The sequence below is a fragment of the Rhea pennata genome, chromosome 20, assembly GCF_028389875.1.
Source record: "Rhea pennata isolate bPtePen1 chromosome 20, bPtePen1.pri, whole genome shotgun sequence".
Taxonomy (NCBI): Eukaryota; Metazoa; Chordata; class Aves; order Rheiformes; family Rheidae; genus Rhea; species Rhea pennata.
The window spans coordinates 98,544-237,785 of record NC_084682.1 but is presented as its reverse complement, the minus strand read 5'-3'; the positions used below and the strand labels follow the sequence as shown (position 1 = coordinate 237,785).

The 139,242-nt window shown below is 39.9% G+C and overlaps 1 protein-coding gene across 1 annotated transcript; it reads left to right on the top strand.

Moving 5' to 3' along the window:
• Positions 1–44,889: 44,889 nt before the first annotated feature.
• PITPNM3 (PITPNM family member 3) lies at positions 44,890–137,712 on the top strand. The gene is made up of 19 exons (XM_062592423.1): positions 44,890–44,950; positions 50,685–50,792; positions 71,801–71,848; positions 86,873–86,949; positions 88,494–88,729; positions 100,049–100,238; positions 104,838–104,957; positions 109,367–109,548; positions 112,125–112,297; positions 119,554–119,724; positions 123,739–123,933; positions 124,662–124,810; positions 128,323–128,439; positions 129,533–129,649; positions 132,453–132,601; positions 134,571–134,720; positions 135,667–135,850; positions 136,274–136,402; positions 137,404–137,712. Exons 1-19 carry the CDS (start codon positions 44,890–44,892, stop codon positions 137,710–137,712), a joined length of 2,865 nt encoding a protein of 954 aa, XP_062448407.1.
• The last annotated feature ends 1,530 nt before the right edge of the window (positions 137,713–139,242 follow it).

The following is a 139,242-nucleotide window of genomic DNA, read 5'->3' as shown; positions in this document are numbered from 1 at the left end:
TTCTTCTAATCAGCTTCCAAATGTAGCATTCCTCTTGTTGGTTTCAGAATATCACTAATACATAATGCACAGCCAAATGAGACCTTTCAACGGAAGCACATGACAGAAATTTTCTCCCTCCAGCTCTTCTTTTTTTTTCCTTAAATCAGCCTAAAACTTTATTATTCTACCAGCATTTAATGATCCAACCCACATTATTTATGTGTAAAAATTCCATTGAAATCAAGAGCAACAAAATGACTGATTGGCATTTCTGCAGTATTGAATTAACTTGTTATTTTCAGATAATCAGTGTACTAGTTTTGGTTATATCTGGAGTAAGCAATGAGTAAAAAAAAAATTTGTGGTAAAACTTGTGGAAAATGTTCTCAGCCCTTGAGATAACTGACCTTCGCATTGTTTTTTAGGTTTCCTTTGACAAAGTTCTTTTCTTCAATAATATTTAACCTACTAAAGAATTGTTTCTAACTTTCTAAAAGTGTTTTTATCTTCTCTAATCTGAACATACAGTTTTAAGTAATTGAGTTTGGTTTGGTTTTGTGATGTTTGATTTGAAATGTATTGATGTAATTTTTACTACTGATGTGTGACTATGAGATTTTGTAATTTAAAACACTACCTTTTTTTTATTTCCGAGATATGTAGAGATAAATCTATTTTTAAATCCACAAATACAAAGTCAGAAAGAATGTCTGTATGTGTTTGTATGCTTGTGAAAGTCTTTTTAATAAAGAAATACTTGTTTCTTAGGACTGAGATTATTTTTGATTTAAAATACTTTGCATTTAAACCATTTAGAGTGGTCAGCACCCAACATGCAAGGAAGAACCTGTATTACAAGAGTTGGGCTACCATATGCCCCAAAGTAACGTGGTCATCTGTCAAAGTAAATGTATTTTCTCTCACTGTGCTGTTAATGCTATCCTCTGAATGATGATGCCAAAGCGAACTCTTATTCTGGGTGAGATAGTGTGGTATTTGGATGTTTTCTCTGAGCAGAAATCTGTGGAGAGGGAAGGCTTTAGATGGGATTCCTGATTTAATATTCTTCAGTCCTTCCTAAGAAATTTTAGTAGAGGATTTTGTAGTAAATTGTTTATTTGCATAGTACCAAATGCAAGGGTAGAGGCTGTAGAAAGTTTGTACCCTGAGAAAATCATAATTCATCTTAAAGTGACTCTGCATGTCAGTGGTCCTAAGGGATATATCAGCATCAAACTTATTAAACCTTATACATATGCCTAATTCTTGTCACTGTATGTTGATAGAGACTATATGTAGGGCTAAAATATGCAACCATAATACCACGTCAAGTGTTACTGTGCATATGATGAACATGTTAAATGACTATGTACTTATTTAAAGCACTGCCATGCATCTGAGTCTGTAACCTCTCTCTAAAGTTGAGTACAGGGGTAGTACTGTAAGCAGTTCCAGATTTTAGAAGAGTTTTAAGGGTGTGGAGAGTGAAGAAATAGATTTTCTTAGAGTCTGTGCTGTTTCCCATTGCCAAAAGTTTTTAGGAACTAGTTAACTATCCGAAACAAACTACTCTTGATCTTGCAAAGGATTCCCTTCCATCAAGCTGCACTAGATTTCCTCTTAAGGTCTTTGTGGGCTTCTTTCCTTGATTCATTATGCGCAAGTGTATTCAGTGTCAGAGCTGCAAGAGGCATGAGGCAAAAAAAAAGAATTCAGTGGATAAGTAGATATGTGGATAACTCCGGTTAAAAAGTAAATATTTATTGTTGCAATCATGTTTAGCTGAAGCAGAACTAAAATTTATAAAGTACTTTAGAGTAATTTTGGTGATGGATGGCAGAGGCATATCAGAGTGTTTTTTGTACAAGGGCGGTGCCAGGCCCTGAGTGCACAAAGGGGCCTTAATTGTCCTGACCAGCCTCCTTTCTGACCTCTTAGTGGCCAGGAGCCCTGCTTGCGTTCAGCCAGTCCCTGGCCCTTGCTGGAAAGGTCATAGGTACTCTGGTGTCCAGCCCTGTCCCCTGCCCATGTTAGCTCTCTAACTGGACTTTCTGGGTTGACTTTGGATCTGATATGTTACCTTGCCTGGGCTGGGACAAGGCCTGTGCTGTCACCAGGACCTGTGATGGCTGCCTCCCTGCCCTGCCCGGTGCTGTGGGATTGCGCTCTGTCAGTGTGGTCATCTTCCCACTGGTGCTGTGGGCACACTGAGTTCCTGGCTTGTCCTCCCTCCCAGGGCCACACTGCTCCCAGTCTTCTTGGCAGGTAGCTAGGTGTGTAGGAAGGAATGAAGAAAGCAGGTGACTCCAGAAACCCTCTGTGAGGACCCTGAAGACAGGACTGCTCATTTGCATTCAATGTGCAGCTCCTGCAACTCTCCTGAAAACATATGCGATCTACTCTGTAAATATTTAGCTGTAGAAATTAAATCAGCATGCTTCTGGGAGTGAAGAATTCGCTCTACCAGTGGTTTTGAGAACTAATTTTTCTAGTAATGCTGGACCTAATTCAACTTCCGTTATATCAAAGTAAGGGTATAATTGAACTTTTTTTGTTTGATTTGCTATGTCTCTGAGTTATTCTTAGAGGTTCTTTCTGCCCAGCCCACTTCTCTTTGGACTGTTTTCCCTCCATCAGGAAAAAAGGTATTTCCTTTTGAGAAGTGATTCACTAGCAACAGGAAAATGAACTCTGTTCATGATGCATTGTACATACTAGTCAGTTATCAGCCAAACAGAAGATCTGCTTCAGTGTATTTACTCAAGGCTTGTCCAAGAAGAACAGAATAGCTTTCAGAGCATGTTTTTCCTTTGAAGACTCCACATTATTTCTAGCAGCATACTTGAAGTGCTAGATTGCACTTAAGTTTCAGGATAGTAGTCTGGTCTGAGAGCATAGAAGCGGGTTCAAGGACAGTGGTCTTGACTAGTAATTTATCAGCTGTTTCTTTGTGCTTCAGCTATGTGTTTGTGTCTGCCTGTTGTCTCTTGCATAACAGAGGTTGCAAAATTTTAATAGGAGGGCTGCCTCTGTTTGCACAGCTTTTGCACAGGGAGGGAAGTGGCTGACCACTGGAACTTGGAGGCACTCTGATATTAATGTTGAACAGAGACCTGGCTGACAGAACCTGCCTTCCGAAATACCTCATCAAGAACAACTGAAATTGCAATAAATGTAAAACAGAATTTCATTTATTTAAATTGCAGATATTATCCTGCGTAGAAGGAAATGTAGCATGGCATTCAACGTTCAATGCTTACCTTCATTTATCTAGTAGAGACAATGTCTTTCTTACCTGACCTTTTTCTGTACTCTTTATCTGTAGGAAGATGGCTCTTTCCATGGAATAAACTCAAACAGTTACTGATGAGAGGTATTTTTTTTCAAGAACTGATTTTTAATATTTTATTTGTCTGGATTTTTTTTAAGTGCTTTTTCAAGCAGCCCCTGATTTATCAAGATCCTTTTGGATTTGCATAACTTAACACGGTTGCATAGGCATGAGTTTAAAAATTGCTGAATTCAGAGATAATTCACTTGGCTGATGTCTCATAAGTTACAGGAGAGTTCCTTCAGTTGAATTCCTACCATACCACATATAAGCGTGCAATCTAGCTATAGATTCTAACTTTAAGAACACATAATATGGTCCCACAGCATCAAGCCTGTAGTCAATTCTTTTCTTTTTCCCCATTTTCCCCAACTGGCCCTTTGTGTATTTCGTCTGACTGGGTCAGATGCTGCATACACACAAATGACAAGCTGGGGTACATAACTGGGGTAGATTAGGTCATGCTTGAGAGGGTGATGTTTTTATGACTAACGACTCAAGGCCCAAGATGAAGCAATCCCCTAGTGGTTAGGGAAGTGCAAGAGCCCTCAGCTCCATGGATGAGGGAAGGAGATTGGCCACAGCTGCAGTGACTCTGGTGTTACTGGTCTTACCCTGTCTGAGAAGGTAACTGGGGTAAAACTGCCTTGGTGAGTGCTGCAACTTGGGATGGTGTAAAACTATGTGCTTACCGACTATTTCTACCTGGCTCTGTGGGAGGCTTTTGCTTTTTTACCTTGTTTATTTTCTTCTGGGAGCTGGGAAACCTGCCTGACTAGGTAGAAAGAGCTTCCCTGTGAAGCAGCATGTGAGCCAGCTGGAGCAGCGACACCAGCCCTGTGCTGAGCTTGGGACTGTGAAGAAGGCCAGCTCTCTGGAGGCTACTGGTCTCCTACAGGGAATAAATGGTGCACCAGAAAAGTATGTTAGTAGTGTGAAAACTGTGGGAGGAAGGGACAAGAATAAAGAGAAAGCATGAATTATGTCTGAGTAGCTCCCAGTTATGTGCAGTTCACAGAATAGCTTTTTTTAGCTATTTTAACTGCAGTTATCTGTTTAGTATAGGGAGGAATGTTTTCTCAGAGCTTATATAATACAGATTTGGTTTTATTGATGACTCTATATAACACTGAGAGTTATGACTCTTCCTCATGCATTAAGTACTTCTCCCTCACCCCATTTTGTACCTGTAAGCTCTCTGGAGCCAGGAACTGGCTGCACCGTGCTGTCTTTAAAAGTTGCTTGCTAGTTCTTTGAACTCCCACTGAAATCAGAAGGAACTGACTATCTGACTCTCACCGTTAACTCTTAGTGTGTCAGCCTAGGTCCCTTAGGGATCTGCCTCAGTGTTATTTTTATAAAGGTGTGACCTAATCCTGACGTTGATCCAGCCTAGGCGGTTGAAGTGGATGTAGCCCTGATTTGAATAGGCTGGAGCACTACAGAGCAGCCTGAAGCATGGGAATGAACCTGCATCAGTGGGCAGGAGCTGAGTGGTCAGGGATGGACTAGCCAGCCCAGCCCTTTGGTCTGTCTCTGCCCGGTCACTGTACAATGTAAATTAAGCTTATTACTTGTGGAAGATTTAGACAGGAACTGGGAGAGGGATGAAGGGTGGGTGTTTTGTAAAGAAGAAAAAGCTTTTCTGTAGAAAGATTTATTTTGGTCTCTGCTAACCAACTAGAATTTCTTTGTTATTGTCTCTTTAAAAGGATTTTGGTAGTTGTCTCATTGAAGAGTAGGAAGATGTATAAGTTCTTTCTGTTTGCCCCTTTGTCAGAGGTTAGGAAGTGATAAGATTTAATAGGCTTGGAGACAAGAAAAGAGTGTAACTTAGATCATTTTATGAGAGAAGTGAGCCTAACTGTCAGTGGATTCCCACTCCACAAGATGGTAGGTCTTTATTATTCCTGTAGCCTTAAGAGGTTTCAGGAGGTAGGCTGTGTGAGATTAGTAACTATATGGAGTCTCTCTGTCCATGGGCAATGTTTGAGCTGAAAATCAAATGGCAGTGAAAGTGCACTGCTATTTTCTGGAGGGTGTTTTGAGGCTTAACAACCAGGAGGCAAATCATCTCTTCCTTCTCTGTGCTGCTGTGAGTGGCAGCACTGGGCTTAGCAAGTTGGTGAGGTAAGGTAACAAAAGGCTGTCCTTCTGCCCCAGTTGAAGACTGCTATGAACCCAGCAACAGCTTGGCACCAGTCTGACATCAGCAACCCTTTGTCCAGTGAACTCTGTAGAGGTACCTGAAATGAAGTAGAGTCTTGTGTACTGCTCTGCTCACTCTGAAGGCACATGTTGTCTTAGCTGTTAATACTGATGTAACAGTAGTGCTTCTTCATGAGTAGGCAGATTATTTTAAAAATAGATAAACAAAGTGCAAGGAAGAAGGAAGCGGGTTGGAAATTCCAGTGAGCCTGACGAGGGAAAAAAGAAAAATTCCTTATTAATCTGTCCTGCATGCTGATTGCTGAAAGAAAAACTAGTAGTCTCTGGCAGCATGTCCTAAGTCTGTTAGACTGCCTTCTTCTTCATATTGTTCTTCATTACATCTTAATTTATATTGACAGAAAAGATTTATCTCAATAGCTATTCAAGGTGCTTTTGAAGTTCTTTCTGTCATTGAAATGAAAGCTGTGCTGGTTGGTTATCACTTAGTTACAGCAGTCTAAATGCTTCTTCTGTGATGCACTTGTCTCTGAGCATGTGGTAGTCAGTGAAGTGTAGTCAGCCAAATGCTGCGTCAGAGAGCAAGAGAACAATCAGTCTTGATGCAATCATGGGCAGAAAGGCTGATCTGTTAAAAAAACACACAAAAAACAACAAAAAAAAACATTTCTTTTTCTGATACTACATCCTTTGTCTTCAAGGAAGCTTCTCAGCCTTTCAGCGGGCAAAACAAAAGTGTGAGGATGCATCTGGCTGCTAGAAAGTAATCTCAAACTTCTGCAGGGTTTAACCTCTCTTAGAAATCTGAGTCTCACTTATTCATTGCACTGATTTAATTTTGTGTGATCATCTATTCTTATCTTTCTTCTGTGAGTCAAGCAAGAGAAGAGCGCTATTATTAAAGTCTCCCTCACCCCATTTTGTACCTGTAAGCTCTCTGGAGCTGTGTTCGTGTCTGTTGGGCTGGGCTTTAATTGTTTCAGTATGTTCTTGGTAAGGCCATGCTCCTGCATTTTCAGTAGGAGTTAAGTGCTCAGCAATTGTCAGGATTTGGCTTTCGGTTTCTGGCAATCTTTGAAGAACCCAGGCTTACCCAGGCTGTAAAGCATGAGGGCTATGCCATTATAGGCAGCTGGACCAAAACTAGTTCACGGTCAAAGCATTTTTAATGGAACTTTCTTTCCTCTCTTAGTTTTTTAAATGTTGTTGAAATCCAAGTGAGAGGTTATGCTTTCTAAAATTGCTTGTCGTCATTCAATTGGGAAAATAAACTTGTTCTGAATATGAAACTAAGTGGGGTCAATTAAACTATCAGAAAGGCTGCAACTGCTGTCCCCTTTCTCCCCCCAAGTCCTGCTTCACTTTCCTGCTTTTGAAGCCAGGCTGAATACGCAGGCTGAGGTAAAAATAGGTAAACAGAACTGGGCTAGCAGGTGGGAGACAGAGAACAGGTAATCTTCTTCAAAAGATAATTTTTTCTTGCCTGTGTCAAGACTTCTAGCCTGCACTTCTGACCATCTCAGGAGCACATGGTTAACACTGATTATATCAGCAGGAGGTGGCACCATCAATGTTGATTATTAATAAACCTCTTAAAATCTACATGCTGACTCTTTTTTTTTTTTTTTTTTTTTTTAACTCAGTGCAGCAATTTCTGTCCCTTTCTGAGCTGGGAGAGAACAAGAAGTCCACAGTGTTAATGAAGTATAAATAGCATTGTTCAAATGGACTCAAGCCGAGATGCTCAAGGGAGATCAAGCTGCGCTATTCCTTATAGAGAACTCCTTAAGCTGGTTCTTGCAGTGTCCTGAAATCTGTCCAAAGCCAGAATCAGACGTACAAAATGAAGGCTGCCCAGACAATAATACAAACCTTCAAAGAAATGTCAGCAACTAGCACATTCATTTCATCTCTGATACATTACCCCTTGCTTCTCCAACAGCCCTTATTAGCATTGTTTGTTCTGTGCTAGCTCCTGACCCTCAAGAGCCTTGCTTTTCTGCTTTGTAACAAAGCTGTCCATGGCATATTTTGTCTCTGTATCTAAACCCCAAAGAGCTGTCTTCTAATCCAGATTTCAATCCATTAGAAATACCTGAAGAATAGCCCAGGGATATTTTGCAGGCTTGGATCTCATCTGCAGGCACAGCTACAGTTCACTGGGCTAGGAAGAAAGATGGTGATATATTGTACCTTGTGAGAGGTATATACTCTCTCCCCCCATGAGAACAGGGGAATGTGAGAGGAAGGGGAGGATGTTGCTCAACCTTAAAGTATGAGGCAGACAGGAGGCCTTTAATGGATTCTGAAAATTCAGTCTCTAAGGTCAGGACAGAAGATCCTGTATTATAAGGAACCAGGTGCGTGTGTGTGTGTGTGTGTGTAAATTAGACCAACCTTAGCCAGAGTTCTGCAGCTAGAGTGTGAACTTCCTCCAAAATCCCCCAGTCTGTGACATCCCTGCTGACACCCAGGGAAGTTTCTAATTAATATTGAATTTTTTTCATCTCCTTTTCCCATTTTCAGTGACTTTTCCCACAGTTACAACCAAAAATTTTTTTCTCCTATTATACGAGATGGACAAAATGGGTGCTGAAATAATCAATGCCTTGTATGTACCTCCTGACAACATGAAGGGAGCCTGTGTATAAGATGGGAATTGCACCTGCCTGATAAAAACATGTTGTGATCTCACTCTGCGTACACCAGCAGGACAATGATAAATGCCTATTGGTGGGAAACCATGACTACCTTTGGAGGCCATTTCCTCAAAACTTACAGTGAAGATCAGATACCTCTTAAAGAAGGAAGAAACAAATAGTTTGGGGTTTGTAGCAGGTGAGCCTTGCTTACTTCAAGAGAAAATATTAACAGACATTATTAATACATTTAGAATCCTCTTGCAGGAGAGGAAATGCATCACTTGGCTCTCTTTACAGACTGGAAAGGACAGGAGGAGATGGGACTCTGGGAACTGATCTGCATGGAGTCACCCAGCAGATTAGCAGCAGCCCCTTGACTCCTGGTCTGGGGCTCTGCGGAGTGGTGGATAGGAAATAGGGGGCTTCTCCCCACACACATGTAACTTTTCCCAAGTTATTCTCTGAACTTGTTAGCATGGAGAAGAAACTAGCAGAGTGAACTGTGGGTATTTGTATCTTCTGAACAGGCAGCAAACCCAGAGTCTGCACATCTTCTCCCAGCCAATGTTTTTGCAAGCTGGTTGTGAACACCTCATGTGCTAACAGAAACCAAGGTGCATGTCCTGGGGGAAAACGCCTCTCTATGGGGTTAACTGTGCACTTCCAGTTTGTCTATGTGAGATTTTCCAAACTGTTGACTCTGTGAAGAGGATATAAAAAATGTGTATGCTGTTGTCATGCTCTGATGGCTGTTCATAGCTAACAGCCTTACTTGGTTATTGATTGCAGTGTAGCTATAGTTGCAGAGAACTCAGCAGGGGCTAACAACCAAGTAACTCCCTGGCCTTCTGCAGGTGCTTTGCACCTTCAGATGAACTGTTTGATCCCACAGCTATATGCCTATTAGTGCCTGACAGCACAAGTTTAACATTTGCCTTGCTGTGCCCCTCTGAGTTTCTTCACTGTTACAGCCGCATAAGCATTGAGGGCTGGTCTAACCTCACTTGAAGGCAGGTGGGTAGCACTGCAGAAAGGAGCTTTTCACACCGTCCTGCCTGTGGTTTACAGGGGGAAGATAGCTACAGCTTCAGCTCCCTTTGCTCCTGATTGCTTAGATTCCTGTGCCTCTCACTAACAGTGTGAATAGCGTGTGAGCATGGTTCAAATAAGTGCATCAGGGCTAGCTATCTACAAGCCTGGCTGAGTCCCACAAACTGAGGACCTGTGGCAGAATTGGGCAACTTTGTAGCACTGCTCCCAGAAGCAGGGTGGGCAGTTTGCCCTAGCTGAGACCAGTATGTGTCTGAGCAAGGCAGTGGAAACTGAGGTTGGATATGTCCGTGTGGCTGCTGCACAGCAGAGCAGGAATGCTCCACAGGTGCTTTTAAAAATCCTGATACCACTGTCTCTCACTCTCCCCTCACCATTTCACTTAAAAAACAGAGATGACTAAAAATAGCCTACTGTCTAAAGAGCCAAAAGAGCTGAGCTCTTTGTCTCTCGAGTTACTCCTTTAGCATTTTATTCGTGCTCTCCTTAATGCATTCAGGCTTCTTTCAAATAACCAGTCCCTCATTTAGAAAAGATGATAGATTTAGGATTGAGCTCATTCTGATCTTAGGCAATGAATGTTCTTGCATTTATCACGGTCCTTCCCTCTGCTGATCTTTCCTAACATTCTGCTTTGCTGTGGGCCAGCAACCAGGCTCTGGGAAGGAGGCTTCCTAGCAACACAGTAAGTCACTACAACAATGTTTTGGAAAAAATCAGGCTGCCTTCATGAAAAATAGCATTGGAAAACTGACAGAGTTTTTCAGGTGGAAGGAACAGATGCCCTGCACTTACCCACTGAAACTGAGGGACCCTGAAATTTTATCATCTTCCTCTTTTTAATGGAAAAATCTAAAAGGACTTAGCAAAGCAAAATAAATGCCAGCAATATGGGAGACTGTAGAGTCTGGGTTATTTTTTATCATCAGGCTGAGGAGGCAAGAGAGGGCAAAACCTGAGTTACTGCGTAACAATGAGACGTCTAACCCTCAGGTTATGGCAAGAGTGAGCCAATCCATAGGGTGACGAGTTTCAGCTCTTGTTTTGGTAGTTGCTGATTAACTTTGTCTTTTTCTGCGTGTCTGAAACAGTTTATATTGGGGGCAGGCTGTTTGGTTTTTCTTTAATCTGCTCTGTAGATTGTATATTGATTCTTGGACAATTTAGTGCATATTTTAACATTTCCTTCAGGACCTATTTTTTTTCCTATTCTGTGTCAAATTTTATCTTAAGGTCTGCTTACTTCTTTCTTCCCTCCCTCTCAATGTGTTTTACTTTTTATTTTTTTGTCACCATCTTGATTTTTGAGAACAATAAGCTTGGAATATGTGACCTGTAGTCTAACATCGCAAAAACTAAAGCATGTCCCCTTTCTGGCTTCCTCCCCTCCCCATGTCAAAATTAGACGAAAAAGCTCCCAAAATTTCTCTCTCTAAGGTACCAGCATAAAGATCCAGAGCTGCTAAAACCTCATGTTCTTCCTTCAGGTTTTGATTCATGGATTTCTGAACACTTGTCCTTTTTAATCTGTGAAACTGGTCTTCTGAAAATTGCTGACTATTAGAGCTGTCCTCGATGTGCTGCTTGTAGTGGACAAGGAGAGTCGCTTCTGCTAAAGAGCTCTTTCTGCAGCACTAGCATGTACAAAAGCTCCCGACTATATGGCTGCATTTGGCTGTGGCACCTCTCCTGTAAGGTTTGGAGCACATCTTTCACGTCATCCTGTTTTCACCTGAGGAGTCTTCCTGAGCTGTATTTCTCTCTCCCATTTGGAACTGGAAGCTGTTTGCCTTATGCTAAGCAAACCACTCTCTTTTATTAATAACTTTTAAATGGTGCAGAGAAAACCCACAATCCTAACTAAAGTAGTGATTCTGCAGCATGACAACAAAGAAATACTAGATTATTGACTTATGATGCCATTCTTAAATCCTGCGATTTTAATTCTTACCAACTTTCTTTCCATCTCTTTTTAAACCTTCTGCCTTCCTCTTCATGTAGCTACCAACATTGGAGGGCTCTGGAGCTAAAGACACAAGTACCATTTTTCCTTGCCCACGGCGTCTTCTTTAAGAAGCCCCCAATCCTGATACTATTGATCAGTGCTAGCCTGTTCCTGCTCTGATAGACCTTGAATTGGGCTAGGGCTGTTGAGAAGACTTGAGGCCGGAGAAAACAGCACTTCAGAGCCAAGGGAGAGGTTACAGGCAGGGTGATGATTTACTCGGCGTGGAGCCTCCCTCAGCTCTCGCTCCTGCAACTATCAGCAGCTGGCTTGGCCATTGGCTAGAGACCCTACTTCTCTGCAGAGCTGCAGCTGGGATACTGTTAGGCCAATTTTCATGGCCAGGCTGAGGCATTTGTCTGGCTGCCCTGTGCCTGATGTAGACCTTTCACAGCCATCTATCCAGCTCCAGCTGCAAGGCTCAGTAATCTCAGTGTCAGTCAACACAATCTTATTACTAAGAACTGTATGAGGCATTTTTGGCAGCTGGGATTAACTAGAGCTAGCAGCAACCCGTCAATGTCCCCATCTCCTCACTGAGCCATGATCTCCTGGCTAGAGAATATCATAAAGTCTTTGATCTTTCTTAGGGCCTGTCACATATCCATTGCTGTCTTCTGTTATGTCTCTGTGGGTTACGATTTTATTGTTTTTCTTTTTTCTGGCAGAATACTGCTCTTCACTAGGGTGCTGAGCTCTGCCATATCCTGTCTCTTTTATATTGATAGCGGGTGACATATAAACACTGCAGAGAAGCCTCTCCATTGATCTAATATTATGTTGCCAAGAGTTGCCATCTCAAGGCTTGCTCTTGGATCCTGGAGAGCTTCTTTGACTGTTAAACTGGCATAAGGAACATAAAGCAGGTGGATTTGGATGCCAGAGAATTTCTCGGTCCTCTCAAGTGAAACAGCACAGTGCAATCCATTTTAGTGGGTGGCTGACGTGCAATACTTGGCTGTGAGCTGCATTACTGCCAGCTGTCTTATCTGATTCAATGTGGTGTCTGCTTCCTAGGGTTGCCTCTCAGATACTGCGATGACATCAGAAAGGATGTAAGAACTGAGATGAAATGGTTCTACTGACCTTCGTTGCATCCTCCTCACCGGCTGCTTTCCGTGAGTCTGCACTGCTCCATCTCTGAAGCTCCATGTCTGCTGCAGAACTGTGCTCAGCCTCACCACTACTTGAAACAAGCAAAGATTATCTTCTGGCTTTAGCAGACAACATGGACTCTGGAGAACTGATCTCCTACTTCCCTTATTTCCTCAGCAGACTCCTGATTTGGCTACAAAGGCTGTTTAATCTAGATTGAACCTGGTTCAAGGAGCAAGGCTTGAATTCAGTCCTGGATATCTTGACCAACCAACCTCCAACTTTGCCTAGGACCTTAAGTGTATAGATTCGTTTTCCTTGCCTGATCTGAGCAAGTTTGGTGCATAATGTGGGCAGGTGTTTTCAGGGAGCAGCAGTGGTGTCAATAGAGAGCATTCTTTCCTGAATTTCCGCCCTCATGTGATTCTACATTGCCTGTGATACATGGCACTGCCTACTGGGCTGATTTTTTTTCTGCCACAACTTGGTAAACCATGTTTTATACAAAATTTAATTTCTATACTTAGATGTCTTACAACACTAGACAACCTAATGGTGACAGAGAACATCCTTTGAGAGAGACTTGTCTTGAGAAGACTTTCTCTGCTAAATTGCGAGGAAAAGAACTTGGGTCACCAGTAGAGGAGAATGTAAGTGCTTGGATGTAGAAATATCTTCAAAGACATTCCAGTTTAGGCCGTGATGTTGACTGGCTTATATTTTTTTACATTATTGTTTGGCTATGACCCTTCTATATGGTTCTGCAGCCCCTCTGCTAATGGAAAAAGCTGTGTGCCTTTATGTCCATTGCAATCTCTGACACTTTTGCAGGCCTTCAGCAAAAACAAAAAAAAACTTTCTGGAGGTTTATGTTGTCAAGGGTTGGCAACTGTCTGCTTTCAGTATTCAGTGCAATGCAAATTAATCTTTTCCCCTTGAAGGAGGCATTATGATTCTTATATGTCCACAAAAACTGCAGATAATGTGCCTGCTCAGGCAGTTGTGCCAATGGAAAGCCTTCTCTTTTTTCTGTTAGTGTCTAGCACAATTCAAAATTAATAAAAGCTGTTAAACATGAGTATGCCTTAGAAGAAATGTGGTACTCTCTGTGAGCAACAACAAAGTCTTTGCTTTCTCATACCCAGAGCTTTTTGTGTGAAGGTGTAATTTCTTTCTACCTCCCTGGGGAAGGATGCAACTGGGGGCAGGACATTTGCAATGACTGATTCCAAACTGACAGGCTCTTGGCCAGGGAAAATTAAAAAGCAGCTCTGTAAAACATTCTTTCAGTACAGTGAGCTGGTAAGATTTCCATTAAAAAAGTTGTCAACAAGCTGGTCAAGGTGATGTCAGGTTCAGGTCCAATTACAAACCAATCTAAATCCGTTTGAAAGGGCAGCAAATTCTAATTCAATCTTCTTTCAATAGTTTGGTGAGAAACTGATTTTAAAGCATGTTTTCAAAGTGGTACTAATGTATAGGGTATGGAGCACAAAATATGGAGGCTTTTGAAAATGGTAGGCAGAGCTTGAATCTCATATTGATGTTAATACCTAAATAGTTGCAGCTCTCCTGTCTTCTGCTTAAGATGAGACTGAGTCAACTTAATTCAGTATTTGTACTTACCCAAAGGGTAATGTTATGCAGAAATCTTCTCGATAAAATAATTTTTAGACACATCGTAGAGACACTTGATGTAAATGGCTGCACTATTCTGTGCCTGTACATGAACTGCTTCACATCTCTCAATAAAAGAGCTATTCTGGCAAGTTCTCTCTTATTCTTTTCCAATGAAGATTTGGAGAGTGAGAAAAAGAGAAATCACCTGCATTTTAATATTAGTCTGATTATTAAACTGAGAGCAGTCAATGGAGGAGAGGTATGAAGTGAGGTAAATGTCTCATGGGAATCTCCCTGTTTGTTTCCTACCTAAGTTCTTTCAAGCCCTATCAAAACTTCCCTTCTCATGGAAAGTTCTGTTCAGATGACTGTAAGACCCTGTTTATGTAGAGCTTCTGCAGTGTATCTGACAGCGTGGAGCGTGTTAGCCTGACATATCCAGAAAGTTAGGGCGGTTCACTTCAGAGCCCTTCATGAAACTTGAGTATTAGCAGTTAGGATTGGGTGAATTCAGCAGAGAAACAGCTCCTTGCTCATGTTTTTGTATACCCATGTCCAGAGAGAATGGAAACATGGAAAAGGTGAAGATTTGTCAAAAGGCAGCAGAGCTAGTTTATCAGAATCAGGTCTGGAATAAGTATTTCCCTGGACACTCATCACTGATGGAGTCTTGCTAGCACGTGCCGCCAGCACAGACGGGTTTCTTAAAAGCCCTTGAAACAACGCTCAAGTGAGGCCTAAGTCTTATGCTGGCCTTTAGCACAGATGACAGCATCAGCTTTGGAAGCAGGGGATGAGATTGTGCCCTTGCATATGCCTACTCTGCTGATTTTAGAGAGGTTGTACAGGTGTAACAAAAAGCAAAGCTTAGTGCAGGTTGCCCTTATTGAACAGCAGGAAGAAGATACGTGCTATTTGTCCATCGCTTTGTTGCGTGCTATTGTCATGATGGACTTTATGATAAACTGCAAACAGATTTGTCATGCATGATTATCCACACCTATTAAATATGTTCTCAGCCACTTGTTAAAATCCGGCTACAGTCCTTTCTGTCTTTTGTTATGTTTCCCACTCCAACTGGTGTTAACATTCAGTTAAAAGAGGCAGTTTTAGCCTATTGGTTACCGACCTGCTCCTTCCCAGAGGCGAGAGTGAGAGGTCACTTCCGTACAAGGCAGAAGCTGTTTGGAAAGTACTGCAACTTTCAAAGTAGGAAGCAGCAGACTAGGGAACTCACTACTTTGTTGAGACATTGTCTAGCCTTTCAGTCTTCTGAGCCACTGTTGGCACCAGACCCATGAACATATTCAGAGTCTTTTCTCTGTAACTGCTTAATTTGGTAGTTTAGTGACACTACAGTACCTTTGGGGAAGCACTTAGGTGGTCAAATCTTTTACGTAGGGCTTCAAGTGAAACAGTGGAGGCAATGTAGCTCTAGGCCAGTCTTTCCAGCACAGGGCACTGCACCCATAGATGGGCGAAGGGGAACTATAGTTAGCTTGCTTGCAGCTGGCTCTGGGGTCAGAATTGCTGGGAGTGTGGCTATTCCATCAGTGCATACTGACCTCAGACAAAGCCACTTAACCCTCTCTGGAGTTTTAAACATGGTTCTTAGTGGTACTGGCTGTGCTGGTTGAATGAACTGTTTAGCAATGTCCAGAGCAAATTGCACATTTATTTTTATACCAAGTCAGTATTGGCACAGAGCCTGTAAGTTACTTTACGGCTCGGTTGCATTGCGTTTGCTTGGCTCTCTAGTTGCCTGCTTCCTTGGGCAAAACTTCTGCTGACCACACTTTACTTGGTGGTGTTCTTCTGACATGCTGTAAATAAAATACAATCCCTCCTAGGCTCTCTGCCTGCCTCTACCCACTGCTCCCACAAGATGGGCAGACACTTCAGACACTTCTTAAGGAGAGTTTCTCCCAAATCTTGGCAGGCCAGGAGGAGCTCACTACTCTCCATTTTCTCCTTGATGGTGCTCGAGAAATGCCTCTGGCAAGGTTCTTGAAGAGGGAGGAAACAAGTCTTCCCCTGAAAGCTCCCTGTTCTACTTCTCTTAGTAGAGCGTGACCTGCTTGCCTACTGCTGAGTTTGCAGTGCCGTGCTTCACAGCAGCATGACCACTGCATTGACACAGGGCTTGGTAATAGCTGAAGCATTTTTGCAGTTAAAATCCAGAACAGCCTCCTGCAGAAGCCATTCGCGTGGGCTGCAGCAGCTGTCACCCCCCATGCCCTCTGGCACCCCGAAGAGCCCTGCACCGGCGAGGTGAGGAGGCCCCATCCCTGGAGCCCTGCGGCGTTGGGGCCAGGAGGCCCCTCACCTCGAGGAGGCCCCGTGTCCGGAGCCCAGAGGGGCTGCAGGAGAGGGGAGGGCAGTGGGGGGGCGGCCGGCGGGCTGGGGGAGGGGGCGCGGGGGGCGCAGGTGCGGGCGGCCCTGCGGGCGGGCCCGGGGGACCCCGCGCCGCGGCCGGGCGCGCGGACCCTGCAGGGGGCGGGGCGCGCCTGGTGCCTCAGGCGCGTCGCGAGCAGCTGCCCGCGGCGCCTTTAACGGCGGCGGCTGCGCGGGGCGGCGCGGAGTCGTCGGGGGTTGCTGCCGCCGCGAGCAGATGGGGTGGCGAGTGGCGCGGGGCCGGCGCGGCGGGAGCGCTCCGTGGGCCGGCGGCTGACGGGGCCGGGGACGGCGCGGCCGGCAGTGGGCGGCCCCGCGATGGCGGAAGCCCTGCGCCCAGGTGAGCCCGCCGAGGGCGGGGGCCGGGGCGGGGGGCGCCCCGGGGCGGGGGGGGGGGCGCCGCGCGGGGGAGGGGAGCCGCACGGGGGGGGGCGCCCCGGGGCGGAGGTGCCGCGCGGGCGGGTGGGGGCCCGGGGCGCCCTGGAGGGGGCCCACGCCGCGCCCGGTGCGGTCGCGGTGCCGAGCGCCGCGGCGGCGGCAGGTGGCCGCAAACCGAGCTGCGGGCGCAGAGCTGCGCTGCTCCGCGGGCTCGGCGGAGCGGCTGCCCGGAGGGTCGAGGGGCGGCGGCGGGCTCCTCGGGAAGAGCTGCTCGGGGCCGAGCGGGCGCCGCCCCGCCTGTCTCTGCCGCCTCTACGGCTGAGCGAGGGCTTCGGAAGCCCCCGGCCGGGCCGCTGCGCGGGGAGGTGCCGGTGCCCCGCGGCCGGGGCAGCACCGCATCGGGCGGCGCATGCCCTGTGTGCCGGCCAGCAGGACGGGTCGGAAACCTGCTGCTGCGGGAGGGGTGGTTGCCCCGGGTTACACCTTCAGGAGGTGAAGGCCTGGCGTTGCTCCGGTTGAACGCCTGCTGCTCCATGTTCGAAGTCTGCCTGGGGCTTGGTGCCAGTTCTCTCTGTCTGTTGGTGCAGATTTAGGGAGGCATGGGTGTGTTACAGCTGAAGCCAAACTTCTTACTCAGCAAGATTTATTATTATTATTCCCGTAAGGTAGGTGTGGATTGGTGGCAGCCCTGAGAAATAGCACTCTAGAACGTGAGAGCATCAGTCACTTCAGAACATGCAAATATAATATTGAAATAAATGATTTTTTTTTCAGTCTTTGAAAAAAAATGAAGAGACAATAAAATAAGGGGAGAGAATTCTGCTGTTTTCCAGGGGCATGGATTTGCAATCCTTTCTACTTCGATATAAAAATAAGGAAGTGTTCTTTTCACTTCCAGTGTTATTTGGGCAATGCACTCTGCAGAGATTGTGTGCTTGTTCAAACACAACTTTGTTTGCACAGGAATTTTAAAGAGCAGTGCTTCTCTTGGATGTGAATCTACTCACTCTTCTAGACAAAATGTGACTTTTGATGCCAGCTCTGTGATACTGCCACTGCTTCCTATATTAAAAGCAAGAATGGTTACCATTCACAAAGGAGCTCTGCCAGCAAATACCTGGGTTAGGAGCAATGGAAATATGCGGATTTTATGAATTCAGTCCACGGAGTTTATCCATGTGAGTTGGGATGTGCAGATACAAAAATATAGTGGTCTTGCTTGTATGTTCACTGCTTTGCTACCACTTCCAGTTCTTTGGACTGTCAAAAATGCAAAGGAAGGTTATTATTGCAGCAGCTATGACACCTGCTGCTTGATCACTGTTGAATGATGTGCTTATAGAGGTGGTCAGCTTGACCTGTAGGAATAGCCAGAGCTGACCAGCTGGACTCTTCAGATCTTAAGCACTTGGATGAAGTCTCAGTGCAGGAAAAACTCTGACATTTGCAAGACTGAAGGCTGCAGACCACATAGCAGCAATTGCAGATCACTACCTGGCATATTCCCGTGGGTGATGTGGTATCTGTTCTTCATCTCCTACTTCATTTTGCAACAGGCAGCAATGACTCAAAAAAATGCCAGATCTTTTCCAGAAGGCCAAAATCTCTGCACTGTGAAAGTTGGGCACTTCAGACGTGATGCAGGCAGTCCACCTACAGTCATTGCAGGAAAAGGTTAGAGAATATTCTTATCTTCTCTGGTTTTGGGGAGAGAGTTTGGAGGAGGTGGTGATGCTGAGGGAGGATGAAATTAATTTCTGCTGTGGGGGAGTTGGCATCTGAAGCACTAAGAAACAACTCTAGGAGATGCACTGCTTTTATGGGAAAACGTTGTCTGGGTTTTGGAGCCTGGATAGCCATGTTACACCTCCCGTCTCTCTTCCTCCAACTTAACAGTGATCCCATAAGACACAAAGCTAGAAGTGTCAATGGTACCTTAAAATAGAGGCTCAAAGGCCTGCGTGGCTGAGTTTTTTTGCTTTGTTTATGTATGCCTGCCACACGAGCAAATGAATGCCTGTCCATACCATCTGCTGCAGAACTGTCAGCTGAAGGAGGCACAAAGTAGGTAACCAAGGAGCTGTCACCATTGAAATGCTTTTGGAGGGAAGATGCAGAGTGAGCAGTGGAACAGGAGCTGGATATACTGGGTACTTCTGCCCATAGTGGTGTCTGGATTGTCCCTCCAGTTAGTTCTTACACTTCTTTACAAGGGCACCTGCATTTTGCATGGACTTCTCCTTTGGCCTTTTATTATGTCTTTGACTTGGTCAACAGTGCACTCTTCACTGCCGTTTTCTTCAGGGTCTGATGCAGCTGCAATGTGAATGGCAGGAGCTCCAGACCCTTTGCCTGCGCTAGCCTTTACTGACATCTGCTCCAAATTGCTACCTCTCTTCACGATGCTTCTCCTCTCCATTTTCCCTCCTAAGGAGCTCACTTTTCAAAATCATTCTCTTTATTCTTCACTTAATGCTTTGCTTCCCTCCTCAATTCTTATCCCTTTCTGTCTTTGAGACTTTTTCCTACCTCTTTAGAAACCCTGTCTGGTATTCCACTTCTGTCCAGCCAGGACTGCTTCTGGCAGCATTACGGTAACATTCTTTCTCCAGCCAGTTCAATGAACCTATTATCCTTTTGCCTTCGGTTTTCTTCCCTAGAGCTTTTCAATCCCAGCATCATGCCTTTCACATTCAGCTCCCTGCTTGCTTTATTCCCCTTTCAGGATTGCCTTCCTGCTCCTTTTCTTCCACTTGCATGTTCCATACTTACAGCTTCTACTGCTGTACTCTTTTTAATTCTTCCTATTTAAGCCCTTTCTGTCCTCTCTCTGAAGTGCTGGCATTAGTTCCAAGTCTGCAGTTCACAAGATTGTAAGCACACACAGACTTCAACAGGGCAAGATTCAGCCTGTTCATGGAGTACTGTAGGTTCGTGAACACAAGGTGTGCTTTGATGATCCTGGTGGCTTGCTGCCAACAAGAGGGGAAATCTTGTGTATTTCCACCTCTTTCCCATGCAAGCTCCCAAGCTTCCTCAGCTTTTAAGCAACCCAGTTCTGGGAAATAAACTGGTAGGAAACTTAGTTTATTTTTTAGAGAATTTTTCTACTCTCTTCACTCCCTAAACAAGCTCAACTGCAGGGTCAGGTGAGTGCTAACCTCACTGAGAGTGAGGAAGGGGGAGGAAGGGAACAGGATTGCATCCTTTCATCGGCAGCCACCTGTTAGACTGTTTGAGCTGTGGGGTTAGAGGCATCTTTGTGCTTGCTAGTAGAGAGCTCTGGGGATGCTTTGGCTGACTTCTGGTATGGACCAATATTCCTGTCTCAGTTACAGGAACCAAGTCCATGACTAGATTCTCTGGCGCTTCTGAGCGATAATTCATCCTCTGCTCCTTCTGGAGAAACAATTGTCTGCAGATCTCTGTGTGTATTCACAGGGACGTGCAATTTTGCTCATGTACAACAAAAGCAAAGCCATGTAGTCCTGGAAGTGTAGAAGGTTGTTTGCTGCCATTATGTTGCAAAATACAGATGGGAGATAACATGCAACTGGAAATTGGTAGAAATGGAGAGCCTGTATGTGACTGTCCCTACGTTAAGTGATGGTAGTAGGCAGGATCCAGTAATTCTGAGGTAATCTAGCACTAGGATAAACACTCCTATAGTGGTACATTGACCCAAAGGAGCTGGTAATTACTACTGTTAGCTAATGGAGTTGTATCCCTTCAGCTGAACTGATGAGTAGGATACCTGGCCTTGGAGTTCAGTGTGCCCTGTGCTGTACAAACCAAGGACAAAACGCTGCTTCCTGCCCCTAAGAGCTTGCAGTGGAATTACAAAACTGGGGAGAGAAGACAGAGGAAGAAGATGGAATAATGAAATAGTAGTGGTCAACAGACCTATTGGTGACGTTATTTCTCGCAGGTATTAGGATAGAAGAAAGTTTTCAGGAGGAATGTAAAGGGGAGCAGTGAGCATCTTCCAAAAGATGAGCTGGGCAGCATGGGAGAAAATACAGGAGTGCCTCTACTGAGAGGCAAGGTCACCATCTCAATGCAGTGAAAGACAACAGGGGTGCCAGGGCGCAGATTTTGAAGGGCCAGGGCAACAAAGGGAAGTAACTTCCATTTGTTGCAATGGAAGGGAGGAACTGCAAAGCTGACTGTGACACCTTCCAAGGAGTGAGCACAGGAAGGATCTGTGGTCACAGTCCAGCTGGATGTCCTTGTGGTATGAAGGCTTTCATCAGGCCCAGAGGGAGAGGTGGTTGTCATGCCTGAGGTTGGAATGGTTAGAGTTTAGATAGGACTGTATCTGTTCTCATCCAAATGTGCAGCTAGAGATTTCAAAGGTCCTGGCTTAAACTACACTGTAGTGTAGATAAGACAACCCCCATTAGAAGAGAACAACAGCTGTGGCAAGCAGGATGTCTCTGTGATAGAATGGAGAAGAGAATTCATTTGGTTTGTGCCCCTAAAATTCCTAGGTGCAATCAATGAAGGGCTGATGCCTGGCTAATGAAGGTAGACTGTGCTTACTCTTTTTTGGTGTGTATAAGCCATCCATCTGCTAATGATTGAACCTAGGTGTCAGAGGTATGCATCATCCTATTTTTTCCCCCGCTTCCTTGATGGTGAATAAAACCATTTCTCAGTGTAGTTCTTAACTATATGGGTCATAACTAGTTCTGCTGTGTTCTTCAAAGCCTGGTAGATCTTGTATTAGTTAAAAGATGAAGCTGCCATAAAATATTAGTAAAGATACTGAAGTGTCTCTGCCACAGAGTATGTTTAACCATGGAAGCAAGCTGCAGGTGATGGATTAAAGTGCATGAGAAGTATGTAGGCCGCCTTTGTTGTCATGTGTTGAATTCTTAAAGGAGACACTTTTCCTGCATGAGGTATCTGTGGGATCAGCTTCAAGTGTTACATGTGACTGAGGCAGAGAGGATTTAATTTCGGTTCCAGTAGCTGCTACAAATTCATTGTGTGACTTTGGTTGTGCCAGAAGTCCCAGACTTTCTGTGTGCTACAAGTTGGTGAGTTCTGTGTGGCCCTGTGAAGTTAGCAGGATGTATGGCCCTTTCTTTCTCATGATCTATGGACAGCAAACAGCTTTGAGTGTGCTTCAGTCTTCACTCTGGGAACAATGGGAGGGGAGTATCAGCATCTCCCTCTGTCTTGCCTGCGCTCTTGAATCTGGGGAGTACCTCTAGTTGTTGAGTTGGCATCCTTAAAAGTATGTCTTCAGTTTTACATTTGCCAAAGAGTAAATAAATCATAACTAGAAAATAACTGCATGATTTTGGCCTTCAGTAAGACTTAACAGTATACTTGCTAGATAGCACTGTGCAGGAAGCTCAGCTAAATAACTGAATGGGTAGGCAGGGAGCATTTGAAACTAACAGAACGGAAGTATTATTATGCAGCAGCACTCAATGGCAACAGCAGAGGCCATTCCTTCTACCCAGCATTTCTTTCTAAATGGAAAAATGACTTGTGCTTTTAAATTTTAATAGTGAAACCCTTCCTGAATTCAAAATGATCACAGTTCTGAAACAAGTTATGACAAGTGGAAAGACTTTAAGCCATGCAACAGAGTCTATTTCCAATTAATTTCTATTGAGATTAATTCAGTTTTCAATAATTTACTATGAAAAAGACTGAGTTTTTTAATAGCTATGAGAACACTTTGTGCTGTTTTATGTAGGTTGATGTGGTAGTAGTATTCAGGAGTTTGTTACCAAAATATTCACACTGATCATGCTGCTGACGTTCTGTTTTAATAAACAATGAAGATGTGAGCTGGAATCAGTGTTCATGAAAGCAAATTCAAGCTGAGAAGACAGAGCCAGCGAAAAAAAGGTAACATGACTGTGGTTTCATGTCAGGCATGGGCTGACTTACTTTTCAGTGCATATGTGAAATTAATTTTCAACCCAGTTGATTTAATGGCAGAGTCCTATATCCTGGTCAAGTGTGCTATCCAGTAGAGGACATCATTTGACCAGGCAAATATTATTCCCATTTTGTAAGAAGTTTTTACTGTGCTGTGTACACACAAACTTAATTTCACCTCCAGATGTAGTCTACTGTGTACATTATTGGTTTATTCCAGTTCAGAGATAAAGCTGTTACTGGAAGGGAACAAATAAACATTTTTTTTTTTGATTTGATCTTTTTTGTTTGTTTTTGTATTTTTTTACACGACAAGTAATGTTGAAATGGCATTGCTGGCACCAACAGCTGAACAGGTGAAACTCTTGAATGAAAATGGTGGGCTGTTTTGCCATAGGATGCCTGGGAGTCTTATGGGATGAGTGAGGCTTGGACAGCAGACTTCTCTAAATGATGTAGAAAACTGATTAGAATTCAGGACTAGCTACTCGATTTTTCAGAGAAAAATCTTTCTTAGGGCTTTTCATAGCTTCCTCTTAGGCCTTACTTGCACAGTTCTGTACTTCTGTTTTCTTAGTTCTGAGCATGCTGGATATAGACCAGTAATGTTGCTTTAATTTTTTTCATTCTTTTATTTTTTTCATCTCTTTTAGAAACATACTCAGCTCATGTGAGATGAAGTACACTCATGCACTGCTCAATTATCACATCACTGTCTGTTAAATACCAGTTTGCCGAATTTCTTTCAAAGAATGACAACAACAAACGCCTTTGAAAAGAATTTGAGTTGGTGGGTCTTATAGCTCTCATTCCAGCTTTCTAAACCACCTTGAAGTCTGACCAGGCGAAACTAAACCTGATTCTGATTTCTTATACAATTTTCAATTACTGTTGATTTCAGCAGGGTAGATTTGCTTGTGCGACAATGAGGAAAATGAGCTCTAGAATGACAGATTGTGAGTGAAAAAGGAAGTGGTCTTTCCTGAGGCTGTTCTGCTTCTTAGGCCTATTTGTGGAATGTATCAGAAAAAAAATTATGGTAATTTTTTTCTCCTTCTTTGAGTGGATAGCACTAGAGGCTGCCGGTATGAGAGTGCTAACTGTTTCTTCTGCAGTTTGCTGAGAACTATGTATTGTCATTGAGGACAAGGGATGAAACTTGTCTTTCATTGAAATTTGGGTGATGTAAACAGAGGTCCAGTCTGCCTTGCCCTCAGACAGGAACACAAGCATCACAAAATAGGATGTGGAACTATTTCTCTAATAATTCTTTCAGTCAAGCGAGGTCCTGGATGCTCTTGGACAGGAGCATTTTTGTAAATGGGTTCAGACCTGTTGAGCATTCTTAAGGGCTGAATTTGAATGCTCATGTGAGTGTGACAAACCATTTCACTACCTATCACAAGAGAATGCAACTGATTGTGTATTTGCTGCTCTCCCTTATGTGGTAAAGCTACTGCTGTACAGGATTTAGATTTCAGCTGTGATCCTTATTCGTATCTGTTAATCTTAAGGAAATTAATGTTTAATGCAGGTAAATTAGCTAATAAACTTACAAACCTAAAAACTTACTTTAATTGTTTCTTTCTCAACAGTATTCAGAATTTTCCTTTTAATCAACAATTGATACCATGAGAGCAACTAGTTAGGAGAAAAATAATGTGATGAATGAATACTTTATAATATAATTGTCCCAGCCTTTCTTTGTGCGGGGTTACTTGTATTACAGGGACATGGAGAATAACTCTTTCATTGCAAAAGAAGTTGGGAGCATATGTATTGCAGCAAGTTATTCTTTATGATATATCATGATATATACAGTCCCAAAGACTGTGGCAAGCTGGGAATTGAACCATGGTCACTCACTATCAAATTTTGGTGACCAGACACACACACACACACACACACACACACACACACACACTCTGTCTCTCTCTCTCTGTCTCTCTCTCTCTGTCTCTCTCTCTCTGTCTCTCTCTCTCTGTCTCTCTCTCTCTGTCTCTCTCTCTCTCAAGAGACTGTAAATAGTGAAATATTTTGTGGGGGGAAAAAAATTGCCTAGGGTTGGTTTCTCTAGTTAAGTAGTTTTAGTTATCTGTGTGAAAAAGATAATATTAACAAGCTGATTTTTGAGTTGAGCATTGCTACTTGCAAGAGAACAGAGTTCTGTAACTGAAAGCTATAGCTGAAGTTTGCTGGGTGAGCTAAATGGCAGCATTTAAATGTGTAATTTCTGGAAATTTCTAGAAAACTGTATTTTTACCTGGCTGTGTCTTTCTGTCTGTCTTTTTCTTTTTTCCTTTCAAATCCAGTAGAGCTTGGTTCATTCTTTCTATATTCCAGGGGTAATGACTTCTTTTCTATGAATCAGAACTAACCTGTAAGAATGGTAAATTGGAAACCCAGATCTAGTATATCCACATCATGGGAATTTTTTCCATGAGTCCTGCAAAAGTTGTTTTCATGCAGATATGACAGTGGTAGCAGAGGAAAATTAAAATATGAAATGATTTATTGCGAAGAAAATCAAGAGTTAATCTGAAAGTTTTTACCCATGCATCACCTCACCTCTCCAGATCACAGATGCAGTAAAATATGAGTGGAACTCCAGCCCACTCTGCCTTGTTGAGCAAGGCTTGTTTAGAGAAGAAAATCACTGACTGTAATCTTTGTTACAAATGGCATAGAGAAAAGGAGACTTGTTAGCACCCATCTCACTCAATGAATGTGTGGCGGGATAGCAAGAACTTGACCTTGGTATTGTTTAAACAAAATGCAACAGTTTTAAAAAAAAAATCCTATTGCAAATATCCATTGCTTTTTAGACAAGGATGTGGTTAACAGTTTATTCAAGTCTGATTGTGCGGATGTCTTCACAAGCAGCACACTGTATAAACTGACTCCCAATGGAATGCAATCTCCGAATTGTCATCACAATAGAAAATCTGTATTTAAAACTTATTTCCTTCATAGAACTTGACCTATTTGTAGATCACACTCAGATATCCATTCTTGTCAGACTGAGAAGTGTAAGCTTAATGTGTTTGAGGAAGGATCTATCTGATGGAAGGCAAATAAGGTGATATAGGCAGGTCATAAATGGATATGCCTTGTCATGTTTGTGCTGTGCTGAGCAGTGCTCCTAACAGAGTATTACTTGTCTGATACTCTGACACTAAAATGTCAAAGTGCTGCAAAAAATGTCAGTCATTAAAAGGTAATGTATATATCCCCATCACTCTACACACAAAAGTAGACTTTACTGTAGATTAGGAGACCTATTTAGGAGAATATGTCAACAAAATTGTACAGATATACCATAGAAATGTTGAACTCTGCAGACGAGTAATACTGTTCCAGTAAATGTTCATGCTGGTTCTAGTAATGAATTGATGTCAGAGTTGCAAGGAAGCACTGAACTAGGTACTCATGCAATTTCTGTGAGGTACTACTTTGCACCAATTCCATGAGAATAAAACAGTGTGGTGAATCCTCATTTCATTTTGGATTGTTCAGGGATTTCCTATGACACTGCTTAGAAATTCACTTTGGTTAGTGAGTTCCTAATCCAGTTAAGGGTTATGATGGTGCAGGAGAGAAGTTTGGGGGATTGAGCAGGGGAGTATGTGGAATATTGTTACGTATTTAATCATTTCACCATTTGTGAGTAAGAAGTAATCAAAGAAAAGATGTGAAGAAGCCTGGGGTTTTTTTTTTGTTTTTTCCTTTCACTATTTTGAATGGGGTGTTAGATCTGTGGGATTTTTTTTTTAATTCTTTACAAATTTGAACAGATGTTATAGTTGATTTTTAGAGAGTTCCGATCAATATAAAACTTTTTTTTTCCTTCTCCCTTAAAAGGAAATGTTTCAATGTGAAGAGAAAAATGAGGGAGACATTTTATAGTCTGGGAATGAAAATATTTTCCAAAATGCCAGAATTTTCTGCAGAATGAGGACTGCACATTTTGGTTACATCCTTCTGGATGTCTGAGTAGATGCAATCATAGAACCCTAATTCTGGGAGTGTGCTTGCCTAGCTTTACATGAATGGTCTTGCTGACTGCAGTGGCACTAAACATGTACCTAAAATTAAGTCTACAGACCAGACCTGGCAGGATTAGAGCATTAGCACAATCCATATAACCAGTCTAGGGTTAGAAGTCTGCTAAAACTAATTTAACCATAAAATTTTATAATGAGGTGGTCATAGCTGTCAGTGTAGCTGGAAGAGGAAAGAAGCTTTCTATTTGTGCAGCAGCTGGCTCAGTCAAGCGTTTGGTTTCTCTTGCTGTTGCTGGATAGTTCAGGTGGATGTGTGCTCACTGGTTTAGAGGAATATTTCTTCCTCTGTTTTATAATTCCTTTTTTTCCCTTCAGCATTTCTTTTTTTTTCCCCATTGCCCTCCACATCTCTACTGCCATTCTGCTGCTTTTTTTCTGCTCATGTTTCTGTTTGTTGTACCTCCTCCCATCTATCTAAATCCAGTCTGTAAATGCAGTAAAGTTCAGGTCAAGCATAAAAATGGAGCATTAGTGTGCTGTTAGTGTATTTTCCTTTTTATAGTCTTACAGTTGTCCTGGTCTAGGACAGGAAAAAAGTGAAAAGTAGATTCTCTTTCCACTGAGTTAAAACCATACAGGAGTGTAGCTAGAGATTCCAGCTTTTGCATGTGGTGCTGTCAGATGGCTCTGCTTTTCATCTACTCCCCTGCTGTTATCATCATGGCTGTGCACTCAAGGCAAGGCTGATAGTCATCTCCCTCCCTATGGGTGGGTATAGCAAGCTGCAGTTATTATGCAAAAGAAAACAGTTTAGATAGGAAACTTGGCTTCTGCTTTTTGGGATTGTTCACCTTGTGTCCTGCTATTGGTCTGTCATGCTACATCAACAGCCTATGGAAACCAGAGCGTGCACTTCTCATTTAACTGTTCTGAGCGACTTACAAGTTAGTGATGTAGTGAGGCTTCACACTTCCAGCTAGTTCTCCCTTCCATTCTCAAAAACTGATACTGCACAAAAAGAAATGAAATGATAGTTGCTGCCCTGCTTGCCAAAATTGTTCAAATCTGGCTGTTAAGAAACAATCAACAAATCTCATAATTTAAGAGAAAGTTCATTAATTTAGAAGAAGCATCAAATGTGGTTGCCAAGAAGCTTATCTGCATTTTCAGTAAGACTGGTCTTTTGTTCTCTGAAACAAAACAAAAAACAAAATATGAACTGGTGGGCACTGTAAATCAAATCAGTGAGTCCAGGCAATGCCAGTGTCCAATACAATCAGGGAATGCTAATAGACTCTTATTAGGGTGGCTAATCTGTTGACACAGAGTGAAGCAAACTCAATAAGACTAATGCGCTAGAGCGATGCTGTGCAGTCTAGCCAGCAAATAAATGTGGATGTTATGAGTGGCTGCATCTAGTTTACACAGACTTGTGCTCTTCACTGTGGCTATGCTTAAACAGCTGCTAAATCCAGAAGCATTCTTAGCAGAATATAATAAAACTGATGCTCCCAAGGACTTCTGTCGCCATCAGAATTTCTGCTTGGGGGTTGATGATACTTTTTCCTGCCCTCCCTTCATGTTCTGTCTTAGAACTCTAAGGTTGCTGGAAGCTTTCTCTTTGGCACCAGCACGTTTGCTCATTTTCAGTCAGTTTAGTGGCAGTTCTTTTGCAGGGAGCTGCTGTTTTCTTTTGAGTACTGGTGAGGTTTTTAACACTTTTATTTATATATCCTTCTCCCTTCTTTCCAAGCAAATTTTAGTGGCTGAAGTTGAAAGCCTTTTATTTTGGCAACAAAGCAGCCTTGCTGTAAGGCCCTTTGACCAGAAGTCCCTTCAACTTTACATGATTCATCAGGAGATATTTAGCGCAAATTAAGTAACACTGGAATGCTGCTGTTAGGGAGATATTTAAATTCAAAAGTCCATTTATAAGTTGCAAGTATATCAGTGCAATCCCTTGCATGCTTTCCTGTGATGTGGGGTATGTTTGTACTTGTGTATTTGTTTCCATCTTCTGTGGGCATCATGCTGAGGTGAACTGAGGTGTTCTGAGGTGAAGGTGTGCCAGTATTAAGTCTGTGGCTAAGGGAAGTGGCAACTTCCGGTTGTGGACAGGGCCTTGCTGCTTTGTATGCAATGTTCCTGGAAGCCACTGCATCCAATATTAGGAAAGTACAGACCTGGAGAATGAACAGCTTTCCTTGTTCTTTCAGTACTGCTTGTACATGGTTAATATTTAAAAGTGATTAGGTCTGAAGGGAAGCTTTGAATAGCAGAATACCCCAGAAATGTAAATGGTTAAAGATAGCAAATGACCTGCAACACCTTAGAGCTGTTGTTTCTGTGAGTCATGTGTTGCACAGTGCTGTAGTGCTGGCACTAAAATTCAGTAATGCTACATCTGTGCCTTTTCCTATGTTTTAGTGCTTTTTCACTCCTAAAATGTAAACAAAAAACCGCTCTGTCCTGTGTATATTTTTATGTATGCCTTTGTAGGCAAGTGTTAAGCTTTTGTCAAGACTTCCATGCTTTTGCTGTGCAGGTAGTACAATTCCCTGAAGGTTAGGGAGGTTGATAGTGTGTGACAATAGGATGTGTATTAGCAGTGTGTATCTCTTGCATCTTTAATAACATCTTGTGCAAAGTGTTGCTGTGCTCTTCCCAAAGGAGAACTCTTTGCCATTCTCATTTTCCTAAAGCGTCTCCAGCCTCTTGCCTTGAGCTGCAGATGCTGATCTTCTGCATGTGGTGTGGCAGCAGGTGCAGTCAGACACCTCACGTGGTTGATGCCTCTGACAGGAATTGTCTTCTAGCAGTCCCTCGAGTTAGTTCTTCTCATAACATTTTGGACTTCTTTCCGAGTGAATAATGATTTTTCTTCTTAGGATTTTTCCACAGAATTTCACAACAGCTTCTTCCCTATTTTCCTAGCTTCTACATTAGAGGTTAGGAGTTGTGACAGCAGCAGCTTCTGTGTTTTCAGCTGTGCTCATTCCTCATTTCTAACATGGTAGTTGACTGTTCCCTGATAGCTGCTCATCTACAAGGAAGCATAAAAGGATGCCAAAAAGGATTGTAGAGAGAATAGGAGGAGTCATCCGTTGTAAAAAAAATTGGGAAGAGCTGGGCTTTCTTTGCCCAGCAAATTCAAATCTGGTTTCAGTGCTGTAGATTAGGATGGTGAGTGGTAGAGGCATGAAAGAAAAAGTATTGAAACTGATGTTGACTCTAAACTATGTGGATGTGGGTACAGAGCAGCCATGAATACATCAAGGCAGAAAATAAGGGAGAAAGTTACAGAGTACCAGCATGCTGTAAGTAACTTCCAGTTGAAGTAATGAAGGCTGTCCCTTCTATGTTTTTTAAGAGGAGCTTATGAAGGTAATGAAACAAATTTTGTTACTGTGATACCATGGCAGAAGCAGACCGGACAAAAAGTACACTTCAGCCTGATGTTCATAGGGCTGTATTTTGTTCAAACTACCTTGTCTGATGGTGGAACTGCTCATTGCTAGCACCACGGGCAGGGAAATGACATGCTTTTTTTTCTCTCGATCAGTAAGCCAAACCTGGAAAATGTCCCAGCTGGTAGCTGAGCAAAGTCTGCCTTTTTGTTTCATGCAGGCATAAGAATGGAGAGAATAGTCTGCCTAGCACATTGTATTTTGGTAACACTTTCCAAATTTGCACCAATTTTGTAGATAAAGCATAATATTACTGTCTGCTGTAGTGCCTAAAGGGGAGATTCTGAAACTCTTTGGTTTTTGCTCTGCAGTCTTAATGCTTAAGCTATTCAGCCACAAAATCCATAACATAGTGGTATAAATTTTAGCATGACTGCACTCTATTGAAAACCAACAAAATGTTACATAAGCTTCTGTTGCTCCCCACTGCAAGTACCTGCTTCTGGTGCCTGGCTCCTTGACGTATATAACTCAGCCCTCGCTGCATCCACTTTCAATGGTGTAGATAATGAATGACTTTTTTCCTCCTCTGTGCAGCTGCATCTTTCTACTTAATATTTGTATTCTGGTAGCAGATTTTTTTTAAAAAAGGTTTGGAGACTTTTGTTTCAAAAGGCTGCTTTTTAACTCCCTGACTTTCTTTTTCAGAAAACCTTTGTGGATTGAGGGCTCAGGCTAACATCTGGAAAATAGCACCACAAAGAGTATTAGCCTATTGGATGCAACATAGGTCTCCAGTGTGAGCTGCTTTGCTGAGGTGCTTTGCAGGCTTGACTAGGTCACGTTCCATTTCTGTTTCTCCAGGCTAGTTGTGCACAGTTAGTTGGAGGGGTGATTGGTGAAGCTATGACACAGACAGTGAGGTGGATTAAAAACTGGCTGAATGGCAGAGCTTAAAAGGGTTGTGATCAGTGGTGGTAAGCCTAGTTGAAGTTCAATAAAGGGAAAATGCAAAGTCTTGCACCTAGGGAGAAATAGCCCCCTGCATTGTTACAGGCTGGGGTCAACTAACTGGAAAGCACCTCTGCGGAAAAGGTCCTGGGGGTCTGGTGAACAACAAATTGACTGTGAGCCAGTGATGTGCCCTTGTGGCAAAGAAGGCCAACAGAATCCTCGGCTGCGTTAGGGGGAGCATTGCCAGCAGGTTGAAAGAGGTGATTCTTCCCCTCTACTCCACACTGTAAAGCAACATTTGGACTGGTATGTCCAGTTCTGGGCTCTGAGGTATTGGAGAGATCTGCACATACTGGAGCAAGTCAAAGAGCTACTTAAATGATAAGGGACTGGAGCATCTGTCTTATGAGGGAAGGCTGAGAGGGCTGGAATGGTTTAGCCTAGTGAAGAGAAGGCTTAGGGGGTTAGTATCAATATTTATAAATATCTGAAGGGAGGGTGTAACTAAGACAGAGCCAGACACTGGGTGCCTAGTGTGGTAGAAGGGTGGTTTTGTTTATTTACTTATTTTTTTAACTGTGAAGGTGACAGAGCCCAGGAATAGGTTGCCCAGAGAGGTTGTGGAGTCTCCTTCCTTGGAGATGCTCTAAAGCCATCCAAACTTGGTCCTGGGAAACCTGTTCTAGGTGACCCTGACTGAGCAGAGGGCTTGGACTTGGATCATCTCCGAAGGTCCCTTCCGACTTTAACCATTCTGTGATTCCATAATACTTGCATTTTTACCATTTATTTGAAACTGAGAGTTCTAATTAAACTCATTCAGAGTACTGAGATGCTAGGGAATTGTAGCCTAGTTGATTTCTCTAGTTTGTGATTAATATTAAAAGAGATTTCTTTTAGAGTAGTTACTACTATCATTGAGTAGAAAGCTCTGTAGAGAGTAGCTTCTGCCTCTGAACTTTGCATAGCTCAGGCATCCTCTGCATCTCATCAAGTTGCTACCGATGACAAATGTGCATTGGCTGAGCTGCCTAAAGGAGCGTGACTCTCATGGTGAATGCAGTAAGTGACTTCCCTTAGCATTTAAGCACCCTTAAATACTTAGGCATCTTCTTAATAACTTTAATTAGGGACTGAGGCACAGGTTTTGACTTGAGAGACTGAGTTCCATGGCAATGAACAGCCTATGAGGGACACTGTGTCTCTGAGGATATTAAAAAAGCAGCTTTGTTATCTCCAGATCAAATGCATAATCTTGATGCCAAGTGAGATCAGCAGAGCCACACATCCCTCTGGACTTGGTGAGTTTTCTGAGGCGAGCCAGAAATGGGAATCCAGTAGCGCTGTGGGTATTGGTCTTCTGCACAAAGCAAGGTAGCTCCCTCACCCAGCATTGACAGGTTCCAGCCAACCTTTGGGGCTACTGGACTCAGCACTGTAGAAACCGTTCAGTCAGAACCTAAAATGGATGAGACAGGTAAAGGACGGGGGAAAGAGAAAACGTGTCCAGCATCACGCAGTAAATCACTGGCAAGTTTGCGACTGGAGCAAAGCCAATCCATTAGCCAAGAAGTGTTCTTTAGTGAACATTTTAACTATTTAACCCTCTAGGTGTCTTTTAAGCAGGGCTGATAATCTTTGCACATTGCCCTTAAGAAGGGGTCTTGTGAAATGTGGATTCCATGCAGACTGATAGCCTGGTTATTTCAGAATAGGGCAATGAACTTCAAACAGTTCAAGGCAGTAAATGCTGGAAACTGAATCTTAACATATGCAGAACTGGGGAAAAAAATGTGAGCATGTTACTACTTCTCTTAATAGAAATGCAATATTAGATTTATTTTTCTCATTTAAAAATAATGTCAGTACATGTTAATTCTGTCTCCTCAAAAATAATCAAAGACTTTGGTAGTAAATTGCAGTACATTGCTTCTCTATCATAAAGCTGCTATTAGTGTATTCTCACTGACCACAGATGTTGCAAATGAGATTGGAATCCAATTCTGCTGGGTCCAGGCATGCGCGGGAAAGTGTTGGGCTCTTCAGGGACAGAGGCCAGCCTAACTAGATGAGAGAGTGGGGTTGGGATCAAATCTTCTCCTTGACTCGCTGCTGAGGACTTCAGAGAAAGACTACCAATTTTCAGAAGTGCTGCTTGCTGTCCACAGCCATTAATTCTGAATTTGTGTGGTATTGCCTGCTATATAATGTTTGTTTGGATCAGGTATACAGTCACACTTCCATCAAACTAGTTAGAGCGCAAAACACAGAATTTATGCCAGGTTATGGTTCTGTTCAGACTGCAGGCAGAGAGTACCTGATTGTCACGAAGCTGTTTGGTACAAGGTTAGCTATGCTGAATATTTTTAACAGAGGAGATTGTATTATGAGGTTGTACTAGACTGGAGTTTCGTGGCTGTAGCATCATTAGTTTGAGGAACCCTGAAACTGTAATCGCAGACTTGAGCCATGGTCTGACCATTTTATCAGCTGTAGATTACTGCTAGCTGCTGTTGAAGAAATCCTGCTGCAATTGATTTGTCCAGCTGAGTTTATAGCAAAGCCCAAGACCAAACATGAGCTTTTTTTTGTCTCCTTCATCTGTGTCTGAACTATACATAGACTGTCCTTTCTCTCCTGCATTTATTTAAGTTGCTGACTCTGTGCTGAGTTCTGCCAGTGGTTTTTTTGTGTGTGTAACAGGGTCATTTAAATACCCTGTGCACCCATTTCTTTCTCCTTGTGCTCCATCTCCCTACTTGCCAGAGGTGTTGTGGCCTGCCTGAGGGAAGGAGACATTTTGGTTCCAGCCTGGGCTGTAAGAAAAACAGATAAGCAGCTCCACAGAAGGGCTGGTGGGACTTTCTTGGCTTTGCACCCACAGATGCAATGAACGTCATCTGTGACTGTCAATGGGAGCCGCTTGGCAGATTTCCCATGTGGTGGGCAGAATGCATGACCCTCAGTTGTTCTCTGCTGTATTTAAGCATTTAGTATGGCATTTGGGGATGCAGTGTGCCTCTTTGTGCCTGTAACTTTTCCAGATAATACAGCTGGCTGTGCAATTAACAGGTTTTATAGGACTGACTGCTTTCCTCTGTGCTCTTCCATATAGTATGTGCTGGATTTGCTATGACATCTGGGCAAGTTGTGTGTCTTAGCAGACCTGTTTTTCAGCTATCTGAAACCCAGCAGAAGCTATCAGGAAATGGAGAAGGTCCTGCTGTATTATTTTTGGTAACGTATTTGAAAGAGGAAGTAAAAGTGAAAAATGGAAATACATATAGTGAAACAATAATGATTCAGTTAGGCAGCTTCAGCTTTGAGCTGCTATCTTTTTTTCAGTTTTTTTCAGGCCATTGGTTTTGAAATGGCTTTGCTCCTGTATGGATCCTTGTACAATCTACCTTAATTTTCCCTATCCCATTTCAGGAAGGGTGTCTGTCTGCTTTTCTTCCTAGCTGCTCTCTTTTCGCCCACCACCAACCTACAAAGGTCTGGGGTCATATGTGAGACCACTTTATATGTGAATGCAAATTTTTACTGTAGATCATTACTCTCTTCAAGTTAATCTTTTTGGTGGACAGTGTGCTCTTTTGGACAGAAGTTCCAATGATCCCTTTGACATCTATGCTCCCTGAAATCTATAAATGGGTTATGGATGTTTAAAGCTTCTCCCTTGAAAAAAGTGATGCTTTTACCTTGTTTTTTGCTCTGGTTGCTCTGTACACAGCTGACTTCAGCCTCTGGTGACCTTTTTCTAAAGTGCCTGCATCTGTCCCTTTCTGAAGTGAAGCTCTGTGTTACAGAACTGTCCATAAATGAGGTATTGATGATGATCAGAAACTTGGCCCACTCAAATGCGGTCTGCTCAGTTGCATCAGTAGGAGCTTATTGGTATTCTCTTTGATGTGTTCCCTCTGATCAGAATGCACTATGTATAACCCAAGGGAGTATTTTTATCTTTCGAGTTTGAATGTCTTTACCATGATTTCATTTATACACATGTATATATGCTTATGCCTACCCGTCCAAGTTTTTTGGTATCAGCCTGGTTTAAGATATATTTACTCTAGAGGCAAAACCAGAATAATAGGATACTGCTATCCTATTATCTTGGTCTTGATGCCAAGTGAAAGGCAGGGGGAAAGACAGGTAATTTATTTTAGCTGGCCCCTTTATATGAGCTAAATTGTAAAAACTAGTTGAATTTTGGTATTTTTGAGAGATTTCCATCTGTGAACTAATCCCATAAATTCTAAAAGCACTGGATTTAAGTACAACTGACTGTTGCTTGAGTATAACTGACCTAGCGTGGTCTGTCAGTTAGAAGTGAACTCGAGATCTTGAGTGTTCACTGTGTGAGCTAAAGCAGTGCAGTCCTAGCTGAAAGTGCAGTAGAAAGTGCAGTGGCAGTAGTATAGTACCCCTTTTGAGGAGGTTCCAGAGAACCTCCTTTTAAACTCCACTATGAAAGATTTTAAAACAAATGATGAACCTGTCTTCTCATCTCTGCATGGCTCTGAAAGTCCCTTTGTCTCCTAAGGGTCTCAGTACAGTGAAGGTGAAGCACTTTCAATGTGATTAAACACAAAGCAGATGAACCTTTAATCTTCGGTGGAAATACAGAAATGAAAACCTGGCTTAGAGTTTGATTATAACATCTCTAATGCTTAGAAACCATTTACTCTCCATTGTCTTTAGAAAGGAGGGAAGAAAAAGTTAATGTTTTCAAAGAATATGGTATTAGTTGGCTTTTTAAATGGATTATGAAGTTAAAATGTAATACCAGTATGACAATTGCATTTTTTCACTGTGCTTCTAATGAATAGATACTAATAATGAATAATATAATAATGAATAGATATTAATACTTCTTCCAGAAATATTAGCACTTTTTCTGCATAAGATGAAAAAGCAGTCTGGAGTATGGTGAGAAGGAAATCCAGCTTTTCTGTTTTCCAGAATGATGCCTGATCATTTTCAGAGTGAATCGTATGTTCAAAATAGACAACAGATTGTTAAACAGATCAGATATTTTCTTAAGAATGGGCCTGAACCAAAGCAGCAGATCTTCCATACTCAATTCTGAATGCTGCAGAAATTTCTTTCTCTTGCAATGTAAGTGTTTAAATGGGCTTCTGCAGGGTTACAGGCTGTCTGCTGCTCTGTTTTTGCAGTACCCTAACAACAGGATTCTGATCTTGGCTGACTGCTGTGAACTTACTGCAGTAATAGAGCTAAACTTTGGCTGGCCTAACCTCTTGTTTTCTGTCAGAAGTAGCTTCTCTTCTTTTGCTTACTAGCCTGCCTGCTTCTAAGTTCACTGCGTAATCTTGAGATATATGTATCTTGCCTAGAAGGATTGTTGGTTGCCTTACCATACAAGTGGTTTAGCTGATGCTGACTTCTCTTGCTGCTTTCCATTTACTCTTCAAACAGAAACATGTCCTGCCAGCATTCTTTGAATGACTTGTGGTCTCTGCTTTTCCACAAGTGTTTGCGTTCCTTCCTGTTGCCCTAGCAGATCACATTCCCTTTTTCCCCCCTTTTCTTTCTAACTTAGGATCCTAGGACTGTTCAGATTGAAAGGGACTCAGAAGGTTTCTAGTGCAACCTCATAGAGCAGCTATATGGGAAAAGTTCAGTGACAAAGGTGAGACTTGAATTCATAACTCCTATTAACTGATAAGATTATATTAGATTAGAATCTTAGATAGGAAAGTTTGTGGGCACAGACTATTTTTGTATCTGAATAGGCCCTGCCTTTTGCTGATGTGATGGTATTGGCAGTAAGGATGGGTGAATACAAAGAAGAGATAGAGAGAGTGTGAAGCACTTAGGTAGCTAAAACCTCAACTAAACACAAAAAAGGTGTTGCACAAAGCTCAAACTTCTGTAAAATGCAGAGGAATTTTGAGCTTTTTGCAACACCTTTTCTTGAATGAAATGAATAGATTAACCTAGATGTGTTGAGTTTTTGGGGTTGTCAGCAGGTCAGCTAAAGATCTAAGGTAGTGGGCACCATGGTGATGAGGAAAGATTTGTTAAGGTCTTACTGCAGGGTGTTTGAGAAGCACCATCTCCCTGCTTGGATGAAGTCCTGCAAACAGTGATTCTCCTACACAGTTCTGTCCTTGCCCTCGCTTTCCTCCCTGTGTTGTCTAGTAACTCTCACCACTCTCACCACCATCTCTTCCCTGACTTGTGCTTCCCCCATCATCATTGTCATTATGGGGTTTGCAGGTTGCTCTTATTTCCATTAAAGTTCCCTGACCTTTTGTGCCATATACACAATTAAAAGGTATAATTCTGAGGAGCACAGATGACAACTGTCTCTCTGGGGCGTTGTCTTCATGTCACAGTTCCTCATCTACATGCTTGCACAGACCTGTATGTGGATATTTGTATACCCTGGCTTTATTGTTCCCTGTTTTAGACTGGAAATAGCTCAAGATGGAAATCTTCCGCTCTTTTGCTCTTTCTTAATTTTTAATGAGTCTTTACATTTATATACATGTTTTCTAGGGAAATGGAGGTTTAGTGAAAATACTGGCTGCTAGGAAGTTTTCAAACACCTCTATCTCTACTGTATTGATGAATCATAGCAAATGAATGATAATCATAATGAAGAATGAGTCCTCAATGAATCATACTTACTGTTTCAAGTGAATGCATAATTGGGGAGTTCTTCAGGTGGCTACTTGGCAGAATAATGCAGAACCAAGTGGAATCTTAGCACCTGATGGAGTATTGTAGGGGTTTGGTTTTGTGTGTTGTTCCCTTTAAACCTAACCAGTCGGCATGGTTTTAAACATACTTTTAGAAGCCTTTTTTTCTTTCTTTCTTTCTTCTTTTTTTTTTTTAATCTGGTCTGTGAGATTTAAGTTCCTAGGTTTGCTTTAGTATTCAGGAACTTCAGTCCCAGATTGAGATCATATTATGTGAGGAGGTGGGAAATGCAGAGTACATAACACCTTACCTCTCTTTGGAAGCAGCAATTGTTTATGTGCTGTGTTTTGCTTTGCATGCTGTAAGAAATCTTGATTGCTCTTCTACTTATTATTATAATGATCATACTCTGTCAATGCAATCTTGTTATGGATATTTGCAACCTAATTTACGAGGCTAGATGTCAAGAGAGGCAGTTTTCTGAAGTAGGATAATTCTCCCTTGTGAGGGTTCTCTGCTGTCTCTGGGAGCACTGGCAGCCTGGCTTGTGTGCCTCAGCTACATGCCTAAAGCTGAGAGAGAAGAATGTGAGACTGTCTTTTGACTTTATCAATGGGACAATTCCTTATAATTACAATGGGTAAGGTATATTCAAGTGAATCTGACTTAGTGTCCTTGTGTAGATAGTTAATGGTTATGTACCTTTCAGCAGAAATCCATCTTCTGTGAATGAATTTGATACCATTGCAAAAGAATGGTTTACTAGTTATTTTTTTAAATAGACAATTTAAATGAGTGTGTTACCAAGTTATGTAAAGGGTTGCAATAACTTCTGTAGCTGTGTCATGAGTTTAAAAAAACTTCAGCTTTAAAAACGTTTTAGACTGTTACAGAGATTTTTCTAAAATGGAAGTAATGGAAGAAAAGAGTTGATGGAAATGTGAAATGGACACTTAAGTGCCACTGCTTCAATTGAAAGAAACATACTTTTTAGACTTTTGTTAGTGTTGTCTCTTTAATGAGACTGTTAAACATGACTTCATTAGCAAATGGCACAGACCTTGTATCCTCTCTATTCTGTGAGAATTTAAGTGCAGTTGTATATAATATGTAATTACCATTAGAGGGCTGGCCTTTTGAAGTTACGCATCATTTGAGGAGGAAGAATGTTCTCGGCTTTGCTAGATCAAGTACAATGTGTAACAGCTAGCAGATGTAATGATAGGTATCAGCCATGTGGGTCCTTACTTGGTGTTAGTCTGTGACTGTTGGAAATGCACTGCTGTCTAGCGTTTGGGGCTGGGAAGATGGTCTTGAAAATGGAGAGAGGTAAGGTGAACAGTGGTATTCAATGTTTCTTCCAGATTTGCTTTACTATTTGAGGGATTTGGTTAATGGTCTTGTATTGCTGTTACCAGCTAAACCTGCTCTTGTTTTGTTTTTTACCTCCTCTTGCTGTAAAGCAGTCCTGTGGTTCTCAACACTGTTTAAACATCTTGATTTCAACAGAAGTGTCTGAGAGATTTTGTTCTTAGGAAGCCTGTGTTTTGCTTTTGTATCCTCATGTTATCAACCTAGGAGAGTGTTTGGACTCTGAAAACTGAAGTTAAATGTGAGTTCAAGATCAGGTCCTCTCGTAGGAGTTTGTGTGCTTAAAAATCGGTACCCCAATGAAATAATGCCAGGGAGCCTGTGGGGATCCTGAGGTCTTTTCTGCATGAGAGGCTGTACTAATTTAACTGTTTTAGTTGAAGGAATGCATCTTTTTTCTGCACCCAATGCAGAAATGATAGTAATTACTACTTGACAGGAAAGCTGTAATGGGAAGTCCGTTTGTGCTTGTGAGATGTTTAGAAGTTATGCCATTAGAGGCTATTCAAGTAACAAACGTGTTTTCTGATATAGTTTATTCCTTATATTTCCTTTACTAGTAAAAATTGATTAAAAACAATAATTGCAAATGGATTTTTTTAAACCTTATGGAACCCAGGTGCAGATGCCAAAAATCTTGGACTCTTCCATTGTCCACTGTTGTAAGAATTTGTATTCTGTGTTCCACAGATGTATTTCCAGGAGATTGTTAGTAAAAATGTGCAATATCTCAGAGATAGAAAATGATCTTTACCAAGGTGAACTGAAAGTAAAATTTGTGAATAACATCTGTTGCAAAACATCTTAATCAAAACTGATTTTGTTTTTCCTCCCTAGAAAATTGCTACCTCAACATGCAAATTATTTCTTGAAATTTTGTTGGAACTGTCATAATCTGCAAACTTTAAATTACTGTGTTGTGACTTTAGGAGCCATAGAAGAGCATTGAAGAGCCATAGAAGCAACACAGAAGAGCCTAAAAGAGGCAGGCCTAGCTTGAAAAGAGATACTATGGTTGCTAATTATATGTAACATATACTTGAGGGGGGTTTAAATGTTGAAACCACTAAGATGGCTGTCATTTCTGATATAATGGAAAATAAATGTTTATGACAATATCCTGAAAGTGAAGTCCATAGTAAATGCATTAAAGACTTGCTAATGCTTAATAACAATTGAGAAATTTAGTGCTTTAGAGGATGATTAAAAATTATTATGCATGTGAGAATGCGTGCTGCCACGCTGTAACTCAGCAGATCGAATCAGCACTCTGTGAAGCTGGGCATAGCCCTCCTGTTGTTATGTGGAGACAGGGTCCTATTAAACTGAGGATAATTAATTTTGTAAAGGACCGAGTTTTACCTTCTGGGATTTTTTTGATGGAATTTTTCCAAATTAATGGAAGACAGCCACTTTTGTAACATCAGATAAGAAGGTAATGATTATATTGGATCAGACCAGAGATCTGCCTTTCCTCATGTATAAATCTCCCTGCAAGTCTGTGGTTCAGGAGCTCTCTGAGCCAGAAGTCGTAGACACCACCACCAGTAAATCTGTCCTGATGTGACAGCAGGGGGCTCTGCGGAGTTACTAGTGGGAATTGCTGGCTGCAGTAACCTGCATCTCTAAAGTATGTTATGAAAATGCTCTTCCCACCTGTGCACCTCTAAGAAGGCCCGTTGTAGGTAACAGACAACTAGATGGCTCTCCAGATCATAAATCATAAAGTGCGTTACTGGAGAACACTGCTGATTTTACACTGCAAAATGGCTTCCTCTGGGACACATTTAGCCTCAGGTCAGTTCAAAATGAATCTGGCTTACATCCTCCTCCTAGAGTTAGCAGATGCTATATCAGTTTGGGTTTGTTTATGAACTTCCATGTGTGCAAAGGTCAGCCCTAAGATGGTTTGATGCTGCTGCTGTTTTTGGATATTGCTGTATTTGCCAAGTATCTTCCTCATGCTGCCTTTATAAAGCTCCGTATGTTTTGCACCTGGTTAAATTATTGTAGCTAACATTGACAATAGGGGTGTGTGTGTGTGTGATGCTAAACAGTAATGTTCATCTAAACAGCAGAGAGATCAGAATTACTGCTGTTTCTACTGTTGGGGGCTGGATTGAGCAAGTAGAATTCCTTCTCAATTTGCAAATCTCTGCTATCACCTTCCACATCATAATCTGGAGGACTGCATGTATGGTATAACAGCAGTGTTTTGGATATATAAACTGTGTGCTCATTTCACAGGAACTATCCTGAATTGTTAGTGTGATACATGCTGACGTGATAGGAATTTTGTAAAAACCCTGATGTTGAGGAGCCCATCAGAGCACCCTCTATACTAAAGTAAGAGTTGGAATATAATCTAGTGCTTATTGGGGGGTTTTTGGAGTGCTGTGAATTGACTGTGGTTTTGGGGACAAAGATATATCCAAAAGAGAATTCTTATTGTCAGTAGAACATAGTCTACTAAACTACTGTAGATACTGTGCTGTTTTTTTATTAAAAAAAGAAAAATCATCTTTTGGTATAAAATGTGCTGAAGCTTTCTAGCAAGGTTATTGGTGCCCATCTGATGTAGGGCAGAAGGACAAGCTCATGTCAGATAGTATTGAAGATTCCTTTTACAGGGAGAAAGAAACCAATAATATGTTAATAAAACATAACTGCAGTGTCTGTGACATTACTTGCAGTATATTCCTATAAAACTTTCAGGAAAACATTCATCAGGCCATTCAGTCAGGATCGAGCTGTCAGGCCGTATCTGGTCTTGTAGAGAATCAAGGTGAGAAAAATCCCCCCAAATTTTGGATGAGAAAATTTGTTTTTGTTTTGTTTTTGAGCCTGCTAGTTTTCTAGTAAAACTTCACAATATCTGGTACATGCAGATGGATTTCTCTTAGTTGCTGTATCCTTGGCAATGCCTTTTGATGACTATTTTTGGTTGTATATCTAAGGTAGATATCATTCAGGCAAAATCATTATTCTGCTTTCTTTGGCATAAGTTGGCTATGATGCCCTACTGTTTTCTGTGGCAGCTTGCAGTGCTGAAGGCACTTTATCAAATAGCATAAAGCCAAAAGTTTGAATTCTAAATAATAGATTTTGCCAAAGTTTGGAGAGACGATTCTGGAGGCGGGAGGGGGGAGGAAGGAGGAAGGAAATAGATTTCTTCTCTCTTAACTTCATATGCAGGTGGTTTTCCTTGTTTTTAATTTTTTCATGTGAGGACAAAAAGATGTTGCTTTTAGTGCTCAAAAGTGTGGGGAATAATTTATTATTTCACTCTCCAGATAACACAGATGGCAAGAGCAAATGAAAATACACAGCCTTGAATGCACTATTACTACATCACAGACAATCTGCCCCACACAGAAGGCTGGCTCGAGGCTGTGCTTTGCCTGGATACAGTTGCAGTGAGGCAGGACTTGCCGCTAGCTGCCTGCATGGCAAGGAATTTTGCTTGCAGTGGCAATGTACACTCTGTGGCATCTCTAAGAACAGCCTGGTGAAATGCCTGTGACAGCAGAGGAATCTTCTCATTTTCTTTCAAGATGTGTAAACTCCCTTTGGCCTGACACTAAATTGGGCATCAGTTCTCATTGCAAGCTCTGTGGAGTAATATCATCCTCCTTTCTTAATTGTGAACTATCTTGGGTGAATCACAGTACTAAATTCCTCAGTTTGATGGTATTTGGAGTAATGACTAGGGAAATGAAGGTGAGCTGGTAATCCAGGAGAACTAAGAAACATGATTTAATTGTTTTGCAAATCACAGTTAAGTTAGTACAGAGATTAGAAAGAGAGAATGATGTGGCAGGTTAAGAGGGATGAATAAGTGTGTTGTCCTCATCTCTCCATCCCTGCAGGCATTTTTTTTTGTTCGTAATGTCAGGAAGCAGAGGGCTCTGAAAAATTCAAAGAGCAAGCATGATTTTGTATTAATTATGCAGAAGTGCCTTGTTTTCTTTCCTTTCTTCAAGAAAAGGAAGTAGGAAGAGTGTGTTGAAGTCTAGGAAGAGTTTTGTTGCTTTTGGTTGTTCTGGAGACTGTTGGAATTATCGCTAGCTTTAAGTCATTAAAAAATGAATTCATCCATATTGAAATTTAACCACTGAAGGAAGAGGGCCAGTGCAGATGTATAGCTAATGGGGTTTGTCTGCAGAACCCCTTGAACCTCACATTCTGTTGATCTGGAGAAGGCTAGGAGTGCCAGAGAGAGAGAAAAAGACATAAACTGCAGTGGGGAATGACATTAACAGAAATTGTATATTGACTTGATTATGTTGGCATTTTGCATTGTGCACTTTGCCTAACTATGCAGAAGACTTTAACAGGAAGAAGAGTTGCTTGTCTCTGTTTTTAGTTCTGTCATTTCCCTGCCTGCTTTCTCAGCTGTATAGAAACTTTGCATCAACTGGTTTACAAGTTTCTGTTAAAATGAGAAACATCATAGTCCAGTTTTTAGAGGAAATGAAGCTTCTGCAGATGTGATATGTTTGTTGCTCTTGTTGGCCACTTTTGTTCAAAGGGGTAGTAGTTTCATAAATCAGGTTTTCCTAAATTTCATGAGAAGTCATTCAATTGTGAAAAGATCATCATATATTGAATAAACAGATGCAGATGAATTGCCTCCTTCCAGTCCAGTCGTCTTTTTAAGTGAACTGAACTGTTTTGATATGTGGTAGATTCAGTATTCTGAATTCAGGTATACATGAACACTAAGAGCTTTATGGAATTTGAATCTCAAGACTCTGAGCCAAAGATAACTTTTAAAGTTATCTTTTTACAGATCAGACCAAGTCCTTTGCTCCAAACAGCTTGTAATCTGGGAATGTTAACCAGTTTGATCCTTTCTTTTCCTCCATAGGCTGATGTTTAGGTCCACTAGTGTGATTTTTGTCTTTGTCAGCTTTGAATACAGGTCGATTGCAGACTGAGCAGTTAGTGGAAGAAGGAGCTATATGATAATAGTCTTCAGCTGAATCTTCAGCCAATTCTGTGTCACTGATGAGGGTTCTGCTTTAATGAGCAAGTTGAACAGTTGCTTTACTGCACCAGCCATTAGTTATATCTCTACTTTCTTCTCTAGTCTTTCTCCTATTGTTTTGTCCTCTCATTTATAGCAGGAGGAAAAGGGTTATTGCTAAATACTGTTCACATTGATGAGCCAAATAGGTGACTCTTGCAACAGTTAGCAGTTCTACAATTCTGAATTGCAGAAAAGCACAGACACTGAAAGGGAGGAAGAATGTCTCTGTGCTTTTTTCCTTTCTGTATAGTGGCAGACAATATATTATGGTGCTTGCTGGCTTGTGTCCATATGAGTGAAAAGGTGCTCTACTGTATAATTCTGCAAAGACTGTAATCCTGAAGGATAAAGAAATAGATTGTTTTGATTTATGATCCCAGAATATCAGCTACATGCTAGGTAAACGTTTCGGTTCTAAAGCTTGGGCAATATAGGTATATTTTTTTTTTTCCTTAGTATACAAGTAAACAAATGTTTTCTACTGTGCTAGCTGGTGGCTTATATCCTGTTTGGTTCATTTTGCCTTTTAAGTCCCTACAATGTTGTTTAAAGCCAAGAAGGTGTCCTCTCTCCTTTGGAGTTTTGTGCCTTTTAACATGAGTGAGAATTTGGGCAAAAGTCATGTTCAGAGTGAAGAACAGGCTTTAGGAGCCTAATGAGCAGCAGCATTAGTGTCTGTCTGTTAGCACAGACACTGTTAGCAAGTTAAAGCACATGCGTTGACCAAAATGACTCACTCAAGCTATCTGTGTGCATTTTCTTATTAATGTAATTTTTTTTTCTCCTTTAAGCCTAGAGCAGATGTGAGCATTCCAATGGGTTAATGTAAGTCTGTGTATATTTTCAGCTGGTCTGCACAGATTCAGTGGTACTCAGTGGCGCATGCAGAACATCCTCAATGACTCAGTGGAGAGCTCCGATGATGAATTCTTTGACGCACGAGGTCAGTTTAAGTTTTTTGTCCTCCTGTACCGATTCTTCCCCCAGTTTTGCAGCAAGCAACTAAGCTGCTTTGGGAATAGACTGACAATGTTGTCCTCATCAGGCTGAGATGCGGGGAAAAAGAAAATAAGATATTCTGTCAAGGATTTCTGAGTGGGTGTAAATTTACTGGATATGGGAGAGCGGGGGGTACTGAGGAGGAAGAGTAAGGTGCACATGAGCTGGATCTGGCACCAGAAGCAGCGTGGCTACAGCAGCACAGAGCTTTGTGGCAACTCTTGGGTTCCGCTTGCTTACAGCTGACATAGTATATGATATTTACTATCAGAAATGCTTTTGTTTACAGTTCCCAATGAAGGCCATGAGTACTTGTGTAACTGATGGCCAGCTTTGAAAATTCAGGCCACAGAATTTCCCCTCTGGCAAAACTTCCACTGAGGTAACTGGGAGCTTTGCTTCTTCAGAAAGAAGCAAAATCTGAATGCCTGAGGTCAGCAGGTGAATCCAAAATGTGATGCTACTCATAACATCTGTAACTCTGAACAGACTCCAAATCTGGGCAACCTCTTTAACATGATAGATTTTGTTTTGAAGTGGAGCTAAAGTTTGTGGGTTCTGTGAATGCACAAGGGTGGAGAGTCTGTTTTTGGTTTTATATGAAGGAGCAAAACCTCATGCTTTTTATGAACTAATTCGTTTGCTTATCTAGAGAGAATAACCAATAAGGGAGGATTAATTTTGCTACTGCTGTGAAATCCAGCTGTAGGATCTTTCATAGTATGAGCTACTGAGATCAAATGGAGCTGTTTTTATGTCCTCATGTTACCTAGAGTTCAGTAGTGAAGAATGATGGAATAAACTTGCTGAATGTACTTTGGCTTTTGTAACAACCTGGGATTATGAATTACAGAGAAATCTCTGTGATCAAAAGGGGAGGGATCTTTTCCACACCTTAATATGAAATACTTGCTTGGATTTGGATGTATTCTTTAGTTCAGTCACTTTGGGTAACAGCACACTCAGCACGCTCTGACTTCCAAGTGCAAAAACATTTGATGCTTCACAAAGGAAATAGGTATATTACTTCAAACAGCTAAGATTGTCATCAAATTTCTCCATCTGGTTATACTGACAGTAGAGAGAAAATCACCTCCCTTCCTAACACTCCTGTTCTTCTTGAACAAGGCCTACTTCTGAACAAATTAATTTTGTTTTATGTAATTGACTTCAGTCTCACTGTCATGTGCTGTTTGGATATCTGGAGATTCGTGGGTATGTTGTAAAAGGCAGTTGGTGCTTTCAGAGCTGTATTTGGGATTATATGTCTACTGTCTTGCAGTGAACTCTTCCGTATTTCAAAACAATTTAATTTCCTATGTTGGGATTGTTGCAGGATTAGTCAGTGTTCATTAGAGTACCAACTCTTGGGTTTTTATAATGGCATATACTTGGGTTGAAAGTCAACCTGAAGCGGAAGGTATCCTCTGGGAGCTAGGAGTGCTGAAAGGAAGTGCGATATGGTAGTTGGGTTAGCAAACTGAGGGGAAAAGAGTAGTTTTCTGTTCTGAATGGTTGTGAGGATAGTTTTGAAGGAGGTACGAGTTGCTGCATTATAGTGATCTCACTCCATTGGGGGAAAATCTCAAGTATCTGAACCAACCTCACTGATAAATCACTAATTTATTTCTGTGAGCCTGAGATTGCACTATTTTATTTTCCTACACAAGCTGTTTCTGCAGAGGCATAATTAATATTAATCAAATTGTTACTATGTATTAACTAATAAGTACAAGTTTTGTATCCAGGATGCTTAGATTTCAGTTTCTCTGCCCATGGCTCTGACAATGTTGGTGACTATATGACGGTAAACCGTGTACTTTCTTTGAATTGTCTACTGTAGCTGTAAAATATTTGACAAATTGAAACTTGAAAGACAAGCTGCTTGCTTGTGAGTTGAATTTTTCAGTTTTAGTAGTCAAAAACCATAAACAAGGACAGAAGAGTATTCAAAATAAAACTGAGTTTAAAAGCTTGGCTTAACTTTCTGTCCTTGCCTAGAACACTTTAGCCATCACTTGAAATCAGGCAGTTCTTAATTGAGATGGGTATTTGAATAATAATTTCCTGAAAGTCACCTATCTTGTGTTCAACTGATTGGGTCTAGTAAAGTGATATTGTTTGGCTTGGTTTATTAAGGAGGCCCCCTCTGTCTTCAGAATCAGTGAAATTGGCTCTGGGCTTCATGTTGTTTCAGAAGATGCAGAAACATATTTGCATTCTTTTGCTTTACCACAGCTAGAAATGAGTCCCTGGATGTACAAGCATGCTATAGAAAAGGGGCTATACAGAAAAAGGACTGCATATATTTTCTGATTTCATTTGAAGGGAGTTGCTGTGTCTGTCTCTCTACCTGTATTGCTGAAGTGGGTATTCTGCTCAAAGGCTTTCCCAAGTCTGTAACACATGCATCGTATTTCAAGTTTCTTTTCTTTTCCTGAACAATTAGGCTTGCAATAATAACTACTGGCTGTGGTAAAGGCTTATCTATCTGTGAATCAAGAAGCAATTCACAAAGAATTAAAGAACTAAGTGATTTAGAAAGGTAAATAAATATGAAGGATTTTTTAGATGTACAGGTAGACTGAGGCACAAATCCTGGTTGTACCTTGTCTGCTCTCACAGTTGCAAGCTCCTGCCCTGGCTGCAGTCACCTCAGTTTCCCACACTTTTGAGCTGGGCTTAAGCAAAGTATCAAAGAACGATGTGAGAGCTCTGAGTGGAAGAGGGTGTGTGTGTTAAAATACACTGCAAAACAGCAATTATTTTCTTATTCTGTAGCAAAACAGTCTGAAAGACTTCTAACACGTAGGGATGTTCTAGCTCTCTATGCAGAGAGATGAAAGAATTCAGACATTATAAGCTGATTTGTCTCATGCTGTCTGTTATTTTTAATGTCAATAGGTAGGCCTAAAGACACTACAGTCAATACTTGGATGATCCTTGCTCTTAGGGTGGCTGTTGTTGTTGTTGTGTGTTTTTTTTTTTTTCTTTTCTTTTTTTTTCAGATGGAGGATTCATTTATTATGGGAATCTACGGTCATGTTATCAGTGTTGTAAATTGTCATAGTTACAATGCTGTTATGGATGTGTAACTAAAATTTGGGGGGAGAGAGTATATGTGGTGCATGTGTGTTGATATATATTTTATTATGTTTTTCTAACCTTAGGAATGGCAGTTAGGTGTTTTGATTTTGTATCCAGAAAACCAAGATATTTGTCTTATGTCTCCTTAAAATCTCCATGCCATTAAAATCCCCTAAGTCTATGGAAGGCCCCTTGCCATAGGAGCACTAATAAGCAATACATTAATTTAGCAGTACAGAAAAGCTTTTTACATTCCTGGTGATCCAGGTTGATTTGCTTGTCAGGAGGAAATCTATTCTATTGGGAAGCAGCTTTAGCTACAGCAGAATTGCCTGATTCAATATATTAAGTACCTGTGGTGTAATGTGGTAGTGACGCTTTGTGACAACAGGAAAATCAGTGCTAAGATACTGCTTTGCACAGCAGATACTTGAAGTTAAAAGTGTTTTACACTAGTGATGGCTATCACTGTATGTAGAAAACACAATTTTAAATCAAGTAAGATAATGATTACTGTGCTTAAGTTTGACTTACTGCATCTCTCCTGATGCTCAGTCCACAGGACTGACTGTGGCAGTTGGCACTGAATGTTGTCACTTCAAAGCCTAGGGCTGAATATGCAAGTTTTGGAATGCATAGGTACTCCAAGCCTCATTTAAAGAGTTTCTTTTGCTAGTCGTAAGTGATAAGTGTATAGCAATTTTAAGCTTTGTAAATGGTATATTCTCACCTGTGAAACCTTTGTCTTCCGTTAACTTGGCCCAACTGTGGGCTGGCTAATAGAGCCCTTCTGAGAAGTGTGGTTGAATACTTGACTCTTCAAGCATGATAGATGGCAGTGCTGATTAAGAAAGGAAAACTGTTGAACACACTAGTTTCCCAACCTTGGAGAAAAGCATTTAACTTTTTCTGAGCAATAAGGAGAAAAGGATCCTAACTACAGTCATACTGAAACTAGACTGTACTTATAACAGTAGTGTGAGGTTCCCTGCAAAAAAATGTGCCCTGAGATCCTCAGACTGACAGCTGGATTATAGCATGATTATGAAGTGGTGCTGCAGGCTATGTAGGTGTGTGGCTTATGAAATGCTGTTTTTCTAGACTGGATCTGAAAGGAAGTAATTTCTAATACAAACCTCCAAATCCTATTCCATAAGAAAACTGGAGAAATTGAAATGCATTACTTGAGATCAGTATTTGAGATGCACTTTCTCATTTCTCAAATTCACAAAGAAAATCTTTTGCAACAAAGAAGTTGTCAGAAGAGGTACAGGCAGAGTCCACAGAGCTCTCCTAACCTATAGCAGCTGTGGAAATGAGTGGATATGCACCCATTAAGGCAGCTGCTTAATACCTTCAGAAGGAAGAGAAAAACCTGACCAAAACTAATCTCATGCTCAGTTGTCAGGGAGGCTTCTCTCCCTGCTCTCCCCCTTACACTTCTTGCTGACAGAAGTTGAGAGGAACAGAAAGAAACAAATTAGTCCAATTAAGAGAAAACTCTGACCATGTATTTGTTTAAAATAAGTAACATACAGTATGCTATATTTGCCCAGAACCATTTAAAGGAGCGTATCTTCTCTCCTTGTATTTCAGTCCCTTGGGACATAGCTCATTATTTTTAATATCTTCATGTGGTCTTGGGGGTGTGATGGTAACTAATAGAAGGTTCTTTGCTGGAAGAAAAGAATGTTTATGCACTTAGCAGTGGGTTTTTACAGCTGAGACTGAGTTTTGAGACTTTTCTGGCATCATAGATATGTAATCTATCACCTTATATTAAACTCCCCTTAACTGAAGGAAGAGTGAGAAGTGAATAGATAGTGGAAGAGTGAGTAGCTAGAAGTGCTAATCTACTTGGAGGGTTGAAGTTATGAATAGTGATATAAACTGGAAAAGCAATATCACTGCTAGAAGTAAGTCTCTCCACTGAATATACTTGTATTTAAAAGTTTGATTCTGGGGTTTTATATATATATATATATATATATATATATATATATATATATATGTTTCTTAAGCTGTGACATGCAAGAATAAATGTGCATGCAGAAGACAAGGGACTATATTTTTAGGTTTTAGAAACTGAAGAATGAGAACTGTGGGTTGGGCAAAACTGGTAGGTTGCGTGAAATTTTTGTCAGTCGCTAGAAGAAACAAAGCTGTCCATTATTATTTCAAGTTTTCTTTTAATTTTGATTCTGCAGTGTTTATTTAAAATATCTTCTCTGAAACTACACTTGCAGGAAGAAGTAGAATTTCTGACTAATTTTGCTTCTTGATATTAAACATTCAGTAGAGTGATTTAAATTTGTTTTTAAGTCATGTTTTCAAGGTAAGAGCAAAAATTTGTGCAGTCCTTTCTTTCCGTTGGTTTTCCTACACAAAATGCACACAGCATGCGCATACACTGCAGGGTGAACTGTTAAGCAGAAAGATATCCTAGAGAGTCCTGAGTATAATAACCTGTTTTATATTCACATTAAGGATCATAATGACCTGCTTATTTTTCTGATAATTACTAGCACTAGTCCTCTTTGTTCTCTTATTTGTCACTGCAATTTATTCCATTTTCCTCTTTCCTGCTATAGAAGAGATGGTGGAAGGAAAAAGTGCCATTCTCATAGGCATGAACCAGTGGAACTCAAATGACCTTGTTGAGCAGATAGAAACAATCGGGAAGCTGGAAGAAAATCAAGGTAATATTTAGCTTGCCTTATGTATTAATTTAAAGTTAACAAGAAAATCTGACAACTAAATCTGGTCATCTGGTTTTAGTAAAATACTAAATAGAAATACCATTTACATTGTCCCCTAGTTAAAAGATATGCAGTGATAATTTAATACTGAAAAATGAATTACAATAATCTAGTTTCTATTCTAGGAAAAATCATCTTCTCTGGCAGACGAAGTAATATCATAGATTAATTGACTTCAGTGGGACTGTACCAGGCTTGGAGCTCAACAGCCATGAGACAGATCACAGGACCAGTGCTAATGTTCCAAATGTTTCCTGTAGTTAACATATACAAGAAGCTTTTTGGTCATAGTCACCAAGTTGCTTTGTTACTCAGAGTCAGTCTCTGGTACTTCTATGTTGTAAAGCTTCCTTTAAAGTCAGCAAATCTCTATCTGGAATTTTTAGAAGGACCCATACTTTCTGGAGTATTTTGGGGCAGCATTAAGTAATCATTTGCCACGGAAATGAGTAGGCAATGGGCACTGGTATGCCAGTAATGTAGGACCTACACCAAGAGCCTAAGCAGTCTGCCTTTAATTGTCCCTTTGGTTCCTGAATTACATAATCATGTGAAAATGAAAATTACTTCATTGACATTTGGGAGAGGGAGGGACCTAACTTCCTTGTTCGCCTGTGGTATGGGGGCCATCTATAATTGTACTTGCTAATGAATCTATCTTTTTTTAATAATGCAATGTATTTGCCCATACTAAGAGTCCTGCTAGAATGCTTTTCTTTGCGATTTTGCTCCATCCTTTGCTAATCCTGCAGGTAAGTGTAAACTGGACTATTTTAGAATATATGTACAGAAGTAATATTGAAATCACTACCCTTAAATACTAGCAAAATAAAAAATTATAAGTGACAAGATGACACCAATCCAGTCAGTGTATTTACAATTGTTAAAGAGCAATTAGAGAAGGAAGAATTCTATTTTACATCTGCTCTTAATGGTGATATTGAGTTCTTCCCTTATGTTGCTTGGTAACTTAATTTGAAGTCAGAGATTCAATGGGGTTTCATAAGAGGAGAGAGATATGTTGTAAATATATGCCTTTTTCTCTGTCACAAAGTAGCAAGAAAAGTTAATCTAGTATTCCATCAGGTGTGAATTAATTTTCTGAATGACTTAGCAAGAGCAGGTTATCCTGGATTCTTGCAGATATTTCTGTATTTCTTCCAATTCTGGCAAAGTTTGTTTGTTTGTTTAGGGCTCATTATATGAGAATGAGTGTGTTGAGGTTTTTTTTTTGGTAGGGCCCCTTGTGTTGGACACTAAAGGAAAAGTTACAAGAGACTAATTGTAAAGGGTTTCTGCTACTAAGGAAGAAGGAGTAGCTGAAGCAAAAAGAATGTGAGATCTGGCTTGCGTGGAAGAGCTGTACAGAACTAAATGGGAAAAAAAGGACCCCTGAATTTTCTTCACGCAGAGGTTTTTTATTTTAGAATTCTTATCTCTTCACTTCCTTTCCTTTGTTTTTATTCACATGAGACTGCGGGAAGAGGCTGTAGAGCCTATATACTCATCTGAAAAGCATTTGCTGAATTGGCCCATGTGTAAGACACATCTACATTCTGATACTGCTTCAGACTGTGGCTACAAGTTCTTAGGCTTGTGTTCATTGTGCTGGAATATCTGATTCCTGCCCTTTCTTGGGCAGAGATGTGAAGCAAAGACTTAGTTCAGTAAGAACTGGACTAGCATGTGCCTGAGCCAGTATAATGTGTGCAATGGCCGCTTATGTCGGAGCGTGATTTCACTATTTCAACAATGCAAAAGAAAATAATACTGTTGGCTGTAGTGCACACTGCCATTTAGGAATTTTCCCTGATTGACCCCTTCCTAAATCTACCAGGTCTCTAAATAGGCCAGGTATTTACCTGGCATTTCCTTCTTTTCTTTCCCACTTTATACTCACAGAATCAGTCCTTTTGATTAGCTATGTATTGAGTTTTTTTTTTTTTTTTTTTTTTTTTCCCTCTACGTGTGCCCATCTCAGTCTCTCTTCATGGAAGCATCTTCCAAGTGCTGATAGATCACAGTGTTTTCATGCGGCTAGTTATAGAGTACTTTTGTTGGAGCCTAACAAGACTGAATCGAGTTACTGATTAAGTGATTTTTATAAAGCACTATGATTAGCAACCATCAGATACAAAATGATGAAGGCAACGTGTAATGGAGAAGGGTGTTTGAAGACTCTATTGTCTTCTATCATTCACCATCGTAGAAAGGTATTTCAGGCTTTGTCTAAGGGTTTATAGTCAGATACAAACAATTCAAGTAAAACTGAATTCTCTTTAAAAACATGATGTAGAAAAGAGAGAGATGGTCCTTAGATGTATTCCCTCTCAGGTAACTTCACTCTCTCAGGGGAAAGATACAGGGATTAAGCCCTGCTGATCCAGGGAAAGAGCACTTTGTTTCTTTGCCAGAATTGGCTTTCAGAGAATGATGAGTTCATTAGTGCTTGCTGCAGATATAATTGCTTTGTTGCAAGTAAACCAGTCTCCAAGGCCAATGGCTTTGCCAGGTTCCTTTGTAGAGAACAGAGCAGTGATTCTTTTTAATAGATTGTTTAATAAAGCACACTATTATGGGCTCTTGCAACAAATATATAAGATTAACAGAAAGATGCAGTATGTGCTGGACAGAGCTGAAGACCCACTGAACACTACTTCCTTAAGTATTGCTAGAGTTCCAGAAGAGACGGACAAGGTCGTCAGCAACTTTATAAATGGCAAGTATATAATTTAATCAATTATTGATTCTCAGCCAGTATGACAGAGAACACCTGACCAACAAGTGTTTCTCATTAGTGATAGAAATGCTTCTTTGGGGGGAAAACTGGGAACAGCATTTAAGTTTATTAAGTTGTCATTACAAAAAAACAACATAAACAGCAATCAAGTTGAATTAAAAACTTGTACAGCTGCAAAAACTGTCTTGATAGAGATGCTTTCTGTGTAATAGAAGGAAAATGTTTTCATAAATTATAACCAGGTGGTTAAATTCACACATAGTGTGAACTAGCCATCCATTACATTAAGGAATATTGTGTGCAGTGAGACTAAATACTGAGGAATAAATAGAGCCTGTTGGGTTTCAGTGCCTTGCATTTCCTCCAACTATCTTGGATCCATAGTCTTACTTTAAGCATACATTGTTAATATTTGAAAGGTTGAAGTTTTTGTTACTTTATTTTCATAATCTTGTTAGGATATAATATTAGAAAATAAAATGTGTTCCACTGATGAAGGTGTAGTAAAGAATATACTGAATTTGAACCATAAAATATATACTTCATAATTCCTTACTTGTGCAGTATCCTCACTTCTGGCTATAAAGAATCACATTTTAGCTGGCCAACCAGGCAAATTCTTTTTTTCCCTCTAAATATGCCATTTAATCCAAGTTAATTTATATAAAGTTAAACATGTGACAGCATGGAGTAGACATTACCCATGAGGTCAAAGTGTGCATGTTTGAGAGCAAACCTGCATATGACTTGAAAGTCACGCAAGTAATAGGGTTGCCCTCTCTCCTTCTGTTGCCCATCCCTTGTTCTGTTTGGTCCTTTTAGATTGTGAACTCTTTCTAGGAAGATAAATGTGTGTGTTTGTGGCGTGCTTTACGCAGTGGGATTCTGCCTTTAGTTTACCAACAGGCACTTGTAAGTAATTTTTTGCTCTTAGATCAAACTTCAAAGACTTTTTACTACTTCCTTGGTTACTTTTCTTCCTCCTCTTTTTTAATGAAATTAGGACATTTCTTAAATTAGATCAGTAATCATCAAACTTCTAAGAGATGAAACCGTCTTCCGTGTAAGCAGCTAACCTTTTTCCTGGCTTTTTATTTAAATATCTCTCCATGAAAAGTCCATATTAGATATATTTAGCATGTACATGACTGTCAGGATGCCATAGCTGTGTAGGAAGAGATGGCAACTCTAGAACTTTTGAAGTTGCTTCTGGTTTCTGAATTTCAAATGTACATAATTCCTTGTTGTGCCTATTTTACTGGGCTACTCTACTGCAGTAGAGTTAAAATAGTAAGGAGTAAGCAGTGACTTAAGTCATTGCTTACCCCTTTGCTCACATATGTATACATAACGTGTAAGTGTATTAGTAGGCTGAGATACGAGCATCAACTATTACATCATTCTTTTAGGACATAGGCATAGCTTTGTGCCAACAGAAGAGGAAGTGGGGAAAGGAAACCCACAACTGTAGATCTGTGACATTAGTATTGAGCTACAGTGTTGTGTTGTGCCAAGCAGTGGCTGCAATTGTGCTCAGCAGGGTGCTTTAGAGCACTACGTGCCTGGAAGTTAGAAAACAGTATAGCCATTCTGCCTGACTTCATGATCTGTTTGGGGTCCAACAAAACAGCAGTAAATGTTTGTCTCCTGGAGCTAGCATGGAGTTTCAGAGCATAAGATTCCTCTGTTGTGCTGCCCGGGTAGGCATTATTTACAGGTCAGCCTGGCACTGGGCTTCCTGGTGAGCACGTATCTTATTTTCTAATGCTGTGGATGAGAACCAGTTACTTAGGCTACATCAGTGCTTCATTTGTTGGATTTGAAGTGATTAGTGATATCTTTAGAAGTATAAGCACATGTTGTATATACAAAGATTCATACTGAGGAGGAGAAAATTCAGAATAGAGGAGTTATTTGTGACCTGAACTTCATTTCTGGCTAAGAGTTGAAACACAAAATTTAGTTTAGGTAGTTTCTGCCTGTTTTGGAAGATTTCATGCCTTTCTAGAATATTGGAGGCCATAGTCTTGAGCCTTCTTTCTTTTTCTTCTTTTTTTTCTTTTTTTTTTTTGTTTTTGCTTGCTCTATAAATCTGAAAGCAAAAGCTGGACTTTGTCTCAAATAGCTCATACGGAAGATCTTTATTCCAGTTTTCCAGAAGCTTGACTGAATCTCTCAAATTAAGGTTCACTGCGTTCCTTTATTGTACCTTAAAAGATAAATAGCTTCAAGTTTTTTCTTTCTTTTTTTTTTATGTCAAAAATAATATCTTAGGCACTAGGTCCTGTTGCTAATATAGACTTCAGTCTTCTAGTTGGAATAGTGTGGAGGGGAACAGATTTCAGTGTGAGAAAGTCCAGATAAACTCCATTTTAAAACTATTTGGATTGGGTAAAGATTACATAGTATCGTTTTTCAGAGAGCTGGGAGTTTTCTCGAGGTCCTGTGTTCCTAGATGGGAAAAATGAACTTAACTTTCCTTTTTCCCTGATTCTGCTGCCATTGAGGAAAATGACTGAACTCCTGTTACCTTTGAGAGCAGTATTATTGTTAAATTGTGATAAGCTGTCCCATAACATTTTCAGACTACGGAGATTCTGCTTTTTAAGAAACAAAAACAGATCTGGGAATGCTGTTGCCACAATTAATTGCGTTATCATTAATTGGTTTATCTTAGCTGAAGATGTTGCCCAAATATATTGAGCATTTTGAGCAACTTTGCCTCTAGAAGCTCTCCCAAAGAATAAGTGTATTTAAATAAGGTAGTCACCAGAGAATAATTCTAAATTGAATGTGTACTTGAGAACTGGAAAGTGTTAAAGAGTATAACATGGCATTTATTTTTGTCCGTTCTCTCACACACAAAGTAACAGGGAACACGGAAACATCTGGAGCAAATAAAGAAGCACAGAGCTCCATAGAGAGATAATAAGTGCTTGCCATTGCAGTTGGAGATTAGCAGTCCTGCTGTGATGCAGACTCCCTATGCAGACAGCAGGGTATACTGCTCTTTGCTCTTTATTTTGATATATTTTTTTTCCCTCATGTTCCAATTTATTCTCTAAAGAGGGGATGAAATGTGGAGTGGTCAAGGAATAGATAATGCAGTTCAATGGCAGCATATCTGAGCTTTGTCAGCTGACTAGCATCACACATCCATGAACATAAACCATTTTCATGCATATCAAACTGCAGTGAGGAAAAGGTGATGTTGTTCTGCAGCTTTAGTAGATCAGATGGCCCTTCCTGAGCTGGTAACTTCTATCCTGGGAAATGTTTTTTCACCTTTGCCTTCCTACCTGATGAGCAGAAGCAGGGAGCATTGTCTAGACTCTGGACTGCAGACAGAGCTGCTGTGGGTAAACTTGTGCAAGCTATACTGTGGCTTCTCAGGCATCTGTTTCAGCGTTGGATCAAATAAAGCATTCTAGTTTTATGTTTTTGTGTTGAGTTTCTGCTTTATTTATGCTGTCTGTTTTTTCTGCCTGTTCCTAGTGAGTCAGTAACCAGAACTGGACAACTCTGGTTCCTGACCTTTCTAACCAGAAAGGCTGTGTGTAGGGGGGGGGGGGGGAAGGGCAAGAATTGCTAGGATGCTTTACTTTTGCCGTACTGCCTCCTTTCCCTGAAAGATGATGCAGCTGGTGTCTGGGAAGGAGAAGGGTCTTGTCTACTCCACTTGTTCCAAAAAGGTAGCACAGCAAGAAGAATTAATTTCATCTGCTGTTGCCCTTGATATTACTGGGGAGAAGTAGTAAATGATTAAGGTGCTGATATAATGATCACTTAGGCAATCAAGCTGATCAGCAGAGGTGTGCATGCTTTCAGTGGCCACAGTAATGATCCTTTGCTGCAGTCTTGATGCTAGTTCTTGATATAGCACAATACTTCAGTGAGGATTGACTGACCATGGCAGAATGGGGAAGGCAGCTGTGTTAGAATAGAGCAGCTTGTTAGCATTTCCTATTTATTGTTTATTTTCTCCAAATGCTTGGAGAAAAGCAAGCCTCCGAGTGGCTTGTGAACATTCAGGTACTGCTCTCTCAGTGCAGTCATTATATGCTGCAGTTAATTGGTAGAGATTTTCTATTTGTTGAACTCTCTTCTACCCTCTACCTGCTGATAATGTCTCTTCTGCAGATAGGCAAGAATAGTGTATATATATTAAATAAAAAAATTTGCTTTGCAGAGGAAGAAAAAAAAAACCTGCCGACTTTGAAGGTATCCAAACCCCGAGCTCATTAAGGACTGTGCTGTCTTATTACCTTCTACCATCTATTCCTTTCCATTATTTCTCCAGGCTGTTTGTTCTGACAGTTAGTTGTTCTTTTTCAGCACAGCTGGTTTCTTTTTGAACAAAAGGAGCCTTGCTTGCCCTTTTGAGGGATTCTGGGCTTTTTTTTTTTTTTTTTTTCCCTTGTTCAGAAGCTTAAATTTTAGTTGCCCCATTGTTTAGCTTTGCGCTTTTCATAAAGTGAAAGCAACCTGAGAAACCTAAGAACACATGAATTTCCAAGCTATTTTGTAGCTCTTATGTAAGTGATTCTTAGGACATTTTCGTCCTTTGGCTGCTGTAGCAGTACAGATGTGAAAACTGCACATTTATCCAGTTGGCTGGCTAACATAACATTTGCATTGTCATATTGTTTTTAATTACTCAATCCATAATGTGCTAGGAATGCACTGTTTGTAATAGATTTACATGCCAACATTGACATGGGTTGAAAGACAGCTGTTGGCTTTAGTGATGGGTGGGAGATTTCCTGTAGCTCATCTGGGAAGGCAAGGAAAGTGCTTGTGCTTCTTCATGAACTATGAATGGCTTTATCCCGTGAAAGCTGTGCTTAGAAGTTTAAGAAGATGTGAAGATGATCTTGAGAAAGATAGATGTGTGTATGGGTAGGAAGATTGAAATGATGTGATTTTACTACATAATCTAAAATAAAATAGGAGAAGATTTGCAGAAACTTGAATTTGTGGTGTAGTTGTGAGATAATAGGTAACTGGTATGTTCTTTGGTCATTATTTCTTATGAGAAAAACGTGTATCTTTTTAAGACATGCCATTAGATGGCATCTGAAAATGGCTATATGTGGTTTCTGCTTGTTTCGACTGCCTTTTCTTGCATTTCTTGTGCTTCTCAGGAACACACAATTTCTGGCTTTCACCAGAAGATGGGTCTAATTTCTGAAGGCAAATATACTTTGGGATACAGTTTTTATACTTATTAAAATGGCAACATGTGACTTTTGTTCTGAACCTTTTCAAAGTTGTATTGCAAGAAAGCTATGAAATTACTCAAGACAAATAATGAAACCTTGACTTCAGTGTGAAAAGGAAAAATAAAGTTGTCTGGTTTTGTCTCTGAAAGGACTGTGTTGTGTGACAGAAGGTATGCTGACTTCAGTGTTTTAAGTAAGAGATGATGATTATCATCTCTTTGGAATCACATTTGGAAAGTAATCAAGTTTTATCGCTGTTCTGGTTCATAAAGAATTTATTGGAGATGTGTGGAAGTTTCTGCTCACTTACGTGTATTTGCCCCAAGCTCTGATGAAAATGACTTTAATGTTTCCTTGCAGAGTTTAGCCAGGTCTGGGACCTGGCCAAGTGGTTCAGAGAACTGAGCATCTAGAATGTCATATAAAATTTTGGCTGCATGAGTGCCAACAGTTACAACCATTTGAGGTAATTTTGTCACATCGTAGAAACAAGTGGAGAAGTGGTCTGTTGCCAGGTCTTTCTCCCTACCCCGAACAATTCATCCTCTTTGGCACTGACTAGCTGCTAGCTGGATGTTCCAGTGAGGAGCTGAATAACTCCATAGACTGTAGAGTTCAAACTTGTGTCTTGGTTATGGAAGTAAATCTGTTTTGGTGGATATGGCTATTGATCAAGGAATAGGAAAGGATGCTTACATTGTGTGTGGGAGCAGGTGTATTTATAACAGTATTGTTCTGCAGATTTCTGTTTCGAAGACAATCCCTAGTGACTCTGTTGCAGTAGCCAAGCACAGAATTTGGCTCTTTATAGAGTCACAGCAAAGTGACTGCAGGGTATGTTATTGCACCTATTGGATCATGACCAAATAGGGATTACTTTATTAATAATTGGAATTTTCATTTAAATCCTACATCTTCTGTGATCAGTATAGGCTTTATAATAGGCTAGCTTCTCATTGAAGATGCCATTCCCCATACTGGACTTTTCCTCTCTTTCTAGTTTTATTTCTCTGGTATACCTTGTCCTTAGATAGTTTTGCCAACATTATGCATTGCCCATAAATGAAGGTTTGTCTGAGGAATGCAACTGTAATAAATGGTTACTTAAAGAACGTTTCTAAATGCAATTGTGTTTGGATTTTATTACCAGAGCTGCAGAGGTTCATCAGTGACTGGCCTGGGTTTTGTCTAGACATGCATCGCATTTGGGTGGGTTTCTGTCATGTTGGGTTAGGATGCTGCAATTCAGTTTATCTGTCAGTCTCATTTTCTCAGTGTGATGTTTTCTATCCATCTCCTTCTGCTCATAAAAATCAAACTGAAGTACTTTATAATAGCAAGCCTGTGCTTCATGCATTTAATTTAATTAGTTAACAGTATTTTTTTTGTTTAACCTCTTAATACTGTGGTTAACTTCTTTGTTTCAAATGTAGTACATTTTAGCTATTTAACCAAGAAAGGTCTTTTAAATGTTAGATTTTTAAAGCATTCAGGGGCAATAGGAAATCGGTAGTCTCCTAAACTGATAGTGAAGTCTTGATTCTAGAGGTGTGTATTTTGCCATTTAGTGTCAGATATAATGTTGTATTTTGAATACAGATTTTCCTGCTCAGGTAGTACTGTCAGAGTGTTCAGTAGTACTTCTAAGTGTTCAGTATAATGCCTGTGACTGTAGGTAGCAACTGATGCAGGCTGCATTTGAACTAGTGTGTTCTATCTACAGTTTCAGTCCTATAGTCTGTCTGCTGATTCCAGAGGAGCTTTCAACTTGCTGCGGGGACTGACTAGAGACTTGCTATTTTTGACCAAAATTATATATATTTTTTAATACTCTGCAGTATGATGAAAACTAGAACGGACTGTGTTAATATTTCCTGAAAGACATAATTATACCTAGGCTGGAATAGCCAGTAATAGTTTATTACTTGAACCCCTGTTTTACAGAGAAGTTTATTTGTAATTCCAACTCAGGGTAGGGGCGAGATTTGAACTCAGGCTTCTTAAATAAGAAGGGCTTCATAAACACTTACCTGTTTACTATTTTTCAGTGAATTTGTCTCTTGAAGTCTTGGGGGAGGGGGAGAAAGCCATATTTCTGTGGATAGTTTTGAGTTTTATTCATTTCCATTTTCCAAAATGGAAATATTTTATTAAAAGAACAGGCAACACCCAGTAATCCTTGACTTTTCCTGTGCTGTGCAACTGGCCTGAGGCAGTCATCTTTGGTTCCCCAATCATAGCATCCTTATATTTGTAGGCCTGGGATTTTCAATATGCTTCCTATGCCAGAAGCGAAGTCGTTCATAAACCTGCTGCAATGTTACTTCTGCAATATGAAGCTCTCTTAAAAGCAGCATAAGTAGTATTTTTGAAGCATATAAAATAAAGAAGCAAGCAAATGGCAATTTCATTTTTGTAATACAGCTTGACACAAAGGATAACTATTGATTTAAATACAACCTCATTATACTTTAAGAACCATTAGTCAATTTTGTCAGCAATACATTACTATTTCACTCTGCAAATCCAGCTAATTCAATTAAAATGCTGCAGATGATGATGAATCCTCAGGTGGGCAATTGACAAAATGCAGTTATTAGTCATTTAAAACATAACTGACTGAAATGCCTATGAAATTCACTTTTCCTGTGCTTCATATACCACGCATACAGACTGATGGATTGCTTTACTGGTAACCAGCAAAATAGATGGACATGATCAGCTGTCGCAACTGGGAGTTTTCATTACTAGGTAAGTAGAAGGCCTTTCCTGGTCTCATTGCACGAGCTGATTTATTCTGGGTCAGATTATTTTAAATTATAACCCAGTTATTGTGAATGGCTCTAGCAAAGCTTCAGCAAGAGGATTTTGTGTGGCTCTAGGATTAAAAATAAAGACTCAGTAATTACAGCTGAGTGAGACTGAATAACTATGGCTTTGGTAACTTGTTTATATTTGACAGCCTGTCTCTGGGAACTTCACACTGTCTCTAGCATTTCTCAAATGCTTTTCTGGCTTGGGCACCTAGAAGGCCTTTTTCCTCACTGATCTTGCCACATCTTTACTAGATCTCAAGATCCTATTCTTCATATGCTTGAGGTTCCACTTTCAGTTAAATTCTCAAAAGATGCAGTTCTTGTGTAAGGTCCTTTTCAGAAACGGCGTTTGAACTTGGCCAAAAGGCAGAACTTTCATTTGTCTTAAATTTCAGCAGTTTAATTGGAGATATTAAAATGGTTTCTACTTAGAAAGGGGGAGAGCTTTCAGAGATTCAGGCCACTCTGAAGTCATTAACATTGAGAATATCAATTGAGTTGTATTGAATTGCGTGGGTATTATGGAAGCTGGAGGCCTGGAGTCTCCAGCTTTTGAGAGCTCTGTAGTAGACTGCCCGTTGTCCAGCCGGAAGCTTGTTGAATGTGTGTAATCCATGGTGAATTTTTGCTCAAGACAAATCTGACTGTTCAAGAAAAAACCTAAAACAGAAGAGGGGAGCGGGGAACCAGAAAATTCCTAGGTGTATATGTTGAACTGCCTTGGAAGTGGGGTTCTGATTTTGGATCCTTTTCTCACTCGAGAAAAACTTGGAGCCTTCTGGGAAAAGCTTTGACATTTTTGTATAAGCATTGACCCTGGGATCGGTATGTCTGCAGACTTTCTGGTAGGCTCCATTTATAATTGTGGCACAGGAGATGGGGATGGTGTATACAGGATATACAAAGTTTATTACAGTTACGAAGCTACAAGCACAACCATTTAAAAGTGTTTATGGAGGTGGAGATGATCTGTCTTACGATGATGGCTAATTATATTCTAGACACTTAATGCAAAAACAGGTTGCCAAATCATTCTTAGCTGCATTAAGCATCTGCATAAACTGGTAACACCATGTACCTTCAGCTGAGTCTGTCTGCTTCTTTTTTTTTCATCTTGAGAGAGTGGTTTCAGGCAGTTTGGTGTCTCTAATGTGAGCATCAATAGAGTATGTTACATGAAGGACAGAACTGCAGATTCTAGTAGTGTGATTGGGGTTTTTTTGTCCTTTTTTTCATAGTCTTCCCAGGCTGATAAAGCAGCTGTCCCTTACGTGTCTTTTGTATGGGGTGTTTATGGCGATGCATACACTATGAGATGGTGCAGCCTCTGGAGTGTCCAGTGGTGGTTATCTGAGAGGTGGAGTGCCATATTAGATACTCCATGGGTGATGTGATGATGATATTCATATTGGAACATGAACAGAGATGCAGTTAGTTATTGAACAATTGTCCCTTTTGAAATGATGCCAAATTTAATGCAAAGGTGATGCTGGTTCTGTGGATCTTTGATCCCATTCTGCAATGACCTGTTCTCATGTTCTTTTGCAACTGCAGTTTGTTGGCCAAGGAGATTGCTCATCATTATCTTTCTGATCCTCTCACCTGCCTTCTGAGCTGTTTGTACAGTCACTCTCTAATCCTTAATTTCAGTCAAAATAAGCTGTTTTAGCAAATAGCTGCTATTAAACTGTGGTGAGGGACAGACTAGAACAGCGTAACCATTATTACCAGCATTGCTGCAGTTGGAAGGACGTGCATACACTTGATCGTCTTTGCAACGCTGTCATACTGTGCTCTCTTTTGCTTTCTTCTTTTTCTTCCAAGAACAACAACAACAAAAAAAAATGCAGATCTGGAGTGTTTATCTGCCCAGAATTCTTTCACTGGAACATGAAAGAATGTTTTGCTCAGACTTTATATTCATTGCTAAATGAAGGACTTCAACTGAAAAAGGTGCTTTGTGTATTGGCTTTCAGAGGTTTTTAAGTAGTGTATTTCTGAATAGTTGCATTATACTGGAATGGCACCTGAACATGATGCATGCTGATGATTTTCCCCATCTCTTGAACTCTAGTGTGAGACTGCCAAAGCTAACATCTATGCTATTTTTCATAAAAACACGCATTAATTCTCTAGTTGGGTTTAATGACAGCCTGTGTATTACTTGTGTGGGTTGGATTGTTTTTTTTCTCTCCTCAGAGGTGGCAGAGCAACAACTCGAGATGATTGAGAAAACACTGTCATCCTAAATCCTTGTTTTTTAGCTGCACTCTGTATTGTTGGCAAATCAGTGAAAATCAGTGGAACTCATTTATATTTTTAGTTGGAAGATCTTATTTAAGAAATGTTTCTCTGTGTCTGTCTGTATGCAAACTTGACTACCCTATTGCACTTCAAGGTGCCTGTTAATTGAGATATCTATCATTCTATCAGGTTTACATCAAGGCTCCTTAAACACTATCTGCCTATCACCCTAAAGGCTTTTGTCCCTGCTCCCTCCCTTACTTGAAGACAGAAATATACAACTTATTATTCTATGTGCTCAGTGTATTTCAATGTAATAAGAAGAAAACACTACATTTAGGGAAAACTAGACAGAGAAATGTCTCCTTAATGTGAGAGAGAGCTAAAGGGGAAGGCAAGGGGGAAGGGGGCAAAGACGCACTGCATTTACCTCCAGAATTGTTGAGAAGATAACAAGTTTTGACAGAAGAGAGCATTAGGAAACAGATACTGGGAAACAGATTACACGCAAGTTTAACAAACTAATGTATGCCTATTGTAGTGGAATTGGAGATATTCTTTGTAACTCACCTTAAAAAAAAAAAACTTTCTGAATTCTTATGTACAGTACATAAATTACTGAGTGATGATTTCTTGCCCTCCAGTGTCATATCTTCTGGATTTCATCTTTTCTATCTAGCATAAGAAAAAGCCTATTTTGTGTGTGAACCAGTGCAGTTCTCTAAGTGATGACAGAGTAATTTTGGGTTGATTCCCGGAACTGCTACCTCTATCATCCTGTTATAATATCCACGAAGAAATGAATAGCGTCAGAAGACTGAAGTAGTGGTTTTGGTTAAGACTAGGTTTGATTTACATCTGTGGAGTAAGCTAACTAGACTATTGTATTTCCCTACAATTAGAAACAATCTCTATCCTAACAATGTTTCTTTATATACTCCGGAAAATGCGCAGTAGTCTTCTCTCAATTATTCTCTTCCTTTTTTGCATGAATGGATTAGACTTTTTGTGAAGATGCTTGTTAACTGTGATATGAATACTAGACCTACAATAATTAAACTTAGGAGCTATGTTGATTTGGAGCCCAAGTTCCTAGAGCAAACCAGTGTTCCCTTGCAAGATGGATGCACAATGAGATTTTTTTTTTTTTTGGAACTCTTCTTCATCTAGTCTCATTTTTCATGGCTCCAGTGGTATCTCCTTTGCTGCGTCTGCCATGCATCTCAGAGGTTTTCCAACATTTATACAAGGATCAAAATGCTTAATATAACAGAAAAAAAATCTCTGAAACTTCATGCCTCTATGATTTTGATACAATGAATTTAAACCTTGTACTGGTGTTTCTCTCCCTCCTTCTGCCCTGAAAGCAGCCTTGTCTGGTTTCTTCCGCAGAGAATGCTTCATGTACAAAAACGGTTTTCCTTCTCCCTAGGAGTATATGATTTCTTCCTCCTTGTACTGTCTCCTAGAGTCATATAACTAATTAAAGGGTGTTTATATGTCGCTGACTGCAGAGTTTGTGCTGCTACTAATTTCATTCCAATAGCATCTGCCACTGCCTAATAATGTGAAGAACAGAAAATGGGAAATTTGGCTTAATGCAGTGATCAGTGAAAGGGAAAGACAGAGCCTTGAATAGTCGACAGCATTCCAAAACACATCAGATAGCTCATATAAACAACAGATTTACTTTTAGCAGCAGGTTTAAGAGATAAACAATGAATCATATTTCTGCTGTCCTTGACGTGCAAATCATCCGTGGTAGCAGCTTATAACAGTGCAGGTTATCCCCTGTTCTCCAACTGCAGTCATTTAGAACACACAGTATCACAAAAACAAAAATGCTTTAACTAGCCTCTAAGGTATTTTTAGCATTTTATTTTGAGAGCTGAGCTGTGCTGCAGTGAATCTCACCTTTCTTACAGTCCATTGGTGAATTCTGTTTTCCTTATTGGGTCCCTGTTAAGATCTAGCCTGTTACATGCTGAAATCAGCAGACATTATTGCATTGGTTTCACTGGACCTGGAGAACTGTATTTCATCTGAGCTCCTTGGCTGCCAGCTCTATCCAAAGGATTGTACCATCTACAGGTATATTACCTCCTTACCTAATCTCTCCCCTGTCTTCCCCAGTTTGATATAATTGTGTTCCTAGCAGTCTTATATTTACAATGGCATAAAAGAAAGCAGCATCAGATTTTTCTGTTTAAAGGTCAATTTCACAGTATTTTTACTGAGGAAAAGCTGAATTCTGAAACAATGGAAATGAAGCATTGTTTGCTTTAGTGGCATCTGATTAAGTTGTTAAATTAATTCACATCACTAGAACAGGGAAAATCATGCATACCAGGAAGCCTGATGACACTCAAGAACCTAAAGTAGCAAGGCTAGAGAGGGCTGGGGGGGAATGCAAGGGATGATTCCCCCTGATATCTTACAGATGCTGAGGCCCACAGCTCTCTTCTGCTGCGCTATTCTCTTGGTGAGCGCAATAGCAATGTAATCCCAGGGGACAGCAAAATGAGAGATGAGACAAGTTGTACTAAAAACCATCTTATTATCAGGAGCACAGTTCTGCAAAGACTGATATATGTGTAATAACTTCGTGTCACAGCATAATGTGCTCTGAAGGTGACTTTGAAAAACTTGTGCTTACCTTCAGGTATTTCCTCTGGTTGATAGGTATGCTTATTTCTACTGGTGTTATCAGCCCTTTGTTGGAGGGGGAAAGTAAGGTGGACTGTATTCTGGTTTGAATGCTGCCCTCAAAATTGCTAAATTTTTGTAGCATTGAAATAGTTGTGTGACTGTAGGAACAGCAGATCATTTCTAAATTCCAGGCCAGGGAAGTGGCAATTGCAGTTTTTTTGTGAAAATTGCTGTGTGGTGAATATTCCTGGAATTCTATGACATCCCTAGTGATTTTCCTTAGGGCAGAGAGTTTCTGCTGCCTTAATTCTGGAATGAATTCCATGAACTTACTTTCTTTTTACCAACTAAATTGTTTGGCTTTGGTGAGACTTGTCATAAATGAATGGTCTTCCTGAGTTTAAATATAGAAATAATTTTAGAGCACGTGACCATGCTTAGATGAAATAGAATGCCCTCAAGTGGCTAATCAAGCATGGCATGGCAAGTTTTTTTTTTTTTCATATTAGAAAAAATGTCTTCAGATGGGTAATTTAAATGCCAGACTTTGTTAGGGCATTTGTGCATTTCAGTCTAGGTTCATATTCCTTGAATGTCTTATGGGATGACTATGTGAGGGAAAAGGTAGTGCAGTTTAGGGGACCTTTAAACTTTGAGATTTGCACTGTAGTGCATTTCCCGAAGCTGGAGAACATACCATTTCTGATGATATATATGAGGAGCAGAAAATGAGCACAGAACATAAGCTTGGAAACTTGTGGCTGAAAGGCCTTGATGAACCTACATCTTTGGATTTGTCTTCTTATGAAACTCCTTTTGTGAAGGTTTGTAAAAGAGGATGATATCAGATTTTAGTTCTGTACTTGAAAAACAGACTGACCTAGATTTCTTTCTGCGGCCAGACTTTACAAGTTCTCCGACTATGCTGTCTGAAAGTTTGAAGCTATGTAAACTCATAGTCCAAGTGCAGTTTTAAATGTTTTTGAGATCTGTGAATATCTGTGGAATATGTAGAACTTCACACCTGCCTTTGTTTACTTTATTGTATAGATAATGTGGAAAAATTGGTTGTAGCTTGTACCTAATAGTTTCAAGTGCTTTTGAGTCTTAAGCAAGTATATATCCTGTTTCAAAGTCAAGAGTCATATTTAGTATAGCAGTTTTCTGCACTGGACCCTAAAAGCTTAGTGTCTAAAACTGGAAGGCAAATTTTCAGAATAGCTGGTGCTTAACAGGAAGTTGCTGAGTAGAGTGTGTACTGTGCTTTGTAAGATGTATGCCCATTGCTGAGATGTACTGGAAGAACAACTCTGCAGCCTCTTTGAGTATTGGGATAACCTGGAAATGCTGACTTAGGTCAATTTAATGTCATAAATTCCAACTTCTGTACTTATTTCCCTCCAAACACAGACTTAAATTCCCTTGAATAAAGATGATGTCACTTCTGACCACTTCTCCTCTCTGAATTCTCCAGAAGTGTGCTACTTTGTGCATAGACAGTTCTGTGTTTTTGCTGGAGGATTGTGAGAGTTGAGGGAGGTGAACAAGAATTTTAGGAGCAAGGTGAGCTATTAGAATTTTTAAACCAACCCAGTCAGCACAAATTCAGTTCTTCCAACTTTTTCTGTTAACAACCATGGTGGCAAGCCTGTTTTCCTGATTATTTTTGTGTGAAGGTAATTATTTTTAAACTAGATTCATAAAGTAGGTAGATCCTCACTGTTAAGAGGCTGAAATGAAAGGAATATGCAGTTAAATGTGGGATTTGCTCAGCAAGTAACAGAATTCTCTCAGTTAAAAGGGCCATTTTCTTGCATGCCCTTGCCTGCACACATAATACTGCAGCACCATAGATGCTCTAGAGCCTCAGGAGGACTGATAGGGCAGAGGGCTAATGCTGCACAGGAGGACATGGGAAGGACTCTGTATGGACTCAGAAACGTAAGCCTGGAAGGAGGCTCAGAAGACCTTTCATTCTACTCCTCTTCACTGAGGTGAGATCAGGAATATCCTGCCAGTTCCAGTATCTGCTGGCAACAACTTACACTGATAGGATCTTCTTAGCTTTGAATGCATGCAGAAGTGTTCCACTTTGATACTGGCTTCTAGCTGGCTAACAGTTGTGCATCATCTTTGTTTTATCAGTTATTTTTCACCCCTTGCACTCCACCCTGCTTGTTGTTTTCTCTTGGCTTTTGAAGTCTTGTCTTTAGGCCGGAAAGAAACTTGTAGCCAGTACTGTTTACCATATTTAAGCAGTTCGTGTTAAGTAGAACCTGACTAGACCATTCGCTGTTTGCTGAAGTTTATGAAGCAATGGAACCATATTCTTACATCTTCATGGAGACTCTCTAAAAGTTTAGTGCAAGATCAAGGGATATTTAATAGGATAAAGAAAAAGAATTAACTAAGAAAGCACATACATGAAAAATACCATCAAAATATTGCATCAGTGTTGTCTGAATATTAATATTAATTTACCCTTGATCCTACTTTTCAGGACAGGATCTGTGCTTGAATAGTACATAATACTTTTTGGGGGTGAGGATGGGAGGCAAGGAGATGGAAAAGGAGAAGGGAGATACATTCTTATTATTTGAATTATTAATCTATGGTTAGAGCTGTACTGTAGGTTTAAAGATCAGTGATGTAAATATGTTCCCTGATTCCTTGGGAGCTATGAAAATGGCACCATAATAAATGTCCTGTGCCAAGACAGGTAAGTAACTGTAAACTACAAACTGGCACAGTGCTCTGTTCTTGCTGTTTCCAAATGTTTACTATTTTTTCTAGAAAATAAGTATCAGTTTCTAGGAAAGAAAGAAAAACTACCTATGAGTATCTTTATATATGTTTTTTGTAGGCTATTTCAGTGGTAATGTGGGATACCATGAATGTTTTGGTACTCTGTGGAGCAGCTTGCAAGAAAATGACACTCTTAAAAATGTTCAGTCTGGGTCAAAGTTTGAAAGACTTGTGATAAATAACTATTCTTACCCCTGCTCTACCATCATGAAAGCATTAAATGGGAAAGATGTGTTTTTGGAGACTGCACTAACCTTGGTCATTTTTAGTTTTGTGGGGTGCAGAGGGGCATCACAGTCTTGACTGTTTTGTAGATGATGCAAGAGCTTGAGGCAAGGTTACTGGTTCTGAAGAAAAGCTGAAGAGCTTTTGTGGAGATAAAAGTCTAATGCTAGATCTAAAAAAACTAGATGAACCACCTGTGTCTTCCCTCTGACATTTCCTTACTGCACATGCTCTATAATAATCCATGCTAGTCTGCAGAGCTATTTCCATTCACCATATCCTGCACAAGGCAGTGATACAAATGCAATGAGAACTCTTTACTGAGAAAGAACTAGATTGCATGGGCTGCCTCTAGAATTTATTCACTTTTATATTCTGTTTAGCTTCAGAGAACAAGTGCTTTCTTTCTGGTATTTTTGTTTTGCATGCAGATTTTTGCTTAATTTCCCCACTTATATATATATATATATATAAAAAAAAAATCTAAATGTAAATGTTAAAACATGTATTGAAAGTTGATGTTTGTCAGTAAAATTGGTTTTGAAGTCTGCTTTTGAAACCTGCTAAATAAAAATGAATTTGATTTTCTGTTGTTGACAGTGGCTTTTTGCTTTCCATAAAGAGCTGTTCTCCTGAGATAGAGAATTTTTATTTCCACAACCATTTAAAGCTATTGCAGAAAGGAATTTTCTTCCTGAATCAGTCATCTTGTAATTTCCTAGAATTGTGTATGCAAGCACTTTAGAAAGCTGGTCTGTGCTCTTGATATGGAGGCCTAATTCTTGCTTTTAAGCTGTCATGTTCCTGAGGACTTTACAAGTTCTTCCCACGGCAATGACTGATGGCTGCTTTGCCTCAACAACGACTCTTCGGATGAGCTCCTGCAGATAACACTTCTTCCTCAGTAAGCTGGAAGTAGATAACAGTTGTGAGCCAAGCTCTTTGGCAGAACAACAGTCCATGAATGCCCTGTTGAGGAACTGATCCGTTAAAAAGATTGAGGATTTTAAAGGAGTTAATTCAAACAATTTTCTTTTCTCCAAAATCAGGTATCAAGAGAGTCTCTTTGGTTGCACTTTCAGCATGGAGAACAGAGAACAGCAGACATTATGCTATAGACTTGAAGGGCCTGTCACTTTGCTCCCTTTTAAAAGTCAGGTTGCCAACTGTGATAACTTATTTTCTGAAGAAAATAGAGCTGTGGCAGAGTTCTTATTGCCTGCTGATGCATCCATTAGTAGAGGAAAGAATTGATTTTTGTTCATTATATATAAACCATGATTGGGTTTGTGTAACGGCATTTTTGAGTCCACCAAATGAAGAACAGTTTCTCTATGTTTTATAGTCTTAAGGCTTTGGGCAGAAACTTTAACTGAACAGAAGAAAATTAGTAGGCAGGTGATTAAAACATGCTCAGTTTTATTCATGTGTCCTGGGATGCCATCAGCTTTCTTGGTTCTTGGCCCATCTGTTTAAGATGAGCCCCCATGGGTCACTTGATGCATTGTTTTTGTTTCCATATATATGGAAAATAATTAAACATTGCTTGTGTTGTTTATTTAGACTCTCAGCAGAAGGGTACTGTCTCTTTCTGTCTGTCTTACTTGGGTCTGCTCAGACAGTAGGTAGGCGCCATGATTTGATGGCAGAGATACTTACCGTCATCGGTAGAAATGCCCTGAGTGCTGTAGGAGGCCTTTATCTGTATGCACAAACTAAATAAAAGGTCTCTCTGTTCTTCTATCTGTATATTTGTGTGTTTAGGGCTCTTATTTTTTTTTTTTTTGTTTTCTAATTCACTCTGAGAAAATCACTTTGTACAACTTCCCTTGGACAGTTGGAGTGTGGGAGGGAATGAGAGGAAGGAGATATTCTTAACAACACTGCTAATTCAATATTTAGAATATGAATCTGTGTTACTAGATAAGTTATGCTGCTACTTGGTTGTTTAGAGATTCAGTGGATAATGTGACAGAGAAATAATTTTCTAGATAGAGCTTCATTGCTCTATCTTGAGACTGAAAGGAAAATCTAGCATCTGAAATAACCTGTTTGAATAGATTTGAGCAGTTTTTCCAATGTCTCTGCTGCATGCTGAGCTATTCCCTCTGAAGCCAAAGGGAATTTTAGAAACCAGCATAGTAGTGACCCGTTGCAAAATACCTATTGCTGTATGTTAGAAAAATAGAGAGCTTAATGTTCGTGGAAAGAATGCCTTGTTTCACATTGTATGTTTTTGCTTGTCAGGTGAGGAGTCTGCATTTTGCTCATCTGACTTTCTACAGGAAAAACAACGTGAGTCAAGGTTCTTTCCATTTTTCTTTGTACCCTGTGCTGTTCAACATAACAGAAGAGAAATGTTAACCACACAAGTCTGTTATTTATGCTTTGTTGAAATGTTATTTTGAGAAGATGGGGTGGGTGGAAGAAAACCAGAATTCTTTTGCTTAACCTTGATGAGGGTTGTGAAAATTAATGCATTAAAACAGTACAGGTTCCTGCTCGGTTAATGTCTTCTAGCATTGGCTAGAGTGGCAGGGATGGGGTGTTAAAGGTGAAATTGCGAGTGTACATGATGTCCGATGCAGGACAGGAGAACGTGGCTTGATTTGGAGTAGAAGCCTTCAGTGCTTTGTGCTGTGTACTCTCCTGTGGCATCTTGGCTTGGAGAGGTGCAAGATATGTCACTATTAAGGTTTTGGAGTGTTGTTGGAACACAGAGCAGTGCCACACTTGATGTTTCAAGGATTCCTTTGCTGCTGGTGTACCCCTTAGGTGTGTCACTGTGCTGTTGATTTTTCTATGCTTTTGCGCTGCTTGTTAAAGAGAGCAAATTGGCTCATAGAAATAAGTAGTATCAATGATAGTCTTTGTGTCATCAGTTTTCCCAAGAGCAATTGTCAGTTGCCCTCATTGAGTTCACAGTGAAATGTCTGTTTGCCACTCCTGTAACTGTATTCATAAGCACATACTGTCACTCTGGCTGTGCCTACCCTTCCACTTTGGGAATTGTGCTTTGCCGAGCTCACCTGGCCTGATACGAGAGCTGGAGCTGTGGAGCAGCAAGAGTCAAGAATTCTGGTCTAGATCCTGTGCCTCATTGCATCTCCAGTGCTCCACACTAGTCATGTACAAGATTTGCAGTCTGTCTGGGGAACTCTTCTAACGAAGAAATAGTATGGAGTTGACACAGGCAATGTCTCCTGTTGTGACTCCCAGAACAGGATTGGGCTCAGTGATGCATGTTATTTTCTTCTAAACAGTGCAGCTTGCAAGAAACTGGATCTTCAGTATACTAAAATATTCTTTGTCATTGGTTAATAGAAAGCATATGTTACAACCTTCATGCGAACATATTTCTCATGACAGATTTGTTATTATAAACAGCTAGTAATAGCACAGCAGATGGTGAGGAACTGCATGATTTCTTATGGGAGTGTGATAATGGAAATAACAGTTTTCTTTGGGGAGTATGACGCTTTTATGTTTTTCATTTAGGGAGAATTCTGTTGTTTCTGCTCCAGAGTCCTTTCCAATTAATGTGGCAAAATATTAAGGGTGCTTAGTACAGATTTAAACTGTACCTCATATTCTCAAAAGTTAGAGTTCTCATAACTACTATCTTTGCCCAGATTTAGGGGGACTGGTTTCCTTCTTCTATTGCCAGGGATTGCACTGATGCCTTTCCTGGCTGATTTGGTGTGTGGAATCACTTCTTGAACTCCTCCTTTCACCTGGCTCTCCTTTCCTGCTGTTCTCTGATCTTCAGATCATCTCTATCTGTACTCTATCTACAGAGACTGTCTGGCAATGAGTTACTTCAGACAAGGATGTAGATGCACAGCTTGGATATCTTGTGAGCTGATGGTGAACATGTGCAACGTATTCTATATATGTATCCAGTGGGAATTTGAATGCCAGAGATGCTGGCTCATTAGTGTCCGCTGTAGCAGCTTGTACTTCTGTCTCAGAAATAACCTGGAAAATCTTTTCCGTAGTGATTAAATGAGTTCACCGAGTTGGTAGCTGCTGTTTTTGTTTTTTGGCTGTTAGACTGAAAAGTAGTGTAATTTCTGTAACATGGTTGCGTAGAGTTTAGGACCATGACCTCTTCCTTAAAAGCGATCATCTGATCAGCAACAGATATGTGTAAGCTTCCTCCCTGCCCTCTTCTTCTAAATACAGCTTTCTGCACTTTAATTTGTTTTCGGACCATGTACTGCTAAGAGCCAGTGAACTACGTGGGAGAGTTCTCAATGAGCTTGGTCTGTGGTAGGCTATGCAGTCCAGTAGTTGTACTGCCAAAAGATGCTTAAAATTTCCTGATGATTTTTATAATGAGACCTAATGTTTTAAATGGAATTAATTGATGATCTCCCCAAAGATGGAACTCAAAAATTTCATACTGTTAAGACAACTGTTTAAAACTAATGAGGATGCTGTTTCAATGTGATATTTAAGGGTCTACTTTAAATTTGGCTAAGTAAAGCTATTCACAGTGTTTAAATTTAGTCATCCATTTTAATTAAGGTTGCCAGGTATTCCAGGTTGGCCAGGTCATTTTCAGAATGAGATGTGTTTTAGCATTTCACTGAAATGCTTCAGGATGCAGTCTTGTCTCAGATTTTCATCCAGACATGGGATTTTCTCTGCTTCCAGCTTTCAGACTGTGACGTAGGGAGCTTACTCTTTTTCCAAGACTTCAGTCTCTCTCTTGGGAAAGAGAATGAGACAGGTATAGCCTTTTTGCTTGTTGCGGTAGGAATATTTTTTTTCTTAAAAAAAACCAAAAAACACACACACACGCACACACACCAAATTTGTTCATCCGTGATTTTTTTTCTGAATTTGATACTTAGTCAACAATGATGTAATTTCAGCTGCTGTAAAGTCAGGGTAAGTAAGAGGAAGAAGCTCCCCTAAAGCTTGTGGTATGCTGGGAATGAGATGCTAGTGCTTGTAAATACTTGGGCCAGATGCCATTAAATCTGAATCCTACAATAAGTACAGGATTGCTAGCTGTAAAATAGCCTTTCCCTCACACTTCCAACATCAGATCTACAGCAATGTGTGGCATACTTCATTTAGTTAAAGTTGAAATGAAATGATAGCTGTTTCAACGTGGAACATGCACCACTTAATTAGGAAAATGTTTAACAGGGACATCTCACAGGGAGCTGATTTCAGGCCAGTAGCAGTTAGTAGCAATTTCTAGTGTTTAAGCAGATGGTGATTCCACCTAACCAAGCTGCCTTTTGGTGATTCAGTGCTTAGATCTTTTGTGTATCCCAGGCTCATGCTGATTCTGCCTGATTGCTCATCTGACTGTGGCATGAGAAGCAGGGAGAGTGTGTTGCTGTTGCTGGTATTGGAAGGTAAGCATGTAGAAAGTTGCAAAATGAACTTCTCGGAATCAGGATTAGAAATCCTGAGCAGAGCTTGTTTTAAAAATGTCAAGAAATTTTCCTGGGGAGGAAAGAGAAAATTTAACTTTTTTTTATTTTCATGAAGATACCTGCTCCCCTCACCATTTTTCAGCTACTGCTGTTCTGGAGTGCTTAATTATCCAGCCTTGTGCTCGTACTGTTCAGCTAAGCTGGGAGGGCAGGAGTGCACAGTGGCAGTGCTACTTCCCTGTAATCACTTCAGTTGATGCAATTACATGAATGTGTAAGCCAGGGAGAAAGCAGAATTACTCCCCCCTGGATTGAGTGTGATTTTGAAAACTTTTGTTATTGAAGAAGCAACAAAAATTTGAGAGCTGAATATATGTGTATTTATGAATGGAAAATAGGCCAGGTTGTGTTTCTAACAAGTATTTTTTTGGCTGCACATTTGTTAATCATGTACATCACTGAGGTTTTTTGAGCAGCTAGACAGTATCTTAGGGTTTGTCTGCAGTGTTGCACTAGTCTAGGAGAATTACTAGGTGCTATGCTTAGCTTCTACAATGTGCACTGACTTCTGAGAAAAATGTCTGTGGCTCCTCTAGATTAGCTTTTATATTAGAGTAGCTGTTCACACTGGCTTTATTAGGCTTGTATAATGTGTTATAAAAATGCACCTTTTAAATTTTCTTAGATGTACCCTGAAAAGTGTTGTGAAAATCTTATCAGGCTGGGAAAATAGACATTGCAGCATTCTGATGATACGCAAAACTGTACTGCGTTTCTATTTCTTGTTGTTTTTATTCCATTTTTGTTGGTTTTGTCTATTGATTCTCTGCATTAGTTTAAGCTTCCCATCCATAATCAAGAAAGGGACAGCTGTGGCTTGAAGCAAGCAAATCCCAACTAATGCCATCTTCTCCCTTTAAGATCCCTGATTCTACCTGAGAAAAATTTTCCAGCAGCCAAACAGATCTGCATGCATTTCCTGCTTTTCTTTTCTCAGGCAAATCAAATCAGAGAACATGTGGCTCTACATGGACTGCTGGTATCTCATTTTCTGATTCCTGTGGCTAGCAATAGGGGACAATGGAAAGAGGGAGGCATCCTGACTCTTGATTGCAGTGAGGGCTGGGGCTCCTGCTATGGGCCATGCTGATCAGACAGAAAGTAGGCACTGTGACCTCTTATATGTCCTATGATCCATCCAGACTGCAAGTGAAGTGTGAGAGAACGTTTACATCCAAGTGAGGTACAAAACCTGTACAGGCCTCTTGTGGCATATATATATGATGTGTTTTGACACTGAGCGGTGAACTATTAGCAATAATTTGGGAACTTAAGTGTAATTTCTACTATGTACGTTCAGTGATGTCACTAAAAGCAGGCAAAAACCATGAGAGCTCACCATTTTTAGTCAGTAGTGATGAAGACATCCCTAATCTGATTGATTTTATGTAAGAGGCAATAGTCTGCTACTGCTCTGGACAATAGGATATTAGTCTGCAGAGTTCGTTTTTCTCAATAGGGTAAAGTCTCCTGGTAGAATACAAAAAGTGTCTGCGACTTAAGGAAATGAAGAAACAGTGAGAATTTTACCTTATTTATACCTAAATGGCATCAAAGAGGAAGTAAAAGAACTTACTCTATTTTAATTTTATTTCTTTCTGCTTTTATTTGTAGGTTCAAATAATGTTTACAGAACAAGATCATTTACAAAAAAGGCCTAAAAAACTAGGAAATTGCATTTTGAAAAAGAGGCTTTGAGAGGCTCTGTTTCTCAGGAATCCTCTACTTGGACACAGGTCATTTTGACAGTGTTCCTTACTGATGGAGAAATGTCAAAATGCTACTTAAAACTTCCTGTGTGAAAGAGATTTGTTAGCAACCCCTAAAATAGCAGAGATTCCATATCTCCAGGTCAGTGGAAAATCCTAGTGCTTCGCTCTTATACTGTGATACATAATGAGTATTGCTTGATTTTTCTCCTTTCCTCCCCTTCTTCCTTCTCTCCCCATTCACCACCACCAAAAATGATTTCCTGAACCACTAAAAAATTTGCAGGTGGAAGTTCTAGTTTTCTGTCAACATACAGACTTTGTATTGACTTTTTTCCTTTTTTCAGTGATGATAGGGTTTCATGGTTTTGAAAAGAAACTTTCAGTTGCTGAAAAATGTTTCTCAAGTCTTGTAAAAACACAGTAATAACTTTTTCACTTCTATATTTCATCTATGATTTAACTGAAACATTCATATTATGAAAATACTTTGCAGAAGAAAGATATTTCTGACTGTTATGACAGTAATAATTTTAGCAGGTTTACAAGGTTCAGTTGGAGGGTGACTTCTTTCAGGTAATCTTGTGGTTCAGTCATCACAAGTGCTTTCTGCCTTACATGAGATGCAGAACTGCTAATGTTCCTCTACAGCCATCTGCTAAGTGTCCCCAATTGACAAAAAGCAATTGTTTGCCAGCTTTTGAAGTAAAATAATGCCAACTTCTTCCTTTGGCATGAGCTTAGAAGACAGAAAAAGCCCAAACAAACTCAACTTCATGTCTGATCCATCTGATGGAGTAGTCTACAGTAAGTAAGAGAAATATAAAGCATCATAGCTCAGAGCTAATTGGAGGAATTCAGTTCTGCACAAACTTTTCAAGTGATCCAGCCTCTAACTGGAATACGTTCTCTTCACATAGGAAGAGTTGGCTTAAAATTTGTATCTCCGTTGGCTAACGGAGCAACCTGATCCCCCTTGGCAAAACCTACTTAGAAAATGTGTGACAGTTAACTACTTAAAGGCAGAATTGCTTAGTGGTTAAGGAATATCCTGAAACTGAACTGTAGAACCTTAGAGGCAAACTTCCTATATGACTTAGGGCAAATTAGGTCAGTGCTTCCCCAAATGAGATAGAAAAGGATGTTTTCAATCCAAAGTATCTATTTAGGAGAGGAGCTTGTATTTTTCCTGACCTGGTAACTCAAACTGCAACTTACCTTATCTTCACTACACTTTTGTCTCATGTTGATTATTGCCTGTTAGTGAAGTGCATTTACATTTTCCATAGTAAAAACAAGAAGTGAATTTCTTTCGCTCCTAGTCCTTCACTATTAAATGCTGCTTAGGTGTGTTGAGGAAAGGCAGTGGGATTGGAAACTAGATAAACTTTTAAAATGGGTAAAAGAGGAATGATGGGTTTGGAGGAATAAACACTTAGCTTCTGCTCAGCAGCCCAAAGAGTCAAGCTATTGTTTGTGTTAATCAATATGAAAAATAACACTGCTGTAGCCTTGCAAGTACTGATACTTCATGCCCTCATAAAGGTTTTTATCATCACTGTTGAGGTGTAGATAACATCTCGAGCAAACTTCCTGCAGAGTTCTATCAAATACAATAGCATATTCACTGTCTAGCTTCCTGCACTGTACAGCACCTGTTTATGTTTAGGTGAGCCTTGAATAGAGCTGGTGGGAGAGTAAATACAAATTCGGGTTAGCTGTTATTGAAAGATTTTCCTTGATTTTGCCCAGTTTGACTGTCTTTCCTGTTGAAAGGCTTGGTATTTTCAGATGTGTAAAATCTTTTCCTTTTATTGTTTCTTAGTAATGCTTTTTTAATCCCTTTGTTTAATTTTCAGCTAACGTGATTCTCTGAAAATCGAACAAAATTACCATACTGATTACTCAAAAGAGTTTTCTTCACTTATCCTTCTCTTTATAGACTTCTGAAGAATAGGACAATCTTTTCTACACTGAGGATGTATTTTTGCATAGTAATCAAGAACTAAAATGCATCTAGTAGCTTGGCTTGTTAGATGCCAAAGAGAAGTTACAGGAAAAGTGTTTAACAGTGGTTGTGGCTTTGATGGATGTGTTTAATTGCACTTATTTTTCAGGCCTTCTTATGGATGTGCTATTCCTTCATGTGCACATTTACAATCAGTACAACAAATTATCTCCACGGGGTCATTTGCAAAATTTAAATAAATGAAGTGAGGAGAGACTGTGCTTGTATGATAAAGGAGTGCGATGTAAGACATCCTAAGGGGCTTGTGTGTGGTTTACTTAAAAGAGTGAAATGAATTGATTGATAGATTTGATATTCACTAGTGCTGATATAAATTAGAAGAAATCTAATTGAAGTAAGTAGAGCTTTCTTCAGGTCAAAACTATTGTGGAATTAGAATGGGTATTAATGAAAGAGATTAGAACAATCATACACAAAGGCTATAAAATCACTGTTTTAGGAAAGCCATTTAGTTTTGTAGAACTCTATTTCTACAACTTCTCTTCTATATTCATTACTTCCATGATGTGACTAAGAGCTAAATGAATAAATAGTAAGGGGGGGTGGGAACCTACTACATTACTGCGTAACATTAAATGCCTTAGGATCTATCCCACTAAGGAAGAGGCAGTATGCTTTTCTGACTATTACTAGTGATTCATGTTGTGTACTGTTATGCATGTGTTTAAATTCCTCTTCTCTGGACCATTTAAAATTTCCACTGCAGTGAGAAGTTCTATTGCATCTTACCTGGGTGTTAAGAAAGAGCGTTTTTGCTGCTAGTGCTGGCAGAAAAGAAATTGCTGACAATCTGATACCCTTAGAAGGAAGAGTTCCCATTTAGAAAGGCAGATTAAAAGAAAATACAACCCATTCTTCTCATTCAGTCGTTCTTAAATGATGCTTGGAAACGTTTGCTTGATAAGTTTGTTTGCTGTTATTTTAAATCTTTTTTTCTGGAGCCCATACAGAATTTTTTTCTTCTTTTTGGTTGAAACTTACGGAACAAACATGTTTCTGGAAAAGTATCCACTTCAATGTATTTCTCAAATTGAAAAATATTTGGAAAATATTGTTCTGCTATTTGTTATGATTTTCAATTATAAAAAAAAATTGCTCACAGTGACTTTCATTTAAAAAAAAGGCAGTGGTTTATATTGATTTATTTTGGTCTATTTTGGTGTGAATCACAAGAATTTTTAATTTTTGGCTTAAAAATCACCACTTATATTTTAAGTTTCATCTAGAAAATATGAAGAATATTCTGTAGCCTTGAAAATTTTGATGCAATTGGAAAGTTGTTCAACCCAGCATTCAACATTTTAATTGATCTATTTCTTACTAAGACTTTAAAAGAAGACGACATCCAAAATTCCACTTGGTGCTTTTAATTACTAAAGCTGGTGCAACTTGATCAGTACACACTGTGTGGTTTTGAGATAGTTATTCTTGGTAAACTGGCTTTATCTGATGTCTGTTAGCCTCAGGTATTAAAACCTTCATATCAGTGGGATACTCGTATGAAGTCCAAGTCTCAGAATATTCTGGATGTTGTTGGATTATTGCTACTGAACGGTTTTCTGTATCATTTGTTACAAATATTTCAGTTGGAACAACCTTATAATATCTGCAAATCCTCTTTTCAGCTACTAGATTTTTACCTTTAAATGTAAATAGCTTGCTAAACAAATGGAGGTTGTTTTAAAATAAGCTCATTACAGTCCCTCCCCTAGTCTTTTTATTCGTCTTTGTGCATAATTGCATTAATTTCTTCCTGGCATATGACAGGAAAAACTTTTTATCACAGAAATTCTTGTGTGTATGTTTTTGAAAAGCAGCTTTGTGGGGCTTAACTCAGCCCCACATTTTTAGTGATGAGAGGTTAAAAGGAAAAGCTACTATCTTTGCAATAAACGTTATTTAGTGTGATGCGGCACTGTGTGTCACTTCTGATAAAATAAAGCTGTGACACCACTTTTATCTATTGGTGTATGTTAGAATCCCTATAATGTTTCCATAGGCTGATTTGTGCATCATAGTTCCAGTAATCCCTAATACTGCCAATTGATGTCGCGCATTGCTTTCTCTGTTAAAGTGTGAGAGCATCTTCGAAAGAAACCTAATCTCCTGACAGAGAGCTATATTAAGAAGGGAATAAAAATTGCACTTAAAACAGTGCCTACAATCCTAGTGTATTCTTAATTATCCATGACATTTTTGAGAGTGTGTACTGGAGAACCATCCTACAAGCTGGCACTTGATAGTGTTCAAAAAAAAAAAAAAACCCTACACACTCTATGCTTTCTAAAAACATATTTTTAGATGAAGATTTTCAAAAGAGCGGACCAAAAGGAATCCCAAGAGGTCATCTTCATCTTGTCTAGTGAGTTGTGCTATGAAATTAGCAGATGAACATGTGGTGAGTCCTACTTCCATTTTTCATTTTTTTTTTCTTGAAGATTGGTATTATCATCCACTTTAGATATTCCTCATGACTCTGGATAATTCTTTCAATGACCCAAAACTTTTATGTTATGCTTTATTGGTTCTGCTGCAAGCTTAGGTGATAGAAAACTGAGACTTTTGTCTTGTGATAAGCTTCAGAAAAAAGGTGATACTTCCATAGAGGCTTTTGGAAACAACACTTCTAATAAGAGAAAAACTTGGGTGGCAGAGACTTCCAAAAAGCAATTATGTTTGGTGGAAACTCAGAGTTTTGGTCCACGTGTTTGTTGTTGCAGTTTTCTCTTTAATACGAATATTAAATGACTAACCTTTAGAAGTCTTACCTACCAAGACCAGAATAATTACCTTGCTTCGAAATATGAAGGAACTCAGCCACAGGGAATAAATGACTTTCTAGTAGCTGCAAAGCATGATAGTGGTAGAATCTGGAATACAATTAGCTCTCAATTCTAATTTGACAGAGTGGAGAGTTTTTCAGTGTGTATGAAGTGTATTTTGAACTAAAACCAACATTCTGCCTTTCTAGGGCTTGCCAGAATGCAACTACTATATCACTCTTGTCAAAATCAGTAGAAACTGTTGAGATAGCTGTTATTTATTATTTAGTATAATCGTCTCCCTATTAACTCCTTAAAACTTTTATCTGTCATGGAGGGAGGAAAACCACACAGTTTTTCTGAAAAAGCTAATCTTTGTTGGATGAAGACCTTTAAGGTTGCAGCACTACTTGTTGGCTGAAGTTTTAGATTGAGTGTTTTCTAGTGTTTATGTTCAGAAGAGTTTCATTGCTCTCTTTTCTCATGAGAGAAAGGAGAAAGCATTCCAGGGATAGAAGGCTTTGCATCTTCTCTGGAATTTCACCACTGTCTGTAGAAGGGGAAAAGCACAGTTGTGATTCCGTTACTCACTTCCCTCCAAAGACCTGACCCTCCTGACTCAAACTCAAGTAATTCTCCTTCAGTGCAATGTTGCAATATTTATTTAGTCTGTAAAGTCTGCTGAGTTACAGGAATGAAAGGTGTTAAAGACAGCTTGGCACTTCTGTTTGTAATTGTTTTCTTAGGCATGTTTTCTTTTTCATGTTATTTTAAACATGAGCCTGCCGTAATTTGCCACACCACAGTTCTTAAAGAACTGATGCCTGTCACTGTTTGCTTCTTGCCACATGAGAGAGGTTATATTTAGGTAGAGGTTGAGATGCTGGGACTCAGCAGTGAAATCATTGCAACTTTGTCATCTTGGCACGTTTTAATGAATGGCAACTAATTTGTATCTTTTAATATTCTTACATTAAAAAAGAATTGAGAAGAAAAAGCTGTCTTAGCATGCAGGAAGCCCAAGCAGTTAATGATAGTTAAGTGTGTTGAGTGTTCCTGGAGGAAAATGATCTGTAAGATAAGGTATCATGAAGTGAGCAGAAGAACTCATCAGTAAGAGCAGGTTAACAGATGAAGCAGAAAGCTTCTCTACTGCGTTGTAAATCACTGGAGTTTGTATTCAAGTATCTGTCAAAGGAAACTGATTTGCAGTTCTTAGTTCAGTATTGATTGGTTCATAGATTACTAGCACTCTAGACAAATCAACTCAACTTTCTAACAGTTTAGATGTTAAAGGCTGCCTCTCAGGTTTCTTTCTATAGGTTATCTGTCTCTTGACTTGAATAAAAAAGTATTATGAGGAAACTGTGAGATGGCAGCAGAAGGAACCATTTATAAATGTTTTGAATTCTAAATGGAAAAACATTAGTTCTTGGTGTTGTCACCCTCTCCTTTTAATGTCTTTTAACAAATGCCAGCTGAGTACTGTAAAAATGGAGTTTTTCATAGTATTGCTAGCAAGTGAAAGAGCATTCTATCAATTATCTGCCTAAGATGGGCTTGTGGATTATAGTGAATATCAGGTAATAGCTTTTAAAGAATTTCTGTGTTTTGACAGCCAAGAGAAGTGTAAATATTGTGGTCCAGTCTTCTAATTCACAGATCATAAAATAACTGAGGTTGGAACAAACAGCTGGAGATTGCCTAGCTCAACTCCTTCCCCCTGCTCTCCTCCCAGCCCCCCAAAAGGGGGTTTACCTAGAGTGGGTTGCTTAGAGCCACATCCAGTCAGGTTTTGAGCATCTCAAAGGATGGAGATACCACAACCTCTCTTGGCAACCCATTCCAGTCTTTGACCACCCTCACAATAATAACATTCTTCAGTATTTAAATTGAATTTTATGTATTTTAATTGGTGCCCATTGCCTCTCACCCTTTCTTTGGTAATCAGTGAGCAGAATCTGGCTCTGTTGTCTTTAGTCCCTCACATTGATTATTTATATACATTAATAAGATCTACCCTACACCATCTCTTCTCTGGCTAAACAATCCCAGCTCCATCAGCTAATCCTCACGTGAGGTGCTCCAGTCCCTTAATCTTCTTTATGCCTTTTGCTGGATTTACTCCAGTATGCCCATGTCTTCCATATTCTAGACAGCCCGGAACTGAACACAGCACTCCCGATGTGGCCTCACCAGTGCAGAATAGACTGGAGGAATCATAGAATCACAGAATCAGTAAGGTTGGAAGGGACCTCTGGAGATCATCTAGTCCAACCTCCCTGCTCAAGCAGGGTCACCTAGAGCACGTAAGACAGGGTTGCATCCAGGCGGGCCTTAAATATCTCCAGAGAAGGAGACTCCACAACCTCTCTGGGCAACCTGTTCCCAGTGCTCCCTCACTCTCACAGGGAAGAAATTCCCCATCACATTCAGGCGGAACTTCCTGTGGTTCAGTTTCTGCCCATTGCCTCTTGTCCTGTCACATGGGACAACTGAAAAGAGTTTGTCCCCATCCCCTTGACACCCTCCCCTCAGGTACTTACACACATTGATAAGATCCCCCTCAGTCTTCTCTTCCCCAGGCTGAAGAGGCCCAGCTCTCGCAGCCGTTCCTCACAGGGCAGGTGCCCCAGCCCTCTGATCATCCTCGTAGCCCTATGCTGGACTCTCTCCAGTAGCTCCATGTCTCCCTTGTAGTGGGGAGCCCGGAACTGGACACAGTACTCGAGATGAGGCCTCCTCAGGGCTGAGTAGAGGGGCAGAATCACCTCCCTCGACCTGCTGGCAACACTCTTCCTAATGCACCCAAGGATACCATTGGCCTTCTTGGCCACAAGGGCACATTGCTGGCTCGTGGTCAACTTGTCATCCACCAGCACTCCCAGGTCCTTCTCTGCAGAGCTGCTCTCCAGCAGGTCAGCCCCCAGCTTGTACTGGTGCCTAGGGTTATTCCTCCCTAGGTGTAGGGCTCTGCACTTGCCCTTGTTGAACCTCATGAGGTTCCTCTCTGCCCAGCTCTCCAGCCTGTCCAGGTCCCTCTGAAAGGCAGCACAGCCCTCAGGTTTGTCAGCTACTCCTCCCAGCTTGGTATCACCTCACCTGGCCTCCTGGCAATGCTTTTTCTAATGCAGCCCAGGATTCTGTTTAGCTGCAAGAGGGTGCTTTGTTGGCTGTATTCAATTTGTTGTCCACCAGGCCCCCAGGTTCTTCTCTTCAGAGCTGCACTCTGGTTGGATGTTCCCTAGCCTATATTGATGCAGAGGATTATTCCTTCCCAGATGCAGGACTTTGCATTTCCTTTTGTTCAACTTCATGACATTTCTGTTGGTCCATTTCTCCATCCCATCAAGGTCCATTCATCCAGGTCACTGATGAGGATGTTAAACAATACTGGACCCACGATCAGCCTCTCGGGGGCCACTACTAGTGACTAGCCCTCTAGCTGGAAGTTGTGGTACTGATCAGAACCCTTTGAGTCTGGTAGTTCAGCCAGTTCTCAATTCACCTCGCTGTCCACTTACCCAGCCTGTACTTTTGCAGTTTGTCTATGAGGATATTATGAAAGAAAGTGTCAAAAGCCTTGTTAAAGTTGAGATACCTGACATCCAGTACTCTCCTCTCATCCACCAAACCAGCCATCTCATCATAGAAAATCCATGCTGACTTCCCAGTCACCTTCTTGCCCTTATGTTTGGAAATGGGACACAATGACCAATAAACACCTGTTAGAGAAAGCAGCAAATCAGAAGTTTGATGTTTTCTTCTTTTTTACTCTTTCTGCCTGAGAAATCAGTATTTTAAGGTCTGGTTGCAGAATCCCATAGGATAAAGTGTGAATAAGTGGGCTTCACAGGGGTATGATTTTTACAGTTTCACTCAACTCTTCTGACCAGATGTCTCAAAGTGTTGGAAGAGACAGGAGGGTGTAGTGCTCTTTGATTCCTTAACAAGAGATTGGCCCCATGTATGTGTGATGTTCAAACTGACAGCAGTACTAATCAGACTTCATCCTACAGCTGTTTCCTAGGTAACCATGGAGCTGTAGAAAAAGGACTGAAGGCAGTGTGAAGAGACTAGATACATCATGCAGCAGGTCTTTCAAATGGCTATAGAAATGCTGTACCCTAGCAAGCATCTTCCTTTTTCTGAAGGGCAGGGAAGGTCTACTCTGAAGGCAAGCCTTTTTCATAATCACTTGCAGCAGTTCTGCTTCCAAAGTCCAGGCAGTGGACACTATCTTGGTTTAAAAGCTGATGTCCTAACCATCTCGTTGCTTACAGCAGGTTGCTGTTGAGCTTGTCTGTTTAAGTAGTAGTTGCAAATGGATCTTTAGGATTCTTGGCTGAAAGTGTTTAGTTATCTAATCTCTATTTTTTGTCTGAATATTCTGGTTTGTTTGTTAACAAAGTTGAACGAACAGGTATTGCAGATTTACTGTGTGATGGCCAAGAGAGTGCAGCTAACTCTTCCTATGAGGCATTTTAAAAGAAGTAGTCAGTCAAAGCACTGGAGACAAACACTGTGTAATTGGCTGTGGCTGTCATCAGTAATTAAGTGACTGAATCTGTTCTTACTGAAGCCAAAAGCATTCTAAGTCCTGTTCCGACACCAGTGCAGCGGCATTCGTTTGTTATTACGTGGGATGATGTAATAACAAATTACAGGATTACAAGATCCTATCCTATCCAAGCAAAACACTATGTTTCTCTACAGTTGTCTCTTCCTGGCTGTCAAATGGCAAAGCTTTTGGAGGAGGAACTGTCTTTTGTTCTATGTTTCTGTAACTCCTAATGTGCATCCTGGTAATAGAGCACTGCAGCTGCTTCTGGGAGTTGCCCTGGTAGGTTATAGAGGTTTATGACAGAGTTGGGTGCTGAAGGTCTTTGGAGTTGTGTCTTAACCTCATTCTCTTGCTTTTTATGATAATAGCTCGTGCCATAATGAGAAGTTAAAGGCTCAGTTCTCTTGCCTACATACAGGCATTTAGTACAATTTCATAGAATTTGAGACACTCCAGAGCATCTTTAAGATATCTACATGGGACTGGCAGAGATCTTGCAGGACTTAGGGGGACCTCTTCTACTGCTTTTCCAGAAAGGCACAGGTGACAAACAGCGGCTCTACTGATACTACATACCCCTACATAAATACCTCCTGTTCTAAGTGTTACTGTAAGAATAGAAGGTCCTTCAGGATGTAGGATTTCAAGAAGCTTGGTCTAATGTTCTGTGTGTTCAAAGGACTTCCTGTGAGCAGACTTTTCTGTATTGAAACTATAAATGTGTCCAACTTCCACAGATGTCTGTAGAAGATGAGATAGCCAAGTATTTATACAATAAATTGTATCTTTTCCCTTTCAGGTGAATTATATAGAGCTTCTTTAAGAAAGCAAAGATTCCCTGCACAAGGCAGTATTGAAATGCACGAGGACAATGAGGTGAGATTGTTTCCTAAAACAAGCTCCTCTAATTTCCAAGGAACAAACATATGGAAATACATGTTGATGACAAAAGTCAAGCTAATGCAATTACACAGCAGTCTGCGTAGCTACATAGCTACATGTTGAGACATATTAAATGTTTTAATTGACTATTTATTTCATCTTCTGTTCAGTAAAAGCTTTCATTTGCATCTTTTCTAGATGCTTTTAGCATAAGCATAAACAATATCAGTAGACATCTCCAGTATACCTAGCCCCACAGCTATGTTTTACTGAGTAAAAATTGGTACTTCTAACAAAGATTAACTGTTAAAGTTGACTGTTAAACTGTTAAAGAGAGGAGGCAACATACAGATACAGCAAAGCAGCAAAGGTGCAAACCTAACCATTAGATCTTGATCAGTTTGTGAGACTGGGGTAATAGTAAAATGTAAAATCATTAAACTTGATGAAGAGGCCTTTCTTAAAATAAATGGAGGCTATTTCACCATGTTACGTCCTTAATGGATTTTATTTAAACTACTTTCCTTTTCAATACATCTCCCAATCTAGCAATCCACATTCCTCAGAGAGGGCAAATAGAATAAATATTACTGTTATTTTTATCCTGTGTTCATATTGTGTTGGGAACTAGAAGGTGCTAGGAGTCATATTGTCTAAAGCAAAGAAGAAAACGATGGAAAAAATCAATTGTTCAGTGCACTTTCTTTTGAGGGTATATGACTCTCGGTTTTTTTTTTAAGTGAGGAGTCTATGACTCTCAGCTGCTTTAAAAAAAAAAAAAATAATAAGAGAGAGAGAGTTGTGAGACATTCAAAACTTTCCATTCTCAAGTAGGTAACTTCTTTTCCTTTCTTCCTGAGTACATCACCTCTCCTTCCAAAGTTGATGTTTGTCTGTCTGTGCATATACTTACACACTCAAATGTGTTTCTGAAGTTTGTGATCAGCAGCTGCAATTTATTACTCTTTCAGTAAGTGTTTTGGTAAATTAGCCCCTTTTTTAATTTAATAAGAAGTTGCCAGTCTCAAAAAGCTGAGAGAACTGCATCAGCTGCTTTTGATACATGTTTTCATTAGCAGAGAAATTTATTTTCTTTTTAGAATTTGTGATAATTTGAATTCAACTTTTCCAATACATGTCCAAACTTTTTCAATAAATAAATAAAGATTAGCCTAGTTCATGATAACCCATCTTTGGATACTGGACATCTCCTGTCTGGATATATTTCCAGTAGCTTTTGATGTGCATGAAGTCATTTATAATCTTTGTTCATCTGAAACCTACATCTGAGCTGCAAGGGTTTTCTGGCAGAACACAGCATGCTCTACCTGGTTTAGACATACTTGGATGAAACTGACTTTTTTTTTCCTTTCTTCCCACAAGTCAAGTATCACAAGATGATCATAGCGGAAGCAGGGAAAAAAGAACAGTATTGGTAATGGTTTGTGGATGCTGATGTTAAGTACTGTTCATGTAAAGGTTGTTCTAAAAGTCTTTTTAGATGACTCTTCCCTTCTTATTTCCTGTCCTCCTTCCAGGAGGGAGCTCAACACCAGAACTGCAAAACTCATGTGCTGATTTTGATCCTGCATGGGGGGAACATCTTAGACACTGGAGGAGGAGACCAGAATAGCAAGCTGGCAGACATCACCACCTTCAGTTCTGTGTTTGAGAAGGTGACTCAAGCCCATTTCCCTGCTGCTTTGGGCCATATCTTGATCAGGCTCGTTCCCTGTCCAGCGATCTGTTCCACGGCCTTCTCTCTTGTTTCCAAGTAAGTTAATTTGCATTTTTTCATGACTAGCTTTGCAGTGTGGTTTTGAATGACTTTCTATCATCCATCTTTTTCATAGTGAAATGTTGTGAGTCCATCTTAACCTTTTGCTTACTGAATGAGTTGGAACAAGCTTTTATCTATTTTTAAGTGAATGTATTAGTACAAAACATCTGATTGGGACTACAGCCTGTTGTCTGCTTATATCCCTCCTCCCTCCAAAAATCCAGAACACTAGGGGAGGTGAAGAAAACTGAGATAATTGTAAGCTTTTCTTTTGTCTCCTTTAAAAATACATATATATATATATATATATATATAAAAAAACCCCAAAAGTCAACACTAGTCATATTTTAAAACTGAAACATAATCAGATTTGCATGCCCATATGTCAGCTGATATTTGCATATCTTATTTATGTGTTCCTTATTTGGCTAATATAGGAGTAACATGCTATGGAAAACCCTGTTGATAATTTTAATATTTTTTCTAGAAACAAAAATGGCATATTGCTAACATTGGCTTAGGGGTGTAATAGAATGGAGCTTTTGGAGCATTGCTGAGAAAGTGGGACTAATTAGGTAAATTTTACTTTGCACTGGAAATTGAGGACAGAAAGAACTGTCTAAAATGTTAGTGATTTAACACCTGTTGTCGTGGTGAGGGAGAATTTACTTGTGAACATGACTTTTCAACAGGACTAAAAATTCTACTGTCTCTTTACTCCTAATAGCAGCTACTGCACTTTGAAGTTTTGTAGCACAGCATACATGTAAAGAATGTACCATATGCCGTTCATACAATATAATTGGTGTAACAATAGCACTATAAATGCTATAAATAAGCAAAAGAACTAAGTTTCTTTTTATAGATGACTTGCATTAAACATAGAAAAAAAATCCTTCCAAAACTGTTCATTATTTAATTCAACTGCTAGCAAATTGGAAACTATTCATGAAATAGAAATTTATTTTTAGTAAATTTTGAGTGATTGTCTTGATAATGTTCAATTCTTTAATTTTTTTTTCCCTTATACATTATTAGGGAGAAACATTTTTTTAAGAAATATTTAGTACATGGTGTTTGAAAATGGTAACAGTAGAATTAAGAATTTAGAGGCTGGATAAATATTAAACTCAATACACCTGATCATCATCAGAAAAAGGAGAGACCAAAAGGATTTATAAGTCAGTGCCTTTTGCTTTTGCATATCTACTCCTATTAGTGTATTCCTATTACTCCTATTAGTCTTGTCCACATGGTGCTAATATTCAATGTGTTAAGCTGCATACAAATAAACTGTATTTACAGTGTGACTCTTACCCTTCACATTACATGTGGACTAGAATAGTCTATACCTGAAAACACTGTCAATGGCCTCAAAATATGATTTGAACATTTACTGTTTACTATCCAGAGATCTGATTTGGAATGCCTCCTAGCTTTTAAAGTCTCGTGAATTCCACTTTTTTTGCAAAAAAACAGCAGCACCTGAACACAAACATACACATGAGCTGGTTATAGAAAACAGCATTTTCCTTCCCATGTATTCCTTTCATTTCAAGTGAGGAAAAAATAGTCTGGTAGATTAACATTTCCTGTGGACTTGACATTCTGCTCTCCTGATTTTCCTCCTCCTCATGAAGTTTTATGGAGAAAGACAAAAGATTGTGTTCTGATTTTGCTGAAACTTAACAATATATGATGTTTGTATAAAAGCTGAATAGATACTCAAACTGAAACATTTTGACTTTCTTAAAAAAAAAGTTTCAATTAGACATTTTTCCAGTGAGAGTTTCACTTGAGAAGAGAAATTCCTTGAAAATGTTTCTGTTTTGATAAAACTGTGTTTTCCAATGGGAAGTCCTTCTGTTAAGGAAAAGAACAGCATGCTCCAAGTTGACAAAATGTTGGTTGTGGTTGGTTAAATTTAACCATATTACTTTGATCTTGCATTTTATTCTATCTTTACAAACATAAAACTTTCCCCTTTTAGAAAACAGGTTTCTATTGGGGAGTTATTGTAAAGTAGACATTTTCTCCACTGAAAGTGAGTTTCAGGTATATTTAGTGAAGCTGCTTTCAGTTTAAAAAAAAAAAAAGAAAGAAAAAGGGGGGAAAAAAAAAAGATTTGTCCTCCCATTTCTGACAAAGTCCTCCACTTCTGTGAATCAGATCTTAAATCAAATCTTAAGTGAATCAAATTGTTACCAATTTTCTGTTTAAGAGTATGAGTAGTTTGAAAGGCTATGCGAATTTTTTATGCTTATTTTTATTGAACATCTGAACATGAATTCTGATGTGAGTTTGATATCTTTTGTTCTTTGTTCAATGAGAATGTGGGAACAACTTGAGAGGGAACCAATGTACTCTATCCTGGCAGTGCATAGGATGACCTGGCTGTGCATGCTTAATGGACTTCAAGGGCAGAACTGAATATCTATTAGAACTCGGTGAAACATGTTTTAATATATGACCATTCCAAAGGGATGAGCTGAAATGCCAAAAATTGTTTAGTGAAAAAATGATTGATTTTTCCCTTCCCCCTCCCCCTTTTTGGAAAACGTATGAGCCCTTTTAAAACAGGAGGTTCCAGTGTGGGTCATTTCTTTTAATGGGCTTTAATATAATGGCTCTTTTAGACTACTGGGGTGAGTTATGCAATCTCAGATGGGAGACTTTTAAGCTGAAACCTTATAGAACACTTTTAAAATCTGATCCAAACAAGGATGTTTAGATGTGACCCATGTCCCTTGCTATATCATTTTTCAATGGCATGGTCACTGTGGTTAAAAGCAATGAATAGATTTTATTCTAAACAATTATGTAACTTTGCAGCTGAATCCAAAGAATCTTAATCTGCTTAGTAAACATTAATGCAATTGACAGTAGCTTTATCTGTCCTTTATATCTGAAACAACTGAAGCACAAAAAGGCGATATTAAATTCACTGATGCTTTTACTGAATGATAAAGTAGTCTCTTGAGCAAGCATAGATACAGTTTGTACATGCACAATTTGCACAGCTCCTGAAGATGCCTTTCATTAGATTTTCTACCTTCCACACTCCCTTTACTATGTGCGTGTAACTTACAGTATTATTGCAGTGTTCAGAAGTCCTGGTCCTGCACTAATAAATCATTAAATTCTGCACAGTGCAAAAAGAGAACGAAAAGGTGTCTTTTATCTAGAAAAGCTCACATTAGACAAGAAATATCTGCAGTTGCCAATAATCTTGATTTAATAAAGTCTGTGAGTGTGGTTGAAAGAAAATAGGTCTCAAGGATGCTAAATTGTGATGAAAAGCTTTGAGTGAACAGAAGTGAAGAGAGAATGGTAGTGATGTTGTGCTGCGATCTTGCAATACCTTCCTTGGATAGGAAGGTAGTCCTGAAGGCTATCTTAGTCCACAGTCTTCCTTTTAGTGGAGACTTCCCAAAAGGGCAATACATTTGCGGGATTAGGCATGTATCTGTGACTTCCTTGCTGGAGTACACCAGTGTGAGTAAGGGCTCTTCTTGCTCTTACTATGGTGGCCCAAATTGAACACTCTGCCATGTCTCTACTTGTTTGTTTCTCATTCTTCCTTTCCCTTGATTGTCGCTCCAATGTGTTATACAGAAAAAGTGTTAGAGTTTGGCTTTGCCTGTCTCTGCTGAGAAAGGAATGAGGATTCTTATTGCCTTTATTCTTGCCAGTTGGATTTATAGTGAAGTGGCTCCTCTTTATGTAGTCTTTGGCTGCATCTACTGCTAGTAAAGGAAATTCCTGCAACTGCTCTCTGACACTGAGGCAGCTAGTGGAGAATAGCCTGTGTCTGTATTGTTAAGTCCAGTTATCCCGTAACATCCTGTGGTAATAGATAGAGTAAGTCCAGTTATCCCGTAACATCCTGTGGTAATAGATAGAGTAGGTATCAGGAGTACTCCCCAGCCTAGGCTAGTTCCTGAGTCATATCCAGGCTTCAGCAGGGGGAGCATGAGGATAGACTGTGTAAGGGCTCTTCCAACAGTGTACCAACCTCAATGTTTGGGTTCTCATGCCTGGGGACTTCCTCCCTATTTAGTTTTCCAAATATAACTTCTGTGAATAAACCACAGATAAGGAAGAAGGAAGCAAATGGGGCAAGCCTCCTGCTAAGATACAGGCAGAACTATGAATTGGAGTTTCCTCCCTAAGCTGCTCCAGTGAAACATTTTATTTTGTCACCTGCCCAGGGATATATTTTAAGTGATATTCCTGCACTAGGAATGTAGATACTGTATATCTGATTATTCATTGCTCTGTATTTTGAATGTGTGCTTTTCACAGGTGCAAAGGGGTGTGAAATGCTTCTAACATTATATGCATTCTATTTCGTATGTGTTTCAGTGCCTGGAAAGTGTCAGCCTGTGGTTTGTAGGGATGCTATGCTGTATCTAGGTAGTAAGGAAAAGTTCACTGTGTGCTATTCTGCAGTCTACATGTGAAATTTCTAGAAATAAATAAGTCTCCAGTAGAAATTTTCTAGAGAATTCCCAACTAAAACCAAATACAGCCTACTGGAGTGGAGTGAACAGGTTGCTACAGACATACTTTCCTTAGCAAGAACCTAAGAAATTGCATCCAATTTGTTGGTAAAGCCGGGGGGAGATGTTTTTGTTTCTTCCTCTAGGGATTATTGCAGTTGCACATAGTATGAGCATCTCTTCTGTGGTCAGTTCTTAACTTCAGAGTCCTTCACTCTTTCTTCCTGTGATGCCTCTTCTGAAGGAGGTTGCTTATTTTACAGAATGGTAACAGTCAGTTACTTAGTAATTGCTGTTTCATTACAATGTGCATTGGTGCTGGCTGAAGACAGTTGCTTGTTTCCTGCTCCATTATCTCCCGAGTCTAGTCGGACCAATGTGTTGCATCTCTGCTAATATACGACTAATATGTATTTATCTTCAGCCTAACTGTATACCTAAGAACTGAATGTCAAATGGGTGTTCTGTTTTTGTGCTGGTCTCCTAAATCACTTGATTCTTAGTGAATGCATCTGTGTTTAAGCAGAGGTTTAGATGGATTATGGGTTATGGTACAATAACCAAACTGCAGGATTATACTTCTAAAACTCATTAAAGATTGGCCAGCCAAGGAAAATCTGTATCAGCTTCTGTGTCCCTGTACAGAATATTGGCAGTACCAATGCTGAGAGATTAATCTATTTCAGCTTAGTGCTTCTTGCTCTACTAGCATTCAGAATTGGTTGTATTTCTTTCCTACATAACTTTTCCATATGTGGTCTCCCTGCTCAATGGTCTGTTTCATATCTGCTTATGAAGTCCTGTTTATGGGAACTGCAGATCAAAGTGTGTTTAATACTGAACATTGTTTTTTCAGCTGTGGACATCCATTCTGTTGCAAAAGACACTCTGTTTCCAAATTTCCACTGTGCCAAATTTCAAGGGATGTCACTGCTTTGAATATGTTTGAAACAGCATTAGTTTTGGAAATTGAAAGTTCTGCAGGATTCTTGCCATGATTGATCTCAAGCAGAGTCTGGGTACTCTCTGAATCTATTACGACTTCAGTATGGAAAGATGATTTACTGTGCATCATTTGCAGAAAACCAAGGATGTGTTATTTAAAAAGGAAGATGGGACAACAGCAGAAAACAAAAAATGCACTACTACCAAACTTAAAGTAGTCTGCTTTTCAAAGCACTTTGAAATGAATGCTCTGAGCTGAAGCATTTGACTGTTTTTAGTGTAAATGCTGTATAATTTGGAGCACAGAGTTATGCTCTGCATCATATCTGAGCTAGCTTCAGTATGAGATACTAATTAAAGGAGTATATTAAACATAACCCCTAATCCATTGATGTTTTCTGTATATTTAGCTATATTCAAGTATATAATCAGTAAGTGCAGTATGTGACTCGATTTAAGAATGTATCAGAAGTTCTTTAAGCTTCTTTCTCACCAGTTGAAAAGGTCTTTGTATTTTTTCCATTTTTCTCTTACTTGCTGAATGCTAGAGCTATCTTGCTTTTGTTTTTCCTTGCTTTCATAATTTATTTCCTTCCATAAGAGATAGAGACTTTATTGTAGATTGCCAATGAGTTTGGATATACCTTTTCTGATGCCTGAAATTTTAATACGAGAGGTTTAATACAAGAATAAAATGGTAATGCTTTTTAATGTGCACTATATTGAAAAGTATCTTGTGTTAGCTCAGCAGCCAGTAATGTAATAGAGATAAAACATTGCAAGCCTTTAACAGTAGCAGTGGAGGAGTGTGTGTGTGTATGTGTGTATATATATATATATATATTCTGCACAAATGCAGGATATTTTTATGAATGATTGCAGGTCTAAAGTTCTCAGTAAGACTGCAGTCTGTTTCTTGAAGTTTTCTAACATCCCCAGAACTCAGGTACTTGTGGATATTACGGTGAAGAGCTTTGTCAAATGGTCAACCTGTTAGAGAGCCATTGAAACAGAATGCAAAACAGTCATTTTTTTGAAATAAAAAACTGTCTTGTCATCAAAATAGCAAGCATCCAAAACAATAGCACATTTAAATCTCTGTGCAGAGTGAGTTCTGTGTAAATATCACATGAGGCTGGCATCAGAGAAATAGATGGCTGATAACTACTCAGCCATGTGATTTGACTTGATTTCAGAAATTCCCTGTCTCCAATGGAAGTGACTGAGGAGGTGCATAAAATAGGTGACAGATACCACATTTTTTGTAGTATTTAAGATGTGACTTTTTCTGTGGTACTGTCAAGACTTGTTTCGGAGACCTGAGTGGTGTCCAGTCAGGAGTCCAGTATAATCCTGTGTATTCACGTGATACTTTATAGCCAGTTAAACAATGCATCAGTTTAAGCCCTTTCAAACAGAATCTTGTTTTTTCTCTGTGTTTATAGCACTTGGTGTGATACTGCTTTCATCTATGACAGAGGTCCCTAAGCACTACCTGAAGAGTACTACTCTACAGAAATAAATAAAAGTGGTCAGAGCACATGTAAATGTATGTCACTGTTAAAATTATTGTATCCTTTGAGAATTCAGTCCAATTTGTATTAGCAAGTCCTGCACCAACATTTTTGTACTCCGTCATGTTTGATAAATCTTGGGTGATGAGGTGTGAAAATTTTTGACCAAGTCAGTGGTCAGGGTAAGGTCTGAGATTTCCAAGAAATCTGAGAAACAGCACCCAACTGCAGGATGGACTTGTTTTCCACTGTTCAGTGTTTACACAGTTGAAGATATATAGCTCCTCTTTCAACTGAGAGGAGCTAACTCATTAACTTGAGTATGCTTATTCTTCCTTGTCAATCAATACTCCTTTGCCCTTTGAATTCAACATATTATGAAATGCATTTATTCCCACAGAGCTTCTATCCAGATGAGAATGGATCTCCTGAATGCTTTCGACCTGATAATGTGAACCAAAAATCTAGATTGCTTGAGACCACCAACAGCTCTTAGGTCTTCTCTAAATATCAAACAATGTATAGTTCCCACTTCTTGTCATTAACCTATTGTTCCAACCTCAACTGTGTGCACCACAATATTGGAATATTGCTGGCATTATTGAGAAATCAGCAAAATATTGGAAAGAGTGCTGGGCTCCAGCACAGCTGTTCCTTCAGCCTTACTCCTTGCCTGTTTTGGGAGTGGCTCTGGTTAATGAAACCATCCTCTCTCACTGGGTGAACTTTATATGCCTTTTCCTACTCTGGAACTCAGTCACAGGCTATCTCTGTACAGAGGGAGCAGTAACCACTATAGTCTCTCTTAGCAGCAAACGTTTCTTTCCTTACTGATACTTTCCTTGCCATTAATATCTTAAACAAAAGTACACTAACACATTCAGGATAGTAGAGAAAGAAAGGAACACACACTCTGGGCCTGATTCAACTCTTCTGCAAATGTAAATGAGGAGTAAATACTGAATTCTAACAGTGGGGAGAAGAGAAGGAGACCTACTTGATTCTTTGAAGCACAGAGAAGTTTTTGTTGGTTTTGTTTGGGGCTTTGCCTAGGTGATGGTTGCTTTTATAGTCTTGTTGTTGCAGTAAAGCTTAGTGCCCCAGGTTATGCTTGGACTTCTTGGTAGAGCAGAAAACCTATGGGAGAGGAGATGAGGAGGTTTATCTCACTGTGTTTTGTACTGTAAGATGGTTGGCCCTGGTCAGTGGAGAGGGTGATGCCTGCTGTCCAGGAGACAGGATTAGAGAGGCAGGACTGAGGTTATGCCAGTTTATAGGCATAACCTTATACTGGCTTACAGGAAAAAGAGGTGGCTGGTTCAGACCAGGCTGGTGACTGTTCATGTCAAAGGGAAAATACACCATAGAAACTGGTAAAGGAGAAGTTTTTGTGTCCAAGTTGGTGCTGTGAAAAGAAAGAGAACTGATAGCAGAAGAGGAGATGAGGCATCAAAGGGTGTTTGAAGGCTCATCCTTGCCCATTTGGGCCATCGAGTAACACAAGGCTCAGTAGTGTGTTTTGGGTGTCCCATAATGCAGTGCCTGGAAGACTTCTCTATTTGGAAGAGGAGCACTGGAGTGGGAGAGTGGATGCTGGCAGCCCAAGCAAACAGAGTTCCCACTACTCCTTTCTTTCTGTTTGTTTTTGATTATCTTTTCTTGCAGCACAGAGTATTCAGCCAGACTGAAGAGAGCCAAGCTGGATGTTTAAATGACCATTGGGATCATTCTCAGCACTAAAATAAGACTGGCATTGCCTCGGTATGTTCTTGCTTGAAGCTGCTTGCAGTGCACCCCTTTCGATTTGACAAAAGGAGAGAGAGTTCCTTGCTCTCACATTTCTTCAGTTTCTCGCCTGCAGCTTTCACAGCCAGAACTCCAGGATGCAGTTGTGGAACAAACTTCTGGTAAACATTCTATTTAGCAAATTGTGGGAGAAGAAATGTGTTTGCAATTACTGTGATGTTTCATCTAGGGTAAGCCAGATGACTCATCAAACAGTAAACGATTTGGTTTGAGCATATCCTCCATTTTCTGAATGTGCAGGCATAGTGTGTGCCTATGTAGGGCAATCCTCAGTATACCTTGGCGCAGGTTTTGAATTAAGGCTGTGTCTGTGTGCCGAGTATCTGAATCTAGAGGGATTCCACTGAGACTCTTCATCTGAACACATACAGGCAGTTTTTTGTCCTTTCTTGCAAATAATGGCTTAAAGGAATGGGATTCCTCCTTCCCCTGAGCCCACAGCCTGGATTGAATATCCCTTATCTCCCATCTCCGTGATGCATTCTCAGTTACCACTGCCAGCAGGTGCCAGTGTCCCATTGATCACTTGTGTTCTGGGAGCCAATGGTACTTTCACCCACCCTGGAAGACTAGATACCTCTTACAGCCTTTTCATTTACTGCCTATTATTAGGGAGCTGTTTAGGTTCTAGCACTGGTGAAGAGCAGGAGGCTTTACCTGTCAGACTTTTACACTTAACGGTTTCGCCTGTTTCCTTGTTATTTCCATCTTTGTGCAAATATGATGTTTCCAAACTGGTGCTTAGAAGGCCCTCCTGTAGTGTCCTGCAGTGCACCAAAATAAGAAGGCTTTGGGCTCCTCTGAGTTTCAACACTGATATTTTACTGGTTTGTGTCAGCTCCAGCACTAATACGTAGTCTCTCTCCTGTGATAAAGAGCCTCCTCTCTTCCTTTGTGTTGTGTTTATGATAACAATAGATATGCCTCTGGCCACAGCCTTTACAATAAAATAATTTTTCAAAAATTAAACTAGTGTTTCTAAGCCAGGTTACTGTTTCTGATTAATGGGCCAGGTAACAATTGCTTCAATTCAGTGTGATCCATAAAAATAATATTTTCAGCTACTCATTTTTCCATTCAGTGTGCCTCATACAGTTCCTCGTACAGTTCTCTTGTGAATATCATTTGCATTTTATTTTTATTATATAAACCATTGAATATATTTTTTTTCCATTTCAACCATTCACTTTATAATTTTTTTTTTCTTCCTGTGTTTCTCCCCTTGTTAGGTTTTATTTGCTAATTTTTTGGCAAATGAAGTCCTTTTATGCGGAGTTATGAAGTTTGGTTTTAGTTTTTTGAGAATTGGTATTCACAACTATTTGTGCTGTGCATCTGCATGACCTAATCAGTTGGCAGACTGAAGCTGTATTAACTTGTAAATTGATGTGGCTTGGCAGACCAGCTGAGCTTCAGGACATGGAAGCTGTTGTATGTCTTTGGATGAGAAATACAAAATCATTTGAGAGCTGTGGCAATAGTCAAATATGAAAATGTCCTGTGAAGCTCAGGACATGAGTGCAGACTGGCTTCCACTTGAGCTTTGCAGGTCCTCTCTTTTATTAGCCTGGTGATAGTCTCAAAGATGCAGGTTTTAGCAGAGACATAGACTTCAATACCGTTTCAAGCAGCTCACTTTTTAATATTGTGCAGCCATAAAGATGCTAAAGAAAGAGAATGCAAAATACTGTTGAAATATATTGAAGTTGCTAGTTTGCAGCTTTGGATGAACTTGTCCGAAATACTATGACCTTCCTTTAGTTTCTACAGGAAGGTCAGCTTGCTTTAAGAGAAACTGACACACAGTAATGTGACACGTACCTTTTCCTCTCTGTGAATCATTTTTCCCGTTCATCTGTAAAAATCAACCAAGGCATGATTGATACATTTACTGAGAAACTGCAATGCAGAGTGCACATCTTAGGTGAAATAAAATTAGTGTCCTGACAAATATAAGCTTACATTTTTAGTCCACCTCCTTTTTCCAAAAAGTTAGCATGCAAAATTTGCATGTGATTTCAGAACACGTATGGTTTTATACAAACGTTTTGAAAGCATAATTATTGGTCTAAATCTTATCTCATGAGGAAGCCTCTACAGAAACATTGGGAAAAATGTTTTTTACGTGTTTTTGAATAATTCCTCTGTTAACTGCTTGCATTTTAGGAAACAACATTCCACTGTGATGGTTGGATCCTATTCCTTCTGTTTTAAGTTGATTATATGATAAAGAAAAGCTGAAAGGGAATAATGTATTTGCTAGTTAAAGTGATACCCGTTTGTGTGTGTAAAGAAAATAAGGTGAGCAAATTGCAACAAGTATGTTGAATTGCAGAAATGCTTTCCAGCATGGTCTCAGTCACACAAAGCAGAAAATGCTTCATTTTAAGCAGTTGGCTTTCTTCTGTGAGAAAGTGATCCTTACTGTACTCTCTCATTATAAGCTGCCATAGCCCAAGCCATTTCTGTTAATAAGTAATTGTTCATTCTCTAATGCTGTGTGCTGTCTTTTGCATTTTTCCTGACAACAGCATGTTCTTCTTTAGCCTAAATCCCTACAGTTATGATGAGAGCTGTCTCAGCAGTAGTGAAGACCACATCCCACTAGCTGCCTTGCCCTTGCTGGCCATTTCGTCCCCTCAGTACCAAGATGCAGTTGCCATGGTGATTAGCAGAGCCAACCAAGTTTATAATGAATTTCTCAAATCTGCAGATGGGGCTGGTTTTAATGGACAGGTAAGATTATTTTCTCGCACATTGAAGTATAATTCCTTGGGGGCAAAGCTGTTTTTTGTTGGGCCATTTCTGATTTTTATGGAAAGGTTTTCAGTTATGGATATAGGAGCAATGCTGCAAATATGATGAAGGAATATTAGCATGGGATTACCTATATAAAACGCCTTCTTAGTGCCCAGCATGAACAAGATGCTTCTGGAATCCTGTCGGTTATCTAACCTAGGTTTACTCAGTTTGTAGAAAGTGCTGTTCCTTCTCTTACAAACAGTTTTATTCCTAGGCTCTTGCTAATTAGTGCTATGATTTCTGATAATGCATAGGAGCCTTAGTTGTGTGATAGGAGTGTGTTGTGTTAAGCAATGAACAAGCCAGCCAGGCTGAAATAACTGAAAATCTGTGTTACTGATTTCCTCACAGACCAACTATAGCTGATGGAGTAGGGTGGGACATCAGCATATCTCTGGCTAAAAGCACAAGGAATCCAGTATTTAAGTATTGCTTTTTCTTTTCTGCTTCCATGGCACTAGTAATAAAACAATCAGGAGCACTGAGTCTCAGAAGACAAATATTCAGTTTCCAGCTGCATTGCAGATGTTTTGTGTGACTTTGGGAAAGTCATTTAATTTTTCCGGTCTGATCCATTCCACAGTGAAGTCACCTACGGACTTTTGGCTGACGTAGGGTCACAGTTATTACTCCTGCTTCTCCATCGCTAGACTAGAAATCATAGAATCAGTAAGGTTGGAAGGGACCTCTGGAGATCATCTAGTCCAACCTCCCTGCTCAAGCAGGGTCACCTAGAGCACGTAAGACAGGGTTGCATCCAGGCGGGCCTTAAATATCTCCAGAGAAGGAGACTCCACAACCTCTCTGGGCAACCTGTTCCCAGTGCTCCCTCACTCTCACAGGGAAGAAATTCCCCATCACATTCAGGCGGAACTTCCTGTGGTTCAGTTTCTGCCCATTGCCTCTTGTCCTGTCACATGGGACAACTGAAAAGAGTTTGTCCCCATCCCCTTGACACCCTCCCCTCAGGTACTTACACACATTGATAAGATCCCCCTCAGTCTTCTCTTCCCCAGGCTGAAGAGGCCCAGCTCTCGCAGCCGTTCCTCACAGGGCAGGTGCCCCAGCCCTCTGATCATCCTCGTAGCCCTATGCTGGACTCTCTCCAGTAGCTCCATGTCTCCCTTGTAGTGGGGAGCCCGGAACTGGACACAGTACTCGAGATGAGGCCTCCTCAGGGCTGAGTAGAGGGGCAGAATCACCTCCCTCGACCTGCTGGCAACACTCTTCCTAATGCACCCAAGGATACCATTGGCCTTCTTGGCCACAAGGGCACATTGCTGGCTCGTGGTCAACCTGTCATCCACCAGCACTCCCAGGTCCTTCTCTGCAGAGCTGCTCTCCAGCAGGTCAGCCCCCAGCTTGTACTGGTGCCTAGGGTTATTCCTCCCTAGGTGTAGGGCTCTGCACTTGCCCTTGTTGAACCTCATGAGGTTCCTCTCTGCCCAGCTCTCCAGCCTGTCCAGGTCCCTCTGAAAGGCAGCACAGCCCTCAGGTTTGTCAGCTACTCCTCCCAGCTTGGTATCACCTCACCTGGCCTCCTGGCAATGCTTTTTCTAATGCAGCCCAGGATTCTGTTTAGCTGCAAGAGGGTGCTTTGTTGGCTGTATTCAATTTGTTGTCCACCAGGCCCCCAGGTTCTTCTCTTCAGAGCTGCACTCTGGTTGGATGTTCCCTAGCCTATATTGATGCAGAGGATTATTCCTTCCCAGATGCAGGACTTTGCATTTCCTTTTGTTCAACTTCATGACATTTCTGTTGGTCCATTTCTCCATCCCCAGCACTCCCAGGTCCTTCTCTGCAGAGCTGCCCTGCTTCACATAGAGTAAATGCCATACTGCTGCCCAGTGTGAGTTACTGAAATTATTTTGTGATGGGGCCCTCTGCGTAGCTAGAAAATTGCAGTTCCTTAAAGTACAATGACTCCCAGACTGCGGGGGGGGGGGGGTGACACATATGAGAGTACAGTGTAATCTTTGAACGAAAACATAAATCATATTACACAAATCATCTTTTTCGTAGCAATGATAAGATTACAGTGTGGTATATCAGCAGTTTTTGGACTGAAATTTTGTTTTGAAGCTAATTTTAATATCCGCAATAAACTGTTCTTACTTGGAGCATAAAAACAACACACCTGCAGTGACAGAACATTATGAAAGGTGAGATATGCAAAGAAAAATTATACCAATGACAGCAATAATTATAAAAACAGATCTCTCAGTAAAAAGAAATCACGTTACAGGATTTTTTTTCTTTCAAAAAGTTACAAAGAAATCTCCTTGGTGGTTTGCACTGGGGGGAGTTGTTTCCCCCCCCCCCCCAAAAAATCTGTATTAATACTTCATATAGAAGAGCCTGTGCCCTCTCTACGCTCCACAGTGTTCTTATCATCAAGTACCAGCATTCTGTCCATTTATATTGCAAGTTCATCAAAGCAGAGTTGGCCTTTTGGGCCTTATGTGGCATCTGGAACAAATTAACCCCATTACCTTCATGCCAATAATAATGAGGATTAGAAATGGAATAGTAAGTTCAAGAAGATTCCATTAAAAGAAGATTGGTGGTTTGGACTGGGGGGAGTTGTTTTTTCCCCCAAAAAAATCTGTATTAATACTTCATATAGAAGAGCCTATGCCCTCTCTACGCTCCACAGTGTTCTTATCATCAAGTACAAGCATTGTTAGAAGTTGGAAAAGTGACTTTTCTGCACTGTCTGCAGTACTTTGCTTTGGTCGTAGAATCATAGAATTGGAAAGGTTGGAAGGGACTTCTGGAGATCATCTAGTCCAAACCCCCTACTCAGGCAAAGTCACCTAGAGCATGTTAGACAGGGTTGCGTTCAGGCAGACTTTGAATATCTCCAGAGAAGGAGACTCCACAACCTCTCTGGGCAACTTGTTCCAGTGCTCTGTCACTCTCACAGTGAAGAAATTCCTCCTCATATTCAGGTGGAACATCCTGTGGTTCTGTTGTTGCCTGTTTCCTCTTGTCCTGTCGTTACATCTTAGATCAGCTGATCAAAGATCAATCTGAATAGTCCTGTACTTCTAGATTACATGCCATATAACCTGACCCCCACTCTGCAAGTCTCTTTCCTCTCTGGTATTTTTGTCTATTCTGTCCATTTATATTGCAAGTTCATCAAAGCAGAGCTGGCCTTTTGGGCTTTATGTGGCATCTGGAACAAATTAACCCCATTACCTTCATGCCAATAATAATGAGGATTAGAAATGAAATGGTAAGTTCAAGAAGATTACATTAAAAGAAGATTCCATTAATCCACACAAAAGTTGCTGATAATTTTGTTAAGGTTACTGGTATCCATATGATTTTCAGGTCTTTGACTTTATTGCATGGTGTAGGAATTTGAAGATCAAAAGGGTAAATCAGCAATTGTGTATGACTCTGGAATCAGAGTTGTCTTAGGGTGGGTGTTACCTTCATTTTTTTTGTTTGTTTTTTGTTTTTTTTTCATCCTGAGAAAATTTACTTTTAACAGCTGTTAACTCTTATTTGAGAATTTGGTGTGGGGGGGTCGACTGAGAGGTTTGTTTTTTTTCCTGTCAACATTACTAAGTGGTCACTTTTCCTACACTGCTCACTTTGAGGACATCATGCACAACATCCTGTTAACCAGAACATGTAGTTTTGTTGTAGTCAAGCAGAATTAAGGCTAGAAGCAAGGTAAGGCTTGTAGGGAGAGATATGTCACCAGTTAAACTAATTGAGGCCTTGGGAAGAACTGACTAGACATTTACTTTGAGAGTAGGTGGGAAAGGGGTTGCTAGAACCTGTGGAACAGAGGAGAGAGATAACAGCAATTATTCCTCTTGGGACAGGGGACTGGGATGGGATGAATATTCTGTGGGAGGGGGAAATGTTCAGTGTAATTGGCTTGTGAGGCAGATTTCAGTGAGGCATTAAAATTACTTCCTCTGATGAATTCCCGATTTTAGTACTCTGTAGACTTACATATTTTAATTTCCAGGCCTATATTTTGAAGGTAGCTGTTATATTTACATTAGGTGTGAGTGAATCTGTCTACTTAATACCTCATGTAAAAGTTCTACTCCCTTGTCTTGACCAGTGAATAACAACCTGTTCTTAATTTGTTGAGTTCCTCTTCCTTATGTGACTCTGAAGGAAACGTTAAGTAGTTTGAAATCTTGCTGAGACAGGTTCTTCAGTGATGAGGATTTTTTAAGCTGGAATCTGACTGCAGGTAGCTAGCAACAGTTCTGACTGGTTCAGAGAAACACTCAGCTAGTCAAAACGGTCCGTTGGGCAGATATACTAAAGTGTATGTCTGGGGGTAAGAGGAAATGGGAGAAAATGCGAACACATCTTTTCAGCTGCAGTAGGATCCAGCAGAGATGTTATGCCAAGGGTGTAAATTAAGATGTCTTTCAGCTCTCCTAACTCCTCTATAAGGCTATGATGTTTTTTGTTTTTTGTTTTTTGTTTTTTTTTAAAGCAATTGCTGTGTCTCACCTCCCCTCCCCCCCAAAAAAAAATCTCTTATTTCATCAGGTGTGTCTCATTGGTGACTGCATAGGAGGAATTTTGGGGTTTGATGCCATCTGCTATAATGCTAATACGGCTGATGAGAGTCAGAACAGCAGCAGGAGAGGAAGCATCAGCAGCATCCAGGTAAAGAGAAAGAAAGCATGCAGCTGAGATTAATTCCCTGAAGGAAGTCAGGTCCGTATAAGCCAGAGATATTTAGGGATTTGGTAAATAGCAATGATAGCACAGGAATTTGCTCATATGTCAAAAAAATGCCATCGGAAAATGAAGTCTGCAGCTTCAGTTTACAGCAATCACTGGTTAAGGCTTTACTGGTAAATCCTTAAAGCAGGGCCACAGAGTGCCTTTTACTGTATCCCTAATGGTGGATGTAAAGATACCCTCTCTCAGTAGTCTGACTGCTGTTTTTTTGCTAAAAACTTCTTTTAGCAAGCAAAACTTTTTTTTGGTCTCCATTTTGTCTGGAATTTCTTACGCACCTTCCTACCAATAATCTAGAATTAGGATGTACTCATGAGTAAATTTTAGTGGCAGGTGGAAGGATGCCTCATTTGTGATGAGGCATACCGGTCACCTGAAGATGTGTGAATAAACCACTGAGCATAACTCAGTCTCTACATGAATTCTACATTTGGAAAGAAGGGAGGATTAATTCTAACTGAGATTCAGGAAAGGATTTATGATAGTGAAAGCATATTTTTTAAAAAAAGTAATGCTAGCATTTAAGCTTCATTATTGTATGCACCATTTATGAAAAAAATGGAGTTCAACTAACCTGATGTAGTTCAGACTCAAGTAGGGGTTGAGAGGTGGTTTGGTGTATTTGAGTGGGCATTGGATGAGGCACCCAGGCTCCATTCTTTGATGGTTTTGTGACCTTGGCTAAATTGTTTCATCTTTTGACCCTCTCTCCTCAAAAATGGGCTCAATGATACTAACTTATTTAGTTCATTTTGAGAACTATGTGTGAAAGGACAGCATGTGAACATGGTAGTACTCTCAAGCAAAGAGGCATCCTCTTAATGTTTTTAGGAGGAGAATTATCCTCCATTAATAACATAGCTCTAAGTTCTCAGCATCACCTTTTAACAGTACCAGTACTGAGGACAGCACATTGCATTCTTTGAACAGTTCATAGCTAGAGCTTTCTAAAGTACTAGAAACATGTTTTTTGGCAATAGCGAGTCTATGTTAATTTGTCAAGACAATGTAAATAATGAATTAGAATGGTACATTCTACTGCTACCACGAGTGAATGAATATATGTTGGTTTGTGTGATGCAGTCCATTCTGCCTTCTAGCTTCCATTATTCACTGAATAATCAAATGAGAATTATCTATAACGGGTAGAGAATTCTGTGGTATATGTAGAAATATGCATGATTATTGTGGTTATGTTGATTTATTGTATATACATACCTATATAATACTTGAGAATTTGTCTGTATGTCCAGTAAAAGAATCTGCAGTAGAGCAAATCTCACTCTGCTCAAACCAGACTAGTAACTTTTATCCTTTAAAAACCAGTGACATTTGTAATTATTGAAATGCTTAACAAAGATGATGTCATCACATCTTGGGTAAGAGAGCTGAGGATTTGCTTCACATGGATGAAGGATATCTAAAGCATATCAGTGGGTGGCTGCTTCAGATCCTGATATTTGTACCATTTTACTGCAGATGAAATGTTAACTGTGCCATTTGTGGGATCTGGGAGAACTGCATCTGATGCAGTTTTTGCAGTTCAGATGCAGAGAAGACCCAGCTGGCTTAGAGAGGTTTATTTTCTCAGTAAGAGCTCCTTTCACCCAGTTACCTTCTGTCTCTGTGACACAAATGATTGTCAGACTTTTGCCATTTAATGCTGTTCAGTAATGTGTGTGAAGAGAATTTTGTTCCAGTTCAATCCCCAAGGGGCAGATGATTCATATGACAGAAGCCAGCTCCAGAGATGGCACTAACAAGCTCCGTGGTTCCCCTTTCTCAGCAGCAGGACTAATTATTCACCTTGCATGGAAGCCAGGTGGTCCTCTTGGCTGCTGAGGCCTGCAAGCAGGGCACTATGGAAAGACTCGTACTACTGCTCATGTCTGTCATTTCATTCTCCAGCTACTCCTTTGCATAAATCTGGAGAACAAATTTGGCTCTTTTGCACTCTTGAAATTAAATCTCACCCCAAGTGCACAGGACTACTAACATGCTCCAGTGCTGAGAGAGGTTATGAGGAATGCCTGGCCTGCAAACTTGCTCTCTCCCTGGCTCCATAGAAGTAGATTCAATCGCTAATTTTCCGTAGTCTTTCTGCATTACCTTGCCCAGTTATCATGTGCAACAGAGAAAAAGAAAAATTAGGGATCTTGCTCTCTGGTAAAATGACTAGCCAGTTTCCCAGTGACCTTCCCTGGAGCAGTCCCACAGAGCTTTTAGTCCCTTTTCGTTTTAAGATTGCTGATTTCTTACCTTGTGGTGGTATCTGTGATATGTATGTTTTTTAAGACCTGTTTTACCTATAGAAAATCAAGTTTAAAATGAGTTGAAGCTTACTGAAGGAAATGAAGGCCCCCCTCTACAGAGCAAATAATAGCATGACATATATCCTATTAGCTGGTTTTAGCTGAATGTTTTTCTTCCAGATTAAAAAAAAAAAAAAAAACATGCCATGTCTCTGACAAACGTCATGGCCGGTAAATAAATATGTGCAATTGAAATGCTAGGTTAACCTTAATAGTAGCACTGAGGAAGAAGGAACTTAATGTTTTTCCCATGTGATGTTAATCTGAGACTATCAAACCCATGCAAAATGTGACCTGTCTGAGATTGTCTTGTGACATAAGAGAAGGACAAGCCCTCAGCAAGGTGCTCTTTTTAGTGAGGCTTAGTGGACAAAGGTGAATTGCTGCCAGCTTTCAGTGATGAATGAAGGTAATGATTTTTATTACTAAGCAGTCCTACTACTTAATTATTGGTTACACAAATTAGTTTTTAAATACTGTGGAGAAATCTGTATGTGATTACAAGAAATGCCTGTGGTGTTACGTTACTGCCAGCTCCATGACATTCAAACAGACAGCCCTCTTCCCTAGACTATTGGGAAAATAGAAGGCCAAAAAAACAAAATCACATTGAGTTCTTTGCATCAGCTTTCTTGCTGTGGCATCTTCAAGGGTTCCCATTTTTCCTACTGCATTGACATAACTTTCTTATTCAAAAGTAGCAGATATATCTACATCTCAGCTCCTGTTATGTCATTTGCACAAAGATCACTAGGGTTTTGAAGAAGTTCCAAGACTGGACAAGACTGATACGGTTTTTAGAAATCCTTGATGGTATGGTGTTTGAGTGTTTTACCTGCAGCCTATTTAAATCAATTGATTTATCAATGGGTTTCATGGGCTCTGAATCAGTCTCTGAAAGTTCACTTTCAGCTATGTGGGTGTGGGTGTCCTCGCCTCCTACCTCCATTTTCTTTGCTACTCTGAATATTCTTATGTACGTTAATAAATGTATTTGTAGAAAGAACAATTGGCAAGCTGGAATTTTAGGCAAAGATTGCAGAATATTTGTAGCATGCAAGTTTCAATTTAAAATCAGAAATATATTGTATTTCTGTATTTGTATTTAATGGCACTGTTGTTTGGGAACAAGCTAGAGAACAGAACTCTTCACTGAATCTATGGGGTAGATATCTTTGCCTATTGAATCAGTGTGAAGTAATTATGAAACATGAATAAATTAAGAAAAGGTATTCACTTACCTTGCTGATAATGTATCTGTACAAAGTCCCTATGTAAGTAACTCTGCCAGGAACAGTTTGGTGATAGAATTTTGTCTTTGAAGGTCTCTGGTGTTCTGGAGGATAGACGCTGTTTTTAAAACAATAAATAGCTGTTATAACAGCAAAGAGTTTCATTGAAGATTGTAGGCTGCAGGGCAAATCAAGACGTACAGAGGCAATGTCAGACTTAAGCATTACTGGTCGCATTAAAAAGTACAAGTAGAACCTGTAGTCGTTTCTGGCTTGAACTCAAGGGAAGCACATATTTAATAAAACAACTCTTTTTTGGTTATAAATGAGTTTATCACACAAAGCAGCAGGCAGACAGTTTCCTGTTCCCAACACACTGCAAGAGCCCTCACCTCCTGCCTGACCCTGTAAAATTTGTAGTGGTCCACAGCAGTAATTACAAGACCATACTGTAACTGGCATTTTGTGCATTCAGTTAAGAGCCCTCTGATTATCTTAGGATCTCTGCAGTTCTCTAAGAATGATGAAGTCAAGAGGGATGAGGCCTTTGTATTCTTCCTTCTCAAAAATTCCTGGTCCTCCTCCCAGCAGTTAGGCTGTACGTCTGAGAGGGAAAGTGAGTCTTTGTCTCTTTCTGCATGTGCTTCTGCATAGAGGAAGTCTAAGCCCTTCCACTCTTTTCTGGATTAAGTAAGGTCAAATGTGTAAATACAGCTGTTTCATGATAAGCTTTGTTGTGTTTTGATCCCCTTTTAAACCTTCATTTTGCTCTATTCATTTTCTGAAGGATAATCCCCTCTTAGCAGAGGACTCAAGCCTGGGTGGCAGCAAACACCTCAGCAAAAGCAATATTGACATCTCGGGAATCATGGAGGATGAGGAGCCAAGGCAGCTGATACCACGGAAACAAAGTGACTCACCCACCTATGGCTGTGATACTATAACCCAACATCATGCTTTCCTTTCTAGGTAACTAGTGTTTGATGCCTGAGTAAAAGAAATGGGCTTGACACTGAATGCAGCCTGGCAGTGCCAGAGTAATGGAATTGTTTGTATTCTTTGTGGAGTGTTTCTGGAAGTTTGCTTGAGATCCCTGCATATTCCTGAGAGAAAAGCATAGATATAGATCCACAGATTGTGGGTCTAGTTTAAACCCACTCATCTGTGGTGAATTTTTTATTCTTTTTGTTCAGCTGTGAGAGTTCTGAATGTGCAAAACAGTAATGCAGGTAGTTCCATGTCTTCAGTGCAGCCCACACAAATAAGATGGATGAATGCTTTATAATTTATGATTTTCTTTTGACTTTTTTTTTTCTTTCTAAAGACCCCTCTGACTTCACTCACAGGATTTCTGTTACTCTTCAAAGAATGAGACAATTGCTTTTATGTGCTCTCATTGGTCTAAAAACTCTTCAGGCTGGTATTAAAATAAAACAGAAAGCTATATAAACATTCAGCTAAACAGCAAGATGGATGAAGGGGAAGAGATTTAACCTAATTTGCTTTCCTAAATCCTAGGAATCCTTTTAAACAGAGATATGATGTGAATATCACCATTCCATTTGTTTTATTGTTTCTGCAACTTCTTAGCTATTTGACTGCTTTTCACTTATCTGAATTCTTTGTGCTTTATCTTTTCTTTCTATCTTCTCATTTCTTTATTTTGTTGGGAGTGATGCAGAGGGAGAAAAGTTTTATTGGGTTCCAACTATCAGTTCTGCAACAGCTCGAGTGTAGTGTAGACTTTACCACTGTGTTATAATTCACGCTATCTGTTCTGTTAGTGGCAGTTTAAAGTAATTTTATATTCTTGCTTTGGCTGCAGTCAGTATGTGCTGTGCTTTGCTTTTGTTGGTTATTCTGCTTTTATTTCCATACCATGATTTTTTTTTTCTGGCTATCAGTGTATGCTAAAGTGTGAAGATTTTTTTTTTTTTTTTTTTGGTCTATCACTTCTAACTCTCTCTATAGGAGTAGAACTATGTACTGTTTTAAAGCATAGAAAGCATGGTGTTAGCTTGTGTAAAGCACTTCATGCTTGAGGTGTAATAGAATAATTAATAGATGAAACAATTTTCTAGTTATTATGTTTTCATTTTCTAGGTATCTGATTTTAAACTGAAAGCTTTGCACACGGTTTTGCTTAAGCAAGCAGATGGAAAAAATTACGTTCCCTTCACATTTCTAACTCATGAAAATTTTGGCTTTTACTAAGTTATTGAGGAATAACTGGAAATACATAAGCTAAAGAAGGCAGAAAAATTCCTTGGTAAATCAAACAGGGAAAAAAATCAAACCAAACCAAGTCATTCCCTGCTCTGCACAGTAAATACAGAGATGTTCAAAGCCTTCTGTTTTCTGCATGAGAAATTGATGTGAGATCATTAGATATCTTTTCCTGTGAGCTTATTTAGTGTAATTTAGAGGTGATGCCTCAGTTTGAGTAATGAGGTGACAGAGATCCCTCTTTCACACAAACATCCCAGTCCAGCATACTGTTGTTGCATTTCATTTCATTAACTTACACTTTTTTGGTGAGTGTTTTTGGCACAGAGAGCTAACTTTACTGCCAAACAGATGATGGATTTAATTCCCACGTCTCTTCATTCCTGCCCTGAAGGAGCCCTAATTTTGGTCCCTGGAAGTTTAGTTAAAAGCATCAGGTTATAAATTGTGATAAATTAGGACACTAGTGGGCTCAAAAGATTGAAAGAGAGATGTGGTCTTTTGGCTGACTGAGGATCAGTCTGCAGGATTTCTGGCCATTGATGCAAGATATCACATGTGGATAATTCATGAGGGCTTCAGTTACCGTTCTTTCTAAAGTCACTATGATAAGCAGCTCCTGCATACTCTGAAAATGTGTTCTCCTCTGTCTCATGACTGAACAAGATGTGTGTATGCTAATATACTGAATTTTAATGTAATTTCATCTTTAACAGGACTAAGGGGCAAGTCTTTTCTGTCAATCAGGGATAAGTGATCTGTGTTTACCTCTGTGTATATAGCATAAAAAATAAATGAAAGTTTTTAAATCACTTAAAAGATTAAAAGCTATCCATATACATTGGTTATTTTTGCCTGTAATATGTAGCTGAGAAGTAGTCACCTTTTAGTTCATAGCCTAAGGAACACATCAGAAGGAGCCTTTTTATGAATCTGTATAACCATACTTTGACTGTGACTTTTAATGTCATTGTCCCTAAACAAGTTGAATAGGTTAGAATTTGTAGCAAAAGTTTCAGAATATGCCTACATGTGTCTGTACAACTGAAGGGGAGGGGAGGTAAACCTCAATCTTCACCATCCTTGCTTAACTTTCTTATGAGTATTTTAACTGTTGATGGTAGTAAATTTACTGAACAGCCATATGATAGAAAACATGATAAACAGCTGCTACGCTGTGTTTCTGCCTACAATTTAATGCATACTGCTTGGATCTAGATGCAGATGCTAGAGCTATCTAAGCAGCCTGTTTTTGGAATGGATTTTTTCTCTGCATGCTCTCTTCGTTAATGTTGAAGCAGTGCATTTTCTTTGCTCAGCATCCACTCAAGTGTGTTGAAAGATGATGCAGACTTTCCTCCTGTGAATAGCTCCAGTCTCTCAGAAGTAAACCTCGGCCGATTTGAATTTGAAGTATCTGATTTCTTCCTTTTTGGATCGCCGCTTGGTTTGGTGCTTGCAATGAGGAGTACTGTTCTGCCTGGCCTGGATGGTAAGCTTTTTATGGGTTTAGAATACAGGCTGTTTAATGACATTTGGAAACTGAGAGCTTCATTTAAAAGAAGGTAAATAGCAGCGCCTAATTAAAAATGGGAAATGGGGCTAGTTCCTTTTTCTAAGACAGGAATGTTAGTGCAGGTCTGTCCTGAGGTGTGTGGTGATGAGCATTATTTATTTTTATATTTACAATAGGTGTATCTTGTGCCCTACTGTTAGTCGTACATTCCATGTCATTCAACATGAAGGCTATACTACACCAATGAACAGTCCTTGAAAAAGGTACTAAAAATCACTAAAATTAAAAAGCAGATCTTTAGGAGCCTTTAGAAATCTGGTAGCATTTTTAGTAACTTCCAGGGACTTAATAGGGGAAAATAGTTAAACTCCCACTTTAAATTTCATTCCTCATATATGCAGTATTCAATTCTGATCAAATAAAAGCAAAACTCAGCTAATTGAAAATGAGAATTTCAGAAAAATTAAGAACAATTAAGGGTGGTGGCTGACTATGCAAACTGCACTGCAATTTGTATTTCTGTCCTAGGGATTTCTTTACCAGATTAGCAATTCTCCCCTTAGGATGATGGGGGTTTCTGTTGGTCTTTTGGGGGAGGGAGAGGGGTATTGAGGTTATTTTGGTAGGACTTTCTTTGGAAAAATCTATGAATATCTATTAATGTATACACATGAATCCATCCTTTGAGCAAGATGGAGTTGTTTCCATTTAATGAATCGGAAAGTACACATCTGCTCTGGAATCGCACATGAGACAGAGCTGCTTCATCAGGTATCTTTTTAGACTGTTCGAAGAGCAAGTGCTAAGTAGCCGGTGCCAGTTGCTGAATAGCAAGCAGAAAACAACAGCAGTGTTTTGTAGGAGAGTACATCAATGGCAAACATCAGCACAAACATCAGCACATCTTTACATACAGCCTGTGACAGCTGTCAGCAGTGACTGTGTGGTAAGCCCTCCCATCAGTCAGTCCTGATCAGTGCAATTGAAGTTCATGTTTCACCTCAAGACTGTAGACTTGTATTGGAAATTCATGCAAATTTAATGGACTTAAATGGCTTTTTGCAAGAGGAATTGCTTTAAAGTGGTACAATTCTGAAGTGTGCTCTCTGCACCAGTCTGAAAGTCTTCCCTTGAATACTCTGCAGCATATGAGAGCATTTCTGTGCTCAGAAATGCCACAATTACATTAAAAGTCAGTTTTGGCTGTATGAAGACCTTAATGCTCTTTAGAAGTAATTTTGGATTCACAGAGGTAAGAGCTGCCTTCCTGAACTTTATAGTGTGAAGTAGGACCACTAGGAGAGTGGGAACTCTGCAACTTGATCGTAGTATTCTGCTATCTGATATCCAAGCAAAGCATGAACTAAGTGAGGTGAATGTGATTTGTCTAAAGCAGTAATTTTTAAAAGAAAGCGACTTACTGGAGCCTTGGGTATGTTTTATATGAGACCATAATGTTGCTTTGAACTTGAAACTCATTTATTTTACTGGGGAAGGTTGCAAGGCAAGAGAAAGAAAGACAGCTTTGCACTGACTGGTAAGAAGAAAATCTCTGCAGGTTAACAGGACTCTTATTGCTCTATGTATTTGCTGTTTGTTTATGAGTGTATTTGTAAAGAAGGAAGATAATATCTTTAAGTTCTGATATCATCTTTTAGCAAGATGTCGGAGACATGGCTTATGAAGCTGGTAAGATTGGGGCAAGATACTATTTCTTTGTTCTATGGTCTTCCATTTACCAGTGCAATTTAAAGTCACTCTTCTGCACAGTAAATGTTCTCCTTATGGCAGTTAGGAAGGAAGGAGTTAATATCCCACACAGTTACATTTTTACTTTTGGATACTGAAAAGCAAAGAACAAACACAACCTCTGAGGAGTTCTGTAATATTTTGGTGGCAGCCCTATGCACAGATCCTAGTCTCATTCCTGTTTAAATTTGTAGTGGATTAATGTGGTAACTATGAAGAATTGTGATTAGCTAGAGCTAGATGGCAAATTTCAGTGCAACCTTAAATATTTCATTGGACTGGCACTGTACGTTTCTAAACACTCTAGTCAGGAGTCTTGCTTTCTTCAATCTCAGTTCTAGTATCCCTCTACACATTTTGACAGGGAAAACTTGTATTAATTACTAGTATTTTAAACTATTGTAAATACTTTCTTCAAATTAGCTCTCACTTTTGTACTCAATCTAGTATCCTAGAGAGCACATTTTGAGAGCAGCTCAACTGACCAGCATTTCAAACAGGTTTCCAAGATGAGCAGAGTCTCTTTGATGCATAATCAGTTCTTAGAGCTGTACTTGATAAGAGAATCCCAATTTTAAATGATAATTACAGCACAGTTGAGAGGAAAACAGATAAAGAGAAACCTCCTGTTTCAGCTGCAGTTCCAACAGCAGACAGTTCGAAGTTACATGAGAGGAGTCAGGTGCCCTTTTTATTGAAATGATAGGTACAGAGCTAACTGGAAATATGGGAAATTACAGCCCAGGATGTTGCTGCTACTTTGATTTGTCAGTGACTTCTTTTAATTTTTTTTTTTTTTTGGGGGGGGGGGGTGAACACTTGTAAGAAAATTATATCCAAACGTATGTCTGCTCCATGTGCAGAACAGGCATCTTCTCTCATGTTTTACCTTCAGTGTTTCAGATACTCGTTTATCTTTACATTAAAAGGAAACTGACTAAGACCAAACCTTCATTCTACTTTTTTATCTTCTTGCCAATTGTATTTTATTTCTCTTCTAACATTTTATTGCCCCCAAGTGCATCCTTGACATTTTTGGGTGCCCTCCACCAAACTCTTCTGTGGCCCTCATGCTGTCTAATATCAGTCATTATTTTCTGAATCACTGATCATTTGTATGTCTTAGCAGAATTCTTCCAGTCTGTGTGCTGCTTATCTTCATAGGAGCCTTGCCAGCCCATAAACACTTCCTCAGTGTTTTTCAGAAGTCTGAATATATCATGAGTGTCTAGTTACATCTGCAAAATGGCAGCAGCCTGCCTTGGTATAGTTGTGATGGGAGAGTGTTTGACGCTTTCTTTCAATGATCAGGATGCTGACTAGTTTGCTAAATGTCAATAGTCGGAAGTAATCTCCTTAGGCAAGTGATATCCAATATTCCTTTGCCAAGTCACAAGAGCAGAGCAACAGCTAACGCAGAGGATATACCTTCTCATTGCCACCAAAGATCATATTTTTCCTGATGCTAACAACTTGAAAGTGAACTCATAACCCTGCTGATTGCATTCTTGGCTTTCTTTGGCCACCTACTGTGCCCATACACAGGAAGAATTCCTGTCATCGTTGAGGTAGAGAAGCCACAATGAAGCGTTTTCTCTCTTTTCTCTTCTCTTCTTCCCCTCTCCCTCCTCTGTTGTTTTCTTGAGCATTAGACAAACAGGAAGTTAGCCAAAATTACCCATACAAGCTCTCTGATGGAAAGAAGTGTCAACTTGCCCTATATTGTCTATTTCTTAGTAAAATAGTGTCTTTCAGTAGCTAACGATGTTAACAAAGACTTCTGTGGAGGTTTGCCATTGTTACTTACCTTGTGAAAAACACTCGTTATACGTTTTGTAGGTGAGGTTTTTCATTGCTTGAACAAGAAGGAATCATATCTCTTTAGTGGGTAAAAAGACATTTTCTAGGATAATAATTTACTCTTCAAGTCTGCACCCTCTTGCTTCTGTAAGCAACACAAACTCACTCATGCAAATATACACGAAGGTGCCATTATACAGCTAATTTAATTACATTAAGCTGTTCATTTATTTTTGACTGAGTTAATTTTCAACATGGTGAGAAGAAAGAATAAATATATTACCCATTAGGGAAGGAAGCTGAGCTTGGTAGAATAATATCCAATTACCACTCTATTTTGTAATCACTAAATCTGTAAATATGTACATCAAAGTTCTAGACTAGCCAAAGCACGGTTTTAATTATAGTGCAGTGCAATGCTTCACCTCATAGAATTTATTTCACACCACTTGGGCTCTGCAAGAAAATTGTACTTTCTTTGCCTTGAATTCATTTCTGCTGTGTTTAAATACTGTCAGACTGGTGACTTCTTTCCACTTTTTCTGGCAGCTGCTAGGAACAAAATTCAGCTCTAGGAAAGTCATCAAAAGTAGTCTTGGAACTTTGTCCTCATGCTGGTATTTCACTTCCACTTCTCCCTTGTGATACAATTATCTGGAATACATGGGAGGATTTATTCAGATTTCATGGAACAATAAACCCCACTGGGAGCAATTTGTATCCTGACACTCGCAAAACAATTGTATGGTGTCCTCAACAAAGTCTGATTACCTCCCACTTCTTTTTCCTTTGTAACCAGGTGTGCTAACTGTTCGGTGCACAAAGCCATCCTTACTGGAAAAATCAACATCCAGCAGACGATACAGCAGATTCTGGTTATCCTGCATCAGGGAAGCATAGTAATTGCAGCCAATCACAATCTAAGATGTTTTGCAAAGCGAGCTTGGGAAGGAACCAAAACTTGACTGAATGTTCCCAAAGGCACCCACATTGTTTGCTTTATGTGACAAAAATCCTCCAGAATCAAACAGATGTTGCATCATTCTCAGAGTGAGTCACTGAATGCAGAATGCAACATCCACTGCACACCTGAAGATCATCAAAGTTCATGGCTTGACTGAACTGGATCATATACCAGTGTCTTATTGAAGGAAGGTTGGTCCCAGAGCATTTCTAAAGATGCTGTGTTGACATCTTAATGACGTGAAGATAAATCTCTCTAGGCAATATGGCACATAGGACACACAATAGAATGGTGCCCATGGGCCTGATTCATTACATCTATCTTAGACATTGAACTACATTACTTATGTGAGGAGGGCTTTAGTCTTCATATGTGGCCGGTGGACTGAGTGTGGTGTCCCTCCATGCTCCCTTTGTTATAGGTTTAGCCATAGTTAGCAAGGTGGTTGACTTAAGTGCTGTGGTTAAGTGCTTTAACTTATGTGAGTTTTACACAGAATCTTAGGAGAAGGAACAACAGAAAGTGCTGTTGCTTTCCTTCATGGTGTAATTTTTTCAGTAGTGGCTGCTGTTACCACCAGTTGGTTTCTGCAGGAAGATGAGCTTGTAACAGTAAGATCTTACGTGTTTTCTGCCCACAAAGGGATGTTTCCAAAGCTTAGAGGTAGCTGTGGGTGATGCCAGCTTACATGATTTGCTGTACGAATGTGGTACACATTTGGTTGGTGGGTTTTTATGGATTGCGAATATCTGACAGTACCATATTTCAGTGGTTTATGTGGGCTGAGTGTGATTTGCCTGACAACAGGACAAATTGGAGGAAAGGGTAAAATTTCTCCTTAAATATTAAATTAGAGGAGCTTTTTCCTTTCTTTCTTCTTCACATCACAAATTACTCAAGATATTGCATTCTTTCCTCAGTTATTCATAAGCTACTCTACTCTATTCTAATGATCCTCTAAGTAATTGAAATTTTCTTCCTTTTCAGACAATCTTGCTTTTGTGCCAATTCAAAGAGATAGACAAACACGTGCTTGATCTTTAGAATTAATGTTTTCTGGAACTTGGGCCTTGACATTGCAGTAGCTTGAAGTCTCTTACTAAGATTAATAGAATGTTAATTACTCATTGAGACAAAGTATGCTGCCCCTCTGCTCTAGCCTTCATAGAGCAGACTTTGCTGCAAAGTATTGTTCTGATCTGCCTGTGGCAAAGCTAATATTACAATTCAGAGGTGTTCTTTTAGGCTTGGAGTTTGGTTGTATTGACATAGTCTACATCAAGATTTGTCTCAATATACCATTGATAATAGTAATCGACATGCATTTTTAGAGTCCTTCCAGCAGCGAAGAAAGGACTTGATAAAACCTAAAGAATGTAGTGTTTTCGAGTGTAGCTCTTTAACTCATCGTTCAGATTGTCCAAGTAGCTGAGATTGCAGCAGAGGGAGATGTACAGTGTCAATTTTACATCATTTAAATTTGCTGATGCATAAATGCCTTGGCTGTTGCTTGAAAAGCTTAAAAATGAGGAAGACCTTAAGCAGTGTATTTTGTTTTTTAATTCCCGATACATACTCCAATGAGACATATCACTTAAGATGGATTCCATCAGAAGACTTTGCAACACCTAGTATTAAAACACTAACAGCTTTGTTCATCATTTCTAATTAAGCATGTGTTTGGCTGGTGCGTGGGAGCGATGCCATACCAAACCCATTTTCCAAGAAAAGCATCATGCATTTTGTCAGGGTTATGAGATCAGTGCAAAGAAACATAAATTCTATCAAAAGAGCATTTAGAGATCATTGTCTAGCACAGCAGGTTTGAAACTTTAAGGAGTAGGTCCTGCTTGTATTGAGTTCATGGGAAGGAGACATAACATCTGTTATAAATTCTTTAATCATTTCTTTACTCTTGTAGTTAATTGACTGTTGTAACGTGTGGTGCAGTAGTACACAAAGTCTATTAAGTGTAATTATTCCATAATGAATTGATCTGCACACACTGACAAGATCCAGAGTGATTCAAGTGTGGTTTGGCTCAATGAGAAGTGACTACACCAACTGTTTAATATACTCTAGCAGTCTCTGTATGGTCACCCATTTGAGTGTAAGTTACATCTCAGTGCTGTGTGTTCAATTGAGTGTTCTATTGGCCAAGCAAGTGGGTGATTCACAAATATCCTTTACAGCTGTAGCCCCAAAACCTCAGGAGCTGCATCTCTGCAGCAAGCATCATAAACATTGCTTTTCTGTTATAATATGTCCAACCTCATTTCTATGTATTAGCTTCTCTAAGTTGACTTCAGAAATTGCAGTGCTTTCTGTCACGTACCTGCTTTCATCTAGATTTCAGTCCTCTCTATGTAATAGGCCTAGAAAATCATTTTATTGATAAGTATTTGAAATGCTGAGCATCATAGCTGTAATGTTCAGTAATACATTTAGAAGACTTTTAAACTTCTGTTGCCTTTCTTGCTTCCATCTGTTCCTGTGCTGGTCTTCCTGCCTGTTGCTGTGATTATCTTGTCTCTGTAAACCTCTTTGCAGTGAAGAGTGTTTTTTTTACAGAGGGAATAGCAAACAACTTAGTTATATTTCTTGTGACCAGATGTATGTTTTAGTCTGGAGTTTGCAGAAGACCACATTAATCATGTTCCTCCTTGAAAACTGCAAAGGAGCAACACTGAACTCTCTTTCTATCTCATTCTCATCCAAGTATGCCAGGTCCGCCCAGCCTGCAGCCAGGTGTACAGTTTCTTTCACTCCGCTGATCCTTCTGCCTGCAGACTTGAACCATTGCTGGAGAAAAGATTCCATCTCCTGCCTCCATTCAGTGTTCCACGGTACCAGAGATACCCCCTGGGGGATGGAAAATCTCATCAGTTAGGTACTGTACCTGTTTTTATAGCTCTCCTTACTTAAGGTTCTCTTGAGCTTTTTCTGTCCTTACACAGCTCAAGAGGAGTTGAAATACAAATGTGCTAACCTGCTGAAAACAAGTTGGGTCATCTGGAACAGAGTGGCATGGACATATTTAACAAGAATTGAACAAAGAGCATCACTGAGAAAAACTTAATTCTTATGTAAAAGCTGTTATGATGTTAGTTGTATCAAAGAAAGTTTGGAAAGTGGCACGATTGCTTTAGTTGAAATGTTGTTTGCAAGCTTCCATGTTTTCAACAGAGTTGATGGATACCATGATTTTAAACTATACATTTTTACAATCAATTTACTTTTACCTAGATTTACTTACTATTTCAGATACTCTTTCTCTTGGTCACTTGGAGCTAATTTATTGCTGATATCTCCTAGGAGAAATCACAGCACCAGGCAAGTCCCTTTTTGCCTGCGCTTTTCCTGCATAGGCAGTTAAGAGGTGGTCATGATGGATAATGAATGCTTAAATCAGGGAAAAATCAAAACAGACTGATAGGCTGGGAGGAAAGAGGATGAAAGGGATAAGAAAGGTGATGGTAGAAGGAATTGTGCTGTTTTGACTTTGTAAGAAGTTTTACAAATGAGGTAAGGTCACATAGGTTTGAAGCATCTGGATTTGTAACATTGTGCAAGAATTTAATTTATCAGTGTGCATGTGTACATATATGCGCATTAGATTTATTCTTGCTACAGATTCAGAGATAAATTTGAGCCTCAGCAGGATATTTCAAAAACTGTATCAGGATTCAGAACTTAATGTTGGAGGCGAATATGATAAAATGGTAGTGTTTTCTATTTGTTGAAGCTGAAGGTGCATATATGTCAGTGGGAATGTGTTCCCTGCAGTAAGATGCATGAACATACACACATATGCAAAGTCATGTGTGCACACACATACTTGTGCACATGCATATGTGGAATGCAAATCAAGTGGAATCTGATTAAATCAATGTTTGAAAAGCAGCAGTTAATCTAGAGCTGCATCATTTCACATTCATAACTGGTCTGACAGAACTTCAATTATATTAAGTTCTCAAACTAAAATTTGAAATGGGATACTAACATTTATACATTAGTAGTTCTTCATCATAGTGTGTACTTCTTTCTAATGCAGATGTCCTCTTTTCAAGGTTAAGCTGTATTTTCTTTTAGTACCTGTTAATTGGTACTAGTATAAGCTTATGGCCTCTCCTTAAAAATAAGTGTTAGACAACATGAGAAGAAGGCAGCTTATGATTAGATGTGAACTGCTGGGTTGCATATACCAGCTGTGGGAGTTCTACGGGTAGTGATGACAAGCATAGGACAATAGAAAATACCACTAGTGGCTTTTGGTTTGGAAAAGTAAAGTTCCTGTCATCCATGGGAGATTTATTTTCATTTTGACAGCTCAACAGTCTTTATTTTTACTGTTACTAGAAATCAAGTTTCTGTTGCAGGGTGGAAAGAGACTGGGAGTGGCAGGCTTTTGACAGGCTCTGTTATCAGATTGTCACCTATTTCCCGCATGGAACATAACGGCACAAATTCAATAAGGGATTGGGAACGGGTTCCAAAGAGAGGAGAGATTGTGAATTTCATTCAGCCTTTCAGGTCTTAAACTGTGGAAGTATGAATTTACCTGTAGCTCTTCCCCACTGTGAGCAGCTCATTTTATTTTGCTGCCTAGTACAGAATATTGAAAAATACAGATTCACAAAATGGTTGAGGTTGGAAGGGAGTTCTGGAGATCATCTAGTCAAATAATAGCTTAATTGCCTTCATTAATAGCTTAATATGGTCTCTGCCATCCCAGTTGTTGTCTTTTCAAAGACTTTTCTATTCATTCTTTATCTCTCTATCTGTGCTGACATTCTTAACTCATAATGGAAAGCTGCTGCACGTTTGTCTGGCGAAACTGCAGCATGTAGGTGCTAGCAGAAGGTTGATTTCTATGTGGAGGCTTCTTCAGTGAATCATGCTTCTTTGCCTAACATTTGCTTATATCTGCAAACACTATTGTCAGGGCACAGAATAACCTGAAGACCTGCCTCCTCCCCAGAGGATTGCCTAAGGAGTAGCTAAGCTGGGGGGGGCAGGGGGTTATGTGCTGTCTTCTAACCTACGTATCTGGGACTTCTTTCAATGGAAGAGGCACCCACTGGTTCACATTCTGACTTGGAGTACAGCCTGGCAGCGTACTTGGAAATCACGCTGGTTACTTAGGCACATTTCTGTTACTGGGATTTCTAATGCTATCTGAAAAGTATGCCCTCTGAAATAACTGGCACAGTAAGAATACTTCCCTCCAACTGCCCTCTGAAGTGAAAATGTTGCACTGATACATTTTACCAGCCATGTTGTGATGGAACAAACCCATCAGATAGTGATTCTTGAAGCAGAGAACTCCCCAGGTGATTTGGGAAGAAAGAAAGTTCTTTTTGAGCTTGTCTAAGGCACTGCGTCAGAAGATTCCCCTCCATAGTGCATAAATCTGGAAACACTCTGTTGGATACGTTGCAGAACAATAGTTCCTGAGCTGTAATGATTGCCAAGTGTTTCATGGAATGCTTTTGTGTTAAACATCTGTGCAGAGTTGTCTTGGCTGCCTTTTACAGTTAAGCTGGGTAGGTTTCAGTGATCATGGAATCCTCCCATTTAAAGCAAGTGCTTTGAGATCATTTTGGAATTAAAGGTTTTTCATTCACAGAGGGTTCATTCTGCTGACTGTATGGATTTTTCCTCTCGCTGATAGCTGGACTTGTAAAAGTATTTCTTAGAGAAAGAGCTCCCTGTGTTGTCTCACTTTGCTAAGATATTCAGGCATGCATCAAAACAAGCCAAAATCTTTCCAGCCATATCAGTTTTTGGGGAGGGAGGAGGTTGTGAGGAGCTGTGCTGATATTCTTTCTCATAACAATGTAAAATTTTACCAGGTCTGATAATCTGTAGAAGCTTATGTTTCCAGTGCATTTTTTAAAGGGATGGTGTCATTTAAAACAACAACTTTTATTTATAAATTGTTAGCAAATCCCAGTATGCTCTCCCTTGTGCACCACTGAGGTATTAATTGCAATGAGAATTCATAAGACTTGAAAAGCTGAAGAAAACGCATTCCAGGACACTACTGCATAAGGAATTGTACAGGAGAGTCTCTGAGCCAAAAATACATGGAAGATAAGCACAGCCTGATGCAATTATTTGTTTGAACAGGACTAAAATAAGGTCAGGAATAAAGCAGTGTTCACTTCCTTTTCTTTGTATTCTGTGCATTGAACTGGGTCCTTTTTTTTTTTTTTTTTTTTTTTCTCCCTGTTGGCTATGTTTTAATCTCTCTAGGAGATTTGTCCTCTGAAAAACAACACTGAGGAGTCAGCTGCTTTTGGTCTGTATGCTGTATGTCCCATCTCACTGGTACCTATTTGGGCTTCTGCTTTTCATAGGTATAGCAGGATGTGCAGGCTTCTTCAAGCAAAATTATAAGTATTGCTTTTATTTAAATGCACATAAATTCTTATATGCGTTTCAGAACACCTCAGGAGGAAGGGTTTGTTTTGTTTTGTTAAATACATGTGTTTGTCATATTCCATAGCTTTTTTGTCAGTGTGACATGAACGAATAAAAATTCTGTTCCATTTAGGAACATGCAAACTAGTAGACACCTTCTCTGAAGGCACTCTTTCTAAAGCGGTTTTGCTCATGTCAGGGAAAGGACAAGAGCGGTATCACAGACTCCGAGGGCTGCTTAGCTATTCTTAGAGAATGACTTTAAGGTGGATAGGATTGTATGGACATAAAATAACCTCCCAACATCACTCTTCATTTTGAAAGACCTTGGCCAAAGCACCCAGCTACCATTGCATTTTGGTGGCAGTAGGATATGCTTCCTCCATTTAGTCATACTGTGTCATGATGTCCTCCTGCTCCTGAAGGAGTTTCATCCATGCTGTTCATCCCTTTGTTTTTTCATTTCTATGACCTGCAGGTGATGCTATCCACAACCACAGTGCTCTGTTCCTTGAGAACAGCTCTTTGAACCTACCTTTCCCTCAGGAGAGCCCCGAATCTCCAGATGCACCCAGTCAACTGCAAGGAAAATCAAGGAGGTCAAGCTTGGTCAGCACCAACAGTGAAATCTCAGGGTCGACAGAGAGTTTGCCATCAGCATACCTCACCAACAGTGAGTGAGGCTTGATTTGATGTACTGTCTTATGCAGCCTCAACCCTTTTGCCCACATCCTTTCTGTGGAAATTTTATTCTGAGAAGGAAAACTGCCTTCTTGGATATCTGGGGAGAATGATAATGGCATAAATTGCTGTTAAATAACACAATTTAGTAACTTCTTCTGTTTATAATTAAGTGGATTAAGTAATGGAGGCAAAGTCACAGTTTTATATTAAGGCTGCACTCATGAACAGTTATTAAGGATTTCCTACTAAATGGTGTTTAGAAATATATTCCAGGTGTGCAGAACTGTAAACAGATAAGAATTGTTACTTATTACTAAAAGTGTTGTAGATCATTTTATGGACTGTCAATCTTGTATCAATATTGTGTTCACCATTGGGGAAAAATTACAGTTTATATTCCAAAACATAAAATTATCAGTCCTTCTTCGTACATTCTCCATAGACCAGAAAGCAATGGGAATCACGCTGGGTTGACCTCTGCTTCCAAAAACTTGAATCGAATAGGACTGGGTAGGTTCCAGATATTTAAGTGATGATTCAGTCAGTGAAAACAGTACTTCTGTGTTTGATTGATACCTTTAATAGAACCTTAAGATTAAAAAAGCAGAAGACTTCATTCAACTAACTAGCCTAAAATGAAAGACAGCAACAGACTTATTAAGAAGGTATCTTTTAGAAATGTGATGCTTTTTCGGTTCTTGTTGTTGTTTTTTGTAGTTACTGCCAAGTGGTGGGGAACAAAACGAATAGATTATGCCTTGTACTGTCCAGATGTACTGACAGCATTTCCAACTGTAGCCCTGCCACATCTTTTCCATGCCAGCTACTGGGAATCAACAGACGTTGTGGCATTCATTTTGAGACAGGTCATTGATCTCTTTACTTCTCTACAACAAATAATACTGTTGCATGCGTCTTCCAAGAGCGATGAATGTTTTAATCTTTGGTTCAGTTGCATAGCTGCCTGTGGTTGCATCACATAGACCTTGCTGTACCAATGACAGATGTGGATTTACTGGAGAGGCGAAAGGAACAACATTCCCCCATTAATACTACTGGCTGGTATACTAAGTATTGGTTTCTGTGACTGGGAGCAATGCATTGTCACGCACACCTTACTGCCTCCTTCTGAACCCGAGATCAGGATGGCCTGTATTGTTTTGTCTTTTTGAAGAAATAGGCTATTTTCCATTTTGCTTTATTATGTTTATCTCTACTAAGGAGCAAATGATTAGTAAAGCTCTAACAGCAGTTTTAAAATAATACTCCCATGAAAAAATCAGGTCAGGAGGAGTCCATGTAGCTGAGTACAATTGCCACCTTTTAAATGGTAGGAAGCCTTCAGACCTGCCTCAGGTATTAGATATTCATTTAATACTTAAAATGAGAGTGTCTCACTAGGAATTTAGGGACAACACATTGTATGGACAATACAAATACATAAATTAACCTCTAGAGACATCTAGTAGGCAAGTTTTATCTGTAGATAGCAAAGAGTTGCAGTGGAACCTTGTAATGGGTTTGCTGATTATGCTGAGATTAGAGATGTCTTTCTGAATGAGGACTGTACTTAGTGCTACCTTTTAAGTGCACACAGACTTCTGAGCACATCCTTCAATCATGTTGAATGTGAATGAGGCTGGTGTCTAAAAGTGCAGCCTGATGTGCTTTCCTGAATCAGAGCCTCAGAGTGGATTGTGAGTTGGATTTAGAAAGAAAAATACAGTAGGTTTTTCCCTCTCTGCTATCCCTTGTGTTCCATTGCACGTGGTACTTAGAGTTTTCAAAGCCACTGTGAACAGTGTAGGGAATAAGAAAAATAAGGAGACTGAGACAGAAGTGTGTAAGAAAAGACTATCGCTTAGCGTTCTCTCCTGTAAATATGCTAGACTATTTGCAGACATTGAGTACATGGTCTCCTCAGAATTGATATTTGAGGCATATTACTGATCTGTGGTTTCCTTGCTGTTCCAGTGTTTAAACAGCTGTTCTCAGTGACTGGGACTAATGAAGTGCTCGTACCTCTGGGAAAATTGGTGGGCTGAGAAATTTCACCTAGTGTGAAAACAACTTAGTGTTATTTGAGGGAAGCCTTCTGCAGAACCCAAAATGACCCCTAAAAAGCCAGTCACATGCAGTTTAATTTCGATTAACCAAAGGATCAGTGTATTTTTACATCCAGTGAAAAGTAAAACAGCTACTGCTTGATAAATGGCAGAAAAAGTAATGCAGAAAACTGCAGTGACTTCTGTTCATTAAATCAGCTCCTTTCAGCTAGTCTCCAAGCGTTTGCTCCCTCTGTCTCCTACCTGACACCTGTGCTGGTGTCAATGGTGTTAATTGCCTTGAGGCTCAGCTGGTAGCTCCTGTGAATGGAAGCTCAGTGGCTGACTTTCCTCCAGCTCAAAGCAGCCCAAAGCTGCTGAGGGAGAAGAGAGCTCCCATACTGAATGGACAGTGATAATGGGAAGTTATAAGAAGGGACTAGCATAATACTGTGCACTTGTACACAGCCTCTCAGAATGGAATGTGCAGTAGAGGATTTGGCTGGTAACCAGACCACTTGCAGGGTTTTTGATTGCTGCTTTTAATTGATGAAATACTAAGACTCCTTCAACCTCTGACTCTCCTGTCAAAGCACTCATTAGTATAAATGATTCCAGTCAAAATATGTCATTAAGCAATTAGTGCTTTTCCACAGAATTTTCAAAGCTAGTTTAAATAAACTTTGTTTATATCTAGTGTCACCACAATCACTGCAAAGCAAAAGTTACTGAAGAGTTTTTCATGAACCAGAATAGCCTCTGGAATAGGAATCTTACTTGTTGCTTATTCCAAAGTAGGGGAGGGGTTTCTACTGGAAGTAACAGGATTCAAATCCCCGCCTTTTTTTTTTCTTTCTTTTTCCTTTAACAACCTTAGATAATCCTGCATTCACGCTCCCCTTTTTCATTTGTAGTTCTCTTGCATCTCCTGTCATCTCCTCCTCCTCTCAGGATTTTTTTTTCCCCTTGAATGCATCAGAACATTCTTGCATCTCCCCTTTCAAACACCTTGCTAATCCCATTTCTCTATCAGCAGTCATTCCTGCTTTATTCTCTTTGCTCTCCTTGCATCCATAGCAAGTTGCCTCGTGTATTATCTAGGCTTATGTGTGTGTTTCAGCTTTTATAATTTAGTGAGGCCTTAAAGTGTTTGAAACATGCCTCTAAGGCAATGTGTGAGGCACAGCATAAAAAAAATGGTTAATTCCAACATAGGCTGGACATTTGGCCTTTACTGGGATTAAGGCTAAGGCTCATGTATGACCTTTGGGCATATTTATTTCCTGCACATGCCCTCCAGTGAATGGTATTTATGCAAATTTATTAAAAAGCACCCTCACCTCAGCATGACTACAACATGTTGCAAGTTGGTTACTTTGATAAGGTTTAATGCAACAGATCTTTACTCAGGGAATTTCATGTGGGACAGCTTTTTAAGGGATTCCATGCCACCATTCTAGAGATGGCACCCAGCATGGAAAACCCGGCATAGAAAGCTTCAGGATGGAAAGCAAACTGTTCAACTTGAGTCATTTTCTGTTAGCTTGAAAAGAGGCAGGGTAGGCTTTCTCATTCAAACTGCGGTAGCCTTGTGCTATTCCTGATCCCATTAGTTGGTGAAATTACAAGCACCATCCTACTGAAGTCTGTAGGTTGTGCCTGGAAATCTGAGGAAGGGCATATAAGTTTTTTGGTAAACGCATGATATTTAGATAAGAAAGAGTGTAGCCTATATGATTCTGCATGTTCACAAATTGTAGTCCTCTTATGTGATATTACCAGCCACAGGCTGAATCCTGAGCCTATTCCCTTCTACAATGGTAAGATCTGAAAGGCATTAAGAACCATTCTGCTTGGGTGTATGTATAGAAGATCAGTATAGATGGAGTAGAAAGCTGGCCTTTGCCCTGTGAAGGACATTAACAAGTACTTCTGTGGTCTTAAACTGTCTTTCTTACTGACTTTGGGGTGCTTTGCAGACCACAGGCAGGCAGTGTGGCTGTCACTTGATTCCATCCTAATATTCTCACCATTTTCTCTGGATTTATGTGATTCAGAGGATGATTAGAATATAAAAGAATGTGCTGGCTCTTCTTTGAATGGAACAGCTGTTCAGTAAGTATTTGAAGTTAGTGCTATAGACATATAGCCTGTTTTCACTCTGCTGGCCATCACTTAATGTGAATATATGGTCTGTATCTCTTTCTGCTCCACCTGTGCTGTTAGTTCTGAAACATCATTCAGCTAGGGCTCTAGTACGCTTCCCTTTTCTTTGCTAAGTATGGGATTCCCCAGGCCTTGTACTATTTATTAGAATGTTGATATCATTTCAGGTGATGAGGTATGAAAATGTGAATTTCAAGGAAAATGACAGCCTGGATCTAGCAACACTAAGCCCATCCAATCCACGAGAAAAATGGCTGCGCAAAAGGACACATGTCAAGTTGAGAGTAGGTATAAATCTGAGTACCCGTGGCAGCTATAGAACTTGGGTTTTGTAGATAAATGGAGTTGAGTCTCCTAAAGTATGAATTTTATGTAACAAAGGCAGCTAAAGAGCTGAAAACTGCTAAACACAACCTAGAGGCAAACAAAGTAAGAGTTAGGGAATAGGAATAATTTATTCGTAGTTTTGTCGTGACATGTTGGGGGAAAATATGTATCTTTGTCTAAATAATGGAAGGGCGTTACATTTCAGTTGAGCAGGAGATTCTTCTTCTATTTTCTTACATGCTACATGAGTTCATAACCTAAGAAAAATATTTATTTAATTCTACCAATGCCATGTCAGCTAGAAATACCAAATTCAGCTTCTGTGATTTCTAGAGTAATAGAGATTTCTATGTAATAAAAAAATCCCTCAAATCATGAGAAAACTTCTGTTGAAAACTAGCTGAAAACCTGACCTTTTTTCTTAATAAAATAGCCATGTTAATTTTAGATACCTTTTTAACACGTATTAAACACCACTGTAAATGTTGTATGAATACATTTTGCTCCAGGGTATAAGTACACACCGGGATTAAATATGATCATCAGCAAAAGCTTGAGTCAAAACTATGCCAAAATTTATATTCAGTTTGAAAGCAGTGCCAGCTTGGAGGTACTACTCCAGTGGTGTCGTCAGCTTAAACCTTCTTGGAGGAAGATTGCTTTCTTTTTAGTATGAAAAATTATGGCTATTAAAAATATGCAAAAGTACCTCATCAGTGTGTGTGTGTCTCAAAATCATGTGAATCTATAGCAATGCTTATAGTGAAAGATAACTGCTATTCCTTAAAAGTACTTATTTAGTAATTAAAAAGGAATTATTTAGTTATATTGAGCATTTCACTAGAACCTGTATTCAGGAACTCACCATTACTGGGATTGTGACTCCAGTTGAAATGGTAACCTAGTCTTGCCAAGCGCTCTACAGGTGCACCAAGATGTAGCTCAGACATGCTGTCCGGGACTGTGTGTGTCACTGTTTTTAGTAACAACATAGAGATAGTAGCTGCTTTGCAAAAGCAAAACTACCCTTCTGTTCTGCTTTCATTTCAGAATGTGACTGCCAATCACCGAGCTAACGACGTCATTGCAGCAGAAGATGGTCCTCAGGTACTGGTTGGACGCTTTATGTATGGGCCTCTGGACATGGTAGCTTTAACAGGTGAAAAGGTAAAGCCTGAGTCTTCTGTTTCCTTTTTTTTCTCAAACTAACTTTTACTAGAAACAGTTGTTGAACGTAACACACGTATAACATCAGAGAAAGCCTTACAGTGAGAAGAAGTATGTCACTTACCTCTGTCACTTCAAAGACAATTGAATATCCAGCAAAAATATCTGGTAATTGGGCTCTCCTGATTGCTGGCCTTTTTCCCAGCTGTCATCCTGATTATGTGATGCTGGCCACCTCCTGTGGTTAACAATGTGTATGCTGTGCAGTGATTTCTGAACCTGCCATCCAATTGCACCACCTACTGGAGACAGAATTAACTTTTTGAGGAAGGAGGAAAAACTAATTCTGTAGCAGTTGGCAAATCTCTAAAAGAAAAATATATATCCTCCCCTCAAGGTAAGACATCTAGATAAAGGAATGGGGATTCTAGAGGTCAGGTGGCTGCTCTTTTTTCATGCACATAGAAGAATAAAGATTAATTTTGAATTGAAATACTAATGTGATGTAGTGGGAACCATCTGTACTCCAGAAGCCACCTATGATAGCCAGGCTTCAAACTAACAGCTAAGCATGAAGTGGAAGTGAATGCATTTGTTCACATTCGCTGAGACTGTAGGGATTTTTGTGAGGGAGGAGTGCTTTGTGGAACTGGCAGAGCAATGCTGCTGAGCTTGGGGTAAAACTGAAGCATGGAGGCTTCGCTTGGCCTGTTCTAGGGGTGGCCCATTTTACTAAAGTACAGCACTAACCTGATCCCTCTAGGTACTGGCCTCCTTTGAAGTATCAGGTTGTGAAATGACAGTCAAGGTCTTTCTGGAACCACATCTCTGATGGCCAGAGTGCATCCCTTCACTGAGTGTGAGGAGGTGGGATGCACTGGCCAGAGTGCCGCCTCAGCAAGTTTGCTGATGATACCAAGCTGGGAGGAGTGGCTGACAAACCTGAGGGCTTTGCTGCCTTTCAGACTTGGACAGGCTGGAGAGCTGGCAGAGAGGAACCTCATGAGGTTCAACAAGGGCAAGTGCAGAGCCCTACACCTAGGGAGGAATAACCCTAGGCACCAGTACAAGCTGGGGGCTGACCTGCTGGAGAGCAGCTCTGCAGAGAAGGACCTGGGAGTGCTGGTGGATGACAGGTTGACCACGAGCCAGCAATGTGCCCTTGTGGCCAAGAAGGCCAATGGTATCCTTGGGTGCATTAGGAAGAGTGTTGCCAGCAGGTCGAGGGAGGTGATTCTGCCCCTCTACTCAGCCCTGAGGAGGCCTCATCTCGAGTACTGTGTCCAGTTCCGGGCTCCCCACTACAAGGGAGACATGGAGCTACTGGAGAGAGTCCAGCATAGGGCTACGAGGATGATCAGAGGGCTGGGGCACCTGCCCTGTGAGGAACGGCTGCGAGAGCTGGGCCTCTTTAGCCTGGGGAAGAGAAGACTGAGGGGGATCTTATCAATGTGTATAAGTACCTGAGGGGAGGGTGTCAAGGGGACGCGGAAAAACTCTTTTCAGTTGTCCCATGTGACAGGACAAGAGGCAATGGGCAGAAACTGAACCACAGGAAGTTCCGCCTGAATGTGATGGGGAATTTCTTCCCTGTGAGAGTGAGGGAGCACTGGAACAGGTTGCCCAGAAAGGTTGTGGAGTCTCCTTCTCTGGAGATCTTCAAGGCCTGCCTGGATGTAGCCCTGTCTAACATGCTGTAGATGACCCTGCTTGAGCGGGGGGGTTGGGATAGATGATCTCCAGAGGTCCCTTCCAACCTTACTGATTCTATGATTCTATGAGATGCTTATGTCGGCAGGAAACACACTGACTGATCTGGTTAGATTTCTGATTCAGAAATACTGGACTTTTCTTCCCTTGCACCAAAATTCATCCAGGAAAACTTTAGTTCTGAATTTCGTCAATTCATAACAACTTTAATAATGTTTATAATTACATCCCAATGTTGCATTATCTTTGTGTCCAAGAGAAGCATATTTGCAGATTTAATGAGACTATCCACTTAAAGAGCTGAATCTCAGAAGCTGCTGTCCAATCTTGTAGAGATCTGGCTGAGTGTTGAACATTGAAGAAGTTTATGTACCTTTTATGTATACAACCTGTACAAATTGAGTCCAGAAGAAGAACTCAACAGGTATTTCCCTCAGATTTACTGATGTATTTATTCCTTAAAAGTGCCAATTCAGGTCAGGCAAAGCATTTCAAAACTATTTGTTAATTTTGATAAAATACTTCATTTGGAGGAAAGCATATTGAAACCTGTTGTAAAAAAAAAATCTTTTTAATTCACATTTAGTTTTTCATTTGAAAAACTAAACAATTAGATTTTTTTTATTTGAAGGCAAATTTGAGGAAGGTTGAGGATGGTTTAAGCTTATAGTTTGAGGAAGATTATAGTTTGAGGAAGATTTCATTTTATTAATAACCAAATGAATTTTCTGTTTTATTGATTTAGGATGCAAAAGATGTAACATGCACACACAAGCCAAAGTTATTTTTTTCCTACTTTTTGGTCTTGGCAGAGCTTCATGTCCTCTTGACACCTGCAGTGCTAAGCTGTGTACTTTGAATATTCAAGTGTATAATAGACTCTTATATTTTGGATTAGGGAGCATTTTCTAATTATTAGGATGCTCTATGAAGACTTTACTGAACTCTATGATTCCTTGAATTTTTCTTGTAGGCTTTTAGTACAAGTCACAGTTGGAGACACTAATGTTATCCAAGCATTGCAGGCCTTGTGAACAGGGGATGTGCTACCTGCTATCAGACCTCAAGACTGACTGCTTTGTCATTTTTGCAGGTTGACATCTTCATAATGACAGAGCCGTCTTCGGATAGGTGGGTGTATTTTGACACAGAGATATCCAACAGCAGCGGCCGAATATCATACAACATACCTAAACAGAAGAGGCTCAGAGTTGGTGTGTATCCTATCAAAATGGTGGTCAGGTAAGTTCCAAGCTGGAACTGCAGCAGTGGTGGGCTGTTGTGATTGGGAGCAAACCGAGGTGTGTAAAATTGAAGGTGGGGAAAGGGATTTGGTGCCAGCTCTGTGTAAGATTATGCAACAGGCTTTAATTTCTTTGTGTTTCAGTTTCCAAGTAATGATTTGAGGCATCTTTTCTTGATCCTTTCACTGTATTGTCAGCTTAGATTTGTTTTTACCTGCCCCTTTGGAGGTGCCGGCTCAAGGGTCTAATCTCTACTGCAACACAAATCCTTAGTGCAACTCAATTTAGTGACGCTTGACCTTGCATAACTCAAGTGGATTGTGTGACTAATCAGTCCTTCCACAGCAAGAGTGTATGGTTTGGGTTAAGTCAGAGCCTGCTCGGTGGGAAAAAGATTGCTGCAGGGTATGGCTCTGCATTCTTCAAACTGGTGACAACCTTATATTCTTGAAATAAACAGTCAAGGTACTGCCTTGCTCTCAGGAGCTGTTCATCTATTGATGTCAGCCTAGTAGAAGGAGTCGTTTTAATTCTGTACTCAGGACTATACTTATAAAAAAAAGTGCAGCACCTTAAAGAAGCAACTCATTGAAGTGAAAGCAGTCAACTTTCCTGACTCCCCAGCAATTCTTAAAAAGCACTCTGTGAGAGCGAAAATGTGTAAAATAAGATCTGTCAACCTAGGTGCAAGATTGAAGTAGCTGTGCTTTTAAAAAAAATCTTACGTTTAATAAAAAATTCACTTTGCTTTAATGTGAAGTTTTAGTTTAGTATTGTGCCTTAGTTTAATTTCCTATCCACTTAGGGGGTAGGTTATAGCTTTCATTGAATCCCTACTTTGAAGACAAAATCTGTGTGATGAATTTAATTGAAGCAGAGTATGATGTTACCCAGAAGTTAATCAAGTTCAAAGTCAATTTAGTCTCTTGTACTGCTAATGCAAGAGGAAGAAATATTTTACCTCAGCATACTACAACAGGCAATGAATCAAGAAGGCAGAGTTAATTAAAAACAAATTAAAGTCTATGCAGAAGCTAAGTGCCCAAAGGCTGCAGGAATAATTTTCAGACTGGAATGAAAGAAGTTGTCCTGTCTTTGCCCATGAAGCTGTGATGTGATACATACATACACACACACTCACTCACTCAAAGAATCTGGATCACCAGGTATAAATTCCTGGATAGTACAGTAATCTTCATTTTAAAAGAAAGAAGGTGCAGCCTTCAGATTACAATTTTTAAGCAACATGAGGTTGTGGGATGGTAGGAACTTTCAGTCGGTTTATGCTCTGTCCTACTGTCTTAATATCCAGTCCTCTTGAGGAGAATGTTATGAACAGAAGATTGCATCTCATATCCTTTATATTTGCCTTTACATAAGAAAAGCCATCTATGGTTGAACTTCCCTTTGGGTTTGGGAGGGAGGCACATTGTTTTCTTTGGTTTTACTTTTCTGAATTGTGCAGGCATAGAGGGGTGAGTAATACTAGAATTACCCAACTGTAAGCACATTCCAATAAAAGGTGTATATCAGTTCTTTCTTTGTAATTTCAAATAATTTGGCAGTAATTGTAGACTGCTAGAAAAATATTGTAGCAAATTTCTGTGTCTATATATGTATGTATGTATATAGAGCATTCATATACTGTGTATGTTTATAAATAGAAAAATACAAAGTTTTGGTTCTTGGGATGAGGTGGGTTTTTTGAAATTCTTCAGTGTATTTGTACAAATATTATTGCTCAATGAAGTCAGTTTCCAAAGTGCTTATTGGAAAGCTATTTCCTAAAAGCTTTAATGAAAGCTTTAATCACCCCCATGTAGGACTGAAATCAGAAGCCCTATTTGACAGAGATTTTTGAAGCTGTAGATGTGGACAGATCTCACTTCAGGTTTTAACCAGAATACACAGAAAATACATTCTGAAATTTTGTTTTTAAAATAGTATTTACTGCTTTGACTCTCTAGAGGAGACCAGAGCAGTGCCACGAGTTACCTGACCGTGCTTCCCCGAGGAATGGAATGTGTGGTGTTCAGCATTGATGGTTCGTTTGCAGCAAGTGTTTCTATCATGGGAAGAGACCCCAAAGTCCGAGCTGGGGCGGTTGATGTTGTCAGGTAAGTGAGGTCTGCATGATCCTCCTTTTAAGTCTCTGATCTTCCTATTATGTTCAAACAGGAAAGAAGAGGACAAAACAGATTGTTTACTAAAAACCAGATCTTTAAAGGCTGAGCTTCTTTGCGTGTAAATTCCTGTATTTGTTTGAACATTAGGTGTGCCTGATTTTCAGAGGAGTCTTAAAGTGCCTTGGTTTAATCTGAAATTTTTATTTTGTGTTGTATAAAAAAGCTTCTTGGAAATATGACTTTAAAGTGTGTGCAGTGAATTAATGATGACTCTGTTTGTTACTATGATTAGCAAAGAGTGTATTTTATGTTTCACTTACACTCATGGTACTTGGTGTTTTTTAAGTAGAAATATGTCCTTATTTGAAGTTAGAGTTTTCTGGGAGGGTTGGCGGGGGTGGGGGGGGGGGAGGGGGGGGTTGTTCCTAGAGGGCAAAAAGAAAGCTGTACAGAGTGGAGCCTTTTAGTCCACTCTTGCACACCTGCTAATGCTGCACTGGGTAAAGAAATAGAAATGTCCTTTTCCAACTTGCATTGGGATGGAGAGGTGTCAATGGTTTCAAAGGTTTCCATTCCCTGCAGCTGAAATGGAAGGGCATCTTGCTGTATATTTCACAGGTAGCAGGACTTGGCCTGCAGCAAAAAGACTATTCTAAATACCTTAAGGTATTTATCAGGCACACCTTAAATAGCTCTCAGGTTTTATGTAACTGTGTTGTATGACACACTCTTGCTTTCCTCCTCTTCTCTCAAGATGTAGAAATTATTACCTAATTTCTCAGTAGAAGCAGAAAGTTGGCCATGCTGTTTTCCACTTGTGGAGGGATCATGTCTGACTTCTCCTAACTGGGTCTGTGCTGAGCAAAGAAAATACTGACCTTGTCCTGTGATTATTTATCTTTCTTTACATACACAATTTATCTGCTGCTTCTGACAGGCATTGGCAGGATCTGGGATATCTGATTATCTATATCACTGGCCGTCCAGATATGCAAAAGCAGCGTGTGGTTTCCTGGTTGTCTCAACATAACTTTCCACAAGGAATGATCTTCTTCTCAGATGGGCTTGTTCATGACCCGCTGCGACAAAAGACTATTTTTCTCCGGCATCTTATGCAAGAGGTACTAAAAACCTGTTTATATCTTTAAAACCTTTTCCAGATAATGTCATTCAGTGAAGTTAGATATCTCCCTCCCTTTCGAACAGTAAATCTTACTGGCCATTACAAAGTATTTTTGCCATTCCTCATTCCTTTTCTCACTTTTTAAGGCGCAAAGAAGGCTGATAAAAAATCCAAAGGGTACCTCCTGCCATGTGATATCACAAATGAATAAATGAATTGCCTGTTCTTTCTTGTATGTGGACATGTACATAGTTGTTCTGGCCTGCAGGCAGGCAGATTTAGGCTTCTGTGGTTTACAGAATTGTACTGCTAACAGTAAGCTTGTCTGTTGCTTCACTGCAAAACAAGTGTTGTCCTTGTAGGTGTATGGTGCTCCATACTCAGAGCATTCTCAGTGGAAGTAATATTTGCCTTGTTTCAGTGCCACATCAAAATCTGTGCTGCGTATGGTTCCATGAAAGATATTTCAGTGTACAATGTCTTGGCTCTATCGCCATCCCAAATCTACATTGTTGGACGGTCAACAAAGAAATACCAGACACAGTGTCAAGTAAGTAACTCTTGATGCAGAATCAGGAAATTCTATGAGGAGCAAAGAAATGCACGTGTGCATAACTGCATATGCATACATGCACAAATGTGCACACACACACAAGGTAAAGAGTAGAGGTATTGTTCCAGGGAAGAAAGAGAAGTTTTGGTCAGAGATGAGGCGTTTTCTTGCAAAGTGTATGGTAAAGAGAATTGAGCAGTCTTAGGATATATCTACAAGTGCACATATAGTATATTGCTGAATGACAAAAATGGAACAGTTTATTGAAAATGTGGGAGTAGACTTGTATTATTCCTCTGTACGTATCTAACTGGGATGCAAAAGATAAGAACTTAACTCCTCATAGAGCCTATGGGTCAAGACAGCTTCTCCCCAGAAGACATTTTATAGTGCCTCTGCTGTGATAGTTTAGAGAGCTTTAGGTGATCCTGGAATATGAGCAATATAAATGTCCTCAAAATTGCATAACAGTCAGCCCTTAAAGACCTGGGGTCTTCCAGCCATACCCCTCCAGCAGAATCTTTTTCTTAAGACTTTGAGGTGGTTTGAAATTCCACAGTCTTTTGATCCTTGTGGACTTCTGTTTTGCTGCAGCCCTTACCTTTCTCTGAACACGCTGTTTGCCTGCTGGAGGACCCATGGAGAAGGAAGGCAACTTAGCCACAGGAAAGGACAAAATTTATCCTCTTAATTGAAGGGCTTTTTTATTCTGTTCACAGCAGACTACAGATTGACTACTTTTGGCTTAACTAGTTGTAAATTTGGAGGAACCTTCTCTGGGAAAGAACCCCTGAGACTATCCAAAAGCCTCATCTAGCTTAACAGAAAAGAGCGCTCTCTGCTTTTCCATTACCAACATGGTCAGCATTTGTTGAAATCTGTCTGGCAGCAATTTTAACCAGCCAGATGTCTCATTAGTGTGGAGCCTTTCTTTTGGTTACTGCATATTACAGTTAATAGATCGATTAATCTCTCCTTTTCTTTCCTTCCTATTTCAGTTCCTCAGTGAAGGTTATGCAGCCCACTTGGCCTCACTGGAATTCAGTCTCCATTCACGACCCAAAAAGAACAACTCTCGTATGATCTTGAGAAAAGGCAGCTTTGGCCTCCACTCTCAACCTGAGTTTTTGCGCAAAAGAAACCATCTCCGTAGAACTATGTCAGTACAGCAGCCTGACCCACCTTCTTCCAACCCCAAACCAGAGCGTGCACAGAGCCAGCCTGAATCAGACAAAGATCATGAGAGGCATTTGCCCTCCATTGCATGGGTTCGAGGTGGAATTCACAAATTTGAATCTGTCCCCTAGAAAGCTTGGAGATGCAGATCTTGGGTGCACTCCATTAAACTTGTAGGCTTGCCTCTAAGATAGTATTTAGGGGCAGCTTCAAAGGGGGGGACAGGTACCTCAGTCTTCCCTCCTGTGGAATCTGCCTTCTTAAACCAACCTGGGAACTTCAGGTTTGTTGCTTTTGACATGTTTATTGTGAAACTTTAAAACAATCTAAAACTATTGCAAGTGCTTCAACATCAGAGTAACAGAAGTTGTCTTACGTTATTTTTTACAAGAGATACAATAAAATGTGCAATAAGAGAAAAAGCTGTAGCTAGTTGATTTTACTTGAAGGAAGGACTGTGATAACAGCTGACTAGCTGCACCCAAAACAGTAGTCAGTAGGTCCCAAAGGTTACAGCGAAACCTTAAACTTTAAAAACTAAGTAGTTGTATCTGTTGCTGCTTCACTTTTGATAAGGCTATACACTTCCAAGGGAAGCAGTGTTGAGAACTACAATAATGGATGGTCAGGATTTGTATGGCAAAATACATTGGGTGCCTTAAACCCAAGATTTTCTTTCAGCTTATGGTATTGGGGAACAGACATCAACATGGGCACTCATTTGTGAGGTGCTGGACATCAAGTAAATAAAAGTTGTCCACTTATGAACCAAATTATAAATGCTACATGTTAGAAATAAATGTGTCTGCAGTTTGAAGGAGTTAGTGTTGCTGTATACACAGTGATGTGCAAAATGTACAAAGATCACATTGTTTTTAGAACTTGGTGACTGTGCAAAATGTGTGGACTGCTCCAATTAAGGAGATGGCTCTGATCATCTGAGTCCTTGACATGGATCCTAAGATGGTAAGCTAAAGAGAGCCTTTTTACTAAGGAATCTCCAAACTTCAGCGCAATCACTTTTTTTTCATTGTTCTAACTAGAATCTCTACACTGGAGGGAGAAAAAAAAATAGATCATAATGGAATTCCTCTGGGTGAATTTTTTACCTTCTCATGCTTTATAGCAAGTGTTTCGTTACAGACAATCTGTAGAATTTAAAATACATTCAGCTCCAAAGAAAGGAGATGTCAACATAGAAAAATGTCTATTTGGCACCTCTAATTATTTAAATTTTTCTCAGCTCCCTCAATGCACTTACTAGAGGTAAAATGTATGAAAATTTCACTCAGAATATTTCAAAAGCAAATGTTGTAGTTATTTTTTTCCAAATTCTTTGAGGCAGTACTTCTGCTGGACTAATTCACCAAGAGAACTTTCATGACTGAACTGAACTTAAGCATGTTTCCAAACATGCAGTGAAGTTACAAGTGCACAGAAAAACCTTTTCTTTAAAAATTAAAACTTGACTGCTAACCCTGAAAAAGTTTGAAGTCAATAAGGGATTTCTTTTTTCCTCTGTTCGTTGTTGTTTTCACTTTCAGGTTTTTCTAGTCTGTAGCTGGAACAGAAACAGTCTTTCAACAAGCCTGTTGGTTAGTGATTTAAAAGTTGGCATGTAAAAGAAACCAGGAATTATATGGAAAACTGTTACAACACTG

Excerpts from the sequence above, each read along its gene's own strand:
- PITPNM3 (XM_062592423.1), top strand. The coding sequence starts at position 44,890 with ATGCAGAACATCCTCAATGACTCAGTGGAGAGCTCCGATGATGAATTC. Across the intron at positions 112,298-119,553 it reads TGTTCTGCCTGGCCTGGATG|TATGCCAGGTCCGCCCAGCC; the intron begins GTAAGCTTTTTA and ends TTCTCATCCAAG. Across the intron at positions 128,440-129,532 it reads GGACACATGTCAAGTTGAGA|AATGTGACTGCCAATCACCG; the intron begins GTAGGTATAAAT and ends CTTTCATTTCAG.